This window comes from Symphodus melops (assembly GCF_947650265.1).
Source record: "Symphodus melops genome assembly, chromosome: 8".
NCBI classification, from domain to species: Eukaryota; Metazoa; Chordata; class Actinopteri; order Labriformes; family Labridae; genus Symphodus; species Symphodus melops.
This window is the reverse complement of record NC_136698.1, coordinates 19,184,183-19,327,289: the sequence shown is the minus strand read 5'-3', so window position 1 is coordinate 19,327,289 and position 143,107 is coordinate 19,184,183. Positions and strand designations below refer to the sequence as shown.

General features: G+C 41.9%; 7 protein-coding genes across 13 annotated transcripts in view; 4 read left to right on the top strand and 3 right to left on the bottom strand.

Moving 5' to 3' along the window:
• The window catches only part of LOC306828052 (transmembrane protein 205), a 5,764-nt gene extending 198 nt beyond the window's left edge, over positions 1-5,566 (bottom strand). The window contains exons 1-4 of the mRNA XM_079350251.1: positions 5,418-5,566; positions 2,807-2,978; positions 2,482-2,645; positions 1-2,402 (exon numbers count right to left, since the gene is read on the bottom strand). The exon at positions 1-2,402 is cut by the window's left edge and continues 198 nt beyond it. Of these exons, the coding sequence (XP_079206377.1) occupies positions 2,100-2,402; positions 2,482-2,645; positions 2,807-2,906 (567 nt within the window). The 5' untranslated portion in view covers positions 2,907-2,978; positions 5,418-5,566 and the 3' untranslated portion in view covers positions 1-2,099. The remainder of the gene's footprint in view (positions 2,403-2,481; positions 2,646-2,806; positions 2,979-5,417) is intronic.
• Positions 5,567-23,440: 17,874 nt separating this feature from the next.
• dhcr24 (24-dehydrocholesterol reductase) lies at positions 23,441-32,311 on the bottom strand. The gene is made up of 9 exons (XM_079350993.1): positions 31,947-32,311; positions 30,691-30,846; positions 29,652-29,757; positions 29,110-29,228; positions 28,397-28,660; positions 27,497-27,640; positions 25,296-25,493; positions 24,994-25,172; positions 23,441-24,825 (listed from the first exon to the last, which is right to left on the bottom strand). Exons 1-9 carry the CDS (start codon positions 32,175-32,177, stop codon positions 24,672-24,674), a joined length of 1,551 nt encoding a protein of 516 aa, XP_079207119.1. The 5' UTR covers positions 32,178-32,311; the 3' UTR covers positions 23,441-24,671.
• Positions 32,312-34,180: 1,869 nt separating this feature from the next.
• Positions 34,181-37,043, top strand: LOC306828588 (uncharacterized protein; the record flags this gene model as incomplete). Its single annotated transcript, XM_079351111.1, has 2 exons — positions 34,181-34,497; positions 36,803-37,043. The coding sequence occupies 2 exons, from the start codon at positions 34,181-34,183 to the stop codon at positions 37,041-37,043; spliced, it is 558 nt and encodes a 185-aa protein (XP_079207237.1).
• Positions 37,044-43,092: 6,049 nt separating this feature from the next.
• On the top strand, positions 43,093-51,264 carry LOC306828053 (uncharacterized protein). Of its 3 annotated transcripts, XR_013779697.1 has the most exons (4): positions 43,093-43,760; positions 45,218-45,520; positions 45,992-46,123; positions 48,596-51,264. XR_013779697.1 is itself a non-coding variant. In XM_079350252.1 (3 exons), exons 1-3 carry the CDS (start codon positions 43,678-43,680, stop codon positions 48,743-48,745), a joined length of 342 nt encoding a protein of 113 aa, XP_079206378.1. In that variant the 5' UTR covers positions 43,103-43,677; the 3' UTR covers positions 48,746-51,264. The 3 variants fall into 3 exon arrangements, 1 of the variants encoding a protein (XP_079206378.1); XM_079350252.1 differs by lacking the exon at positions 45,992-46,123 and having other exon boundaries at positions 43,103-43,760; positions 45,412-45,520; XR_013779698.1 differs by lacking the exon at positions 45,992-46,123 and having other exon boundaries at positions 43,118-43,760.
• A 5,989-nt stretch (positions 51,265-57,253) lies between these two features.
• pcsk9 (proprotein convertase subtilisin/kexin type 9) lies at positions 57,254-67,176 on the top strand. Of its 2 annotated transcripts, none has more exons than XM_079349623.1 (12): positions 57,254-57,749; positions 58,991-59,182; positions 59,826-59,958; positions 60,036-60,169; positions 61,289-61,430; positions 62,262-62,458; positions 62,540-62,723; positions 62,847-63,017; positions 63,871-64,019; positions 64,098-64,263; positions 66,200-66,366; positions 66,581-67,176. In XM_079349623.1, exons 1-12 carry the CDS (start codon positions 57,573-57,575, stop codon positions 66,746-66,748), a joined length of 1,980 nt encoding a protein of 659 aa, XP_079205749.1. In that variant the 5' UTR covers positions 57,254-57,572; the 3' UTR covers positions 66,749-67,176. The 2 variants fall into 2 exon arrangements, with proteins under 2 accessions (XP_079205749.1, XP_079205748.1); XM_079349622.1 differs by having other exon boundaries at positions 66,578-67,176.
• A 991-nt stretch (positions 67,177-68,167) lies between these two features.
• Positions 68,168-118,305, bottom strand: usp24 (ubiquitin specific peptidase 24). Of its 4 annotated transcripts, none has more exons than XM_079350246.1 (67): positions 116,790-118,305; positions 108,996-109,164; positions 108,363-108,430; positions 108,120-108,263; positions 107,154-107,279; positions 106,068-106,103; positions 105,900-105,965; positions 104,007-104,072; positions 103,748-103,822; positions 103,061-103,219; positions 102,859-102,973; positions 102,676-102,779; positions 101,442-101,549; positions 101,242-101,337; positions 100,969-101,130; positions 98,848-98,940; positions 98,089-98,196; positions 97,847-97,996; positions 97,152-97,283; positions 95,960-96,071; positions 95,802-95,878; positions 95,533-95,673; positions 93,177-93,230; positions 92,947-93,080; positions 92,750-92,816; positions 91,566-91,676; positions 91,373-91,471; positions 90,963-91,136; positions 90,779-90,864; positions 90,031-90,139; positions 89,793-89,948; positions 89,598-89,695; positions 89,427-89,522; positions 89,113-89,335; positions 88,857-89,019; positions 85,915-86,076; positions 85,656-85,726; positions 85,408-85,568; positions 85,243-85,304; positions 84,944-85,135; positions 84,724-84,838; positions 83,960-84,104; positions 83,760-83,879; positions 83,539-83,664; positions 82,254-82,352; positions 82,080-82,162; positions 81,851-81,992; positions 81,658-81,777; positions 81,336-81,550; positions 79,863-79,987; positions 78,661-78,802; positions 78,324-78,474; positions 78,149-78,244; positions 77,167-77,270; positions 76,958-77,071; positions 75,104-75,311; positions 74,928-75,017; positions 73,727-73,829; positions 73,518-73,636; positions 72,396-72,509; positions 72,216-72,281; positions 72,060-72,126; positions 71,889-71,967; positions 71,721-71,796; positions 71,269-71,355; positions 71,054-71,164; positions 68,168-70,344 (listed from the first exon to the last, which is right to left on the bottom strand). In XM_079350246.1, exons 1-67 carry the CDS (start codon positions 117,066-117,068, stop codon positions 70,282-70,284), a joined length of 7,884 nt encoding a protein of 2,627 aa, XP_079206372.1. In that variant the 5' UTR covers positions 117,069-118,305; the 3' UTR covers positions 68,168-70,281. The 4 variants fall into 4 exon arrangements, with proteins under 4 accessions (XP_079206372.1, XP_079206373.1, XP_079206374.1 ...); XM_079350247.1 differs by having other exon boundaries at positions 92,965-93,080; positions 116,790-118,304; XM_079350248.1 differs by lacking the exon at positions 98,848-98,940 and having other exon boundaries at positions 116,790-118,304.
• Positions 118,306-118,692: 387 nt separating this feature from the next.
• bloc1s2 (biogenesis of lysosomal organelles complex-1, subunit 2) lies at positions 118,693-125,204 on the top strand. Its single transcript, XM_079350030.1, has 5 exons — positions 118,693-118,911; positions 119,099-119,215; positions 119,716-119,835; positions 120,303-120,407; positions 121,891-125,204. Exons 1-5 carry the CDS (start codon positions 118,746-118,748, stop codon positions 121,920-121,922), a joined length of 540 nt encoding a protein of 179 aa, XP_079206156.1. The 5' UTR covers positions 118,693-118,745; the 3' UTR covers positions 121,923-125,204.
• Positions 125,205-143,107: the final 17,903 nt, after the last annotated feature.

The following is a 143,107-nucleotide window of genomic DNA, read 5'->3' as shown; positions in this document are numbered from 1 at the left end:
ATGTGACACAAACGATCAACATTTACATTCTGATTTAAATAAAGATCTTTACATCACACTCTGCCACCAAAATGATGCTTTCAGCTCAAAGCTTTGTCGGGTTAAGGTTCTTTTAAAATCCACTTTCATTATCGCATGACTACATTTTTCTTCTCTGCACTCCTTGGCAAATATGATTAACAAGAAGACGACAAAGACAGAACTTAAAGATACCATGTTTTAATACAAAAACAGATCATACATGTAGAAACAATCCACCTTTAAACACACAACCAGTAACTGTACCGATCTCTGAGCTGAGCGGTACACCCACAACAACAGTCAGAACCCAACATAAGAAACTGAAATAAATATGATTCAACTTCCTTAAAACACACTTCCACGATTTAACATCCAAATAAAGCTTACATATTTTCATGAAAAAAACCTGTCTTTTTTATTTGAGGTTGATTAAAACTAGCTGGATGTAAAGGGTTTTAAAAAGTGTATTGCATTGTAATTGCATTGAACAGGCACCACGAGCGCCTTCATCAGTCCAGGACGAGGAGATTCTTATAATGTCATTGTGTTTACTGTTTAAGATGAGACGCATCATCATGCAAAACATATCGACCCCTCTTTGGATAACACAGCAAACAAATCATTTATAGAAGTCCTGACACCCGCTGTTGGGTTAAATCCTATCTGCAGACAAACTCCGAGACGCTTGTTAACATCATTCCAAAATGTGCAAAAAGACTCCAGAACGTACGACTCCCTTTTTAGAAAGACAAACAAACAAAGAAGAAGAGTCTAAATGACCTGGCTTCAGGTTTGAATAATTAATGACTCAAACTAAACATACTTCAGGAATTCAAGAAAAAGACTCCACAGATGTGTAAATGTCTAAATTACAAAACTCCATCACAAGTATATAAGTACTGCTACTAACAGTTCTATTGTTCATTCATAATCAGGTTTTTGGTTTATTACATTGAAGAAAATGTTGATAGGAATCTCCAAAGAGCAACAAGATGTCCTCAAATGTGATATTACAAAGATACTAATTTTACAATCGTAAAGACAAAAAAATATATTTAGATTTACATTTAAGAAGCTGAAATAAGAAATGTTATTTGATTTCTCATACTGAAGAGATTGTCGAAAAAGCAGGTGGTGAATTTAAAGTTGGTAACTGATCAAGTGCAGCTCTACAATATGCACCATTTCTGATGTTATTGTCAGCAAGAAAACAGTTAAGGCACAGAGAATCAGTGTCTTTAAATCTCCTGTCAGGAGTTCATAGATGGCAATGAAACTAACTGATATAAAAAAAGATGGCTGTCTTTATCCTACAAACCAGCTAACCAGACCATCTGAGATGTATTTCTATATACACGTTTCATAAACCTGTCACCCCTGCTGCAGGGTCAATATGATGAGTTGCATTTCCGACCTTTAACAAAGAGATAACATTTTTCGTTTGAAAACACGATTGAAGACGTGTGCGGGACAAAAATCAGCTTGTCAGACACGCTGATTTCTGGCATCATCACAAAAACTGGAGGAAAGACTTTTTAAAAGTGGACAAACCGGCTGTGCAAAACAAACCTTAAAGCGTGCAGTTTAATGAGCTGAAGCCGTTTTCATACCTGCAGAAAGCAGGAGAGCTGAAGGAGAGCCGGACAAACCTGTGCTGCGCTGGAGGTATTAAAACTCCACCCAAACAAGCCAAGCAGGACTGAGCAGTGTGGTGCTGTGTCCTTACTGTACAGAAAGGTGCAGAGCAGCGGACTGTTCCTGCTCCTGCAAATACAAAGGTTTGAAAACACTCCTCCTGAAGTTTACGGTGAAGAGAGAACTCAAGGGTGCCAGCAGGCTCACACGCACTGGGTGAAAGGTGACAAATGACTCATTGCATAAACGGATTTATCTCCCAAAGTGTGAGCAACGAGGCCGTTCTTTCATTATTCCCTGAGACACAAAACATCATGAATTTGATCAAATAAGGCACAGAAAGAAGGACAGACTTAAATATATAACTTACCATACACAAAAAAAATGAGTGTGTAGCTTTTGCGAGTGATTTGTGGTGACAGTCCAGCTGCTGTGTGTCAGCCTCAGAGTGTGTTCAGGTTCTCGGCCATATAGCAGAGGCTGTAGAAGTTGCAGCCGATGCAGCAGAGGTTGCAGAGCGACGACAGAAGTCTGTAGAGCCACAGACGGCTGCTCAGGTGTCTGTACTTCACGTCTGTCTCACACAGCTTGGCGTAAGCCTCTCTGTTCGATGACAGCCCGATGTCCTGACCCAACCCGCACGCCTGTTCGATCAGGTGCATGTCGGCCATGATCTCTGACGTCATCTGGCCGAACCATTGAGCATTTACAGCCGCCACCGTCACCGACACAAAGAAGATGAAGATCTGCAGGGACAGCAGGGTCAGGGGTTAAAGAAATATTCTGTGTTGTTATAATGCGGCCTGATGTGGAACAAACACACACCTGGAAGGCCTCCCTGTCGTCCAACAGCTCGCTGGGATGATACACAGCGTAGATGGTGAGGTTAATGAAGGCACAGGCTGATCCCAGGTGGAGGTAGAACGGGACGAGACGGCTCTGGATGAAGCCGTACGTGTGTCTGTTCAGGTGGTTGTCCATCACAAAACCTGAGAACAAGAAACACATCAACGTATCAGCACCACAGGGAAATCCTAGCTTCTATCTCTATTGAAGCAGAGATTTATGCTTGATGTAAATAATGCACAGAAGAAGAAGGTTTAGAGATTCATTCGGGGTGACTTGTCACTAAACCCGGTCAGTCACTCACTTGAAATAAAGGTGACCCAGATCTGCATCCCCCAGTAGGTGGAGAGCAGCAGCAGCTGCAGCAGCTTCACTGTGAGTGACGGCTCCTGATCTGTAGACATGGTTCTTTCAGTCCGGACTTCACTTTTAAGTCTGCGCTATCACCTGGGCTTTAATGCTCCACTTTAGGACCCCTGAATACAAATATTAATGTGACATTATTAAGGTTGTTATGATACCGGAATTGTACACTTTGATACCATTTTAGTAAAAATTAAACTCTTCTTGTTTTTAACGACCAAACTCCTAGACTCAAATTGTCATTAATTGACGACCTTCACAGGGAGTGCATCAATTTAAAACCCGTGGCATCCAAAAGACAACGCTACAGTAGAACAAACATCACTCAGGCTGTATCATTTTATCGGACACACACACATGATTTAACACATTAACCACTGAGATTAAGAGCAGAGACTCTTGAGATGTAAATACAAGCATGAACAAAAACAGATGTTGGGGGAGCCACAGTCCTCGTGCGGCAAATTTACCGCATGTCTCTCTCCACACTCTCTCTCTCCCCACCTTCCGACTCCATCCACCATCCTATCCATTAAAGGCTAGAAAGCCCAAAAATATACCTTTAAAAAAACAAACAAACAAACAGATGTTGGCCTATATCAGCAGAACTTTACGCCTCTTCTCTGGAGCCATATATAGGGTCATTTGTTGTTTTTAATTATCAACAATTCCAGGCAAACTCCTGCACACACCGTCTGAATGTAAAGTGCTCTCTCCCTCTTGAGGGTAGCTTTCAGTTTTAAATATGACGCTTTTGTTTAGCTTTTCTAAACTTTGGATTATTTATATAGAAGAGATTATACATGAATTGTTTGTGCTTTTTATTGAAAATGGTTTGGCTGACTGGTTTATTGACTGACTTTATTTCAACACTACATGATAATATTCAATAATGTGGGTTCATTGTCAGTTGGCTTTGTTCTGCGTTTATAGGTCATCTGGGAACAAGAAGTCAGTTGGCATAATGTGATGGGAACACATGCTTCTCATCTTTTCATATCATCGCCAAGGTCAATGTAGTCTCCTTCAACGCTGCAATACACAATCTCTTTTTTTTGTTCTTTTTTCATTTTAAAAATGAAATGTTTTATTTATACAAAGCTTGCACAGACTTCCTCCTCCTCCTTTGAAGGACTTTATGAAGCTGAAGTCTGGGGACAACAGATGGAAACTAGCACTTCTGCTATAATGGGGCGGCAGTAGCTCAGTCTGTAGGGACTTGGGTTGGGAACCGGAGGGTCGCCGGTTCAAGTCCCGGCACGGACCAAGTCCGGAAACTGGTCTGGTAACTGGAGAGGTGCCAGTCCATTTCCTGAGCACTGCCGAGGTGCCCCTGAGCAAGGCACCGAACCCCAAAACTGCTCTGGAGCGCTCGCTGTGGGCAGCCCCCTCACTCTGAGACCTCTCCATTAATGCATGTCACTAGAACCCTGTTTGTGCATGAGTGTGTATCTCAGCCTATGTGTGTGTTAGACAGAGTGTAAAAACTGAATTTCCCCTTGTGGGATTAATAAAGTGTAAATTATTATTATTATAATCTGGCATCTTTTACAGCCGTAATCTTTACATGAATATGCACAGTTTCTAACAAATAAATAAAATGTCACCAAAAGTAATTTCATTTCGGACATTTGTTTTGCATCAAGACGTTTTTATACACCTATGCATGGGACACAAGAAGTTTGATTTGGACATCCCACACCTATAACAATACTGAAATGTAACAAGAACTGAAATGATGACAACCTCAAACATGCTAAAGGAGAGGACAGGGTCAGGTTTACGCCATAATAAATGTTAAACTGCTGTATAATACTTGTAAAAATGTAACTGATACAGACACCTGTATTGATTTCATGGCAACAAAAAAATAAGTTCAAGACTCCCATTAGAAACTTTCTTGTTTCCACTTGTAAAAAAAATGCAAGCAAACTCCTTTGTAGGCTACAATTTAAACAGTAAGCAGGGAATACATTTAGGTAATTTTCACATTATTTTTATTGGAACATCGGAGAATTACACATTTTAAGAGCCTTGGGAGGGTACAGTTTACCCACATGTTTCAGAAACTTCCGCATTGTTGTCAAGGAAACGGTGTTAGTGACGTGACCTTGTAGTGAAAACCTCTGTCAGCTCGAGGGCTAAAACGCCAGGTGTGCACATTTCATCACTGTCACTATCCACACGGACACTTTTAGCCACTTAGAGCAGATGAACTCTTTATTTTACACGATAATCACATAAAGCGGTTATGTATTATTATAGTCCAACACACTGACAACAGATACCGACAGGCTGCAACTTCTCGCCAAATTCACCACAGCTAGTCGGTAAACTTACGCCAGCTGTTTGAACTGTTTGGCATTAGCTAAGAGAATGTGTAACCGGAGATAGTATTTGCTGAAAGTTACCCGTGTTAAAGTTAACTTCACTTCTGAACAGTTTGTTCAGCCGCAGTTCACTTTTATCAAGTTAACAATACAAACCTATGTGAGACCGATTGCTTGAAATGGGCTTGAACTGAATCAGTAACACCTCACTGAGGAGCCTACCTGTGTCGTTTTTGTCTCCGGACAGTTTGGAGAAGAAATCTTCGGCTTTGACAGTAAATGAACCTCTTCTTCTTCGTCGTCTTCTTCTTTTTCTTCTACTTCTTTTGCTTCCTTATGTTGTATTACTGCCACCTTCTGGTTTAAAACAGTCAATTCTTCTCCTCCGCTTGAATTATTGGAGTTAAAGTCTTGTATCCCATGAAAGGGGACCTTGGGTGGCTTGAAAGGCGTCATCAAACAAATTAAATGTATTATTTTTAAAATTATTATCATAATTATTATTGTTATTATTTCATAAGCTCCGTGTTTGTCAAAAATCTGAAGATCATCTTCCACCCTTCATCTTCACTTCCACATTGCAAAATGTCTTTGATATTTATTTCTATTCGCCATTTCCTTTCAAGTGCATTCGTCATACTTCTCCTTTGTTTGTTATACTTCCTGCATTCGGTGAACACAGTTTACTGCTCACCACACTGACAATTTTTTGATGCATGTTTTCTCATTTTAAAAAGGGTGCTATTGGGCTTACTGTGCCCAATCCTCATTCTGCTCATTCAGTCATTTCTTCTTTCCTGTTGTTTTCTCTGTTTACCACGCTTCCTTATGAGTTCTGAACTTTGTACAGATGCCTTCCCTTATAGTTTCTCCATCCTAGTACTGTTGCACATTTTTTCCTCAACTTCTTGCAGATTATGCCTTTTCTCTCTGACTTTGAAAGTTTGACCCTTATACATTCTCCTTCTTTACTGCTTCCTTTGCCAACTTGTCTGCTTTCTCATTTCCTGGTATTCAAGTGTGGCCTGGAACCCACACAAATACAATATCTTTTCCTTGTTCTGTTTCTACATTTAACATATAATATCTCATACAGTAGATCTTAATGTGTTTTGGCTGCTCCAGTCTTTATAATTGATCACGCTACTGAATATCCACAGGTGGGTATTTTGTATATGTATGTATGAATGTATGTATGTGCGTGTGTGTATATATGTATGTGTGTAAACATACATATATACAGTTCATCTATTGATCCATTGCTATACACTTGCCCTATAGCTGCTGCTGTGCCCTTCTTAAACTTGTCCCACTCAGCTCAGGAAAAATCAAGCCAATTAACAACACCATCATAAGCGTAACCAGTAATCTAACCAAACCTGCTCTAGGCTCACAGCAGGAAAATGATCCCTACCCATTAAACGTTTTTTTTTCTCGAACATCCCACTCATCAACGCTTATTTCAAAAGGAGGCATAACGTTTTAAACAAACTTAAGTTTAGTTTCAAATCTAGTTGGTCTGTTATCATTCGTGAACTAGAAAACAGCTTTCCAATAGTTCCTCGAAGACGGCACCATACCTGTTTGCCGACTTCTCCATGGATTATGTGCATTAAAGTCACCCACACATATAACAGGAGAACTGACTTTACTCACTAAACCTTTAAACTCAGCCAGCATTTATGATTTACATAAATTGTACATTAATCAAATGTATTTTTTTCCTGAGAATTTGTCACAACCGTTATGCTTCATCGATCTAATCAGCAGTTTAGAGAAGCTAAAAAAACCGTAGCTTAATAAGTTGTCTATTATATATATATCTATTATATTATAATAAGAGTTATGAACAGGATTCCTGTGCCAGTTCTATACGGGGTCTGTCCTCGTTAGCTTTTTACTTATCTCGATTGCATTAACGTTTCAAACTTCATGATAAGGATAAGGATAATCTTCATTGATCCCCCAATGGGGGAAATTTGGGTGTTACAACAGCTCCAAAAAAACTCCAGTAAAACAGGGAATATAAACAGCATCAAATAGCAAAAACAAAAGAAGAACAGCTATGAGCCAGTTTACATTAATTACCGTAAATTCCGGACTATAAGCCGCTACTTTTTTCTCACACTTCGAGCACTGCGGCTTCTACTCCGGTGCGGCTAATGCATGGATTTTTTATGGGGGACAATGAGCTTCTGCCGCAAAAACATTTGACTTCGTCACGTCGGATCTTAATATCAGTCATTTTGCGCTTCATGCACGCACCCTCATCATGGAAAACACACGGAGAAATACAGATGATGCAGCTTTCAAGTTAAAGGCGATCGACCTGGCTGTCAAAGAAGCTAACAGAGCTGCTGCACGTTAAGATGACACTGACAGCGACAACAGAGACTGAGGAAGTGAGTAATGAAGTCATTCTGAGGCAGTGAATGGATGGACTTTTTCTTGTGAAATATATTACGGTCATCTTTTTCATCAGCCGTGTTACAGACACCGTCGGCTAGGCTTCGTATTGTAACGGTTCATGTTGTAAAGTCAGTAGTTGATAATGTGTTCATAATTCCGATTATGTGGAGAGTCAGTGAATGCACCAGCGAGAACGTGTTGAGTGGCTGTATGAGAGAACGCTGGGGGAGAGAGTTGGATTGTTACGGCAAGTTATGGTTTTGTTCTCCGCTGTAAACGGCGTGGTCACGGCCGACAGTGATCGGGTTATTAAAAGTTATTATTTGAACGCTCTCGTCGTCCTTTAACGTCCGTACGGACGCTACAGTATTTGCGGATGTTACCGGTAGCCTACGTCTGTGTAAATAGCTCTTGTTATAGCGTGGACACCTGCGGCTTATAATCAAGTGCGGCTTATATATGTACAAATACATTTATTTACTTATTTTTAGCCGGTGCGGCTTATATCCAGGTGCGCTCAATAGTACGGAATTTACGGTAAATAAAGGGGTTAAAGAAAAATACAATAGACTTAAATAATACAAGGCATGAACACTAAGTACATTTTCGCTCTCTGAAAGACAGATCAGGCATTAAAAACAGACACAGTGTGTAAACATTAATGATAAATGTCGGTGGTATCAAAACAGGGTTATAACACCTCTCTTTGACAAACGAGAGATGGTGTAACCCTGGGCACATCACCGTTTTAAAGAACAGCGCTGCACTAAGGATGGTGTTCGTCTGTAAAGATTATTCAGCTGAATAAAACAGCTACGCATCAGAAACGTGGGTTTGACACAGATCCTATTTTCTGCAATGATCCAAAATCCAATGCAAAAATCCCATAGGCGAATTCTCGTAGGAACCACCGGCGAAGTTACTTTCGGGATGGCCTACAAAAATGCGTCATCACTAGTCCATTCTATGACGCTTAATTGGTAATTCACTTCCGGGTAAGCGCTCTCACCAGTCCGCCTTACAGCCAGTAGTTGTGTTTTCAGTGCGCTCGCAAAGTTTTGTAGATTCATCACTTTATAGCATTTTGCAACTTCAGTTATTGTTAAATTATAGTCTCAGTAATTCGACGTAGGGTTAATTGAGTCCATGTTTTGTATTTTACATGTGTTCGTTAGCTAAGCTAGCTGCCATGGTTTGTTGCTTTGCCCCGGGATGTAACCACAGGTGGACGGATGGCTGCTCGTTTTACCGTTTCCCGACCGACGCTCGCAAGAGAAGACTCTGGATCCGCGCCTTAAGGTAAATTACTGTAATAAAGATTAAACATGGTGAAACTTTCATGATGCACAAGTCAGTTCTTCTTTCAACTCTTTACTTGAACGCGATTTAAAGGCGTTTATGTGCAGATTTATATATATATATAAATTGCAGTTTATTTATATTGTCTCCATTACATAAATTGTAAGTCCGCGGGGTCTTAAATACGGTAAAGTACATTTCTAAAGTCTTTAAAAAAAGTCTTAAAATTTTTCAAAATGTATGTCTAATATACGTGTATGTGTGTGTATCTATATTGCGTACCCTAACATTAGCAAACAATAAAATTGTTTGTTAATCCCCAAAAGCTAAACTCTGTACACAGACTCTTAGCCTACAGTATGTATATTTTTTAATAATCCTATACAGTATTTGCGCAGGCCGTATTTATCACGTTAAACATAACAAACGGCAATATTACCCACTTGAGTATAGCCTACTACATATTAAATGTAACATCAGAAGCATCATCTCTAGGAAGCAACATTGCATATGGAAGCATTCAGCAGCATTGAAATGAGACACACGCACAGAGACTTCGTAACTACCAGTACTTTGTGTGGCAGCCGCGCTTTCCTCTCGCCAGTCCCTCCTGTCGGCACAGCTGGAGAACCTCCTCATCAAAGTATCCTTCCATCCAGTCTTAAACTTGTGAGTGAGGTCCTTTTTTAAAAGCCTTGCGTCTGTGCAGCATACTGCACAGTTTTAGTGTCTGGACATTGTTAGTACTGATGTAGTGTGTTTTAAGATTCCGTTGATAACTTGGGTTGATGTGTTTTTTTTGGACCGTCTGTGAACCTGCAGCCTCAACAGGAAGCAGTCGAACAAATTGTTAACTGGAGAAAAAAACTCCACAAAGGCATCATACACACGGTAGACGGGGAGTTAATAGTGTTATGGGTTTAATTCGTCACATATCTCATCGACCAACCAGCATATCAGTGAGAAATCATACTTTTAGAAAAAGATCACATCTTGTTCTCATGATCTGCTGCTACTTAAGTAACTCATTAGGTGGGTCAGTTGAGTGACATTAAATTGATGTTTCATCCACAAGAAGACTGTCAAAATATGTCTCATGGTCAGTGAAATAAATAATTCAGGTTTTAACAGTATTCTTATGTTTGAATGTAGTCCTTGTCTGCATAATTTCTGTCACTTAATAAAAGAAAGATCAGCTGACTGAGGCTTCTCTCAAAACTTGTGTTCAGAAAAAAAATCCAACCACCACTGGTGTGAATGTGTGAATCACGCAGGAGTCGCAGGTTCCAGTTATAATGGTTTAATAAAAAATCTTGAAAGGGTGTACATACACAGGAATGTGTAACATCTCTTGGCTGTGTATGTTTATGAGTGTGTGTGTGTGTGGTTTCTGAAAGGAAATAAACAAGAGAAATATACAAAGTGTTAAGCTAACAAATTCCTTTCAGTATAAGAAACTAAATGACATTATATTCCAACATAACATGCTTAAGATAACAAATAATGTTGGAAAGGTGCACTAAACAATTCAATGAAGCAATCGAATAAGCAGAGGCTCATTACAAACTTGAAAACTCTCTACGTCAACTCACATGATCATAAAGATCCATATAAACATCAAACATCAAGTGGCTAACTCTAACTTTCTATGATTTAGCATTGATTAACTTTTAAACATACTCACATTCAGTGGACGCACACAAAAAAGAACAAAGTAGCACCCTTTCTGTTACGTTGTCATCCTTGCAACTAAACTTCAAACTCTCTGGTCTCTTTCCGTCAAAACACTGACAGACACTACGGAGCCGGAACCTACCACTGTTGGAGGGGAGGTTTGGAACAGTCCAACTTGAGCTGGCCTTTTTAACAGCCGCCCCCAGATTTCTGTAGGAAATCTGAACAATAACAAAAAGGCAATAAGCCACAGTCTTGAGTCTTTTAGTCTGGCAGTTTTGGAAGACTGACGATGCGGGCTACTGGTCTGGTGTAGGAGCGATCACCCACTTTAATGTCCACAGTCCTTACTTTACCATCAGGGGCCGGAACAGTATGAGTAATCGTACCAATAGGCCATGAGGCCCGAGGAAGCTGCGGGTCAACGATCATGACACTGTCTCCAACCTGCATGTTTTGGGAGTCAGACCACCACTTCTGCCGTTTCTGGAGGTCAGGCAGGTAAGATCTAACAAAACGCCTCCAAAAGTGGTCAGCCAACAGTTGACTGTGTCGCCACCGCCATCGACTGAGGAGCTCTGACTCTGGGTAAACCACCTGTGGCAGTGATGCATCTGGCCGACCCATCAGCAGGATGTTGGGGGTAACAGGATCAAGGTCTGCCACATCAGAGGAGGTGTAGCCTAATGGTTTGGAATTGAGGATCCCCTCAATTTCCACGAGCAATGTTTGTAGGACCTCTTCCTTGAGGGACTGAGATCCAATGGTCACTCGGAGGGCTTGCTTGAGTGATCTTATCTCTCTTTCCCAACAGCCACCAAAATGGGGAGCACTCGGTGGATTGAAATTGAACTTAATCTGCTGGGGGGCGAGTAGTGCTTGAATTTCTGGTTGCAGTGAATGGAATGCCTCTTGTAGTTCTCGCTCTCCTCCTTTAAAGTTAGTGCCCCGGTCAGAGAGTAACTCATAAGGCTTGCCACGCCGTGCCACAAACCTCCTCATAGCCATGAGGAAGGAGTCTGCATCAATGCTGGAGAGGAGATCCAAATGCACTGCCCTCGTGGTCATGCACTTGAAAATGATTCCCCATCTTTTTTCAGTCCTTCTGCCAATTTTTATTGTGTAGGGACCGAAACAATCAACACCTGTTGAATAAAAGGCGGGCCTATGAAGGCGTAGTCTCGCTGGGGGGAGATCTGCCATTCGAGGGATGTGGGGTTTTCCTCGCCACCTCTTGCATTCGATGCACTGATGCTGGTGATGTCGAACAGCCTCCCTTCCTCTAAGTACCCAATATTTCCTTCTTAGCTCTGCAAACACTCGCTCACTTCCTGGATAGTGAAGCTGGCCATCATAGTGCTGTATAAGAAGCTTTGTTACTTTGTGCTTTGGATCAAGAATGATTGGATGGATAGTGTCTGCATCGATAGCTGTGGTGTGGCGCAAGTCGGCTGTTGCCTGATCAGGGTTTACCGTTCAGCATCTGTCGAAAGTCAGTTGGAAAACATTCCTGTTGCACTATTCGGAGTAGGACTATTTCTGCCTCTATATAATCATCAGCCGTGGGCGAATTGTTGGCCGCCCCATGAAGGGACTGGGCTGTGGCTTTAATAAGCTCTTCCCAGCTCTTGAACTGATCAATGTCTGGAACAGTAGAGGGAGCAGGTGTGATGGCGAGTCCACAGAAGGTAGGTTTCTTTATTTCTTCACAATCATCAGAGATAGATTGTACCTGCTGTAGCTGTGGCCAATGTTCTGAGCTCTGTTTCAAGAAGGCAGGACCTTTGAACCAGCGACTGTCTGCTGTTAGCTCTCTCAGGGGTTTGCCTCGAGTTATATCGTCCGCTGGGTTATTTGCAGAGTCTACATACCTCCATGAGTCTTTGGCAGTTAGTTCTTGAATCTCTGCAACGCGTGTTCCAACAAACACTTTGAACCTGCACGTGTCGGAGCACAGCCATGCAAGTACGGTTGTGGAATCGGACCACAGTGTGACCTGCCGGATGGGAAGGGTGATTTCTTCTTTCAACACTTTAGCCAGTTGTGCTCCTGTAAGTGCTGCACACAACTCGAGACGGGGAATAGACTGCTGTCTCTTCGGAGCGACACGGGATCTAGCAGTGATAAAGGACGTCTCCACTTCACCATCAGGACTCTCTGTCCGGAGGTATGCCACAGAGCCATAGGCGCGCTCTGATGCATCGCAAAAGACGTGAATTGTTCTTTGACTTCTTTCGTTGTCAATCCTCTCACTGCTGTAACAAATCGGTAGAGCGATGTTCTGCAGAGCAGGAAGCTCACTCTCCCACTGCTGCCAGGCTTGAAGGAGATCTTCAGGGAGATCCCACAGTCGCTGCACCACAACCTTGGCTCTGGTGGTATAGGGCACTATGAACCCCAGGGGGTCATACTGACTAGCAAGTACTTGGTATATGGTTCGGAGAGTGACTGCTGGGTGCTCAATGGGGCGGTGCTTGTAAGAAAGCATGTCTAAGGAGCAATTCCAGAGGAGTCCAAGAGCTAGTTCAGAGGTGTTTGGTTGACCTTGAGTTATCCACAGCTCTGTCTTCTCTGATCTGATCTCAGTTGGGAGATGAGATATAACAGAAGGTCTATTACTAGCCCACTGCCTCAGTTCAAAACCACCACTTGCTAGAGTGTCCTGCAGTTTGTCGACGAGGGCTTTGGCTTCATCCTCAGATTTCAGACTTCGTAGACAGTTGTCAACGTAGAATGACATCAGGACTGCCTCTCTGATGTCCTCACCTTCGATACTGTGATCAATGGCATGTTTCTGGAGAGCAAACGTGGCACAGCAGGGAGAGCAGGTAGTGCCAAATGGGAGTACTCTCCATTCGTAGATGTTGGGCGGCTCTTCGCATTTCAGGTCTCTCCACAAAAATCTAAGGAGGGGTTCATCTTCAGGGAGCAACCTGACTTGGTGAAACATGCCCCGAATGTCGCTACTGAGTGCAACAGCATGTTCGCGGAATCTTAGTAGCACTGCCAACAAAGAGGATCCCAGGGTTGGTCCTGGGAGTAGGAGCTTGTTCAGGTTCGCGCCTTTAAACTCGAATGAGCAGTTGAAGACCACTCTGTGTTTCCCATTATGGGTTACCATGTGGTGGGGGATATACCAGCTGGTTGGAGTGTCTTCAGTGCCATGTTCCAGCTTCTTGATGTAGCCTGCAGTGAACAACCTTGCAATTTCGGCATTATAGGCCTCTGCTTTCTCTGGATCTCTAGTCAGTCTTTTCTCTGTGGCTCTGAGCTGAGGTAGGACTGCCTCCTTGGGTGCCTTGACTGGAGGCATGTTCTGAACACGTAAGAGAGGAGTGGCATATCGCTGCACACCTTCTATATTGACTCTTATGGTTTTGCTCTCCAGAAGAGCTATGGCTTCCTTGTCCTGTTGTGAGCGGGTGCAGGCCTTTTCACTTCTCCAGGGCAGGCTGTCCAGTTGCCACAGTCTCTCAACATGACTGTAAATGTCTGCTTTTGGTGACAGAATAGAAGTGAATAAGCACTGCTGTTCAGACAGACAGTGTCTTAATCCCGGTGCTGGGCCTTGGAGAGTCAATCCGAGGCTGGTTTTTACAGCTGCAGGGCCTCCAGGGGGGCCAAGGTGTACTGGTTCTATTGGTGTGATCAAATGAGGGTGATCAGAGCCAATCAGCAAAACGGGTTGTACAAGGTGCAACGGCTGCAGGGGCAGATCTCTCAGGTGCCTGTACTTCTTCTGCAGGGACTCAACTGGATGTGTGTGTTCAGCTAACCCTAGGCGTTTTGCAGTAAAGGCTTTGCTGATGGAAAACACACGATGTGGTTCCGCTGCGGGGGAAACAGTGAACAGTGGCTGCTGACTGGAGGAGAATAGTACGTTCAGAACCATTGTCCAGAATGGCATAGGCATCCAGAGTTCTATTGCCATTCCTCAACACCACCTTGCTGATTTTGAGAAGGACCTTGCGTCCCTCTAATGGTCGATCTATGTACAAGATTTCTTCCGTGGCCGTGCTGAAGGGTTCTTTCATGCGCTCCATCTTCCCTGAAGGCTGCTCTTTACCGTCTTTGGCCCGGTTGTTGATGTCATGTAGGGCTAGGAGGTGTCTACTGTTACAGCTTTTGCAGAGCATCTTGAGATTACATTCAGCCGCCCGGTGGCCTCTGCCACAGCGCCAGCAGCAGTGGTTATCCTGAATCCAGGTCTGTTTCTGGCAGCTACTGCAGAATCGGGTGTTGTCTTCCTGCACCTGAAGTTCAAATTCGAGCCAATCAGCCAGGTCAATGAGAGTGGGCACAGGCACCCTGTGGGGGTGTATGGAACGGCGGAAATTGGAGCGAAGATCATGTGGGAGTTTACTCAACAGTTGGGAAACATGTGAGCCACACTCTAGTTCAACTGAGCCTTTTCTTCCAAGTTGCTCCAACATGCTCACTAGGGAGCGCACACGCAGGGCTAGGCCCATCCATCAGTTCAGCAATGCGTTGTAAAGCTAACTGGTGGGGCTGTCCATACTGCATCTTGAGGGCTTCCATGGTGTCAGTAAATGGATATTTAGAGCTGCAGTAGGAGTCAGCAATCAACTGTGCCTCTTCAGTCTTAAGGTGGTCAACAAGTATTTGATACTTGAATCTCTCAGAAGCATCTCGAGGAAGGAGATTGTCTAGGGCAATACTCGGGGGTTCGGGTGGCTCATGTCAGGGATTGTGGGTGTTGGGCCCCTGTAGGTCCGCTCCTGTCCACCTACTGGGCTTGGCGTTCGGTGACGGGAGTGACGAAGCCTGTGGGGTGTACCCAGCCTCCTGATTGTATCATCGCCCTCACGTGGCGTTAAATCTCTGCGTGGTATTGTCCTGTAACGACGCTCTTCGCGTTCCTCACTATCTGAAGAGCTAGGGTAAGACTGTCTATGTGTTTCTACACTGATGGGTTCACGTTTGCGATTTTGCGACTGCTGCTCTATATTAGGAAGGCTGGTTGATTTTAGCTGTTGAGAAGAGCGGTCCAACTGCAGCTGCTGGATCAGAACTCCTAAGTGTTCTACTTGTCTGTGGAGCTGATACGAGTCATGGGAACTCTGATGGCTGAGCTGCTCCAGCTTAATCTTATTGTGCTCCTTTTCATAGCGAAGTCTAGCATTCTGCAACTTAAGCTCCTCTAATTCGTTAAAGAGTGCTGTTTTCTCAGGATCAATTGTCTGATAGTCTCTTTTAGGAGGCCATTGATCTTTAACTTCCCACCGTGAAGAAAGAACTTCATCCTGACTGCTAGGTGACGGTGAATGCTCTCCGCCACATGCATTGTCTTCATCAAAGTCCTCTTCATTCTGCTGAACAGGAGTAGCAGCTGAAGGAGGAAGGTTCTCTGCATGCTGGGTATGGAATCCTGAGAGGTCATAATCTTTAAGGTGTGCAGGGAGGGATAACTTCCTCCTGACACGAACACTGTGCTGTTCGTCTGGCAACCTGGACATCTTTATCAGTGGTAGGATGGAAATCCGACTCGAAGGACCATAAAAGAAAGATCAACTGACTGAGGCTTCTCTCAAAACTTGTGTTCAGAAAAAAAATCCAACCACCACTGGTGTGAATGTGTGAATCACACAGGAGTCGCAGGTTCCAGTTATAATGGTTTAATAAAAAATCTTGAAAGGGTGTACATACACAGGAATGTGTAACATCTCTTGGCTGTGTATGTTTATGAGTATGTGTGTGTGTGGTTTCTGAAAGGAAATAAACAAGAGAAATATACAAAGTGTTAAGCTAACAAATTCCTTTCAGTATAAGAAACTAAATGACATTATATTCCAACATAACATGCTTAAGATAACAAATAATGTTGGAAAGGTGCACTAAACAATTCAATGAAGCAATCGAATAAGCAGAGGCTCATTACAAACTTGAAAACTCTCTACGTCAACTCACATGATCATAAAGATCCATATAAACATCAAGTGGCTAACTCTAACTTTCTATGATTTAGCATTGATTAACTTTTAAACATACTCACATTCAGTGGACGCACACAAAAAAGAACAAAGTAGCACCCTTTCTGTTACGTTGTCATCCTTGCAACTAAACTTCAAACTCTCCGGTCTCTTTCCGTCAAAACACTGACAGACACTACGGAGCCGGAACCTACCACTGTTGGAGGGGAGGTTTGGAACAGTCCAACTTGAGCTGGCCTTTTTAACACTTAAGTTGGGCTTAAGCCTTCATTACAGAAATGATGGCGTGACATATTGCAAAGGTGCTTTTGTGTTTAATTGTGTAACCATTACAATGAAACTAATGTTGTATATCTTCAACTTTTCCCCAGACGCACTAACAAGAAGCCCAGTGTCCACTCTCGCATCTGTGGCTGTCATTTTCATTCAGGGAAAAAAAAAGTCCCTGTTTTATTTGTTGTCGGATATAACCCCAAAGATCATGAAGATCATCCCTACTGCTTGAGTAAGGAAAAGACTGATGGCAAAAAAACTGGTCCACCTGCCATGGGAGAAAAGGAAGATGAAGGACCTACACAGCTTATAAGAGATAAGGAGGAAGAAGATCCACTATCTCAGGCTAATGAAGAGTGTCATCAACCCAAAACAATTGATGAAGAGCTGCAGTCTGAACAAAGGAAAAGGATTGAGCTTGAGATCCAGCCAGAGCAGGCCATGGCAAAGCTGAGGCCTCAAAGATACTGTAAGCTGAGTCATGACGGGTATTCTGCCTCTCAGCTCAGTGAAAGTGTTCTTCCAATAGAGCCAGGATTGCCTGATACAGTAGAGATAGCTTCAATGCTGTCTGGGAATATGTTGCTCGTTTTGAGAGTTCCATAACAGACTTTGCTGGTTGGAGCCCAAAAGAACTCCTTCTTCATGATCATACTTTCGTGAAACTCAGACACACCTGCACCTGGCTGCATTCTTCCACTGCAATGTTTGGATCGAAATGTTTTTCACAAGCTTCTTTTTAAGGACATAATGAGTACTGTACCAACAGGTAGAAAAATAAAACCAATTTGCTGGCTTCATTTCTGCCTTTTCCAAAACTGCAAAATGATATTGGATTGTACTGACATCAGAAGAATCAGAATCAGGTTTTATTGCAGAGTCCATTTACACATACACCAGAATTTAACTTGGTGCATTGGTGCAAAACAATTAACAAAGGAAATAAAACGGAACTAGCAAGACTTAAATGATAAACTATGAGAAACAAATTACAAATACAGAATTTAAAATGTCAAATATAAAACAATTACACTAGGGACCTTCACACTTGTCAGTGCTGTGGGCCCTAATAAAAAGATGTTATAGAGGTCATGCAAGAAAATGAAACTTAAAATCCAGTGAGCGTGAATGTAACGCATAAAAAAAAACAGACCAGAAAGGAGAGTCAATCTCAATCACCAATCAAAGAGATACCAGGAAACAGCCCTTCTTTCCCCTACTGTGTCACTGTGAAGGTCAGTACTCTAATCTCCTTCCTCTTTTCTTAAAGTCACATTAATAAAGTGTATTAAAATGGACTATTTGGGTGATATGACTAAAAATGTTATTACAATAAAAAAATTATCACAAAGAATGTAAAATCACTGATTCTTTAAAAGCTGATTTTTGCTCCTGAGTGAAAATTGAAGAAACAAGATGGTTAATTATGGTCTAATTGTTCTTTATTGTCAAACTATAATTTAACAGGAATATGTCACCATCATAGACTCAGTACACGGAGCTGAAAACTCTGATATGACACCATATACCGTTTATATAATGTACACTAACATTTGTTTGGAATGTTTGGACATTTCTTTACTTTTAGCGTGTTTTTAACGGGACATATTGTGTCAAACAGTGAAGGGTCTGTATTGCAGATTTCGCTGCAGGCTCAGCGTTTCTGCTCCGACCATCTGTAAACATCCCTGCGACATGATAGCCTGTTGGACGTTTTTTCTCCTCTTTAATGTCGGGTGGTAACGCGCATTAGCGCCCCCGTTTACGAGTGGTTGGGCAGGTTAAATTCTATCGATCTTTTATCGAAAAAAATTTATTCTCATTGAAAGAAAAAATATTTTGCCAGACCTAATTAAAATATGGCAGTTTGATACACAGGTACTGACTGTGATTTCTAACCACCTTCCATCTCTGCCTCCATCTGTTTTCATCTTACAGTCAACCTCCTACTACTGTCCAGACAGCAACATCATGCTTTTCTTCCCCTTTGTCTTAGACTGAGACCTGGGTGTTAAGGTTTCCATGTTACCCTTCAGCTCAGCATAGCTTTCTGTCAGGTAAGCAGCGCAGAGAGCTGATGAACAAAAAGCGGGTATGAAAGTAGCAGCCACCTTTGAAAACACAGTAGAACTGCAGTACATGTATTATTCATTTAACATTTACATCACCTGACAACAGTCAGGTGATCAGTCGCGTTTGTCTTAAAGTCTTAAGTTGACATGATCACTCACTTACCCACAACGCCAGAACATCACTTAACCCTTAAAGACCGAAAGCACTGACTTTCACGGCTTTACACGCTAAAATTTGTAATAACTTTTGAATCATTAAACCTGCTTTAAAAAGTATACAGTGCCTTGCGAAAGTATTCGGCCCCCTTGAACTTTTCGACCTTTTGCCACATTTCAGGCATCAAACATAAAGATTTAAAACTGTAATTTTTTGTGAAGAATCAACAACAAGTGGGACACAATCATGAAGTGAAATGAAATTTATTGGATATTTCAAACTGTATTAACAAATAAAGAACTAAAAATTTGGCGTGCAAAATTATTCAGCCCCTTTACTTTCAGTGCAGCAAACTCTCTCCAACAGTTCAGTGAGGATCTCTGAATGATCCAATGTTGACCTATATGACTAATGATGATAAATAGAATCCACCTGTGTGTAATCAAGTCTCCGTATAAATGCACCTGCTCTGTGATAGTCTCAGAGGTCAGTTTAAAGCGCAGAGAGCATCACGAAGAACAAGGAACACACCAGGCAGGTCCGAGATACTGTTGTGGAGAAGTTTAAAGCTGGATTTGGATACAAAAAGATTTCCCAAGCTTTTAACATCCCAAGGAGCACTGTGCAAGCGATAATATTGAAATGGAAGGAGTATCACACCACTGCAAATCTACAAAGACCCGGCCGTCCCTCTAAACTTTCAGCTCATACAAGGAGAAAACTGATCAGAGATGCTGCCGAGAGGCCCATGATCACTCTGGATGAACTGCAGAAATGTACAGCTGCGGTGGGAGACTCTGTCCATAGGACAACAATCAGTTGTATACCGCACAACTCTGGCCTTTATGGAAGAGTGGCAAGAAAAAAGCCATTTCTTAAAGATATCCATAAAAAGTGTTGTTTAAAGTTTGCCACAAGCCACCTGGGACACACACCAAACATGTGGAAGAAGGTGCTCTGGTCAGACGAAACCAAAATTGAACTTTTTGGCAACAATGCAAAACGTTATGTTTGGCGTAAACGCAACACAGCTCATCACCATGAACACACCATCCCCACTGTCAAACATGGCGGTGGCAGCATCATGGTTTGGGCCTGCTTTTCTTCAGCAGGGTCAGGGAAGCTGGTTAAAATTGATGGGAAGATGGATGGAGCCAAATACAGGACCATTCTGGAAGAAAACCTGATGGAGTCTGCAAAAGACCTGAGACTGGGACGGAGATTTGTCTTCCAACAAGACAATGATCCAAAACATAAAGCAAAATCTACAATGGAGTGGTTCACAAATAAACATCCAGGTGTTAGAATGGCCAAGTCAAAGTCCAGACCTGAATCCTATCGAGAATCTGTGGAAACAACTGAAAACTGCTGTTCACAAACGCTGTCCATCCAACGTCACTGAGCTCGAGCTGTTTTGCAAGGAGGAATGGGCAAATATTCCAGTCTCTCAATGTGCAAAACTGATAGAGACATACCCCAAGCGACTTACAGCAGTAATCGCAGCAAAAGGTGGCGCTACAAAGTATTAACTTAAGGGGGCTGAATAATTTTGCATGCCCAATTTTTCAGTTCTTTATTTGTTAAAAATGTTTGAAATATCCAATAAATTTCGTTTTTCTTCATGATAGTGTCCCACTAGTTGTTGATTCTTCACAAAAAATTACAGTTTTAAATCTTTATGTTTGAAGCCTGAAATGTGGCAAAAGGTCGAAAAGTTCAAGGGGGCCGAATACTTTCGCAAGGCACTGTATACAGCAAACCCTTTTTAAAAGGTTCACTGCAATACCAGCTTTTAAAGCGTGTGGGTCTTTAAAATGTCCTTAAAAGCCAACAGGTTTGACTTCCAATCGTTGTCTCAGGCTATCGGGATGATTACACTTCCTTTTGTAGTCCAGAACACAAAATAGCCGATCTGTCTTGAAGTGAGGTTGTTGCGAGAGTGTGGGGATCTCTGCTAAGTAGTTGGCGTTTTTAGGAATTATTTTAATATCCTAGTTTGTTGCTCTTATGTACTACTTGACCTTGAAACCTCTACTCTGCCTCACTTTGATTGCTTGGCCTGGGCCGAGTGTGAATCTCGTCAGGGAAACCAATAACTGCCCTTCATAAAGGTATCGCTGCTGCCTTGAACTAGAACATCACTATTGTTTATTAGGAGCGGTTAAAGAAATACACAGTTTATTCAGCTTCTATACCTTTAAAGTTATTGAGTTATTACAGTTTTAAAGTCATTCCCCTCTATGGTCAGATCATAGGCTGTTGCTACTGGAAAGGCCTCCTTCGCAGCCGTTACCTGGAGGGGACTCTCCTTAGGTCTCTCACACCCTAGTGGGTCCTAACGACTTTAAAGAGTGTCCCTGCCCCAGTCTATGTTTCCCTCTCTGGTATTGGGACAATGGGGATAAAAAGCTTCTTACCGTAGTCCTCTATCCCTTTGGTCCGTCGTGGTCCAACAAGAGAAAAATATAAGATCCAAAAGGAAAAGGGTTTTTGTTGGAAAGTCTTACAATGGAAGGTTTCCTTTTATTTTATAATAACACAATTGATGAAAAACAGAGCTTACAAAATAACACAAATCCTACAAAAGAATGCTATTCTCACAATGAGTGACTAGAGCTAAATAAAAGAGAATATAAGTCAATTGATCACAGGTGCAGACAAGTGTAGATCAAAAGTGAAGTCCCAAAAGGAAGACCGAACAGAGAGAAGCCTTTCCTTCCCTCCTATATACTATGGCAGACTCTCAACATCTACGTCATGATAGTTTCAGTTTACATTTTGGGTTACTTCAAACAGAATGTAGCATAAACAAGACATATATGGTTATCTGTGTGTGTTTCATGCAGCTGCAGGACACTCCCTTATCTCTAACAGGGCACTTCTGCGTACCCCACTATGTGAGCACTCCATTACCCCCAATAAGTTTTACAGCCTGCACTTCCACAAGCGGTTTTATGACCGCCAAACTATTCTAACACATAATAATAATACGACACTCCTTACAATATAAGTACACGTTATGCATGTAATACATATATCAACTTGTTATAAGGTTTACAGCTTGAGAGGAAATTCTCCTGTGAGGTAAAAGTGTCAGCTGAGCTTTCGTCTGTTGACAATGAGCAGTCTCACTTGCTTCTGACCGGTGTGGTGAGGTGAATCATCTGGGCTCTTTCAACAAGGTGGTGCTACCCCAGTACCTGGTGCCATGAAGGATGGTCCTCTTTACGCAGGCTGTCACTGTCCCCTTCCTTATACTGACACAGAAGCCCTTGAGTTGTAATGCTTCAGTGTCATTTCCTTGGTACTATAAGGGGTACCAAGGATTAACTGTGACCCACCGCCAAACCGGTCATTCTGGAGGATGTTGCAGGCAGCAGAACTTTCAGAGGCACGAGGAGGCCACACACACTACTGAGCCTCATTTTGACTTGTTTTAAGGACATTACATCAAAGTTGGATCTGTCTGTAGTGTGTTTTGTCCACTTTAATTTTGAAAGTTACTCCAAATCTAGACCTCCGTTGGTTAATAAATTTGATTTCCATTGATCATTTTTGTGTGATTTTATTGTCAGTGCATTCAACTATGTAAAGAACAAAGTATTTATTAAGAATACTTCACTTTTTCAGATCTAGGATGTGTTATTTTAGTGTTCCCTTTTATTTTTTTGAGCAGTCAAGCCAGCCAGCCCTTTGAACATTTTCCACTCCAAGGTGAGCTGACATGAAAACGCAGCTGGACATATTCAGGATATGCAGGGGGGAAGTGGTCCATGATGATTACACTCTGTGACAAACTCTTATCTTAAAACAAAAAATGATTATTTCCCACAGTGAGTCCCTGTTTTACATATAATACAAAAATGATCTCTGCTGTCCTGAAATATTCTGACAGTCATTCTCAAGCAGAACAGTTCAAAACGTATAATCACATCCTCTTTATTGTTTTTTTAAAAAGAGCTTTGAAAATCTTGTACAAAGAAATAGTCACATCTTTGATCTTAGTGCAGTACAGATTACCCTCAGGATCAATAAAGCACTATCTATCTATCTATCTATCTATCTATCTATCTATCTATCTATCTATCTCTTTCACAATGTTGTTTATAAAACGGGTGATATAAAACTAGAAGCTACAACACTCTTCCTTTATCTCTAAAGTGTATAAAGACTGCCTAAAAAATGTGATCTGTGACCTAATTGTCAGGTCTGCACAATTATTTTAAATCTCAGTATGTTCAAAAATAGCAAAGAAAATCTGCAAAATCTGTAAAATCAGTGACAACACTTAACATTTTTGTCAACCTTCCTGCAAAGATGCCCTGAAGACAAATCCTCCAGGTGTTTGTAAATGTTACATCATCATGATTTGATCTTCTTTTCACAGAAAATGACGCAGGTGAAGCAAAAGTGATTTCACTATTTTAATATATACTGTACGTACAAAAATGTTGCAAGAATAGTTTTTTTTATAGCAGCCCTACAAATTAGGTTCAGTTTCTGTTTATGGCACTTGGGAAACATCACAGAGTTAACTTGAGTTAGGTCAGTGTTGTAGTTAAGTCGCCAAACATCAAGTCGGAGTCACAAAGAAGATTCTGAGTCGAGTCCCCGTTCCCCGAGTCGAACTACTTAAAAAAAAAAAAATCTGAGCCGAGTTCCAACACAAGCTTCTTTTTTCCACCATGGCCATCTTATGTCACCTTTAACTCTATTATCTGTGAGTCATCATGTTAATATGGTACCTCAGTCTGAGTGGATATGATATTGCAATAACTGAAACTAAATTAAATTGACTTATGCTGAGCAGAGCAAGCTTTCCAGAAGATGACTTTATGTGTTGTATTGTTGCACGACTGTCTTCTTTAACTTTTCATTTTGAAAGATTAAAGAAGCTTTTAACAGAGATAAGTATTTCCATGTGTGCAGTAGGGGTGTTGAAATGAACTGTTTCTATGATGACGCGATGTGGACTATAGTGCACTGATGCAGTGATGAAACATTATCGATTATTGCCTACCGACTTTGTGCTATGTTTGTAGGTTATTTCCACCGTGGCTGAACCCATAAATGTGTATACATAAAAATGTATTTAGCCATGTGAATGTGTATGAATGGATGAGACAATAGTGTGTGAATGGGTAGGCATGACCTGCGCTGTAAAAGCGCTTTAAGTAGTCAAAAGACTAGAAAAAGGCTATTAAAACTCAAGTTCCTTCACTCTAAACTGAATCAATGATCAAAGCCTTATTAAAACAATAACACAGTCTTTATCGATAAAAAGTTGGAGTCCTCCCCTTCATGCTCTGAGTTCAAAATCAGTTAATGCTCAATTTTGAGTCAAAGTCAGAGTCATCAGAGCTCCAATTTAAGTCTAGTCACGAGTCTTAAAAACAGGAGTAGTTACAAAGAGGGTTTGGAATCAAGCAGCTCAACATACATTCATCAATTGAAAGCATCAAAATCCTTAAGCTTCACTTTGATCTCTCTTCAGACAATGTCTGTTTGTCAAAGGAACAGGATCTTTAAACTTGTACTGTTCTAAATTTATTTTCCATTCAGATAAAAATTACTAGTTACATCTTTGTGTAAAACTAAATCCTCACGCTGTCCCAGCTGCAGGCTGATGATTTAATCAGTGTCAGTGTCGGGCAGATTTACAGATTTTGTCGTACACCTCTGGGAATGCGTCCTTACAGCCGAGTTCATCTCTCAGTCTGTGATACAGCCGACCATCAAACATCTCCCAGAACTCTTCTCTGTCCATGTACACGTCTGCATACAACATCTGGAAGCTGCCGCAGGAAAATGTGTCAGTACAATAAATGTCATAATAACTTATATATTACTTCGGACATGCTCTTAGTTAAATATATCAAGCTTTGCTATTGTTTTTCATGTTCATCCCTTGTTCTCTTCCATACATCGTCAATAAAGATGCTTCGTCCCGCACATTCACTTACCCATGCACATCTCTGACAAACTTCTCCAGCTGACGCGTCGATGCTTTCGCTTCAAAGTGTTTGACTTTAGGCTCCCCATAAGCCCCAATGTCAACATACAGCTCTTCCTCCCCACCTTTGGGGTGGACCATCCCTCTGCCGGGGGGGAGCATGAACGGACACAGCCACAGAGGATACACCTGAGACAACAGGATACATTAGATAAGATAATCCTTTATTTATTCGCAAGCGGAGAAATTTATATACATATGAAGAGGCTGCATTTATTCTAAATATGCAGCATTTAGCAGTCAGAGTCTTACATGGATGTCCTGGTGGAAGTGTGTTATTGCAGCCTGCAGATGCTTCATGGGTACCAGCATGTCCTGGACCACGTGGTGCTGCTCATAGAGACGTCGGATGGTTTCTCCCTGAGTGAGCTTCAGCAAAGAGATCTTAGGAGGAACCATCCACCCGAACAGCCAACGAAACACCGGATTGTTCCCAAAGGGGATTATATCCTGGAGGAAGGACGCAAATACACACCCACTGGTTAATACAACATCCAACGTGATCAAAGTTACTTGATAAGAAAGTAAGAAAAATGTGATGATTTTAACTTCTGATTTAAGGTTTGCTGTTTTTTGTTTTTTTAAATGTTTCTCTTTGGATTGTTGATCATATGTCAAAAGGCATTTTTAAATCTCAGTCTGAAATTTGGAATGGACCTTTTTTTAATGTTACAACTGATAACCACGCAGCCAACTTTCTGTTACACACACCAGATGATTTAGGCCTGATTTCACCCACATGGCCTAATTCATGAGCGCTCCTCAGATGTGTGGTGTGTCTCAAATCCAACAGCTACAACTATCCGGTAGCAAATGAGAATAAGTCGACCGGAAAGTGTCACCCACCACATGTTGCATATTTTTACAGCTCACAAAAAGGACAGCGAACATAAACACAACTGTGTCCCGAGCCAAGTGAAATATTAAAATAGAAAACCAGCACTGGGATTATGGCAACAACACAAGTAAAACAACACAAATTTGGTGGATAATTGTCCCGTATATCCCTCTGGCGAGAAGACCAAAGAATTTCTCAAACAGGTAATGCTCCATTACTCCACCAGAGGGTGTCCTCCAGCCTCTGGTGTAGTGATTCTCAACTGGGGATCCGCAGACCCCTAGTGGTCTGTAGTGTAATTGCAAGGGGTCTGTGAAAATCAAAGATCTCTTTAAAAAAAAGATCCTATGACATTTACAGGAGGTCCTCGGGTTACAATACACGCAGCAGGTTTCATCTGGCCCCCGAGACGTTTTGGGATGAAGAGACATTTTTGAAACATATCCCATCTCCTCCATCCCATTATCAAGCCCAGCGCTGTTTAGCAGATGGCTGTTCCGTCATGAGCCCGGATCTGCTGAAGATTTCTGCCTGTTAAAAGGAAGTTTTTTCTTGCCACGCTATGACGGATTAAGCTGGGCTCTTGTAATATAGCCATAAGTCAATCAATCAATCTTTATTTATATAGCGTCAATTCATAACAGGCGTTATCTCAAGACACTTTACAAAAGCAGGTAAAGGACCTTACTGTTTGTCTGTTAACATTAACAAAAGGGCAGGTAACAAGACCATGCTCATTGTTATGTTTACAAAAAGCAGGTAAAGGACCTTACTTATGGCTATGTTACAAGAGCCCAGCTTAATCCGTCATGGCGTGGCAAGAAAAAACTTCCTTTTAACAGGCAGAAATCTTCAGCAGACCCGGGCTCATGACGGAACAGCCATCTGCTAAACTGTGCTGGGTAAGGTCCTTTACCTGCTTTTTGTAAACATAACGATGAGCATGGTCTTGTTACCTGCTCTTTTGTTAATGTTAACAGACAAAGAATAAGGTCCTTTACCTGCTTTTGTAAAGTGTCTCGAGATAACGCCTGTTATGAATTGACGCTATACAAATAAAGATTGATTGATTGATTGAAACATTACATTTCACATTTTTTTGGAAATTAAATATTTTACCAAATATTAAAAAAACGGTATATTCAGCAACATAAAAGGTCATATGATGATACGAAAATTAATTAAACTTGGCCCTTAGAACTATCCTCTCAGTCAGGAGTAACATAAAAAGAGGGTTGATCTTAAATATGCAGGTTGAGAAACACTGCTCCAGCGCTCGTCTTCCTTCTCTGCATTGACTAAACAACAAAACTCTTCAAAAAGAGAGCATGTGCAGTTCCTGCAGACATCTGTCAAACTTATACCATGCATAATTCATCACAACGTTTACTACTGCAGAGGACAGAGGATGCTGGGCTTTCTCACTAATGGCTAATGGTGTGTGTGTCTGTGTGTGAGTACAGGATGTGTGTTTCTGTGTCAGACAAAGAACGTTAAAGTGCTAATAAAAGAGGGGGGTGAGCAGTTGATAAGACGATTACAAGCTAATATGTGGCACAAAAAGCAACCCCTTAATGTGTGTGTGTGTGTGTGTATATGTGTGTGATGAGAGAACCTGAATCTCCCAGAAGATGCTGCGTGTGTGTCTGTGGTAGTACTGTCTCAGAGGAATGTATTCCAATCCTGTGTCGTCACTTTTCAGGAAGCTCTCCACGTGTTTGAAGAACCAGGGTTTAAAGTGCAGGCCGATCCTGTTAATCTGTTATAAACAGGAGAATTAATCACAACATAACTGTTTAGGGAGGAACTTCTATCAAAAAGCAACAAACTGAACAATGCTGTCACAGAAAAGAGTGGCGAACTTTGCAATTATAGCAGGGGGCGCTTAAAAGACGTGGGGATGAGAGCATCATTGAAACAGACTAAAGTAAATGAAATAACTTCCAGGAAAAACAAAAGCTTTAGACTGATTAAAATGCTGACTCTCTGCAGGCAGGGCTTTCGAGAGTCAGGCAGGAAATTAAAAATGATTAACAGTGTTCTAAAATGTATAGTACAAGAGTCAGACAATTTACAAAAGCTTAACTGTGCAGAATTATCACACGTTTGGACCCAGTTAAAGACAGAGAGACCGTTTTTGTACGAGCTTTATAGTCTCAGGTACACCACCTTTGGTTTGTGAAGCGTTTGAAGCCCGGCTGTCGCTATCTCTACTTAATAATGCTAACTGCTTTGCCTCAGCTGTCTGTTTCATTTTTACTGTCATGTTTGTGTTGTTGAAACATGTTGTAGTCATATTAACACACAGACACTGTTACTGAACACCCTTTTTTCTGCACGCTCCACCCAGTCGCCCCCCTCCTCATCTAATCCAAACTGAGTTCTCGAAGGTTGTGAGAGCACGCCCAACACGACATTTCACAATGAAAAGAACATGTTTAAAAGGCACTTCTGGACATTTTCTGGACCTGAAAGTCCGGAAATTGTCTTAAAAAGAGTTACACAAAGACCTCACCTTATCAGGCTCTGCGTGGTCCGTCATTTTCCCCGTCATGATGACAGCTGAGTCTAGACTGTACTGCAGACCTTCTACAAACATGTTCTGCTTGTTTGCTGATTCTTCAGCGAAACGTTTGCATATGTTCTCCAGTCCTCGTACCGGCTCATATCGCAGCTTCACCCAGGACTTAGCAGGAACTATTTTAATCTCAGCTGCAACCAGGAAGCCCAGAGTCCCACAAGACCACGGGACGGCGTGGAACAGGTCAGAGTTCTCCTCCTGCACGACAGAAACATGCGTCACTGTTTGAGAGGGAACTAACAGGTCTGTGGAAAACAGGTGAGATTCGTCGTCTCACTGCCCGGGGTTTATATTGTTGGTCTCACACATTGACTTTTATCAATAAATCTTTGGAAAATCTCCCAGAATCAATCGCTGCTGAACAAACACTTACACTTTTGAGCCTGAATCACACGTTCAACTTTTATTTTTTTTCCCCTCTATGCCTTAAACTTCTATTTCATGTTATTCTTTTTAAATAAGATTTATTGTAAAAGAGAAAAATAATTCCTTCTAACTTATTGGGCATCTACCTGTTGAAGGGAAGTATGTCTGAAGTATTGTTTGTTTATAGTGTTCAGTCTCTAACAGAAATATTACAAAGGGTGTGCCCTGAGCTAGGGCTTTATGATTAAAAGTTGATTGGTTGATAAAACACACATACGGACCTCAGTGCAGCGCACTAAGCTGCCATCAGCCAGAACCAGCTCGTACGCAACACAGATGTGCTGAAATAGCCCATAAATATGAGAGGACGACTCAATGCCTGTTCCCATCACCAAACCACCTGAGAAAAGGCAGAAGAGAATATTTGATATCAATCATTTCTTAATAACAGATTTATAGGTGATTTGATATCTCAGCAGGTAAACAGAGCAGAAAGCAGCCTCTGTCTGCTGTGTGTTTGCCTGCATGGACATCAGGATAAATGAATGTACCACAACCTGATGGGAAAACATTAGATTGTTGATGTGCAGTTTATGGCATCAGGAAATCCATTATGAAACCTGATCATGGGGAGCTTCCAGCTCTACAGCCATTTCCTCTCAGTTTCATCTCCTGAGCGACAACATGAGTCGCCTATTAGATTACAGTGAGTGATGCTCTGAGCAGGAAACAGGGCCCGATTGAGGACGGACATCTCTGCACTCTGAGTGTGAGGGACAAACACACCCCAAGGAAATATCCCACAGTAACACAGAAAACATACCCACTGTGAGGTCATCGAGCTCGGGCAGCACCGGCAGCGTCCAGCCAATCGAGTTCAGGAGAGCGGTCACCTGACCCATGTTGGCCAGCGGCTCCACTCTCACCACCTGAGAAAAGAACAACAACAAAAAACACACAATCACTGTCAGTCAACCATCAGAGGCCTGCACTACCAACATACTCAGTTATAAAGCCTCATTTAAACTTCAACGTTGAATGGACATTGTGGTGGTGTGCCCGAGTAGCTCAGCAATACTCAAGTGCAAGTTGTCAGTAGAATTTCTAAGCTAGTTAAATTGCCAGTTTCTGGTTCCACCACGTTCTTTGCTTGTTAGTGTACAGAAAACCATGGCGACTGAAGCCGAGCGTATTATGTGAGGGTTGAAGCTGAGAATATTGAAGAGCAGTTGATTAAATTGCAGATTAAACTTTGGAGATTGAAGGATGGGGTCATTTTTATCGTTTGTTAGGCCACATGGAGACATGAGAAAGGAACTTCTGTTATTTGCAGATGTCTGCAAATAAATTTGACAAATTCGTTCATTGTCTGCAGCCATTAATCTCACACCAGAGTACACATTCCATGCCTGTGGACATAACTCAGAGACTGGCAGTTGAATGCTATCAAAGCATTACAGGGCTTGCAGTCTGAGTCAACTTGTAGTTATGTTTTTGAGGAGCTGCCCATCGGGCTTTGTACTTCGGCTCAATCATTCAACAGTTCCATGACTGTGCAGTGTTTACTCACAGTGACACCTGATTCATACTTTATGTATCAACTACACAACTTAACAGTCTTGTCTTAGACAGCCCAGGTTGGAAAATATATATTAGGGTTAGGTTATAAAACTTGCTCTTTTAAATATCTGACATGAGAAGGCGCCCTGATCACACATAACCATGAGGCAGGTGGAAGCACAGACTTCCAAAAAAGCCATAAACCTAGTGTGTGTGTGTGTGTGTGTGTGTGTGTGTGTGTGTGTGTGTGTGTGTGTGTGTGTGTGTGTGTGTGTGTGTGTGTGTGTGCGCATTCCTCCCACCTGCTTCTCTGTGTCCACTTCCAGGATGTCCATCATGTTGATCATGATGTTTTTGTTTGTTTTCTTGTATTTTCCGACTCGGAGGGACACGGTGAGCCAGCCAGGGCGACCTGTACACATGTGGGTCTTACCGCCTTCCTTCCTCCACTCTCGCACCTGAAACGAGTCAGAATGTATTAAATTATCATTATTACAACATAGTGTGAACACAGAAAATCTGACCAATCACCTGTTCCACTCTCTGAATCTTTAAAGTATATAATACAGAGGAAAGGAATTGAGGTCAAATGCATTACAGCGAACATGAACTCTTGGGCCAGGCTTATAACTAATATAACTAATAACTAATCAACTGATTTCATTCTTTGTTTTGCTTTCAGATTTTGATAACAACACTGTTCACGCAATGAAATCAACAACTCTAAACACTGTGGTATACATGCCAGGCCAGTAGTTGGTGGTGTGACTATGAAATGAAACAATATGCACACATACACTTCCTTCCACAGAGTGATAGGTCCCACTGTAACACAGAAAACACTCTCTATTTTGGATGATGAATGATGATTGGTTCTGAGATTGATGGAAGGGTGATATTCAATATTTTATAAATCAGGCCTGAAAGAAATGAGAAATCATGCATTGTGCCATCACACTTCAGTATTGTGAGAACAATATGGTGATGAATTGGATTTAACAGAACATGTTATAAATGCTCTAAATCTTTTTTTTTTTTTTTTTTTTTACGTCTACCTGGTCTTCTGTTTTACATAACACGTTTGACAATGAGTCCCTCCTGAATAAATCCCAAAAATTAGAATTACTCTAGTAAAGTAGCTGACAGCTCACTTCATTTCATTTCTGACTGCTATTTAGACTCTTTCCATGTGTTCATTGTGAATGCTTATTGTTTCAACTGTGAATTAGCAAAACTGTGTAGCCCTCCGTGTATATCAGTTTGGGCTAAATTCTGTCATTTACAGAAGACAGTTAACACAAATTCCAGCAATCGTCCTGCAGTCCCAACAGAATGGTTCCTACGATGTGTGCTCTCTGAATGTGAAGTCCTAAGGATGCACTGCAGCCGGTGAGCAGATAGGAAACCGTTATGTAATAATAAAGTCTTGCATCACAGTGTAGTTTGAACGCCATTTATTTAATCAGAGAAAGACGCTGATCTTTACTATTCATAAAGGTGATTTGAATGAATGACACGCACACTCATCAATAAGACGTGCACTCGGACGGCAGCTCACCTGTCGCTGGATGTCGCGCACCCGCTGGTCGTGCAGTCTTGGCGCAGAGCACATCTTAAAGATGATCCACGCGCGGACATAATAATAAACGTCAAAAATAACTGAAAGAGGCAGCAAGAATAGACACACGAAGATCCACCTCTGATGCACGATCACGTAATCCACACCTTTGACTCTTATCCACAGCAAGAAAAGCACGACCGCTCCGAACAGGTACACCAGCGGGTCCATGTTTCTGCACACACCAGGTCCGACTCTGTAGGAGGTTTTAAGTCTTACCCAGAGTTGACCGCAGGAAGCTCATGTGGCTGAGCGATCGATTTTTCTGACTCCTGATCACCCCTTATCGCCCTCTCATGAGAGAGGTGGGCGGCCCCGCCCTTACTCCGCGCTGATTGGCTAAAAGCGAAAACAGGCGGGGTTTGGTCCTAAAACTGCTCTTTCATTGGTCGTGACAATGACTGTAGGTAATATCAAGGCTTTAGTCTCTCTAAGTTGAAACCAATCATGAAGCAGAGAGGCTGTCACACCATGCAATCCGTCCTCATGGGTCAGTTACAGACTGATCCAAGATCAGATACTGACACCTGAAACCAGACTGAGACCAGAGTGAGGAGGGTTTTACTCGATCTAACTCAGACTCTCAAACTGAATATGAAGACTGATTCCTTGCTAAAGATGCCTTCAAATGTGTCATTTAAAAAAGTTTGTTTTATTTTATTGGACAAATCCGGCTTTAACCTGCACACTCAATGTATTTTACTGCTGAATATATATGGTATATATATATGCCTAATGTTTTAGCTCATGTATTATTATACCATAGGCCTACAATTACTTTGCAGCACTATGAAAGCCCAAAATGGACATGACTCCCGCATTTTATCCAATCTTATTCCGACTAATTCTGTGTATGGATATCTCGATTTAAGCTTAACTCTTAAACTGACAACTGTTTCAATTTTAAAATCCAAACTCACTGCATTTAAAAACTGGGAGACCAGACATAAGAACAGTTTCAACCGATGTTTTACTTTATTATCCTCTAAACCAGTCGGGCTTCATTTCGAGTTAGGACAATGGATAGAGTCGTGAATGGGGAATGACATGTAGCCGCACCAACCACAAGGCCACGGGTGCCCCTAATGGATAAGGATAAGGATAACCTTTATGCAGGCCTCTATTTAGCAACAACCTCCAGGGACATCGAACCCCTGCTGCACTATAGATGAGTTGGTCAGACGGTTGTGGGGGACAGAAGACGAGATTTGTCCCCGGGAGGCAATTTAATTTTTCATTTTTTTCCAATTCATAAAGAATGTGCTGGGATAGGTACTGTCAGGGTTCTCACTACCTGATTAGTAGTACTACTACAAGTTTCAAATGATTTCAAATTAAGCCTTTAGACGACACTTGTTGGCCGCCTCATTTGAACCGAATAAGGTTTTTGTTTTACAGCTTTTGATTTTGTTAAAAGATGAGGGCCGGTGTTCACCGGAGTGAAGTTAGTTTGATATTTGACATTCGCCTGTTTTTTTCACTCCAGGCGAATGTTTAATATCAAACTAACTTCACCCCGGTCTGTGAACCGATGTGCATTTATGTTTGTAGAAACTGATCTCATACAAACACACACACACACACACACACACACACACACACGCACGCACACACACACACACACACACACACACACACACACACACACACACACACACACACACACACACACACACACACACACACACACACACACACTGGTCTAAAGTGGTCCCCTTCAGACACATTAGACAGGGAGGGTGGGGCGCCAGTAAAGATTTCTTAATGGGCTCTGCTTTCCTCCGTCCATCTGCCCTGATGATAAACACAGCTGAGCCTGATACGCATCGCAGTTTCAAACGGTTTATTTTCCGTTTTTCACTAAATTGAATTTTAAGATTTTTCTTAACATCTTTTACAACATCTGGAGAGCCAAGACGGAGGAGAGACACCTGGAGTTTATTATCAGCGACTTTTGAATAGTTTGGTGGAAATGGTGGGAACTAACTGATGAGATTCTTCATCCTGGAGATAAAGGTAAAGAACATTAGGAATCCAAGCTAAGAGAAACTCTGTTTTATGGAGTTTTTGGATGTGTGTTCCGCGTCAGAGCGCATGGGTAGTGCGCACTCAGGGACCGTTTGAGTGACACCACCCAGCCGGTTAAGTACCCTCCGCCCCAGTCCCGGAGGAGGATGCCTTCCCTGCATCACGGAGCCATCTTCGTTGGAGCCTTCCTCATTGTCACAGGGGGCTCCACAGCCTTCTTGGCCTCGTACCAGAGCCGCTTGCAAGCGTTCTCCCTCTGCTGCGTAGTGCTGGGGGTGGTCATGCTCATCCTGGGGCTCTTCTGGGCCATGAACAGCAAGAGTGCCGCGAGCTACAACCACCGGGACTTCGATCCGGACTGTCCGCACTATCCGTACAACGATTACCCAAACTTCGGGAGCCACGCGCTCTTCACGCCCCCGGGGGGCCGCTTCCCGGAGTCCCAGTCTGTGTTTCTACCTAGGTGGGTGAGGGAAGAATCCCACTTTTTTGTTTCTGTCATTGTACAGATTAAGCTAACAATAAAGATGTATTCTAATATAGATCTATCTTATCGCCATACTGACAATAAAAACAACGGATTTGTTCCCCAGAAGATTTCATTTGGGTTAAATTCACACTGTGCCTTGGTGGTTTATACATTCTTCAGGCCTTATCTCTGTAGTGACATCATCAGTCATCCATTATTTGAAGAGATGCATAGATTGAAAAAAAACTAGACCGATACAGATGTTCAACACAATCAGTTGACAGAGGCTTCTGAAAAAATAGTTTTATGAAAAGTTTTTCTTTATTTTAGTTTGTTATTCTTAAATCCCCCCTTTGTGCCACAGACAAAAATGACTACTATTGAGACATCAGGGATCATTGTTAAAGTCACTCATGTGAGCTCAAATGTAATGAAATTCACATAGCCTGACAACTATTAATTTAACCTTTAATCAAACCAAAAAACTATTTGAGGGAAAAAATAAATTCAGGTCATTCAGCCTTTGTGTGTTACTCATGCAAGATAAATACATATAAATGTGTTTCCAAACACAAGCAGCACCTTTTTAAAAATGTCTTTGATTTCATATCTTATTTATTTTTAGATCAGCCAGTTGTGTAATGTCGCTCTCTGCTGGCCGAGTTCAGAACTGTAAGAAACGGCCCTTAATTTATCATCTATTAGCTCTGCCAAAGGAACAGAATGTGTTTTTTTTAATGATATATAGGTCTACTACTCCACAACTGAAGTTCTCATTCATTCCCCAAACAGCTTGAAAAACATTTCAGTGATATATGAATATCTTAATTATGAAAAACCTCTTGGCCAAGGCCACCCCAAACAACTCCTGTGTCTTGTCTCAGTGATTATAGACCTGTTGCCTCAAACCCAGCAGTCATAAAACGTTTTGTGAGGACCTGATGAAGGCATATATAAACAACAACATCCTAGATAATCTTGACCCTATACAGTTAGCTTCTAGATCAAACAGACGGGTGTAGTATCATTATCTATTCATACTGTGCTGAAACATCTGGAATCTAAAAATGCTTATGCTGTCTGAATTGTGTTGGTGTTGATTATAGGCCTGCTTTTAATACCAAGGTACCTGTGCAACCAGTGTTAAAGCGGAATTACCTAGGCCTTTACAATCACATCTGCAAGTGGATTTAGGACTTAGGACAGGCAGACCTCAGACTAACTAATCATTCCCTTTTGTCCTTAACACTGGAGCTCCTCATGCTTGTTATCATAGTTCCTTACTATACAGGCGGTTCACATATGATTATGTTGCCAAAAAACCCCCCAACATTATTGGGTGTTTCGCAGATGACTAATAAATGCACTGCTGCATTCTTTTGGATGTTGGTGTTTAATACTTTCATAAGCAACTTTTTCTTGCACCCATGAATGCTCTTATCTCTTGTGTTGAAGAGGAGTCAATAGAAGACAAGTGGCAACCTCCGATGTTGCAAAAATGAAACTAGTGCAAATTCATACAGTTCACCGAGAGTCCACTTGAGGCTGGCTCAATGAGCCCCGGAAGCCATATGCATATCCATTTAAAAATGCAGTTTTTTACAAAATAAATAGACGTTTTACAGACTGGTACGAAAAACAATATTGGTCTTATGTGTTATTGTCTTCATGGGCACAAACACAACCTTTTTGATTTTATGAATGATACTTGTTAAGCATTATTAGGCGAGAGGTTGACCTGATTGACAGGTGGGCATGTTGTAACAGTTTATCAAGAGGATTAAAAACCAGCCTCAGCTCCAGCTCTCAGACTATCATTAGATTGACTGAAAGTAAAGCTGAAACAGGATTTCCAGCAGGCTCAATCAGGCTTCATCCACTGAAATGTACAATCTATGATAAAAACTCAGAGCGCTCATTATAGCGCTCAAGACCGGAAAAACACCACTAATCAGTAACTTTAGACACGTAAAACTTTTAAATCTACATTCATATTGCAGATAGCACATTTTACTCAATAACTGGAGACTATTAATCTTGCTCTTTTAAAGTTGTACATATAGGTTTTCATGTAGGTTTTCAGTCAGTGAAATTCTGTCATTATCCTTGGGCAGTGAGGTGGGCAGCTGCCACTGTCTTTAACTATCAGTATTTTTGTTTATTCAAAGAACACAATTTATCTGGTATACTTGCATCTAACCTGTCCAACAACCAGCACCTTAAAGCTTTACTGAGGAAATCATTCAGTGTTTCTCATAGCTTATTGCTTTTCTGATCAAGCTGCCTCTGTTTTCTCCAGAACGATGGAGCACCACCGACCCGGCGCTCGAGGAGAGGAGTTTGACTACCCTCCCATGGAGCCTGGAGGTTTCAGTCCTCCCCCTCCTCACCCTCCTCCTTGGTTTGAGCCCCCTCCTCCCTACGAGGTGGCCATTAAGACCACATGCAGCTCCACACACCTGCGGCGTGCATACTCAGACACACACCTGGCAACAGAGCCTCTGTTTGCACAGTCCAGAGAGATCAGCTTTGAAGTGTGATGCTGTGGACACACACTCCTGCCTCTAACATCAACAGACTTTGTCAAACACTTGAGGCATGCTTCTCAAGGATGTTGAAATGTTGTAGCATGTTTTTCTCAAAGTGTTCTGTGATTACAAAGAATATTTGAATATATATGTTAAAGTCGGATAGCACCAAATCCAGCCTTATTGAACAAACCAGGACTTTGTGTGTCTAAAGAGTGCAGCAAAGTGTGAGTGTGAAAAACTGTTTGAAAGATTTACACCACTGCCATTTCTGTTCAGAACAACACACGATGGTTAGCTTAGCCTAGCATAAAGAGTAAACAGAGGGAAACAACTGGCAATCTTTTAAAGAGCTCTGTTTGGCATGTTATTTGATGGTTGTTTTTCAGTGTATATTTAAAGTTGCAGATGGAGGCTGATTTTTTTTTTTGCAAGTAGAACTGACTTCCTGCTGCTATACTAAGCTAATCTAATGCAGGACAAATCAGGCAAACATTTTCCTCTGAAAGAGATACATTTAAAATAAAAAGATGCAATGTTTATAGACTGTGGACAAAGCCACCATGACATCACCCATCGGTTTATTAACGACTGTTTTGAAGCCTTTCGCTCAACATTTTGGCTGCCATTATCTTGTTTCCATTTTTGGAGCAAGATGTGATCATATTTGGACAAGAGCTAGAGGTTAAATGATAATTCTTTAGAGTAATACAGTTAATTAGTCTATTCTAGAGGATATTCTTTTAGCTGATTAACCATTTATGGTTCTCACAGACACAGATGCTAATCAGTGCTTACCTTTGAATAAAATAACGTTATCATGTGACTGTTTGTAAAAAGTGGTACCAGACTTGTAGGACTGTCTGTAAGTACTATAAAGCACAGCAAGACATGTTATTTGTATACTTAAATGGAAAAACCTCAAAATTGCTCCAACAGCACAAAGAGGTTCAGTTCAGTGACTGAATCGTCTGAGGTGACACGAGACAGCTAGCAGTTCCCACCTGTCACTCAAATCATGCCCCTAATTCGACGTCACGCTTCAGTATAATATGTAAAAACAGAGGTGTCGGAGAGCTATATAAAAATTCAGCCTGTGCAGTTGACATGAAGAGAGAAATAAGCTATAGAGACCAAAAACAGTTGTTTTACCCGGCTGTAAACATGTTTATTTCCGAGGTAAAGTTGGGCATTCAGCCTCTTGTGGACACTTGAGGAACTGCAGTTTATGTTGTTGTATACAGTATTTTTGAAATGGCTTTATCAGCTCTAGAGTTTGCTGCTTGTATTATCCAAAGAAGAACAGAAAATAAATTAAAATACTGAACATAAAGATCAAACATTATGGTTGACGTGAATTTTTGGTCTTACTCATATGGCATTGAGAAAATGCAATGGATTTTTAAAAGTGTTGAACAAAAACGTTCCACACTGCTGTACAGTATAGAGATGTTTTTAGGGAGGGATATGCAAACTATAGATTACTGTAGGTTCCCTATAGTCTGGTGACGAGTCCTGTCCCATCTAGTATGGCAACATTCATCACCTCACTGAACATTGTGGGTTTAGATGAGTCAATCAGTGTTAGTGCCAAGAGCAGCTGAATAAAATAGGCAAATACTGAATCCACATAAACGTAAGAAAAGGGAAGCCAAAAGTATAGTCATTAATCATTTCTGTATGTTCCAAATGTTAACATAAAACAATTTGCCTGTCAGTGGCTCATTTTCATGCAGTAGCCTTGGTGTCTTCTTACAATCATACACATTTGTTTTAAGTCTAAATATAAATCAGGCCTGGCCTCTAAAAATACCTTTTATAGGCTGAATTTAAAGGTCACATATCATGCAAAAAAACACATTGCTTTGGTTTTAAAACACTCACGTGTTTAGTGATCTAGCCTGTCTTTAAACGCACCAATTTCAAGAAAAATCAATCCTTTCCTTCTTTTGCCTTCTCCACTTTTCAGAAAATATGTGCTCAATCATCGCAAATTCCCCTTCATGACATCACAAAACGACAATAAACCTTCCCCAGGTAAAACACTTATTATTTGTATTCAAAGCTATAGACACGCTGGGTTTCATACATAATATGTTTTTTTCACTTCAGTGATTTTTGGGATAGGGAGGCAATTGTATGAGGGTGATAAACACGCCTCATTTTGTGTTTTCCATGTAACGGTCTCACTGTGTACAATGCGCCTTACATATTTGGGCATCAATTTGTGGCATATTGTGGCATCAATTTCAACATTCTGGGGTATAAAAAGCTGGTATTGTTAGTAATTCCCAGTTCTTCATTGAAGCAGCCATGAACACACGTCGTCACTGAACAGACGAGCAGCAGCAATAGCCATAGCACGCCTTCAGCTCGGTAGCAGACAGTCAGATGTTGCTCGTGAACTTGGTGTGTCTCAAATTGTCATCAGCAGACTTGCAGCAAGACACAGAACTACTGGCAGTGTTAGTGATAGACCGAGGAGTGGAGCCCCACGAGTGATGGGCCGCAATGATGACCAGTAACTAAGGACCTATGCACTCAGAAACCATTGTTCTATTGCCACACAGCTGCAGACCTGTGTACATGAAGTGAGGGGTACGAGGGTTTCCAGACAAACCATTCACAACAGAGTCCTCCATTTTGGCTTAAATCCCAGACGACCATTGCAGGTGACTCCACTGACCTCCACAAGACACTGCCGTGACCGTTAGCAGTGGGCACAAGACCATGTGACCTGGACAAAGGAGCAGTGGTCTACTGTCCTGTTCACTGATGAGTGTCAGGTCACCTTGCACAGAAAACAGAAACACCCGCTACTGACTTTGTCAATTTTGGTTATTTGGGGCGATCTTTGTTATCATCTAAATTCTCAACTTATTGTGAGTAGTGAGGTAATTGTTTTTGGCCCCAAAGAGGAAAGGTTAGAGGTCAGTGCTCGTCTTGGCTCCATGTCCTTAAGAACAACAAATCAGGTCCGAAATCTTGGTGTGATCATGGACCTGAAATTCAACAACCACATTAAGATGTTAGCACAATCTGCTTATTACCATCTGAAAAATACTGCAAGAATCAAAGGTTTTCTGACCAAACAGGATTCAGAGAAACTTGTTCATGCCTTTATTTCCAGCAGGCTGGATTATTGTGTTTACAGGCCTCAGTAAAAAATCAGTCAGACAGCTGCAGCTGATCCAGAACGCAGCAGCCAGACTCCTCACCAACACAAAGAGGGTGGAGCACATTACACCTGCTTCAATCACTGCACTGGCTGCCTGTGTGTCAGAGGGTCAACTTCAAAATCTTACTACTGCTCTACAAAGCATTGAATGGTCTTGGCCCTAAATACATGTCAGATCTACTTGTAGAATATAAAACATCCAGATCACACAGGTCCTCAGGAAGAAGTTTATTCAGTGTTCCCAGAGTCAGAAGCAAACAAGGTGAAGCAGCTTTTAGTTACTACGCTCCTCACCTGTGGAACAAACTCCCTGAACACCTGAGGACTGCTGCCACATTCAGCTCCTTTATATCAGGCCTTAAAACATTATTATTCACTCAGACTTTCCACTAGAAATGTAGTTTCTGCCTTACTGCAACACATTCTTCCTTTCTTAATAGTTTTAATAGTTGTTCCTTTATCGAGTACTTTTACATTCTTCTGTCTTTTAATGATCTGTACAATCTTTAGTTTAGTGTTTTTTATGTTTTAAATCTCAGTTGCATTCTTTCCTTAAGCATGGTTTTAATGTATTTCTGTATTTATGTCTGTAAAGCACCGTGACTTGCCTTGTGTCTAAACAACGCTATATAAATAAACTTGCCTTGCCTTGTGTATCTTACAGTATAGGGTTTTGCAAACAAAGACTTTCCATAATAGGTTAGTATGATGAAATTATTGGTCATGATACAAAAACAAACAAAAACAGAAAATACACAATTTCCTTTTAATTCATTTTAACAAATCTGTGTAATCCTCCTTCATTGGATTCCCTGGATACTGCAGGGGACATTATTCTTTGGTTTCTTGGTCATAAAAATCAGGGTGGAAATTCCTCTTCACAAGAAGGATGTGATGATTCACTTCTGGAAACAGCACTGGACACTTTTTGTGGCACGCATGTTCACAATCAGGAGAATATTGACTCATCTGCCTGTTTTCCCACTGCAGCTCTCTGGCTTTACTGCAGGAGCTCTAAGTATCACAAATGTTAACACAGTTTAGAACTGTTCTATCAAATATTGTTATATATTTTACAACATGCAGATCATCAGGACCTTGTTTCACACATTTGGATGTCTTCCTCTTCTCTCAGGCTCCGCCTCATATCACCAATATGAAAATCAGTCTTCAGAGACCTTACATTTGTTAGAGTAAAAATCAATCACTGTTTATGTCATGTCTTTGGCATGAGATGTTCAGGCGCTGCTGCAAATCTCCTACATACATGAAAAATAAATCTAACAAGTCAAACAGAGAGGTTTAAAGGAGAATTGCATGCACGAGAGTTCCCACAAATGGACAAACACAGAAAATGTTACAATCTTAACACCATAAACAAAAAAAATTCTATGTCTTTTAAATCAAACCGCAATAATAAAATAAGGTGAGGATCTTTTGATTGTAAATTACACAGGAATCTGAGTTAGCAATTAAAAAACAATGCACAAAGTAAAATATGTGTGTTCCATTGTTCTTTGTCATCTGCAACGTCTGTTTTATTTTTTCACTTTTACTTTTTTCCCCCATAGGTTTTGCTTTGTGTTGGTTTTTTTAGTTCAGCAGCCTGCATGAGCTCTGAAATAAGGTGCTGCAGTAAACTGATGACAGCAAATGCACTGGTGATCTCTGACAGCACGACAACCCCAACATATCTGTAGTATTGCTTAATATGTAAATTATGTAATCTGAAACAGCATTTCATAATATAGCAGCACACAAGTGAATCACAACAAGGCATCTTTGTGTAAGACGAGAAAAGAAAAAAGCTTCACGGCAGCAACACACCATTAGCCATTACTGAGAAAGCCCAACATCCTCTGCCTTCTGCAGTGTAAATGCACAATGCTGATTCATGCTTGCTTTTTGAACATACTGTGCACAACAAAACATATTGACCATCTGTTGTTGGTCCCAGTAATATTTAATAAAGTTACTGTGATTCATTTATTATCTGTAAGCTACAGTATTTATGCACTCGCTTGTGCTTTTTTTTGACTGGTTGAAACACATTGCCTTCAGTGTTGACTGCATATGTGACGATATATCTCATCTGTTTTGATTTCACAAAGAATAAGCATTATTCACAATAATGCACATAGTTTAATAATGCACCTGATTGACAGGGGGTGTGATGTAACTGTTTGTCAGCTCCAGTCTTTAGGCTGACTGGAAATAGGCTTGAGCCAGCATTTCCAGCGTGGCGACCGCCATCAATGGGAGTCCACAGCTCCCTTCCAGTAACAGATGGGTGATGACACTCTGGCTGTGTCCATCATCATTTACAGTCTACTACATGGGGCTGCATTGAATTTAAATCGGGTTGCCTGAAATTTGTATTATTATTATTATTGTATTGATCAATAAAAATAAAAATTGACTATTTCAATATATTGAACACAGGCCAATGTGGGCCATAGCCAATGCCAAAACATGAAACTTGCAGTCTGTCATCCATTGTGCAGTGACGTCATCCCATCCTTTCTTCCTCTGTCCACAATAATGTACAAATACAAAAAAAGGCTAAATGTATAGTCTAAGATGAATGTTTACCTGCAACACAGTAGGAAGACTGTTACAAGATTGAAAAAGCAAATCTCGCAAAAAGCAGCATGTGTTTTTGGATTTCTGAGGTCGCCAGAGTTTTGTGAGGTCAGTTAAGTGACAAGCCACAAAAACTTAGAACCACAGGTCTAATGTGTAGCATGTGTTAGGCAGACTAGGCAAAAGTATGTTATTGTTAAATGCAAAAGGTTGCAGATCAGACCCAGATATTTAATGACTTCCATGACTGGGTTTTACTTTCACAGTTATTAGATAATCACTGTTGGAGCAGTGGAGCACATTCAGTGAAGAATGAACAAGTTAAAAAAAAGTTAACTCAAAGCTTCAGACTACAAAATAATTTTCCTATGTGGGAGGAGTTTCTGTCATTAAAGCTAATCTTAGTAATCCACACAGGCACACATTACATGATCAATACAGTAATATAAAACCTCTTATAGCCCCCACCCCGTCCTTAATGTAGGCCAGCGCAGATCCTACAGCTCCACCCCCTGCAGAGCTCCTCCTCAAGTGGAAACCAGCACAGTTTATCGGTTCTTCTTTAATGGCACATCATTCTCTCCTTGTGCAGACAACTTGCCCAAACAGAGACGCAGAGAAGCGCATTGATGGTGTGCAGCCCGCCCTGACCTGCAATCCCGAGTGCCTTTCTCATGAAAACACTTCCCCACCCTCACTGCCTGAACACTGCACAGTGCCCGGCCCAAAGGCGACATCTGCCCACATCCTGCTGGATTTCGGTTCCGTAATCACTCTAAACCCGGATGTGCTCCTTCAGCGAGGAGAGCAGGAGGAGAGAGGCGGCAGAGTAGCTCATCATGAGCCGCAGTATTCACGCACCGACGAGGAGAGAGCTTTCACTCCATGCGGGCATCACGAGCGGAGAGAAAGTTGAAGAAGAGGAGAAAAGAGACGCTGAACCTAGTGAACGGCTCCTCAGCGATCAGGTACGGCTAGGGAGTGGACACTCTCTCTCACACACAGATAGAGATGATGTTGCCTACATGTTTCCTTTTTTTTGTTTACTTCTCCTGAAGACAGTCTTCTTGTGCTTTCTCTTCTGGCGGACTAAATACATCACAGTCACATCACAGGATTACACTACATTGTAATCCTTTCAAATCAAAATGAAAATTTCAGATATCAACAAAGTGTAATTATTCCTCCGAATGAGCACTCCCTGAGACTTATTTTTGTTTCCTCACTGGGTGAAATGAGGTCTTAATCCCCATGACAGATTTTAAAAAAAAAAAATCTACTGGTTCATACGATTATATTATCAAAGTTCTCATAAAACATACTCTGCTTTATAATTTCCCCCTTTTTTATTTTAGCATCGAAAGTGTCACGAGTTGTTGAAAAACAGGGAGGAGGACACAATTGCAGGAAGATTTTAGGCCTATTTTAAGAAAAAGGCAAGCACACAAATCAAAGTCCATAAAAAAACACAGGGAGCCACAAAGAACAGGAAACAAGAACGGTCATCCAACACCACCCACGAACGACAGGAGCTAAGAACTGACACAGAAGGGAAGAAACACAAACAACTGTTTTAGTTGCACAGTAACACAGTAACTAAAACATAGGGACACAAGGAAGATATTACATATGATAACAGGAAAAACTTAAGACTAAACAATCAACACTAGGAAATATTAATTTAAAGAAACAAGCAAAACCAGGAAAGACGGTATCAAGAAAGACAATGAAGCAACACGAGGGAAAATGAAAACTAAAACAAAATAAGAAATCAAAACTCTGAAATACAATATTAAAAAAAAAGACAAAACCATGACAGAAATAGTAAAAATAATGATTGTTAAGGCATTTTTTCAAAATCACTTTCCAGCTGTTTGTGAAATTGGCTCTATGCTCAACATAATACTAACACATTTTATCTTTCACCATCAATACAGAGCTTTATGGGCTGTTTGAAGTTACCAACAACCTTCAAAGCATGGACTAAATTAAATGTGAAGGTGGTCTCAATGACGCCCCCCATTGGTTGACGTTTTGAAGACCAATGATGGTCGAAATGTTTATTCTACAGCATGACTCTCAGTCCACCCAATCACAGGCGAAAAAGTGGAGCCCCATCGCCCTTTCTCCAGTGTTTATTTTAAAATAAACCAGCACCCCACAAGGATGATTTTACAAGTAGTTTAGAAAGCTATTTTTCTTTGTAGGGATTATTTGAAAGAATGAGATACAAAAAAACTTGTGACTGAAGATTTTCAGGTGAAATTTGGTTTAAAATGATCATTTAGTCAAAGTATTTAAGTAGTCGATATGAAAGCATTCACCTTTTTACAGTTTTTAACCTATTTTAACGGTGGCCATTGATGTAATCGTCCAATCTGGTCATCTCCGTATTTGTGACCCCTCTGCTTTTTTCTCTATGCAGACTCAGTAGTTTGACACACTCATAGGAGTCTCCGGAGATGGCGCCCCGTCAGGGCGTGCTGCTCTGTTTGGGCTTTCTTCTGCTGACTGCTGGGGTGGTCATGAGCATGTGCGTTGGGCTGCCTTGGCATTCTGAGCTGCTGTTTGGATTTGGGCTCTTCCTCAGTCTGGTAGGTGTGGGCTTTCTGGTTGTAGGACTCTGTGTGGTGAAGAAGAATCTCCAGATGGCAGTGACCGGACACTCACTGCTACACCCTCGCACAGGATCCCGTTTCACCCCGCAGCAGGCCCTGGCTTTACAAAGGTACACATGCTTATAGTGAAAGAGTACACAAAACCAAAATGCCAAGAATTCTATTTTCAGGTTAATTAGTTTTCTTGAACTAAATTACAACAACACAGTCTGTATGTAGAGTAAAAGCAGACAGAAAACAGTCTACAGTCTATCCCATCTGTAGTATCTTAGCGAAGATTTGTTTTTCTCTATACAGATATATGCATGTAAAGTTAAAAGTATGTTTTTGATCAAACATTTACCTTTGCTTTTTCTGTGTCACAAAGCAGCATTAGATTTCCTGACTTCCTTGTATGAATCAGAAATAATGGATCTGTCCTCTATTCAACTAAAATGTGAAGTTGTTTTCTTCTCCTCTCGAGACCTGACAAAGACCTGTCAAAGCTTGACTTTTTCTTCTTTTTTTTTTCAAATCTGCATCATGATTTCATCAAGACCCATTTGTGTTAGTAAATCATAGGAAAAGCATTTGTTTTTCAGGTTTGCACTGCTGAAGTTAACCAGAGTGAAGCCTCCGTGTAATTTACTCATTACAGTTAAACTGAGACTCATCATAAACAGACGAATGGGCACTTCAAGAATGCAGATGTTTATTTTGCAGACATTCTGGAGGTCAGAATTTCTCTTCATAATTGTTTTGAACACGTATTAACTTCTGAAGTTGTAAATGGACTTCAAACATTTTAGTGCGCAGAAAAGAAAGTCTCTGGTAACCACTTTCTTTATTAGAATGACATTTTTACATCGGCTGTCGTTCCCAGAGGCTTGTATATCGCCTAGCTTATGGGTTATATGATGACACTCCCTAATTATTGCACTGGGGAGCCATGGCCCAATAGTCCAACTAAAAGGATTGGAAACATCTGGCATAGAGGACAGCAAATGTAGAAAATCCCTTTTACTATTAACCATTCCAACATTTGAGACTTCCCTTTAATTGTAAAAGAGAACAAGAGAGGTGCAGACAAACAGGGGTAATTGAGCAGATCTCTTGGACACACATAAGCCTTGCTTCAAAGTTTTACAGAGAGCATTAAAGTAAAATAAGGAGTTGAAAACACTGGATTTGGGGATTTTCTTTGCTGGTTATAGAGGTAACAGCAGATATATACACATGCATATGACAGTGACACTCAGCCAGGCATCGTTAAAAGTAATCCATGTTCGCCTGGAAGTTTAAACAAGAGGAGCTCTGCTCACTGTCCAGCACAGGCAAGCATAATTGCCAGCTGCAGAGTTTCCACCCTGCAGGCTGTTTTTCTGCCTCCAAACACAGAACACAGGAAGATTTGTATTAAACCTGGACTCTCTTATAAATGGGCTTTATTGATTGAAATAAATGTGTTCTTTTAAGGGACAATGCAGAGCCCCTTGTAGACATAATGTTGCGCCATTGCTACACCTAACCACCAATGTGGTGACGTCATTTCACCACTGAGCAAGCAGTAAAAGGAGCAACCGAGGGGAAATAGAGTTTATATGCTGCTGATGTAAATGTCAGAACCAACCAACCAGAACCAACCAAACGTAATGTCACCAAGTGTTTGTGTAGTTCATTCCAGATGTGTTTGTTCACCACCTTATTTGCCTCTGTGTAGGTGTATTCTCTGATGGGCCCACTGCCCAACAGACATGTACATGTAGTATTGCTTAATATTTAAAATGTGTAATCTGAAACTTGTTTGAGGAGTTTGAAAGCCAGGCGATGGCGGGTGCCATTATGGAAATGCTGACTCTCCCTAATTTTGATCAATCTTGAAAAGAGAGGTGGAGCTGAGGTTGACTTTAAATGTTTAAGTAGATGTCAAAATGCCCTAAACAAAAATGTACCTTCAGTGCATAATTCCCTTCCCCACTTGAACCCTACTGAAAAGGTCGCTGTAAAGCTTTCTTTTTTCTAACGTTTTGTTAAGAAAAGCTCAAGAAACTCGGACTTGGACTCAGTGTTCAGACGGATTCTGTGACTAAGCAGCCCAAAGAAGATTTGGTTTTTCTATTTCTTCGTTTAAGTATAGACCAAACAAAGTCTTTCCTATGGTTTTTGAAGTGTGTTGGTTCGCCACCATATGTTTCTATTAACAGCATTTCAATCAGGAGAGACAAGTGATTTTTAAGAATTCATTTATTACAGTGAAAGTGTGATTGACAAAATGAGATTTGACCGAAAAGTTTTGGCGCTTGGACTCTATGGGGTGGAAGATGAGATTTAGTGATGAAGTTCTGCTTGTCATTAGGATAGATCCCCCCATGGAGTCCAGACCCTGGTGGTGGAGGACTGATGATTTGATGAGACCTAGTGGGAGAAGAATTGATGGGAGTTGACTCTGCTTCTGAAGATGGCGATGATGGGGAGGTGGAGGGGCGCACGAAGCCAGCTTGAAAGAACTAGGGAAGAAAAAGAATCATATTTAAAAGGAGAGCTGAACGATGATAGGCTGGAAACGAAGGAGGAACGCTGCGCCATTGGTTAGATGAGGTCCGGAGACAGAACAGCTGATTAACCCACGGACGGCCCAAACTGACAGCTCGAGAATGACAGTGGAACTGAGATAGCGTGAAAAAAGGGTGACTGAGAAACCTGATTGTGGATCACTTCAAGTCTTCCTTACTTCCTTACTTCAGCTAAGCTTCATTTGTAGAGGTTGTCTCTCTTCCTCTGATGGTGAATTCTATTGAGGTAAAAAAAGAACAAGGAGCCATACATTTTAAGAACAACCTAAATCTTAAATATTAAGAGTCTGTTTCTGTTTCTGTTAAATTTTAACAGAAACAAAAATGATGGAGGAAGTTGGCTACTTCAAAAGTAGTAGTAGTCAAAAAAGTTGGGCACCCCTGTGTTACCTATTGGGCATTCTAGGGACAGAGTTAAGTGGACATGCACATCTGCATTATTTTTTTTCTGAAAATTGATGATGCCGCTTCATCAATTAGCAAAGTGTCGATATCACCATAAGAAGTTGAACTGTAAGTGTTAAATTAAGTTGTGTGAAAGTGAGACCAACAGCTAACTTTATAGTTGTAGGAAATAAAACAAGTTGAAGTGAAGGCAGTTATAGAGAGACTCATCTACATCTTACTCTTCAGGAGGTTGGACCGGATTCGTCGGGAGATGTCAGAGGAGTCCGTCAGCAGGAGGGCAGAGCCAGAAGCCCCGCTCCCATCGACCCCGCCCCCCTGGACTATGGAGCCACCTCCTTCCTACGACACTGTGATGAAGAGCCAAGAGTGGAGTGATCAGCTTTTACCTGAACCACCTGTACCTCCTGTACCTCCGTAGGCCGTCTTTACTTCGTGTCAGTGCCTTTTGTCTTCAGCTGAGAGAACAGGGGTTTCGGTGAACTCGCTACAAGGGGGCACTCCTGTGCCTTAAAACAGCTGCATTGAACCAAACACAAGCCATGAATCAGGAGAAGACTGCAGCTGGTGGAAGACTTCGAATTTGTACAAACTGAGCCCCAGTGTGTTCACTTACTGTAACGTGTGCTGTGATTGATCGTAGAAGGAACTGAAAGGATGAGAGACTGTTCACTCTCCAGACTTTAGGCCATCTGAGAGAGCAAAATTATACATCTTCCTCACTAAAAATGTAAGGACTCAAATCAATAGTGTGGCTGCAGGTCTCCTGTAGCATCTCATGAGAATATTTTATTGGCCTGCTTGATTTTTGTGACCTACTACTGTGGCAGCAGCATGATAAGAACTTTCCCCACTTGTAAACAGCTCCTCTTTGTATCTGCAGGCCTTCCTGCTTTCTCAAAGTGCCTTAACCAGTGATAGCAGAATGTCAATAGTACAGTATTATTTATCGTACAGCTTTGTGTTTGCACTTTGTGCTGTTAGTTCTATGCTGTGATTCTATAATGGATATCTGCAGAGCTCCTTGTGGCTGGTGTTCATGGAAATAAGCTTAATTTAAAAAAGAAAAACATTGAGAAAAGACAAAAAGGAGAAATGCTGACTGTTTTAAAGTGGACCTATAATGCTCAAGTTCTGAATGTTTATTCTTGGTAGCTATTTGAGCAGCTTTGAATAGTTTGACAACAAAATCCAAATTTAAGTATTATAGTATTTTATTTTATAATTCTCTTCCCTTGCATCCTGTCAGTTAATCCCCAGTGTTAAACAAGCTTTGTGAGATCCAGACTCTTTCAGACCTACCTCCCTAAATGTCCACTTTCTTGTGATTGGTCAGCTGTCAAGAAGACTTAAAGGTTCTATATTCTGCTTTTTCTGGTTTTATGTGCTTGGCTCTGCTTGTTTTTTTTTTGTGGGGGATTTAGACCAAAAGGAGTTCAAAGACCTGTGGGTGGGTTGGGGCCCATAGGGGAGCTCCTCCTGTGCACCCAGCACCCACAGAGGAGAGGGGTTGGGTGCAGTGTAGAACGAGCGGCAGTCGACGGCGGGGGCCTTGAAGCTCGGAGTTGAGCCGCTACTTCTGTTCTGGATGCACCCTAGGGAGATGTTCCGGGCAGGCCTCGGGGGTAGACCTAGGACATGCTGGGGAGACTGTCTCTTGGCTGGCTTAGGAACGCCTCTGGGTCCCACCGGAAGAGCTGAAGCTGGGGCGAGGGAAATATTGGCGTCTCTGCTTAGACTGCTGCCCTCGTGACCAGCAGAGAAAAGAAAGAGAGGATGTCTCTTTCTTTTCTCTGCTCTAACTTTTAGAGAATTTGTGCTCAAACAGGCTGTTTGGAGACTTCTCTTCATAACATCATCAAGGGCGGTAACCCCTCACCCAGGTGTATGACATTCACAGCTGGGTGATCTGCCCACTGAGTCTGCCTTCCGTAATCAACAGTAAACAACTGGGCACAGAGCAAGAAAGCCAGAGCTATGGGAGTAGATTTTTTGCCAAAATACTTCACAGACTGTTTTGGGAAGTTCTGACACTTACTTAAACCTGTTGAAAAGAAAGATAATGTGACCTTTAAAGCACTACTTCAAGGCATTTCTTGTGTTGCTTTTCAATTATAAAGTTGACGTTAAAGTTACGTAAACGTGCATGTTTTCCGATGTCCAGTAGGGGGAGACTCCTCTGTTTGCAAAATGAAGTCAGATTGTATTGAAGTTTGATAGAAAATGACCTTTAATTGCACTTGATTTAATCCCCCAGTGAACATTTTCTGGAAACCTCATGTTCTCACTCTCTAGATTTAAGACTTCTTTAACTCAGCATGATTAATTTAGTGAATTATGGTCCCATTTAAATTTTTTATTTTTTAAGATTTGTTTTTGTGCTTTTTACCTTTATTCAAATGTACATGTGGGAAAGAACCCCACAGCCCAGACTTAAATCCAGGCTGCCCACTTGGAAGACTATAGCCTCCAATTATGGGGGATGGCCTAACTGCAAGGCCTTTTGTGCCCATTGCAAATGCTTGACTTAAAGCTTAAAACTGTAGATCACCAGTGGGTGCAACATGGTAGCATACATCTGCTGACTTTGTAGAAATTTGACATAGATGCAACATTTTCTAATCAAATTTTATTAAACATTTTGATTAAAAAAAATCCACACTGGCCCCTATAAAGATTTAGTTCTGTCATCTAATCAATAAGCCATCTATGATAGACTTACTTTCGAACAAACTCTTGTCTTACATGCTGATGTCAGCGCATCCTAAAAGTACGAAGCAGTGCTTCTCAAACTCTTTAATTGCACCCTCACCCAATAAACAATATACTGTTGGAAAGTAATTGTTTGCTCACAGGTTTCCAAAAAACAAAAAAATAAAACTATAATATGCAATCAATTCAGTGGTATGTATTTGTTCATCACAGAAGTTGGGTTTGCTGTTCTTTGGCACCCTCCGAAGTTCTCTTTCATAAACCCCAGTACTTTTACTCCTGCCCCTCATTTATATTTTGCATTTTTGTTGACAAAAATAGGGAAGCAGGCAAGGACATTGTCAAAGAATCATGCCAACTGTCGAGGTTCAGTAATATTGGATTTTAACCTAGCCTCTGCAGCTGCTTGTTTTGGAAATTGTTAGCATGTCAGATATAGGCCGTGGCTAAATGGCTACATTGGAGAGAGGAATTTATTGCATGCTCATTGAGGTATACTTGTAATGTTTCCTTTTAATGCTAACTTGAAGATGGATAAGTAAAAAGACAACTTTTGGCATAAAATGCATTTAATTATTTATTTGTACGCAAACCTGAGACACAATTTAGATGGATAGATTACTTTCTGCACCCAGTAAAGCTGCTAAACTTGAGACAATGATGACACTGAGAACAATACAGACAAATGGTATGTCTTAATCTATCGTCAATATTACCTGCAGGGAGGATCACTCCACCTCTTACTCAGTTACTCTCTCTTTTTCTCTTCTTAACATCATCCGTGATCCGCCCCTGAGCCATTGCATCAAAGTACAGACACAGGCTCACTGGCTGCTTTGTGGTTAAAGGCATTAGTTAATTGCTGTGCGCATTTCTCCTCATATGAACTTGGACTAATGCAAAATGCAATGTTACATCGAGCTGAAGATAAGTGAGTGAGGTGCTCTGTTGACATCGGACAGACACCCTTCTACCTGTTTAAAGTTATTATGCTATGAGATTCCCCTTTGAAACAACTTTTTTATGGTGAAGAAGTTGTTTAACGTTAATTTCACATATATGACAGTTTGCAGACAACCACAACAGGTTACATTTACATCATGTTTAAAACAAAAAAAACAAAGATTTATCTTAGAGCTGATAAAAATCTTTGTAACAAGTTTTGCCAGCAGCTAAATGCAAGGTGACCTACTGGGTACTCAAACAAACACACACACACACACACACACACACACACATGCAATATTATACCTGACCTGAGCCGGCTGTCTGCAGGCTGTAATAACCAGCAGAGTGGAACCTTAACTGAGCTTTCTCCCCACTCACCTTCAAGTCCAGATTAGGTCACCAAAACTTTTTCCTCAGCTACTTTATTTTCCAGTTTTACAGACATAAGATCTTCACTGTGATGGTGGAGGGTAAACCATATCGATACGGTCTCGTAGCAGCAGGTCTGTGTGTGGTGTGTGTGGGCCTCTTCATCATGACTCAGGAGCGACCACACGTTTACGCCACCTTGTGTGCTCTGGGCGTCACCATGGTGTGTGTTGGGACTGTGTGGAGCCTCTGCCAGTGCTACCCAAAGGTAAAGAGTGTGTGTGACGGGGAGAGAGACACACAGGAAACAATCTGAGATTGGTGTCACACAGACATTGATTTGGTAATGGAGAGTGTGTGTTTGTAGGTCATTGTGGCTCCAGAGACTCAGGAGAAAAGTCTGCAGGATGGAGTGTGTTCTGCAGCTGGAGCACTAGAAGAAAGGTAATGTCTCTTTGACCTATTACACACACACACACACACACACACACACACACACACGTTTACCAGTGGTTTGTGAGCAAAGTTAAATGAACCTCAGCACATATTTGATAAAACTGAAATTGTTCTAAAATCAAAGAACAGAGTGTAAATAATGAATGCTCACTTTGCTTCATTAGTAAATAAGTCTCTGCTCTGAATCTGCTGCATGTCATATGTCTGATTGTCTTCACACATCTTTAGCCCAGTTCTCACAAGGTTGCCTCTGTTCTCTGTCAAATCACCTGAATAATCTTTTCTGATACGTTATTGCTCATTCATTCACAACAACATCTACTTGATGTTTGGTCAATATGCATTAAAGTTAAAGTTAAAGTAAGGTGTTTATTTTAAAGATGTTTAGAGAGAGATAGACTTAGACTTAGATTGAACTTTATTGATCCTTTTGGGATGACTCCCTCAAGGAAATTTAGGTTCCAGCAGCATATACAATAAAATAAAATGTAGCAAAAAAAAGTAACAATATTCAGAATAAGATAGAATAAATAATAGAACACTCTTCTGTTGGAAAAATTATACAAAAAATATGCATGGAAGAAGCAGAAAAAAATATACAAAAAAGGCTATAAAAAAGGCAATGATTATTATTGCGATTATTGCACTTGGTTGAGATTATTGCACATACAAGTGAAAGTGTCAATCAATCAATCAATCTTTATTTGTATAGCGTCAATTCATAACAGGCGTTATCTCGAGACACTTTACAAAAGCAATCCATGTGTTATTGCACAGTGAGGGTAGAAGGAAAGACGCTCCTACTCCTACCCCTCTGTCCCATGTGCTCTAGTCCTCCTCTCCCCAAGTGAGGAGTTGTAGAGCTTAATGGCATGATGGACAAAGGAGTTCTTAAGTCTGTTGGTTCTGCACTTGGGAAGGAGCAGTCTCTCACTGAACCGACTCCTCTGGTTACTGATGACGGTGTGCAGAGGGTGGCTGGCATTATCCATAATATCCAGCAGTTTGTCCAGTGTCCTCCTCTCTGCCACCGTCACCAGAGAGTCCAGCTTCATGCCGACCACAGAGCCGACCCGCCTGATCAGTTTGTCCAGTCTGGATGTGTGCTGTTTGGATATGCTGCCCCCCCAGCATACCACGGTGTAAAAAAGCACGCTGGAAACCACGGACTGGTAAAACATCCCCAGCAATTTGCTGTAGATGTTAAAGAACCGCAGTCCCCTTAGGAAGTACATCCTGCTTTGTGCCTTCCCGTACAGGTGGTTGATGTGTGTTGTCCAGTCCAGTTTATTGTCTAGACACAGCCCGAGGTATTTGTAGGAGTCCACAGCCTCCACTTCAGCTCCCTCTAACAGAACTGGTCGTCTGCCTGGTCCTCCCAAAGTCAATGACCAGCTCCTTGGTCTTAGAGGTGTTGAGCTGTAGCTGGTTCGTGTGGCACCATGCAGCAAAGTCCCCCACCAGATGATGCTGGTATTGGTAAAATGTTGGGTAACTCTGGGGGGGGAAAAAACTATGTGAAAAATAAGTAAAGTAAAAAACGTTACAGTCATTTTCTACTTTGATACTCTCCTCGCCTGCACACTTGAATGCATGAACACACACACACAGTCCTAATGGTTCACAGACAGGTGGGTGCTCATTCAGGCTGTATTGATGAACAACAGGCCTGTCTCTGAATCTTCAGAATGCTTCGCGACCATTGTCTTAAAAATGGGTGTTTGCACTGATACGCCGCAGAAACTAATTGTATTATTTTACAGGATAATTGGTAGTTTAATGAAGCAGATTCAGCAGCAGAGCAGCAAAGGGAGAGAGAGACAGAGGAGAGATTGTGGCTTGAATTTTGTGGCAGATTAACTGGAAACATGAGGGGTGAGGCAAAGATTTCTCCCCCCTCCCTTAAAAGGAACTGTTAATGTTCTCCTGATTACAGCACTCTGGTTATTATTGAGTCCTGCGGCTGAAAAAGGAAGCAGTGCTTTTAGCTCCTCCATGAGAGTGTCTGTAATATAGCAGGAGTGTTCAGCCAGCAGATAAAGACATGCTTGGTCATCAAAACTCCCCCTTGGATAAGAAAAAAGTCAAAAACGAGGACAAAAGGCTCGAGCTCGACTTCTATTTCTGTATCCCCCCCCCCCTCCTCCCTTTTGATTTAATTTCAGACATCCTGAGGCTCCTCTGGCTCTCTGTGGGCAGAAGTCGAGCAGCAGACAACTTCTTTCTGGATCCCTGAAGAGTCAGTGTCACAGCTGTCCCACGTTGCAGCTTGTCTAAGCAAGACCTCCGTCCTCCTGCGGGGTCAGATCCGAACTCTCCCCTACACTCTCAGGACAGTAGAGAGATCCTCTGATGTTTCTGTCTCACTCAGTTGATCATTTTTAAACGTCTTTTTTTCCCCCACAGTTATTGGAAGTGACAGTTTTACTGAGATCACACTGTTGTTAATAAATTACATTTTTATTGCTTGATGGTTCCAGAAGATGGCACTACCTGCTTCTCCAGAGAAAGATTGTTGGTGACACTGCAATGGTCTACATAAGCTTAAAAAAAGCTGCACTTCCATGCACAAGAGATGTTTTAAAGCCTAAAGTCTAGTTCCCTTTCACATTCAAGTAGATTTTAACAATAATCTATAAGATTTAGCAGAGACTGGTTATCTTGCAGGATGAGAGCACAGCAAAGACAAGAGCAGCTATTGACTACAAAAGCTTGTCCTGTTGTGTGATTGCATTTATCATTAAAACTCTGTGTTTATAGCAGCAAATGTTCTTTTATGTAATGTGTTGAACGGTTTCAGTAGAATTTTTCCTTTCTGGATCGGGCTTCTACTTACTGAGGTGTGTTGATGATTAAAGTGGAAATGGTTGTCTAAAATAGTAGGCCAATTTGTCTGGTTTCATATCTTGTGACTGCACACACAATAAAACAGTTTTTACTCCGTACTGAACCATTCAGAGTCCCCCTGGTGCCTTTCCCACCTTTTCATGCAGTCCCCTGTGGTCTAAATGAAATATCTGTGCTGTGCTTTGGTCAAAATATAATGTCAATCAAGGAGGTTTGTAACCCTGTAGAAACCAGCTCTCTCAGAACGCTCTGTTTTGGTGTGTGTCTCTTTAAAATGCAATGAGCCTTGAAATTTTCCCGGTAGACATAATTTCTTCACTAGTGAGAATAAAAATGGTGGACCTGCACAAAGGTTTTGCTTTAGGCTGGGGGTAAAGTTCATGGGTGGAGATACTAGGGGAGGGGAGAGGTTTTTTTTCTTTGTTTTTTTTTTTACTAGAATTATACTGTGCTGTCATGAGAAGCACTTTTTTCTGTTTTGTAAGACTTCTGCAGGCCACAAACAAAGGACATCACATTTTGTGGGTCAGTAGAAACTCAGTTTACCCAATATATGTTCAAAAACACTGTTAAATTTGACCTTTTTCTTACAATATGTACCCTTTAGAGGTGATTGGTCAGAAAATCTTTAGAATTGACCAGACCTGTATTAAAATGTTTGAAAATCCTGTAAGTCTCTGTGCTCATTTTGTCTGTTTGTCGGACAAAAACAAAATGCTTGTCAAACTTTTGTACAATGATTTTTTTTCTTAAATAAGAGTATGCATACAAAATAAATGTAAATTAGTCACAGAGAATTTTAGATTTCAAAACAATACTACTTTCAAATCCAACGATGTTGACACCTGATTCAGCAAAAAGTCCTGGGCACCCATCATTGGATTATTTCTTGTGTTCAATTACAAAAAAATGTTGTAAAAATTTCTTTGCCGAAACTTTTTCAACACATTTGTGCAACTTTGAAACCCATATTTACATGTTTTAATGGCTCCTTTGTTTGATGGAGGTTTAGTTATTGTGAAATGATCTCTCAGGGTTGACTGAAGTGGTGGTCGAGGGGCCAAGATGTGATATGGTAAATGGATTTGAGCGTGTATAGCACTTTTCTAGTCTTCTTTTCTAGGGTCTAAGGCTTGACAGAAATGATAAAAAGCCATCAAGTGAAACATTTTACAGCTGTTTCACTGACTGAACAGGACTCCTGATTTTGGATGAAAGGATTATGTATTCATAAGGGCGAAGTTTTGTCCCAGTTTTTTGTTTGGATGGTTTTTACCCAAGAGGGTTAACTTGAGTCAAAATACCCTGCGAGATTTGCAGAGGTACAAATTAAACACAAATGACTTTAATGATAATATATTAGAAACTATTGTATATATGTTTATGTATATGTATGATCAGCCTCTGTGCACACTCATCATGACCATTGGAAACATTAGTTCAGTTATTTGCGTGACTCATGTTGTTCACATTAATTGCACGTGTAAACACAGCATCAACAGACGGAGTTGCCGTGACACAAAGTGTTTGACATGCAGAGGTTTTATGCTGCTTCGGGGGGAGAATGAAACATGACTCCTCCGCACTGAGAGGTGATTTTAACCGAGCTGAATCATTCGATACAAAAGCGGTGGCGTGAGCCGCGGAGACGTCAGCTGTCTCCGCCTTCAATTATAAGAATCAATTGTTCCATTTTTTTCCTCCAAAATCAGAACAGATGTTTGAAGGTTGTCAGAGCGAAAACACAAGAACATCTGGAACAGCTGTCCCTGTCCTGTCCTCGGTGGATATTTGAGCCTACCTGGACCGGATCATTGTACCGGACTAACTGACCGGGATCATTGTCCTGGAAACGGTCCAGCAGGTCGACAGAATGCGTCGCTCCTCGGGTTGGATCGGATGGACTCTGTGTCTGTGCGCATCTCTGACCTTGCAGAGCGCTCAGGACTACCCCGAAGACGACGACATGATCCTGGATCTGATCCGTGAGGACGGAACTCAGCCCGAGACCGGAACCGAGCCCGCTGCAGAGTTCTTCAGGTGCAACAAGGTAAAACGACAGCGGAGGAGGAAGTAGCCTATAGGCCTGTCAGTTTATAAATATTGTGATATAAGAATTAAATATACTCAATATACGGATACGCAGTCATTGTCCAAGACGTCCAATTCCATTCCATTAATGGTTTTTTTTTAATTATAATTGATGCACTGCATTGTATTAAACCTTAATTAAACTGACCTTAATATTTGTACATTTCTAAATATGTAAAGTAAAAAGTTGCAGCATTTATTTATCATAAATAAATCTGGGTAAGTTATTAGCCTTTAAAGTGTATTGAAGTTGTAGAAAATGTAAAATAGATGTACAAGTATCTCAAAATTGCAGCGCTTAGATAATCAATTATGGGGCCCATGCACCCAAGAGTGGCCTCGAAGTTATGACAGAGAGGCAGCAAGGATTATAAAAAGGAGTAGCACTGGTTTTGCGCTTCAAGCAAAACATGATGCATCTTGTAAGAGGATTTCCATGTAAACTTGAATCTAACAATTAATCTACATTGTGACCACTAAAGAAAAGACATCAAAATATTTAGTCGTATCTCGCCCCCACCTGTACAACAATGGTTGATGAAGAAAGACACAATCCTTTTCTGAAGTTTCCTCAATTAACACTCATGAAAGTGAAAATGTAATATAGTCAGGCTCACAGCTGAATCTCTCATGAGAAGAACTGTAGCTCAATGGAAGCTCAAAAAATAATAGGAATCGTTGGAGGACTGGAAGTATACATCTTAGGATGTTGTCCATCTTCAGTGTCAGTTTTGAATATAATTTGAAGCTTGTTGCGTAGTTAAACATTGAACTGTTTTCTCTGTAAAAAGCTGCTTGCTGTTCTTCTGTTTGTTCTCACACTCATTGTGCTATTCTGTACTTTTAGATAAATGTTTTCATACTCATTCTAAAAGATGTAGATTCACATTGTGTTTAGTGTTATTAAATATTTGTGTTGATATGTATGTTAAGGGTGGCCTGACAGTACGTTGGTTAATCACTGCTAACATAATGGATTTAGTCTGCAGAATTCACAGTTTCTGTGTCATAATGTCTGCAGTTACTGTAAAATGGTTTGATCAGCTGAAAGAAAATGGACAGAAGATTAAGACTAATGCAAATGCTCTAAAAGAAGCAGGTTTAGGCATCAATCATATATTTAAAAGATATATGAAATAAATAGATCATAAATCAAATACAAAGACTGGCCTGCTCTCTTGTTCTCTGTGTTGTGTCCAGGTTGCGTGGCGAATGCCCGGTCAGTACCTGGTCATCCTGCGTCAGGGGACTCATGAGTCCCAGGTGCAAAGAACCATCCGAAGGCTCAGAGTCAAAGCAGCCCGGAGAGGTTACCTGCTAGAGATCCTGCAGATGTACTCCGGAGCTCTACAAGGCTTCCTGGTCAAAATGAGCAGCGACGTCCTCCACCTGGTGAGAGCCTCGAATACCTGCATGCTGTTAGCTTGTAATACGTGCACAGCTTTTAATAAAAATAAAATAAAAAGATAATAATAATTTAATAAATAAATATTTTTTTATATTATATATATATATATATATATACACCTGTGGACATACATTAATGGAGAGATGTCAGGGTGCGGTGACTGTCCCACTTGAAGCACCCCTGATCTGGTGGCGGTTCGGTGCCTTGCTCAAGGCAGTGCTCTAGAAGTGGTCTGGCACCTCTCCAGCTACGAGACCAACTTCCATATTTTGGTCCGCTCTGGTTCCCAACCCAAGTCCCTACGGACTGAGCTACTGCCACCCTAAACCCCCAATGCTCCTGAAAAGTGAAAGTGTGGGTTAATTGTGTTAAAAATTGTTCACTTAGAATTATTCTTGTTGACACTAACAAACCCAACGACAGTTTTGTGCACAGTAATTAACAGTTTAATAGAGGCCTCAGCACAGCCAACAAGGCGATCAATGGATCAGGTTCAGTGTTGAACTTATATATTTTACAGTACCAGCTGAAAAATGTCATCAACTCCTCATCAAATCATCTTAATATTACAACTTCATTCATTTCTGCTTCTGACCCACACTAATGCTTGGTTTTTGTTCCTTGCAGGCAGTGAGACTTCCACATGTAGACTACATCGAGGAAGACTCCTCCATCTTTGCTCAGAGTGCCCCCTGGAACCTGCAGAGATTACTGCACCCTCGTGGTGGCACCTCTGAAAATGGGACTTATACACCACCTAGTGAGTCCTTTTCCATGTCTGTCTGTCTCTTTCATCGCTGAGATTATCACATTTAAGACTCTCTCTGTCCTCTGCAGATGACGGAGGGGGGTCAGTGGTCTACCTGATGGACAGCAGTGTGCAGAGCTCTCACAGAGAGGTGGAAGGACGAGTCTTCATCACAGACTTCGACAACGTCCCAGAGGAGGACGGAGTCAGAGTTCACAGACAGGTCAAATACAGATTAAATACTGTCAATTCATCCTTCATATTTTTAACGGTAGCTCTAAATATAAGCTTTTACGCTCTGCTACTTTTTTTTAGCGTGTAAATTAATTATCTGGTTTTATTCCTAAATTTTAAAATGACTGTTTCAGGCTCTCGTCACTCAATTTAAATGAATATCAAAGCCTCTACATGACCTCAATAAGCAAACAAGTCTATGAGCAGACAATTTCTATAAGTCTGAAGAGTCTGCTGGAGGGTAGTTGTCAGAGGAAGTAATAAACAGTGTGCTATACAAACAGCTATATTATAGGGGGTTCACAGTAGGGAAACTGTCCTTTTTAAATTGGCAGGGAGTAATGTAAGACCGTAGCTATCATTCTGCTATGTTGAAATACTGGCTTCTTTTACTACAATGCAGCAGCCAGTATGTCCTCCTTCTAAGTTTCGATTCTGGTCTGGAATGGCCTATGTTTGTTTTGACCAGAGAAGGTAGGCGGTTGTAAAACATCCCACAGCCCTTTTGCGGCACATTTGTTTTTTATTTGCAGAATATTTTAAACCATTGCATTGGTTTTTGAAGTTTGCATTTTGCAATTTCCAAGGTTTCTAAATTTGCTGTGCATCACCATACACAAACTACAAGTTTGAAAGTTCCATACAAGGTCTACTTTCTGTATGAGAAGAAACATTGAAATTGAATATCCCTCTATACAGATGATACCCTTATCTACCTATCCCTAATTTGTAAAGTAAATTCTATATAACTATATTGCAAAACTCTCTCTTCAGACAAGGTGTAATATTCTATGGAAATATAAGTTTCAATGAAAAGATTTATTTTATATAAACTTGTGAAGAAATCAAAGAAGCTAACTGTTGGTGTGTTTGAAGTACTAATTTAAGAAATCAAGATTAAGATTACTCTACTTAAGATTAATTAATATCAGCTTTTTTAAAATATATATATATATATATATATATATATATATATATATATATATATATATATATATATATATATATATATATATCTTGCACTGATTGCCATTTCGCCGGACAGTATCTCGATCAACAGTGGGACAAATGTTATTTTGTTGAACTGTAAACTCATTTTCTTCAACAGGCCAGTCAGTGCGAGAGTCATGGCACACACATGGCGGGCGTTATTAGTGGATCAGACTCTGGTGTTGCGCGAGGTGCTGGTGTACACCTGGTCCGTGTGCTAAACTGTCAGGGGAAAGGGACCGTGTCAGGGGCTTTGAAAGGTACTACTACAAAGCTCTACTGTACTGTGGACTAAAGATGTTTTGACCCTGCTGCCCAACACTATACTGCAGGAATTCCTGTTATGATTTAGCTGCTAGCAAGATTGTTGTTTGGCGGCTAGCTGCTAAGCATAAGAGAGAGAGCATTTTTGCTGGTGTGTATTTGAGCCAAGCATATGAGACAACTGAAGTACACGTACTGTAGATCTGACTTTACCTCTGCCTGTGCCTGTCCCGATTTAACTTGTACAGTGTGAGCTCTCAGGTCTCTAAGGTGAAGTAAGATACAAGTTTATTTATATAGCACCTTTCCGACACCAGGCCATTCAAAGTGCTTTACACAGGCACAAAAGGCATTTCAACATTTTGCAAGATAATAATAAAAGCAATATACACATTTTAAGAGGCTGATACAAGTTGAGATAAAAACAGTAGTTAAAAATAAAATTGTTAAGTCTCTAAGTCTTCCATTGTAAACTATTCAGTTGTACAGTGTAAGTTGACATTACAACACAATTGTCAGTGTACACCAAGCTTAATTGTGGTCATAGCACCCATTTTTCATGACAAAGATGTTTGGATATGCAGCTGCTGTTGCAGGTAAACAAAATGAGCATGTTTCTGCCTCCAGGGTCCATCGTTTCGAAACTCAATTTTCTTTTATTATGACACATTCAGGGGGGAATTTTTAATTCTTAGCCAATAGATGTTGTGCTCCTTTAAACTTAAACCCTCAAATCTTTGTGCTTTAAGTTTTCTTTAAATTTCCACAGTGAGATCTCTAAATTGGTCAATTAATTATTATTTTATTTCCTGAACTCTTCCCATCAGGTCTGGAGTACATTCGGACAACTCTTCAGGTGCGACCGGTGGAGGCAGTGGTCGTTCTGCTTCCTTTCATCGGAGGGTTCAGTCGATCTTTGAACACAGCTTGTCGTGACATGGTGTCTAATGGTGCTGTGGTCATTGCTGCTGCGGGGAACTACAGAGACGACGCCTGTCTGTACTCACCTGCTTCAGAGCCGGAGGTGGACAGCTTACCTGCAGAGTTGAATAAAACCCCACACTCAACATCTCTCAACTGTAACTTTCCCTCTGTGTGTGTGCAGGTGATCACAGTGGGGGCGGTGAACTCTGCTGAGCAGCTCATGTCTCAGGGGGCAGGGGGGACAAACTTTGGCCGCTGTGTTGATTTGTTTGCACCTGGTGATGACATCATCAGCGCGAGCAGCGACTGCAGCACCTGTTTCACCTCCCGCAGCGGAACATCCCAGGCTGCCGCACATGCAGCAGGTGAGCACAAACACTCTCTCTGTCACACACATACGCAGACAAATGTTCTTCTACTTTCTTGTGAGTTACTACCATTTTTTTGTATGACCACTATGTTTTTGTGTCCTATTTGTTTTCATGTAGGTATAGCAGCAGTGATCCTATCGGCCAATCAGAACGCATCGCCTGTGCAGGTCCTACACACGATGTTGCATTATTCCATCAGTGACACCATCAACTTTCTGTCTCTATCCAACTCACATCGACTCCTGACTCCTAACATGGTGGCAGCCATGCCTCCTGCAAACAGCACAGGTCAGTGAAGGCCATGTGGCACAACTGAGTAAAAATCAAGGATGGAGCAAGCAAGGATTCTCAATCACATGAATCTAATCTGATAGGACAGCACTTTTAAGGAAAAAGCCTTCAGCATGTTAGCTGTCACTCTCTCTCTTCTTGCAAAAATCTGCGATGCCACATTTAAAAAAAAGTGAAATCATATAGTCAAAGATGGAAAAGGACAATATGGATAAATTAGAAGTATGTAAAAAAACTGGTTAGAAAATAGTGGAAATATATAAAGGAATCAATGAATATATAAAAGAGTGGAAATAAAAGAATACGCACAAAAGGCTTCAGAGGAAGACACACCTAATGCCAGTTGATAAGCAGAGACTCTTTAAATAATTAAAAAGCAACATTAGCAATGTTTTTTTTCTAGACTTACAATTAAATATGTACAAAAATTAATGGATGCATTTGACCTAATATTAAATTCTTAAAATATTCGTATTTTTTTTTATCTGTCTTTATTTTTTACATCAAAGTTCACATTTCTGAAAAGATGTTCTCTTTTACTTGACACTCACACACCTCTGTGTTGGATCTCTAGTTTCAGCATCATTTTCCTTTTTAATTCTGCCTTTGTGTCATTATTTATTTATGTATATGTAGATGCCAGTGTAGGCTCAATAGCCTAATTTGATTTGCAGCCCTATGGTAGGTACAGTTATGCTGTCAGAAGCATCAAAGGAAGAGACAGATACTATGAACGAGTACATGACTGGGTTGATTTTGTATGAGTGTTTCTAAAGGTTAAGTCGTTTTGTTTATGCATTTAACTTAATCCACTGCATGTCTCACTCTGTGTTCTTGATTTCGTCTGCAGGTGGGGAGCTTCTTTGTCGGTGGGTGTGGTCAGAGAGGACCGCTGTCACAGGGTCGGGCCTGGCTGTCTCGAGTTGTCGTCGGGGGGAGGAGATGTTGAGCTGCAGGAGCTTCAGTCCTGACGGCATCCACGCTGGAGGAACAATCACTGTGAGCTCTTCAGAGTTTCACCATCATTTAAAATAAACAGAGATCTTTTTATAAAATCTTGTCTCTCTGTGTGTCCAGTTGAGCAGCGGGCAGATGAAATGTGTCACCCGTAACAGTCCGGAGGGCAAAGGTGTGTTTGCTGTGGCACGTTGTTGCGTTATCGAAGGTCTGCAGTGTGATGTCCATGCTAGTCCTGAACCTGGGCAGGACGCAAAGTGTCTGGAGCCACAACATCACCTGACAGGTAAGCAGTGACAGGAACAACAGCTCTTTGAAGTGGGCTGTACAGCTTCTGTTTCGGACTGTCAACCAATATATATGTTTTTATGAATAACGAATAAAAAAATTCTCAACCTCTGGCTGTGAAAAATGAAGCCGATGTTAAAGTACAAAATCTTGCATTTCATTGGGTGTCTTTACAGCAGAAACAAACATGATCACTGTCTGGTTAAAAAAAAAAAGAAATAGCTCATGTCTTTGCTGCAACACACTGTACAGGGACTCTTTCTGGTTTCAAAATTAATCGGTCTTGATTTTATGTGTTCATTTGATTCACGACGTGTGGCCTACCTGCCTGTCAGGCAGGTGATATATAGCTATTTGTCAGCAGGCAACTAGCCTCAACTCCCACTCTTAGCCCAGTAAAAACCTCCAGTGTTGAAAATGAAACAGATGTAAAATTGTAGTGTCCTGCTAGCTGCAGGACGACCAGAAGTCACAGTTACAGTAGAAATACACATGCCCACTCAAATTGATTAAATCATGTCTCATTTGGCACACACTGTACAGGGGTTGAATATTTTAAAATTCATCCATTCTGAATTTAAGAAGGATAATTGTGATTCACAATAAAGCATAGAGCTGACCTGCTTGACAGGCGGGATGATGGTCAAGGTTGGTCAAGGGGCTTTAAGACCTGCTTCAGCTCTAGCTCTTTGACTGTTATGTTGACTAAAAGTTAGGTTGAGACAGTATTTTCACCATGGTGACCACTATTGATGGTTATCCAAGGCCCCTTGAAGAAACCGATGGGTGATGTCACTCTGGCTTGGTTGACTATTACTTACAGTCTGTGGTCAATTTCATTATTTTCCATTTCAAAAATATTTTTTCTGCTTTATTTTATATTTTGTCCAGTTTTAATACAAACTGGTTTTTATTTCCAAAGGAGATAAGGACCCTTCTCATCTCGTCAAGCTTCAGAACCAACCACCAACTCCTTCGTGAAAAATCAGAAACCAAATTTCTGGTATTTCTTTGACCAATCAGATGTTTTTACTAAAAAATTGTGCAACTTGGACCTCAGTCACTACAAAACATGTAACAGAAGAAACTGAACAAAACAAAATGTTTATAAAGCACTTCACAGACTGTTTGACAAAAAAAAAAATCACTGAATTGATCCACTGAAAATAGCTCAAAGACCCACCTCTGCGAGGTGAGATACAGTACTTTAATAGACCGACAGTTACACAAAGAAATGCCGGATCAAGAACTATATAAAAACAGCTAAAGAGGATGGTAAAAAGGTTAAATGTTTGATGTCATCAGGTTCATTTCCCTTTTTATTCATCAACTGAGCTGTCTGGGAGTTTTTTGTTTAAATGTGAAATGAGACATTCAAAGGCTAAGAGATTTAATTGTTTCCCATCACTATGACTACAGGGAGATGCTGCTGTCTGCTCGGTGTCTTGACTAGGGTGTGCTCAAAAGGACAAATTAGCACACTATCAATGAAATAAAAAAAAATGCATGCATTCATTTCTGACCATCATGATTGACCAGTGTACACTGACAACACTACTTCTGTTCTAATTGTTCATATGTAAGCAGCGTTATCAGGTTTAATCTGGCAAAAAAATCCCAGGATAATCAGTGGCTAAGACTTGGATTGAATGCAAACTAATATTCCTGTCATTTTAAAAGAGTCGAACAGGGTTAGTAACAATAATCTACTCCTATTGACTGACCTTTGTGAATGCTCTGCACATTGTGTGACCGTTTATTTCTCTATAATGTTGTTCTTTTATTAAGAGGATTTTCTTTAAATTCCCCCTGCCGGTATAAATATCAGCTGACCTTATTTTTTTTTGTCACTGTGTATGCTAAGTGTGTGAAGTTTCTGTTAGTATGTTTTTTTTTTCTTTAGTTGGAAATGATTTAACCTTGCCTCTCCACAGGCTGCATGTCTCACTCCACTGCTGACGTCTGGTCTGAATCTCGTACACATCGCGGCAACCAGAGACGCTGTGTGGTTAAAGACGGGATGACATCACATGCTGTGTGCTGCCATGCCCCCTCTCTTGAGTGTCACCTGTTGGAGAACACTTCAGCTGATGGGGATCAGGTAAACATGTTTAATAGAATTCTTTCATCCCTGCTCAGGTGTTCATGGATGTTTGCTATGATGTCATGTAAACTTAAACTTTTTGCTCTGTAGATGTTCAAATACATTTATTTACGTTTCCTTTTTAATGAATAATAGGATAGTTTAAAAAAACACTACATGATATATACAAAACCTATGTAATGGTTGTCCATCCTCCTGCTGTCCCCAGCAGGTAGACATCACCTGTCCCTCTGGTTGGACTCTGACAGACTGTGGCACCGTCTCTCAGGGCTCTGCCATTCTGGAGCCAGTTGCTAAGGGCAACAGTTGCCGTGTGAGTGTTGCCACAGGAGCAGGTGGGGCAGCGGGTATGGCTGTGTGCTGTCGTTTCAGCCCATAGGAGCAGAATGCTGCCACTGATCAGCTGTGATGTTTCAGATTAGGACGTGTTTAATGTTGAGTTTGTCTCTAATCTGTAACTGAGAGCTTCTTTAAACATGTTTTTTAAATTACACACACGCATATATATTCTGAATAAATGACTGAAACCTACATCTCATGTAGAAGCAGCTCTCTTGTTTACAAATCACTCATAGTTTGATGTAACCAGATATTTTTGTACCTTTTAACAATTCTAATAAAATCCTAAATATGCTTTTATTTGTGGGTTGTTTTTTTTAGATAAAGGCCTATTTTCTGCTCAGCTGTTTTTTCCATACAGTAAATTGGAAGTAGATTGCTGACAATACTTCAATTGCAAATATAAATTCTGAGACTTTGATCTTTTTAGAAATATTTGAGGTGGAGAAGCTTTTTCCCCTGAAGACTATTCTTATTTAAATTTACTGACTTGTATTCAAAAAACCAAAAGAACATTTTGTACATTTTCTTGCATAGTATTCATGCAGCTAATTCAAAGGTTGCTTGTTGAACATGAAAATGTTTTACTCTGATTTAGTTTAGTTTTTAAACTAAGGCACCTAGGCCATAATCAATTTCCTTTTTGAAATCCATCAAATCAAATTTAATGGGGTATTTTCATTTTCAGCACTACAAAGCTCACTGACTATAGGCCTCCTAAAACACCTTTGTGTCAGGGCTGTCCACTGTTTTTTGGGGAAAAATGTAGTACTGAAACTCAGGAACTATACCACTTACAGAGCTAACATTTTGCGCCTGTTCATTTCAGCCAAGTACCAACGTGTGTACCAAATTTTATCAAAATCTGAGACGGTCAGGTGGGGAGTATTAGAGCACTTGGCATAGACTGACCCTATAACCTGCAAACTTTTGCAGTTTTTGAAAGTAATTAATAATCGCAAAAACACATGAAAGCAAATGTTTACAAAATCTTGTGCATTCCAGTTTATTTTATATCAAATTTCCCCTTAATCAAACTCTGATGTACAAATTAAAACTGAGTTTTAACATGCATTACAGAATCCTGCGTTAGCAGAAGTGAATTTGAAAAATTGGATGATAGTAAAAACCCGTACAGATGCCAACCCTCCCTCCCCCCACACACAGCCCCCCCCGGATAAAAACTAAAGACTGAACTTTTCTTCTTCTTTTGGAAGTCGTCGTGGTGAAGTGGAGAGGAGAGACTAGTGCTCATGTTGCCGTGAATCTCTTGGCACAGACTGAATGCAGCTCCGTCAGACGGACACGGGGGAGGAGGAAGGGGGTGCTTATGACCGATTACACCGCAAACAAACAGCATGGAGGGGATTTCTTGTGTCTGACAAACTTCACCAAATGTGCCTGAGAGAACGACGTGACACCCATGAGTGAGACCGACGACAACAAAGGAGGGCCGTCATGATTCGTCAACTTTGATTTAATTCTAGGACAAAATACAACGTTGCGGATATTGATTTGATACCAGAAAAACAATAAATTGAAGTCTGCACCCAATATCAGGAATTTCTCGTTTTTATGATCAAATATTGCAGACAAACTCCTTCACACCGTCTGAAATGTGACCAACATTGGTGATTTTTGTTGAAGTGGGTGGTTTCCTCGCTTATCTCCAATCAACCCACTTTTACAAACATTACAAAATGTTTTAGCGCAACATTCAGGCAGTGCTCTGGTTCTTTCTCTTGTGGTAAGTTTGGTGTAAAAGTATGACCGAGGATGTGAAACCCTTGAAAAGTTTAGAAGTCCTCCCTCCTCTTAGGCTGTGATGATGCCGACCAGCCTCTGTCCCAACAATAATCTTTTTGTATGAATGCTTCTTTAGGTCCTCCCAATTTCTAACATTTACCTGTTAATTATTAAATTAGCTGAGAGCTAATATGCTAAGCTAACTGAGGCGACTGTCTGCAGGGCGTGGCTTAACTAATATTAATCTCCAAAGTGTCTCGGTAGGATCGAGCAGAGAGAAAAGAAGCAGTCAACTGTCCTGTCAACTACACCCAGCTCTTCCTCCTCCGTTAACGAAGTCAACAACCGACAGTTACATTCCTGCACGCCTTTTTCACACAGTTGACATTTTCCCTGTTTTTTTTTTCTCTGGGTTTGATAGGGGTGAAGAAGCCCTGTCGCTCTCCTGCAGCGCTGCAGGGAAAGGGAGGTTAAGGCACTTCAAGTCTCCCGATGATTGGTAGAGGAAGGTGTGTTTTTTGCGGGTGTTGGAGATGATGGCTGCACACTTGTTCTCATATGAAACTTGAGCTACATTTGGTTGGAGCTCTCCTACGCGTGTTTCAGTACGGAGACAAAAGCAAAAAAAAAAGAAAAAAAGAAAAGGCAAACAGAAATCAAACCTGATAAGGTGGAGGTAACAGTGAGACGAGGACGACTTGCTCTTTGTGAAAAAAGTGACAGACATTTAACGTGCTCTGTCATAGTGTTTCTGTACGTGTGTTTTGTGTAACCTTGGCACCATAAAATAAAACGTGCTCCTGAGCTCCTCCTCAGTTGGCCCTGGCGGCCCACCGCGGCTAATCCGTGCACTTTCAGATAATCTTTTCTTGCATAAGGCTTGCAACTTGCTCCAGTCAGAGTCAATCCATCTAGAGTCCCAAAAAAAAAAAAAATCATAGAAAAGGCGACGATGAAAGAAATAAAACCCAGTGAGAAAAAAAAAAAAAAGCACTCAAAGAAGGAGAGCATTGACGATGGCACTGTTTGTTTCAGATCTGCTGTTTCTGTTTGTAGGACAGGTATGGCCGTGTGATGCGTTACCATGGCTACACTGAGGTAACAGCGTCTGCATAAGTGGCACTGAAATCATAAGTTGTTAAAAGCAACAGAAGAAGAAGTAGACAGGATCGCATGGAAGCTCTAGAGGAACTGTTGTGTGTCACACTGAACCGGGCTGGACTATAAAGTGCATACTAAACCCCGCCCCCTCCCCAGTGCTTGTGTGTGGAGGTGTTCCTGTACAGGTGCACAAGTGTGTGTGTGTATGTGTGTCTGCATGTGTGTGTGTGAGTTCCTCCAGAGCAGCTAACGTGACCTCTCATTATTTGCACGGCTGTGAGTAAGAGAAGAACTTTAAAATATTATCTTACACTGGAAATTACACCTATGGAACAAATCTTTACAATATGAATATGTCTGTGTCGATACGTTGGCAAAAAATGAGCAGAAAATTGTTAAAACACAACCCGAAGCTGTCGTCCCGCTCGCCCGTCATTCTGACTGAACGAATGAAGGAGGGTTTCTGCTCGTCCCTCCACCATTCCTCTCTGCTGCACTTCAATGAGAATGATCCTCCATTATAGCCTCGGCTGCTCTGAATTGAAGTAATTCATGATTTATTCAAGGCCCCTTTTCTGCTGCGGCGACCCAGAGAATAAGAGGTCTGATTGGCTTGCTGTGGAGTCCCAAATGTCACGACCAATCAGAGGCAAAGTGCAGCCCCTTGGGTCGACTGCCCGGAGCAACGCCGCCTCTCCTGCGAAGGGATCCTGCTGAGTGGAGGAGCTACGGGTCCACGTCTTCCAGATCGCTCTTTGAGTCACCGAGCATCATGGGAGACTCGGAGCCCTGGGAGAGAGACGGAGATTTTGTTTAAGAACAGTATCGATCGTCGCTGAGCATTGACTGAGGGATTCATTTCTCTCTGTAGTATTCACATCGCTGACAGCACTTCTCTGGCAGCTCGTGTCGTGTGGGCAGAGAAGAATAAAGCCGCTAATAACAGCCGTGGGAGGTGACGAACTGCTGCTGACTGACGAGCTTCTATTTCTGCTCCATTCTTCTCTGCCGATGAGTTCAGCAAGTGTGTGATGCCGTAACTGTTTCCAGGGATATGGAACATCTCTTCTTTTTTTTCCTTTTCCTCAAATTAGCTCAATGTATGACTGACCTCTTTAGCCCTTACACCCTTTTCATTTATGCACACACATTTTTTAGGACTATTCCTGAAAGCCTCCTGACCTTGTTGCTCATACTGTACATGCACTTCATAGCAGGATAAGATCCCTATCAGACAGGTGGGGGATGTGTGTGTGTGTGTGTGTGTGTGTGTGTGTGTGTGTGTGTGTGAGACACGATGTAAAAAGTGAACACGTTTCAGGGTCAGCTAACATTCTGTGTTTTTGTGTATGCTGTCTTGTTTGGTTTCTCTTCAGCTGTTCTTACACCTTTCTATAAGCTGCTATAATACACTACATGAATGATTTACTATAATATTACGAGGCTTGTAAAAGGCCCACTGAGTGGTGCAGGAGTTAGGGAGGAATCCTTGTAGTACCTGTCGCAGGCTGCGGTCTGCGTTATCGTTAGCCGGGCTGCCGTCAGAACCGTTACTACTGCCCGACTGCTCCTTCTCATTCAACAACGCCGTGGCGTACGCCAACGTATCCTGCGGAGACAAAGAACAGGAGACAAACATTGGTTTTTATACAATCAAACCTTTATTAACCCAGATTCACAAAATCGGTTTCTATACAAGAGACCCGATCCTACCTGTGCAGAGATAGTCCTCTGGAAGGTTTTATTGGTGGAGGTCTCATTGGAGACGTTGCTCTGAGGAGTCCAGTAGTGTTCTGTCATCTAAAGGCACAGTGAGTTGATATTACATTCAAAGGATTCATTTATAAAAGGTTTTCTCCTCGTTCAAGGGGAAGCTTTTTTTTATTGTTGATGGATTGATGGTGGAAATAGTACAAACTCATGTCTAAATGAGCAAACATTTGGTTCTTTGGTAACAATATTTTGACAATAAAAGCTTTTAACTCTGCAAAACACGATTCAGTCAAATGTAAATACTGTATAAAGCAGCACATTAAAAACACAACGGATCGTGTCAGTGAAAGTGTGACAGTTCATCTTTCGAGGAGTTTGTAACCGTTCGACCTGAGAGCCATTTCTCTGAGGTTTGAGACCCCGCCTGTGTTCTCTGTCGTAGGGAAACTTGCCTTTTTCTGCAGCCACTGCACCGCCCAGCTCCAATGACCAGACAGATCTTTAAAGTAATCCTTGGCTGGAGCGCACCTGAAACAGAGCATCAATATTATAAATCTCAGCACGAGTCGGGTCATTTGTATTTAAGAGAATCGCTGCTCCTCTCCTGAGGGTGCACTCACTTCTGAGCTAGAGTAACCAGAAACTTGACACACTGGTAGCACCGCCGGCTGTCCAAGTTGTTGCTCTGATGCATCAAAGCTGAGAAGAAAGAAAACACTCATTCGATTATTAAACTTAATAGAGACAGAACGGCTGAATTAAGATGCTCCAATAGAAACACTGAGACGTACCTAAAAGGCCTTTCTCTGACTCAAAGGCATACTTGAGTCTCTGGGACTGCAGAGGATCCTCCATGACCTGAGGACACAGATTACACTGATGTTAACAAAGCTGAACAGTGATCCGATTTAACAAATGTTGGGAGTAAACGGATGGCAGTGACTCACCAGCAGCTCCTGCAGCATCTGGAACACGTTCTTCAGTTCATGAGGGGGTGCTGTCTCCAGCTGAGTCTGCAGGACGCACAGTGGATTCATCACATGTAACACGCATGAAACTCTCATACGACTGTCAGCTCTGACACGGATCTGTGTGTGTGTGTGTGGGTGTGTGTGTGTTTGTTTTACCTTGAGCAGCTGCAGCACACCGAGGGAGAAGGGCTCGTTACAGAAGGAGATGTACGTCACCATCTCGATGAGCAGGGACAGAGGACCTGACAGCTCCCGCATCGCAAACATCACCTACAGGACAAACCAAAGTACACCTCAAACCCTCCGAGTCTGACACTTCCACAAGTACATTTTACAACTCTTTGGAGTTGAAACAAACACTCATGAAATGTTCATATTAGTGATGATATTGCATGATTGTTTGTTTTTTGTGGATCCCATTGGGACCACATTTCTGGGGGGATGTGACGGCTCTGTGGCCTGTTCGGTTGTGCAGGCTGGTGTGGTTTGTAGGCGTGGCCATCATCACTCTGACTGGGTGCACCTGGGTGCTCACAGTCATTATAAAAGCACCTCGGTCTACTCATGGAGAGACTCGCTTACTTTGGTAACACATGCATAATACACTTTCACACTGTTGATACTACTGACATCCATACTTTTTTGTAATTTAATTCATATCTTTTGCGAATAAATTGATTGAAATTAAAGTGTTTTTGTCTGGTTCTCCTATTTATTTGCCATGGCATGATTTTATTATTCTAAGCACACAAGAAAAACAAATAAAAATTAAAATAAATATATATACATATATATTTTTTTGTAGACGACATACATTAAATCTGACTGGAAAATAGTGCTCATTAGTTTTAGTGTGTGTTCATTTCCTGCATCTCATCCCATCCCCCTCCTATCCCATTGTCAGGCCTGGCACAGTTTCGGTTAATGGCTGTTTCATCATGAGCCAGATATTTGCCCGAGGTTTCTCCCTCTTAAAAGGACAGGTTTTTTTCTTGCCACTGTAACTTTTGCTACGTTGTGCTGCGCTCATGATGGATATCAAATAAGTGTCTCCAGATAACATTTGTTGTGAACTGGCGCCATGCAAATTAAGATTTATTAATAATATTTACAAGGAGGATTAATGTCGTTGAAACTTTAGAAATATGTCAACTTTGCAATTCCACTTTGGAGACCTGTCAATCATACTTAAGGCATTATATGGTCTTTGGTTTTAGAGCAAAGTTCTGGATAAAGGACAGACACACACACAGCAGTGTCCAAAGGATTGTACGTTACCTCCAAAAGGTAAGGCTGCCCTTCTGGAGTAAAGAGGGAGGCGAGGATGTCAGAGTGGAGCGGGAGGAGCCGGCTGGAGGACGGGACGCAGCTCACTCTCAGGCTGTATCCTTCTGGAGCTGTGCAGGACGACAGGGGAAAGATTCAATGATCAGACTCTGAGCTTCAATGTACAGACACATCAACCCTGAACTTGAAACGCGTCTCACCCTGCGTCCGCTGGGGGTCGAGGTCAGAGTGCAGCGTGATGAGGGCGAGGGTGCTGTGGAGGTGGAGGAACTCGCGAGCCTGTGCGGGACTCCAGCGACGATTCTTTAGATAAACACAAAAAAACAATCAGTCCTGAAGTGTGTGAGAGACGCACGCTTACGTCTTCATCAAGGAGTCACTGTTTTAAAATGAAGACCACATTGAAATACTAAAAAAATGATTAAACAGCAAAACTTATTTTAAAATGTCAGGGTTGTTTAAACATCTCATCCATTCACCCTGATATATTTTACGAGCCACCACAATGGACTCTTCAAAGACGCCAGACTTCGTAGATAAAGATCCATTTTTAGGCTGTCAGCAATAACATGTTCATCGTGATGCGAATGAATTACTCTTTATTCATTAATTATGTGATATTTTTTTCCCATCCAGTGTACAGGAGTTAATGTGTCGTCCTGAAGCTACAGTGATGGAAATAAACAACACTGTGGCTCCTCTAACTGTCTCGCTTCATTTTGAAAAAACAAACGTTATATTCATCTTGTGACTTTTCGATCCATAACTTTGTTATTCGGTGGTAAAGTTAATGTTGTAACTTTGACTACTTGAAAGTAATTATTTTTTTCTTTCAAAATATAAGCGTCTCCAAAGAGTTCGAGAAGCAAACTGAACTTAGGACACTACAAAATAAAAGCACAACAAAAACAGTTTTTTCAAATGCATATAATGGAATTAAAAATGTGATTAAAATAATTAACTGTAACTATTGAAATTCAGCGATTAAAATATAATTATTCATTTATAATAATTGTTTGACATAGTAATATTACATTGCAGAGCACAGGTTGTAGATTGCTGCCTTTATTAATAAGTTTGTTTTAAATTACAGCTTTACTTTGGCGATTAGAAAAGTTCCAATCAGATTAAACACAAAAGTCATTTAACAGAAAATTACACATAAAACTCCTAATATCCAGACAAGTATTTATTTCAACAAAAATCAAGTTATTTTTTTAAGTTGTCAGGTGTGTTTGTAACAGCTGCTTCCTGTTTGTAATAAAAAGGTTTCTCTCTGTAGGGTTCCTATCTGTAACGCTGTCAGACACTTAGAGTAACCATCGGAGCAGAAACAAAAACAACTTTTAGTGGATGGACTTTTATCAGGCACACAAACACCTGAAAGCCGTGCGGTTGTACCTGGTTGTTTTGTCTGTTTGGTCCCAACAGGAACATGAGCATCCGACGATAAGCTGAGTGTTTCAACAGCAGCTCACAAGGACCATAACCCTGAGAGAGAGAAACACACAGGCAAAACACTTAGAGAGCCATCATCTCATTGATTATAATAAAGTATGACGATGATGTTTGTTTACCCTCTGAGCAAAGTTACTGAAGAGGCCGAAGTACTGCCCACAGTTCTTCACATTCTCAGGAACGTCTTTGTCCAACAAGGAGAGCAGAGCGTTCATCAGATTGTCCAATCCTGGGTCTCCGAAGTGAAACGCAGTTTCCAGAGTCTTCTCAAGGATGGAGGCCACCACCACCCTCACCTCCCTCACGCTGCACTCCAGCAGACAGACCCTGAGGAGGAGACGTAGGATTGGTCAATAACTGTGTCCTGAATGGCTTAATGTCCAAACTAAACCTCACTGAGTTTGTATCTTCAGTGCCCTGGAAGGAATAACTTAATGTGATTAAAAAAAATGTATGCATTCATTTCAGATCTTCAGATCGTGATTAACGCAGTCTTGTTCTGGGGGGAATGTGGCCATAAGACACACCGCTGAGATTAACCCTGAGAGTCTCCTTTAAAAAAAAAAAAAAGAGGACAATTAGGCCAGCTAATGATTCTACACAGAGAAATAAAAACTTTTTTTGGGGGGGGGGAATAATACTAAAACCGTCATCATTGGCGTCGCTCTGCTAAAGATCACTGATATGCTGCTGCAGCCAAGGCTTAAACCCACGAGAACTGTGCTACTTTTCTCCTCCCCTGGAGACGATGCCGGTCTGACGGGCAAATCTATCTGAGACGCTTCAAACAACCAGGGACTTCATTACATCCTGATGCTTCAAGGTAAAGACAGTAAAGCAGTCGAGCTCCATCAGTGTTTTTTTATCCTCTTTGGATGCTGTGGAGCAACAGAAGCACGAACATGGATATGAAATTATACAACTAACCAACACGCTCTTTGCTTGGCTCCTCTCAGAAGATACTCACTTATAGATTCTTTGATTTAGCGTGTTGTCATTAAAGCCAAAGATCGGTGTAGAAGTACCAACACGATGACTTCTTTTTAAAATACGGAATCTCTGGATTTTATTCGTTAATATTGTTAGATAGATTGTGATGATCAAATATTAATGTATTAAAAGATTCAACTATCTGTTACGATGAGAAGTTTTCCAAACTTTCAAGACTTTGCACCAGAGCTGAGTCAGAGCAAGTGGAGATTTAGTATTGGCTGGAATCCCTTGACCCGGTCAGAGGGTTCAGTGTGCATCGATTAGAATAAGAGAGCAGTGTTGTGAGCTGCCAAGTCTGCAGTCTCACATATCACAAGGACATCGACAGCAGTGCTGCAGTGACTCAACTCAGGCTACAAACAGTGTACACATCAAGGCTCCACCGTGAGATGATTTTACTCACGTTTGCTCCTAAAAATACTCACGAATGAAACAGAAAACTGCTGCTGATTCTTTAGTAGAGATTTCAGAGGGCAGCAGTCACAGAGGCGTTTATGTGATGGAGCAGTAGGATAAAGATGTGGATTATTTGTCAAACATGTCGTTTGACAAAAAAGAAGCAACAACGAAAACAAGGAAACAAAAGTTACATCTGCTGATTGTTCGACCAGCTGTGTTTCACTTTAACGTGATAAGTCTGTGGTAATGCATAATGATCCGCTCCCTTCAGCATGTACCAAGAATACTCCGGCAGGTTGAGTTTCTCAGAAGTCTTTCCAGCTACGACCGGAGCTTTTCTCTCTGAGTTGGCTCCATAATCAAAATATCACATTCAGATCAAGTGAGAAGAAGACGCGTCTGAGGAACATGCCAGAAACTTGAGAGACATTTTTTAGCCACAATGCTGAACTTGAGAGTCAAGTCAGTTACCGTGGTGATCGAGCCAGGTTGATTCTCACTCTTACTCAATAGATCAGGAAGACCTTGTAATCTGGCTTTGTGGTACAGCCTCACCTCGGGTGTGTATTTTCATCACTGACCTGGTGATCTCTCGTCCCTCGGATCCGACCAGGTACTGAACCATCCACTGACACGCCTCACTACTCTTTGTCAACAACACCTCCACTGTGGCCATCCACTCCTCTGTGTCCACCCTACAGGACAGACAAGTGGCTACAGGTGAGACACTGTGATGCTTGAAATACATGATTGACAGGTGTCATGCTGTGACTGCGTGTACTGTATGTACCGGAGTTTCTTTTTGGTGTGCAGGTAGGTGTGAAACAGGAAGTGAACGGCCAGCTGCAGACTCTCTTTGGCCATCGGCTGGTAGTCGGGATGCTTCAGCTTTGTCTGTAACGAACACAGATAAGATAAGATAATGCTTTATTCATCTCACGAGCGGAGAAATTTACAGTGTTACAGCAGCAACACACACACACGCACAAAAGAAGATGAAACTGATCACTGTTAGTTAAAGTGTGTGTGCAGCATTTACTGTCGGCACTACACATTTCTATGCATCATTGTCAGCCGCCTCACACTCGGCAGCGACCCGCCCCAGTGTGTGCAGGAGGTCCAGGTTTCCAAGGCGGCAACAGGGCCACATCATCCGCAAAAAGCAGAGAACGCAGTCCCCAAACTGGACCCCCTCCGGCCCCTGGCTGCACCTAGAAATTCTGTCCATAAAAGTAATGAACAGAACCGGTGATGAAGGGCAGCCCTGCCGGAGGCCAACGCACACCGGGAACATGTCCGACTTATTGCCGGCAATGCGAACCAGGCTCCTGCTCTGGACATACAGGGACCTCATCGCCCTTAGTAAAGGGCCCCGAACCCCTTACTCTCGGAGAACCCCCCACAGGATGCTGCAGGGGACAATGTCGAACGCCTTCTCCAGATCCACAAAGCACATGTGGACTGGTTGGGCGACCTTCCATGAACCCTGGAGCACCCGATGGAGAGTGTAGAGCTGGTCCAGTGTTCCACGGCCGGGACGCAAACTGCATAGTTCCTCTTTGATCCGAGGTTTGACTAACAATAAGATGTCATTAATAGAAATCGAGTACTAAACTTAGAATTAAGTAAGAGACACATGTAGAGAGAAGTATTCTTGATTAAAATCCTCATTTTACGTGTCAGTACTCAGTCATGTTCTTTGTAGATTTTAGAATAAAGTAATAGTGTTGATTAATGATCCAGTCAGACACTCGAACAGCAGGAGGACGTACGGCGTTGACGGAGGCCAGTGAGAGGGTGAAGTTGAAGTAGTCGCTGTTGTAGACGTCTCTGTTCCTCATGAACTTGAGATTCTCGTCTCTCACCATCTAAAGAAACACAGACAGGTCAGATGAGCCTTCGTCTCCTTCTGTCACTAAGAGAGCAGGAGGTACGGTGCTTCTCTACCTGATAGATGCTGGCGGGCATCTTCTCCACGAACAGACCTTTCTTCTCTCCCTTACGCACCAGGCGGGTGAGGAGGGTGAGGCGGTCGTTGTTGGCCCTGGGGGGGCGAGGAGAGGACTGCGGGGAGACATCAGGAGAGGAAGGAGCAGACCTGGAACACAGAGACGGAGGCTGGATGAGAAAAGATGTGCTGCTAAGGATTTTTAGATGTTCCTGAGAAATATGAATGACATGTCGTATTGATCTCTAAAATCACAGATTGTATCGTTTGAAACATTTTCACAGCCTCAAAACACGCTTTTTTTTTTTTAACGAATGGAGAAGCAGCTTGACTCACAGCGTCAGGTCCTCGGCCTCTTGTCTCATGATGCTCACTCTGCTCTTCTTTGGGAGGACAGGCGAGTTCAGGTCGCTGATCTTCTGATAGAACAACATATAGGCGTTCCAGTACCTCCGGCGCATGTCAGGGTATGGGTTGGCTGCGCACACACACACACACACACACACACACACACACACACACACACACACACACACACACACACACACACACACACACACACACACACACACACACACACACACACACACACACACACACACACACACACACACACACACACACACACACACACACACACACACACACACACACACACACACACACACACACACACACACACACACACACACACACACACGTTACTTATGCATTCCAAACCTCCCGGCAGCTAAATTTGATTTAGAAATATACTTTCTGCCTTACACCAACAAATTAATAGTTTTTAAAAGTTGTCACCTTAGCGAGTACTTTTACATTCATCTGTCTTCTGATGTCTTTCTTTTGCACTGTTTTCTTAATTTCTGTTGCACTCTTTCCTTAAGCTCTGTTTTAATGTTTTTATGTCTGTAAAACACTGAATTGCCTTGTGTCTGAACAGTGCTACATAAATAAACGGGCCTTGCATAAACTCTACTCTCTTGGAGCTGGTGTGAGTACTTTATTGTCTGTCCATCTGTAGATGGTACCAAACACTAACTGACATAATGTGAGTCATGTTAAAGGCAGGTTAGCTAATTCTCTCCTGATACACAGATTCTGGTTGAATTTGTCTTCAGGTCCTGACGGCAATTAATAAGTCATGTGCTCTGAAAAAGAAATGAAAAAGATCTGTCATCTGTACTAGCTGTAAACACGTTAAAATGTTGACCAATGTCTGCACTCGATGCATGTTTCATGAACCAATCACAGCCTTACTGTCTCCCTGGTCGTTCTCTACCCCTTGCACGCATGAGCCCATGCTCAAAGCATGAGCTGAAATCCGCTTCAGGACCAATGGTGCTTGTGCATGTAAGTGAGGGGCGGGGCTTTTGAGCGAGCCCCGAGGGGAGGGGTGTGGGAAGAGAGCACGGAGAGAATGCTACTTTTAAAATCATGCTCGTTGTCGTATCATGAAGTCCCCCGTATGAAATGTGTGCAGTAGGATTCAGAAGTTAATAGATAAATGTTACAGAAGTCAGAGTTGTGGAGTTACTTACACTGATCGTAAACTTTGGGTCGGTACTCTCCACCGAAGCACTCGTACTCCAGAGACTCATCGTTCATGTCAAACTCCTCGACCACGTTGTCGTTGAACTTGTACCAGCGTCCGCGAGCGCTGCCACTGAGAGGTGGGACAGAAACCAAGAGAGCGAGTGCAAAAAAAAAAAAAAAGAAGGAAGAGGAAATGAATTAAAATGAAGTAACAATGAATCCACAATATTAACTACAAAGATTGCTAACGATGAAGCATGCATGTTACGTCTGAACTCTTGTTGATGGCTTACAGTGTAGCATTGCTAAACGGTTAACACAGTACAGGACAGGTTGGTTAACAGGTCGATATTTTCACCTGTATGTCTACAGTAAAGTTTATGAAGCCAACATCTTTTCACTTCAATATGATTCATGTTAATATCATAACTGGCAACAACAAAATAAAAAGTGTGAGACACTCAGTCTTGGGTCGTGTCCTGTATGACAGTGTTTTCACACCTCATCTGTGTGGTACAGCTTAAATCAACTCCAGTCTGTTTGCAATGTTAGTGCAGTTTGCAATGGTGCAGATCAAGAACCATACAGGTCAGATTAAAGAGGTGAATCTTGGTCTGCTCTTTTTAAACCGTGGTGTGGTTTGTCAGCAGTTTGAATGTGAATCGATGAAGCAGCCACTGTGGGTCCTCTCTATTCATCAGGCACACCTGACTGATTCTTTAAATCTATTTCAGTTGATGAGCGCGTCACGCTTCAGAGGGATCGATGTGCACCTTCAGCTGCTCCACTAAACCATCGTTATTCACACGAGAAATTTCAGACCAATCCGAGAGCATCTTCATACACACACATTTTGCAGGTTTAAGTAAAACACAACATTTTCGATTCAATTTGCATCCAAACCCTCGTCGACAAAAAGATCATCTTGGGAGTAAATCTGCCTGCAAGCGACTCTTAATGCTTTGTTGATACTGTCACTGACACTTTCAAACCAAAAAAAAGCTGATCTGAATTTGAATAAGTGATTTCGCAGCATCCTCGGAACATCTCCAAGCGAGGAACAGCGTCCTGATTTGTTTGAACTTTTTTGTTTTTTTTTGTGTTGAGCGAGGATAAAAAGAAGCAAGTGAGGGAGTTGAGAGTGCTAAATATTAGCTCTTGCAATCTTTATACGTCTCCTCCTCCTCCTCCTCCTCAGTGAGCGCTCCAGTGTCACAGAGCCAGACATCCGGGGGTGCTTACAAACTAAACTGGGACAGCCCACTCAAAGTTGACGCTGCATTCATGTGCCCCAAGGAGGTCCTCTCAAATCTGCAGAGAACACTAAAGCGGTGGATTACTGTGCTCCACTAATCCCTCTCATTATGTGATTCTAACAGAAAAAAAAAAAAAAAACTAGATAAAAAAAAAAAAAAAAAAAAAAAAAATCAAGAAATTATAAATGTTTCCTAGAAGTTTTAAACTTCTGCGTCTCTTACCGTCTGTCTTTGATGAAGGAGTAATAGTGTCCGGCATGAGCCTGACCGCTGTGGACTACAACTCCCACCAGTTCGTAGTTCTCCGAAATGGTGACTTTCTTCCTGGGTGATCCCCCTGAGGTGCCATCGCCTCGCCCCTCGCCGCCCTCCCCGCTGCAGTCCTGACGAGCCATCCCCGACACGGTGTACGGCTCCATGTTCAGCACCCACGGGAACTGTGCGCCAAGTAAACAGTAAAAAAAAACGCGGGAAGATTAGAATTGAAAAGAGAATATCAGTGGGTGCAAATTTGGGATGTGACCGGATTGAAAGCTCTTCGTACCCGAATCTGTTCGTCGTACTTGATGGATCGTCCGCTCTCCCAGTCAAAGCCGAAGCGCATGAGGTGAATGCAGAGAACGCTGGGCAGAGATTTAATGCACGTCCTCTTCACTGTGGTTCTCTGTGAAAGACAACATGCTGTTAGCAAACCTACATGACACAGGGCTGAAGGTCATTTTGACGACCTTACAGACCTTCTCTTTGCATTTCTCACAGTAGTACGCGTTGCTGCCCTCCAACACCTCTCCTCTCACAAACTGGTCCAGAGAGATCTCTAAACTCTGACAGGATGTCACCCCCAGGTTCAGAGCCATGAAGGTTTCCTCTCGCTCGTACCTGGCGGGCAGAGAAGGTTAAAGGTCAGACACTGTGAATGAAGAAGCTTGACAGAAACTCAAAGTCTTCACATTTGTTTCTGCTCACCGGTGAGGACAGTCTTTACAAATCTTCTGGTCGGAGAAGATTCCCTGAAATGTGTTTTTGAAGATCTGCTCTCGACCCATTTTCTGTTAAAAAAACACATCGTCTCGTCATCAGAACCTTCAAGATATTATAAACACTGAGTTGATGTTTGAGTTTTTTTTGTTTGAGTTTTACCTTCAGGTGTTCGTCTAGCTGATCCACCAGGCTGGTGAAGAACTCATAGGCATCCTGCTGCTCTCTCACATACAGCTCTTTGTTCCACATCTTAAAGATCTGAAACAGATGTATGTGTGAGAAATGGTTTCATAATTAATAAAGTAGATAGATAGATAGATAGATACTTTATTGATCCCAAGGGAAATTCAAGCATGCAAGTAGTGCATAATGATTACAGCAGGATAAAGACAGGCGACTATATCCGGCTTTATAAACAAGATTATTCTGTCTTTCTCTGAAGTTTAAACGCACCTGAAGTCTAGAGTCTTAAACGCGGCTGATCACGTTACACCTTATGTCCTCAGTCAGTGGACTTAAGCTTTTATAACTCTGCTTTTCGCACCACAGGCCGCTTTGTAAAGTCTCCTTGAGTACAAATTACACTCATACACAGCTGACGCAGCAGCAGAAGTACTTTGGGGTTCATTGTCATGCCCATAGACTGTTCATAGAGGACAAAGCCTGAGTGACATCAACAATTGGTTACTGGCTTTCAAAGCCTGTTGATGGCAGTCGCCACACTTCCATAAAAGGATCCTTCCATAAAATGTGCTCGGATAAAGACGTGCTTTTTTTTTTTTTTTTTTTAAACTGGAATGGATTGTTTTTTTATTTCAACTGTAAAGAAAAAAAAAAAAAAAGGGCATTATAGACTTATGGGGCTTCTGCATCCAGCCTCACATGGACACTCTAGGAACTGCAAGCTTTTGAACTTCTGCATTGGCTACCTAAAAGCAGCTTTCAGCTTGATCAAAAAAAACAAAACAAAACAAAACAAAAACTCCTCTGGTCTATTTCTCTTCGGTTCAACATTAAAGCAGAACAGGAAATCAGACGTAGCAGTAGAACCAGTGAATATTTCATTATCTGTTCATTCCTCTGAATTCAGATCATATCAAATTTAAAATGTTTTATATTTTGTTGTCCATCAGAAATCAGGACAAACTTGGGGGATTAATTTGGGGATCTTTCCCGGCTTTAGTCTATGGAAAAGCCACAAAATATGAACCGCTTGGTGGAAACGGGGCTTAAGCTCCATCTGGTGAATATCAGATAATATTTAGTTTTACTAGTTCCCGTCCAGCTCGTCTGCATTCCAGACAAGAACATCCTTTCTTCTTGAACACTAATAAAAAACCTCTCTGTAAAGCTTTATTTTTTATATTTAAGAAAAGCACAAGAATCTGCTCAGGGAATATGAAGATCTTTAGAGAATGAAAACTTGTGTGAATGTGTGTTTTACCTTCCAGAAGTTCTCGGGGATGTAGTACTGCAGTTTGCTCTCCATCAGGTGACCAAACAGAGACTGCACCTGGTAGAAGACGCTCTCCTCAGGCTGATCTGTGTCGTCCTCGATGGACAGAAAAGCCTTCAAACACACACACAAACACACACAAAATAAGACCAGCGCTTAGACTCCACGCTGTGGCTGCAGAAGGTAACAGCAAGACACAAGAGATGTACCTCTGGTAGTCCTGGCTGCATGTAGAGCTGCTGGAACACAGCGTTCATGTAGCACGTGGCTCCACCATTCTTCAAACCGACGAACCCAGAGACAGATCGGCTCTCTACAGGAGGGAGATACTGAGGGAGGCACAGAGGGTTATAGTACAGCCTCTCCACTATTACAACCATTTGTTGATGCATAAATAACACTTTCTTACATCAAACTCTTTGCAGAGGGAGGGGTCAGACTGGTGGTGCATGGACATGAGCTCTCTAATGATCAGTCGCAGGTTTGACAGCGAACTGTCGGCCAGCATCACCAGAACCTCATAGGCTGCCAGACGGCTGCTGGCTGTGCTGCACCTGGAGGACACACACACGCACACACACACACACACACACACACACACACACAACACAGATTAACAATGAGGTTTGCCTGAAAATAGAAAGTCAAAAACTAAACGACAACACATGACAGAAAAATCTTAACCCTTAAAGACCTGCTACAGAAGGTCTTATTTTAAATCAAGTTTTCATGGAGAATCTTTAAACAATGCATCTGTATGACTAAAATGCTAAAAGAGTCAAATATGCATCCAAATGTGAAGTTTTTAATTCACAAAAGAACCAAACTCAACACAGTCATTTACAAACTTCTGAATAAAGAAACAGAAAATCTTTCTTAATTCCGTAAGCAGGTTGCATGAGGTATTTCTTATATTTTCATTTGCAATAACAGGACAGGAGGTTTTCTTTATTGCAGCATCTTCAAGCTATTCTAAATCTAAGCTTACTAACGCTGTTAAAAATCATGCAGGCTGTTTGTCCAGGTCACCTGCATTATTTATTCTCCCTCCCTGACTCTTCTCTGTGTGCAGTTGTTTTTGTGCCTCTATGTTGCTTTAGTAGCATCTTAATGTGAATAAGACTGCTAACTGAAACTACCTAAGTGGAAAGAATACGTATTCATATGGCCTACTTTGGGTGGAAGTCATGGCTCGGGGTCGGGGAGGGTGTCGGGTTTGAACTGTTGATGATGATCCGAGAGGCTCGAAACAGGAAATCGTCCAACAGCTGCTGGATCAGAGACGGGCCTGAAGAAGAAAATATTTATTGCATATTGTTGTCCTCAGCATAAAAAAAAAAAACAGCATACATTAAAATAAAATATGTCTGTGAGTGTCCCTGTGATTGCTTACCCAGATGTTCCTTCTCGTTTCCACACAGCGAGAGCAGTGTCTTGATGAGTCGGAGGTGTCCCGCCAGGAGGACGTTGTCCGCCTCGCTCGTCTCCATCTCTGAGCTCCAGCTGGGCTCGAAGTTATCGAGCCAGGAGATCTCGTCCTCCAGCATTGTGGCTGCGCTAACTTTGACCACCTCCATCTCGGACGCTGGAGGAAGCAGAAAATGAGAAGGATCGCATGGTACGCTGATCTTCATGATTCTTCCAAACAGGGTGGTATGAGCTGTGAGTGAATGTAGAACTGATTTGACTTACTGGTGAGATCATCGAGAAGCTGACATCTTAAGTCGAAGTACTCAGTGCACTGGGACAGCAGCCTGAGAAGAGAAGCATCATCAACATCAGATCTCTGTTGTCTGTTTTTGTGTGTGTGTGTGTGTGTGTGTGTGTGTGTGTGTGTGTGTGTGTTGTTTTGGTTACCTTTGGTTGACTCCTCTCATGATGGACGTGGGACTCCATAGTGGCAGCTGAGCGGTGAGAACGACCGAGAGCAGGAACAGGTTCGGTTTCTGGACTTCGGGGAAGGCTGAGGTGTCGGACTGGCTCAGAGTGTAGAGTTGATCGCAAGCCACTCGGCGGATCTGAAAGAGACGGCGACTGTAAGAACACACTGCAGAGTTTGGGATGTAAGATTTCTCTTGTTGAAAAAAGAGGACGGTGTAGTTTACCTCTCCGCTTGGAGATCCCAGAAGAACATCGATGATGAAATCGTTGACGGAGGGGAGGTTGTAAAAAGAACCTGCAGAGAGAAACCAGGAAGAGGATTTATTGTCACTGCAGAACAGACACACAACCTACAAACTGCAGTGTTACGCCACAACATGGTGGATTAATGTCTGTGTGTGTGTGTGTGTGTGTGTGTGTGTGTGTGTGTGTGTGTGTCCAGACGTAATAACAGAGAGCACGAGTGTCTGCTAAAAGTCTTACACAGCTGCTGACAGCGGAGCTGCAGGCAGGTCACCAGCAGCGACAGAGCTTCGCGGGCGATGATGGTGTCTTTGATGGAGACACTCTGCTGCCGGACGCATATCCCAGCATGCAGCGCTGTGGGAGTGGCATCGCCCTCACTGCTGGAGCTGCAGTTGCTTCCTGCAAACAAACGCACAACATGTTTTGCTTTAGTTTTCGTTTCCTTAAGTTTCGTTCTGATGCATCAGAAAACCCTGCTGGAGAAAAGAAAAAAAAAAAAAAAAAAAAGAATCAAGACATGAATCGTGACTAGAAACATCCAGCTGAAACACAACGCTGCCTTTCTGCAACCACCCACAATGTTTTTATAACTTGAATCCTTTCTGACTCACTGTTAACTCCTCTTGATTAAAGCATGGTTAATGTTTTTGATATACCGTAAATTCCGGACTATAAGCCGCTACTTTTTTCTCACACTTCGAGCACTGCGGCTTCTACTCCGGTGCGGCTAATGCATGGATTTTTTATGGGGGACAATGAGCTTCTGCCGCAAAAACATTTGACTTCGTCACGTCGGATCTTAATATCAGTCATTTTGCGCTTCATGCACGCACCCTCATGATGGAAAACACACAGAGAAATACATACACTCAACAAAAATATAAACGCAACACTTTTGTTTTTGCTCCCATTTGTCATGAGATGGACTCAAAGATCTAAAATTCATTCCAGATACACAATATTACCATTTCTCTCAAACATTGTTCATAAATCTGTCTAAATGTGTGATAGTGAGCACTTTTGCTTTGCTGAGACAATCCATCCCACCTCACAGGTGTGCCACATCAAGATGCTCATCAGACACCATGATTAGTGCATAGGTGTACCTTAGACTGTCCACAATAAAAGGCCACCCTGAAATGTGCAGTTTTTGCTTTATTGAGGGTCTGGGGACTCAGAACCAGTCAGTATCTGGTGTGACCACCATTTGCCTCATGCAGTGCAACACATCTTCTTCGCATAGAGTTTATCAGATTGTCAATTGTGGCCTGTGGAATGTTGGTCCACTCCTCTTCAATGGCTGTGCGAAGTTGCTGGATATTAGTGGGAACTGGTACGCGCTGTCGTATACGCCGGTCAAGCACATCCCAAACATGCTCAATGGGTGACATGTCCGGTGAGTATGCTGGCCATGCAAGAACTGGGACATTTTCAGCTTCCAAGAATTGTGTACAGATCCTTGCAACATGGGGCCGTGCATTATCTTGCTGAAACATGAGGTGATGTTCATGGATGTATGGCACAACAATGGGCCTCAGGATCTCATCACGGTATCTCTGTGCATTCAAAATGCCATCAATAAAATGCACCTGTGTTCTTCGTCCATAACAGATGCCTGCCCATACCATAACCCCACCACCACCATGGGCCACTCGATCCACAACATTGACATCAGCAAAGCGCTCACCCACACGACGCCACACACGCTGTCTGCCATCTGCCCTGAACAATGTAAACCGAGATTCATCCGTGAAGAGAACACCTCTCCAACGTGCCAGACGCCATCGAATGTGAGCATTTGCCCACTCAAGTCTGTTACGGCGACGATCTGGAGTCAGGTTAAGACCCCGATGAGGACGACGAGCATGCAGTTGAGCTTCCCTGAGACGGTTTCTGACAGTTTGTGCAGAAATTCTTTGGTTATGCAAACCAATTGTTTCAGCAGCTGTCTGAGTAGCTGGTCTCAGACGATCTTGGAGGTGAACCTGCTGGATGTGGAGGTCCTGGGCTGGTGTGGTTACACGTGGTCTGCGGTTGTGAGGCCGGTTGGATGTACTGCCATATTCTCTGAAACGCCTTTGGAGACGGCTTATGGTGGAGAAATGAACATTCAATGCCCGAGCAACAGATCTGGTTGACATTCCTGCTGTCAGCATGCCAATTGCACGCTCCCTCAATGCTTGCGCCATCTGTGGCATTTTGCTGTGAGACAAAACTGCACATTTCAGGGTGGCCTTTTATTGTGGACAGTCTAAGGTACACCTATGCACTAATCATGGTGTCTGATGAGCATCTTGATGTGGCACACCTGTGAGGTGGGATGGATTGTCTCAGCAAAGCAAAAGTGCTCACTATCACACATTTAGACAGATTTATGAACAATGTTTGAGAGAAATGGTAATATTGTGTATCTGGAATGAATTTTAGATCTTTGAGTCCATCTCATGACAAATGGGAGCAAAAACAAAAGTGTTGCGTTTATATTTTTGTTGAGTATATGATGCAGCTTTCAAGTTAAAGGCGATCGACCTGGCTGTCAAAGAAGGAAATAGAGCTGCTGCACGTTAAGATGACACTGACAGAGACAACAGAGACTGAGGAAGTGAGTAATGAAGTCATTCTGAGGCAGTGAATGGATGGACTTTTTCTTGTGAAATATATTACGGTCATCTTTTTCATCAGCCGTGTTACAGACACCGTCGGCTAGGCTTCGTATTGTAACGGTTCATGTTGTAAAGTCAGTAGTTGATAATGTGTTCATAATTCCGATTATGTGGAGAGTCAGTGAATGCACCAGCGAGAACGTGTTGAGTGGCTGTATGAGAGAACGCTGGGGGAGAGAGTTGGATTGTTACGGCAAGTTATGTGTTGCTCTCTGCTGTAAACGGCGTGGTCACGGCCGACCGGGTTATTAAAAGTTATTATTTGAACGCTCTCGTCGTCCTTTAACGTCCGTACGGACGCTACAGTATTTGCGGATGTTACCGGTAGCCTACGTCTGTGTAAATAGCTCTTGTTATAGCGTGGACACCTGCGGCTTATAATCAAGTGCGGCTTATATATGTACAAATACATTTATTTACTTATTTTTAGCCGGTGCGGCTTATATCCAGGTGCGCTCAATAGTACGGAATTTACGGTATATTATTATACTTTTACTATGATATATTCTGTGTCACCTGTGCTGCTGACTCTGGTGCGAACTCCCTGTGGTAGAAGAGAGCCATGGGTCTCCCTGATTGGCTGAGGGCTGCCGACCAGATCCAACCGTCCAGCCGCTGCCGCCCAGGTCAGCCGCATGAAACAGGCCACAGTGGAGGTGAAGTCTCCCACCTCCATGGTCTAGCAAACATAACACAGCAAACATCATCAAGCTTTTCTTCACTTTAAAGATCAGTCTGGGTGCTGACAGTAAAAGTCGTCGGTCCTGAATACCTGAATAGCGACCCGAGCGGCGGGGATGATCTCCTCCACTCGGATGGACGAGCGCTCAGACAGAGACATCTGTCTGTACGAAGACTTCTCCGGCGTCCCGCAGAGAGACAGCTGACGCCCGGAGCGTCCGGCGTTACGAAACGGACGAGACGACAGCGCCTCTCCGTCCCTGATGACATCATCATCTAGCACCGCCGGCATGCTCTGACCGACCAGAAGAAACCTGCAAAGACAAACGTCGGAGTGTTCAGTGTGACGTGGCAGGTGGCCTTAACTGTCAGCCCGTTGTGTGGATATCTGAGATGAATGCACACCTGGCCAGCTGAAGGCAGATTGAGTAGACTCCTTGTCTGGTCTCATAGTCGACCTCTGACGGGATTGAGTCTCTCTGCATCACATTCACCACCAGGCTGCCGAGACACAGAAATACAGCTGTTAGAAATAAACTAAAAACAACTCTGGTCTGTGATCGGACTCGATGTTACCTGAGGCCTCCTGCTTTGAGGAAGTTCTCACAGAAGGACTTGCTGCTAGTTTTGGCCATCTCATCATCTGAAGTGGGCATCAGCTTTGAGCTCAACACCTGTCAGAGAGCCAGAGAAGAAAACATGTCAGCTCAGCGTTTATGATGCGTGTTATATGTTAGAAAATGCTGCTGGCTGTTAAATGAGTGCGTGTACCTCCAGGTTGTAGAGCACTCTGAAGGTGGACATGCCCGGGGCTGAAGACCTGAAGAGGGACTCCAAGATGGAAGCAGCACTCGGCTGGTGCTGTTGTTTGGAGGACATAGAGGGGGAACGAGAGCCCGAACCCTGACCGAGGGTGAACAGAGTTTTCTGCAGGACACAAGACACAAAGAAAGTTGAAAAACTAACAGAGACGGATGAAGGAGGAATCGTAGATGAATCAATGATTCACCTGGTGGCTCCAGACGCTGGATTCTTTGGGAACAAAGTTGTCGAGGGCATCCTGCACTTCAGGATCTGTTGGAATCAGGAGCAGCAGCTTCCTCACACGGAGAGTGATCCTGCAGAGCACAGAAGAAAAAGAGATGAATCAGCTGCTGCAGTCACTGTGTCACAGGAGGAAAGAACCAGTTAAAGTGAGGATCAAACAAACTCTGGAAACTCATGATGTATTTGAGATATCGCGTTGTGTTGCTCAGCATCAGACACTCGCTATCCACTCTACAACTGTCACATGTTTACTCTTGTACACATTAGAACATGTGGTGCTTTCATATTAAAGGGGGGCAAACAAAGGTGTTGTGTGTTGTATTGATTAACTGTTGACTCAGTTCACAATATTTAGGCTTGTGAACGAATCTGCTTACAAACAACACAACGTTGAAAATTCAATGTTGTGTTATTTGTACGCAAACTGTGAGACTGGGTTCGAATGAACATTTTGCAGTAGGCCGATTATCATTTTTCCTCAGTGTGGACACAAAGTCAAAGCACAATGTTTCAAACAGGAATATTCACAACACACCACTTTCTAAACTTTATGAAACAGAACACGTGCTCTGATGATGGAGAAAAGCCTGTGTTTCCTATTCGATGAGTTTCCCCTTGTTCCTGGTCCATGACTGCTCGAGAGCATTATAGGAGTAAATCAGAGTCAGCTCTTTGTTGAAATAGTCTAAAATCCCTTTGTATCCTCTCACCTGGATTCATCGAGGTTAGCCAGTTGATAAAGCATCTCAAACACGTTACACACCAACGCCATCACCACGCCTGGAAGAGACTTCTCCTGAAGACAGAATAACACAGAGACATCGTATCAAACGAGGTGAAAACACAAAGTGTGTCCAGAGTCTTTACAGTGCAAACTCGAGCGTGAGCCGGTACCTGCTCTAAGGCGTAGGCGGAGTTAAAGACGGCCGAGCTGGAGCTGCTGGACGCTGACGCCGAGGACTCGGAGCTGCCGGAGGGAGTGCCGGTCCCAGAGCTCTTTACGGTCAGACTCTGCTCGTCATTGAAACCCAGCTGGGATAGAAGCTTCTGATCCCGGTTCATCGTCAGCTATGACACGAGGGGGAGGAGCAGCAAAGGGGCAGAGTGAGAGAAATACAAGGGTGGAGGTTGTTTGAGTGCGTGTTTCCACTGCGGCTGAAGCAGAGCCAACAACACAGAGTAAGCATCCTAAAAGAATTTACAGTGATTGTTGTGTACTGGCTTCAGGAGAAACAGATTAAAAGCGCAGGACAGAAACACTTTTTATAAACTTTAATTTACAACAAAGAGTGATTAACACTCACCACGCTGTCATTGGCAAAGATCTGGACGTTATCCACCGGACAGCTCAAGTGCTCAGCAATCTTCCACCGGATACTCCCTATCGTCTCATTACTGTGTGTCTGTAGGACACACACACACACACACACACACAGAGATGGGTTATTTTCTCTATACTTGATAAGAGAGTGATACAGGGAATCCGGGATGCAGTACCTCTAAGGTGAAAGTGTCTTTGGTTGACTCATAAGTGATGTGAAGAGTGACAGGGTGTCCGTTGTACGAGGCCCCGTGAGGTAGAATAGTGCGAGGAACTGAGTACATGTCCTAAAGAGAGAAAAAGACTTTGAAAAACTGCACGTTTAAAACATGAAAACATGCAAGAAATGCTTGAAGCTAGTTGAAGGTGAGCAGGTCCCAGTTTGATGACCTGTTATGACGAGGACCAGTCCCAGAGTACTAGTACTTTATTACATTACATATATGCATTATGTCTGATTACATCTTCGTCCGATCACTGTCCACTTATATCTTCTCTGGTGCTACAGTTCTATTTACATCTGTTTTCTGTTTCAATAGTCTACTGCATGTTTGTTGACATCATTTATGTCTGTTCACATGTCTGCTTTCATCTGTTACATGCATGTCCTTTTACTGTCCTCTGAATCTAACTCCGTGATTTTTAGTTTTTTAACTTGTAATAACATCTAGACACTTTATTCTCTGCTGTTGCTTGTATTTAACTTTGTAATTTTGACACTTATTCTTCTTTGACACTTTATTCTTGTTGATTGGTTAAATGTTTTAGTATAGTTGTCGTTCATTTGCTGCTCTGTGTGCCCTTGAATTGCCCCCCGGGGACAAATAAAGTTTTTTGAATTGAACTGTATTTCTCTGATGGACACAAACTACAGGCGTTCTGTTCCAGGTTGTCCATCTGTGTCCGCTGAGTGACACTTTCACTGTAACACTAAGACGTGAGCTGAAATCTGTCTGACTCCCCCAAAATAAACAGATTTGACAAAATTAATAAAGATAAAGGCTAAAAGGATACTGAACCAACTCCATCAGGATAGTGATTTGAAAAAAAAAAACAACCCAAAAAAACAATGTATTTGTGGTTTTCCAGCTCTGACCGTGACGAAATTAACTTTTAAATGATGTTTTTTTCAAGAAAAAAGTTTAAGAACACAGACTGTTGATGATGCAGCCTCAATACGTCAGGAGAATCACAAGAACACACAAATGACTGGCTCAACAAAAAGCAGGCCCAAGAAAATACATCAATAATGCACATTTAGTTTTCGCGTTGACTTTGGATGTGATCAAGTCAACAAATACTTTTTCCTCTGTCTTTGGTCTGAACACAGCATTACAGTGCAGAAAAGAAAAGGACCTACCTCTATTGTGATTACGTAGCGTTCAGCCAATAGCAGCAGTCTTTCGATTATCACCAGCTTAGTGGACCTAGAGATAAATAACAGAGAGGTTTTTCACCTGCGTTACCATCATATTTTCTCTGTACGATGACGAGTTAGTAGAAAAGGAAGACTCTTTAACCAACTTGTTATCATAGTTTTAGTAACTCTGTTCTTACCCAAACCCCCCTCTGTACCTGGATGGTGATTGTACAGATGTGGCCACAGTCGGCATGGCGGTGGCCGTCAGCATCTTCGTTGCCCTAGTAACAGCATGTGTCAAAGTGGGCCCGCCCAGAGCCGAGCTAGCAGCCTGGGAAAAAAAACAAACAACCCCCAAAGACAAACAGAAATGAGCTTTGGGGTGTTTCTGTGAAGTGACACACTAATAGTGTTTGACACGTCTTACCTCCAGTCGCTTGTAACAATCAGCAATGAACTTCTTGTGCAAAGACACAGAATCCTGTGAGGAGGAGAAGTTTATGTTAACACACAAATTCATTCAAAGAAATGCTGTTCGTGTACTGACAAGAATAAGACAAAGAAAGCATATTTCTCATTTATGACCTGCTCTGCACTGGCTCCCAATCGGAGCTGCAGCTATCGAATATTTTAGTAATCGAGTATTCTATCGAATATCCTGATCGATTAATCGAATAAATCATACTTTTGCTTAATTAACATTTAACTCGTCTTGGGTCGTCCCTACAAACCTGCTTCTTTGCAGCTACCATGGTAACGCCTGCTTGTTACAACCATAGTTACAACCAACCACTTCTGCTCTACAGCTGCTGATGATGCTCACCATATTACTGACAGGGTCCCAAATTAACTTTTGGATTCACTGGTCAAGGAGGCAGATAAATTAAAAATACAGGCCAAACATGTTTTAATGGCTGAAATAACAAACAGTGTTTTGTGTAGCCGACACATCTGTTACAGTACATTTAATTGAGAAAGCATTATGTTCTGTTGAATCAATCACAGAATCAATCATTATGTCAGATAAGGAAATTGAGAAACTTTAAATATATATTTGCTAAATTATTATTCCACAAACAAGTTTTGTCTTGATTTAGCTTTGAAGACATTAGACATTTCATATTATCAGCCTGTATATTATTAGAAGTGAGCTTATCTCTGTCTGCTCCTGCAGTGCGCTCACAGACTACAGAGACCATAGACACGTCTATGACAGAGACTGTGAGAGGACGTTGCTATCCTTATGTTAGCTGCAAACACGGAGAGAGTGAGCGGAGAAAAGCCGACCGTTTGACCGGATCACGTGTTCCCGACTGGGTCGTATGAATCACGGATCAACTGTGTGCTTACTAAAAGTTAAAAGGGGCGCGCCTTCTCCTGACACTTACAGTCTCTCAGGCCTTGTTCACACTGCACCTCCAAATCTGATCTTTAGCTCATCCAGATTGGATGTGGTTTGATTTTGTTTTGACAGTCTAAACAGAAAAAGCCACATGAGATCAGATTTTTCCAAATCTGATTAAAACCACATAATCAGGTGGTTTCAAATCTGATTCCTACAGATCGACTCAATCTGAACGTCTCGGTCGCTTCAATGTGTCTTCTGTGTCACTCTCAACGTGACACCATCGAAAAATAACAGCGATGTAGATCCAGCAAGCCGGATGTAAACTTTGATCAGTGAAAGAAAACAGCAAGAATAATAATTAAATTTTTTTTTTAAAACAACGTGGTAAAACAAGCAGACAGATAGCGGACAGACTGCTCCGTAATCAGAAATAATCACACTTCTCTGTCATCCATGTTGCTGTTGTTTTTGCTGGGCGTTACCTGTTACCATAGAAACCAATGTGGATCTGACCATGTCAATATGGACAGGCAGATCAGATCTGGTCTGTCAGTTGGATCGGATTCTGATCCTATTTGGGTGACAGTCTGAACAAAGCCTTAAAGCAGTACAGGAGGTTGAGCCTTCATCTGTCAGGGTCTGGGAGGCAGACACACTTTGTACTTTTAAGAATAGACTAAACTCTCCTTTCTGATAAAGCTGATAGTCAGGGAGGGCTCAGGCTTGGACCAGTTCTAGTTGCTGCTATATGCTTGACCTGACACACTGATCTCCCATCTTTCAGGATGTAATCATGTCACATGTATGAATGCTGCCCATTTTACATCGACCAGGAGTTTTTGAATTCCCCTTCACTTGTAGTTTTCTGCCTGTTAAATTATTATTTTTTTGCTCATGATAGACCTGCTTTTTTGTAAATTGTTCTAAAATGACTTTTGTAATCATTTGGTGTGATGTTATTAGAAATGGTATCCAAAAAAAGGTGTAAGGTTAGCAGTAAGAGTCTCAGAACGTCCATATTGCATTAACAATCACACTGAAGGACTTGACTTCAGTGTGATTGTCATCATGTGTTCTCTGCTAGCTCAAGCAGTACGACTACTTATTCAAGTCTAGATCGTACTTAGTTACATTCAACTGCAGCGCCCAAAACAAAAACACACATTTAACACAGGGTAACTGTGTATTCTTTAGCAGACACCGCCTTCCTCCCCTGAAACCCAAAGAGTTTTTCTTTAAACAGAACGAGCCTTAGATCTGTGGACACACACACACACACACACACACACACACACACACACACACACACACACACACACACACACACACACACACACACACACACACACACACACACACACACACACACACACACACACACACACACACACACACACACACACACACACACACACACACACACACACACACTGACCTTCTTCATTTTGGGATTGAGGTTGGTGTAGCTGTACGTTATAATTAGCTGAATTGCTTCATTGGCTATTTCTTCATCAGGGGTTTCCATGGCGATGCGCCAGATAAAATCCATCCCTGCCAGGTCGAGGCGTTCCACACACTGAAATCAGATCACAATGTGTAAAAAACACAAAATATACCATGATCCTTTTAAACTGTCAACAGTTCATTTCAGCACATCACTGATAAAAACAGTAAACCGCTCAGAACGTGAGAGGAAGGACTGACCAGCTGAGTTCCCTGGCGTTTGAGCCGATGGTCACACAGATTGACATTCTCGAAGAATGTCTTGAACAGATTGAAACCTGCGGGACAAACAGAACAGGTTAACAGTTGAGTCACATCTTTGCTAAACCATCTGCAACACTGATGAGATGTTCTCTCACCGTTCATGGTGATCTCATACGGCTCCAGTTTGAGGATCTTCTCCTTGAAGAGCTGCTGCTGAACGTCGCTCTCAAGGTCGTGTTGTCCTTTGGTGAACCACTCAAAACACATCTGCACATAATCAGGAAAGCTTTCAGTGTAACTCAAAGGCACATACACTGAACAATGTCAAACAGGCTGCATACAGGGACAGATGTTTAGGGTGCTATTCTTGGGGAGAAAAAAACTTATTGACCGCTTCCTCGAACAACATCCCAATTCACTCATCTTAGCTTTTCATCACAGAAATAAACAGACTTATTTGAATGCCAATGATTTAAAAAAAAAAAGAAAAAAAGACTTGACCAGTGCGAAGGATTTTGTAATCCAAATGATTATTTTTATTTTTGTCGTTATCCTTCTTCCTCGACTTCGCTGCCATTTTTGATGGCCTGAACGTGAATGAAAACTAACCAAAGTTACCAAGGTCATCAGGTCTGGTGAAAATTTTTATATTTTCATATTTACGTCAGAAAAATGAAATATTCCAAAAGGCCTCCCTATAGAGCTTTTTTTGTCCAACATGCATGACCATTTTTATGTGAGGATGCATGTGAGGACCTACATAAAATCCTTTCACACCCATAGTCAAAACCAAACAGGAAGTCCGCCATATTTTTTTTAATTAAAAAAAAAAAGAAAAAGGCTCAAATTTGCATTTCACAGGTTAGATATTTGAACAAACTCCAACGAAAGTGTTTATCTGATTGAAACAAACAACAACACAAATCAAACTGTAAGGCCTGCTGCTTGGCCACGTCTCCTTCGGGCCCTTCATCACCGCTTGCACTTTTAATTTTTTGACTGAAACTCTTGCAGACTTACTCACTGCCAAACATCTTATATTTGTTGACTATTTATTAGAAAAGATCATGGTGCACAAATGACAGAAACCTACATAATCATGCCTTTAAATGTTCAATAATATATAACTCAATTTTAATTTGCAACTAAATCTGTGTTTTTGCCTTTATCAACATTTAAGAAATAAGAAAAGGTCAGAGGTTAGAGTTAGTGGTTTTGCATTTTGCAGCCTCTGAGTAGTCAGTTGCTTGTAACTTAGAAATGATTTATAAATGAAAAGAAAAGAAAAGCTTAAAAGAAATGACAGAGGCTGGGGATGAGTTTGTATTTGCCTAACTGGTTTCATACCTCACGGTCCAGTTCACAGACGTCAGGTCCCGACACCAGGCACTCCCACAGCTCTTTGGCTCTGTTCCAGACCAGGTAGAGGCTGGCCTCCTGCAGGAAGAAGGCCAGGAAGCGCAGGTGGCTGTCCAGGTACTAAGAGAATACAGAGAGACCAACATTATCTCTACCTTAAAACACACTGCAGCTATCTTCAGTGACAAAAACAGTTGAGTTCCATTGTTTCTATTAACTCCTGTGGCTTGTGTTGATATAATGGAGGTAAAATAAAGACTTATCCTGACAATACCTCCTCTGTAAAGTAAAATATAGACTAAAGCTCCTCTTTAAACTAATTAAGGTGGCAGCCGGCTGCAAAGTGAGAGCAAGGGATCCAGAGTGTTTTCTTGAAAAGGTTAAATAGTCTACTTAGTCTGTGGGGACTCTGGTTTCTAATCTTATGAAAGAAAGTAAAAATAAAAAGGCCTGGTTACTGGAAAGGTAGTGGGTGTTATTTTATAACAGGTGCATGATGGGAAATAATCTCAAAAGGAATCTAGTCCCAGTCTCAGAGGGTTATTTGTTTTTCTAAAGGTTGTGAAAAGTCTTCTTATGTATGAAATGAATAAATGTCATCAACTGGAACCGTGTGAAAAACAAGTTTTGTCGCCTTAAGATTAGTTTTAAGCAACATAAATACAAATCATGAGTCAATCCACCTCCTGGTACGTGTATCGTCCATCCACCAGCGTTGATCCTGAGAGGCCATTATTCCCCGACGCCGTCACAGCCAGCCGATGACAGCACACCAGGGACCCTGTGATCAGTTTGACGATCTCAAAGTTCTTCTTCAGATCTTGGATAATGCTCTGTGGAGAGTTGGGGGGGACGGTTATCGTGGCAATAGAGCACTAACACTGTGCGGCGCATCCTTACAATGACAGAGGCGTGGCGGCGTTACCTTGTCTTGTTTCTGATATGTCTGCTTGATGAAAGAACGGGTGATCTCGTGCAGCTGACGGAGAGCTGGAACGACCCAGACCGCCTGAGGACTGCTGGGCTGAGAGGCCTGGAGAGAGAGAGACACAGACAGACACACACACACACACACACACACACACACACACACACACACACACACACAGATAATGATATCCACTAAGGCAGGATGTACAAGCAAATGGAAGCAGCAAAAACAGAGAGTCTGTGATGTTCTCATATTTAAGACTTGATTTGATTGTCAATAAAAGAAAATTGATCACCACAGATCCTTTGTTTTAATAACTTGGAAATGAGAAAATATCAAAGCGAGGGATGCCAAATGTCAAAAATAGTCAGCTCAAAGGTGTCTGACCTTTTCTGTTTTAAAAAACCAAATTTAAATATATCGTAAATGTGTTTTTTATGCATCCAGGGCTCTGATTCAATTTCTCTCTGCATGAGTTAAAGTGCCCCCGGTGCCACCAAAGCTGATTCTTCATCCAGCAGAAGAAAAGACGCTCATTGAATTCTTTCAGCTCTCACCCAGAACATCATCAACACCTCCGTGTAATCACAAGACGAAGATTAACACACACCTGGTTAAACTCCCTCATGTTAAATCAAGTGTCAAATGAAAGGGTGAAAACCTCCTCCATGATTGGTTTGCAGATGTGAAGCGATGAGATCTGAGACACAGATCAGTCAGCGGAAATGTAAGGGAAATTTCTTCTTGTCTTACTTTGACCACTGAATTAGCTTTCTTCTTGCCCCATGTGCCGGTAAGAAAAGAGCTCTGACTGTCGTTGCCTTTACTGTCCTCCTGAGTGTGAGTCTAGAAACATACATGTGATTTCAGCTGTGTTCGCATTTGGACTCAAACCTGTGCACACACAAAATACCACACATGATTTGATTGCTGCTAAAGTCGCTTCCTGCTGAACAACGTACCTCAGTGCTCTGCCCTCCATCACAAACAATATACTGCCAACCATTTTATTCCCCAGTCTGTAAATACTGATGTCAAAGATGCAGACTCGAACGTTTGTGTCAGACACAGCGACGTCATCTGGTCCTCAAAGTATTACCGTAAATTCCAGACTATAAGCCGCTAGTTTTTTGTCATGTTTTGAACACTGCGGCTTTGACAACGATGCAGCTTATTTATGGATTTTTGTTGGGGGAGAATGAGCTTCTGCCGCAAAAACATTGACCTTGTCACGTCGGATCTTAATATCAGTCATTTTGCGCTTCATGCACGCACCCTCATCATGGAAAACACACAGAGAAATACATATGATGCAGCTTTCAAGTTAAAGGCGATCGACCTGGCTGTCAAAGAAGGAAATAGAGCTGCTGCACGTAAAGTTGACACTGACAGCGACATCGAAAAAGAGACTGAGGAAGTGAGTAATGAAGTCATTCTGAGGCAGTGAATGGATGGACTTTTTCTTGTGAAATGTATTACGGTAATCTTTTTCATCAGCCGCGTTACAGACACTGTTTGATAAAGGATTTACAGTAGGCTTCGTATTTGCGGATGTTACCGGTAGCCTACGTATTTAATTAAAAGTTAAAACAACGTTTTTGTGTCACATCTTTCTGTGTAAATAGCTCTGTTACAACGTGGACACCTGCGGCTTATAATCAAGTGCGGCTTATATATGTACAAATACATTTATTTACTTATTTTTAGCCGGTGCGGCTTATATCCAGGTGCGCTCAATAGTCCGGAATTTACGGTAGTTCGGCCTGTGTACTGTTGACTCTGAGCTTCACATTTCAAATTATGATATCCCAAAAATGTCCTAAATCAGAAAAATAGAAAACACTGTCTGAGAGCAGAATCACTGCATACACCTCTGCTGGAGTATTAAAGATAACTCAGAGGAAACATTATGTTACTGTTAGATAAATCTTTTAACTTAGCCTTTCAACACCAGAAGACATTCTGGTCTTCTGGTGTTCGGTGAATAAAATCAACCTTCAGCCTCGGTGTAATGTTTCTAATGTGCCAGTAGGAAATCAGAATGAGTCAATTAAGCAGTTTTTGGTGCCCATGAGGTCATATTTCTGTTTCAAAACAAGAATCGATGTTTGATTTTTACTGGACTCATATACAAGATATACATTCTGGTATGGCTGCACTGGTAACCATAGCAAAGATTTAACTTTGACTCATGAAAATGAATCAGGGTCAAAGTCAATTCTACCTGATGATGTGTTGTAAAAGCAAACATGAAGGTTGATGATTTAAAAAAAAAAATTAAAATTAAAGCCAAATAATTGAAGCCTTTAAAATGTTAAAATGAGGCCCTGAGGTGGAATTCATAACAAGATGGAAACTCTCTTTAGGGTTTTTTGTAGGTCTTGAAATTGTTAATATGCAAACCCAACTGTATACATGTAAATCAAAGTAACCTCTATGGAAAATGTATCTCTTTTGAAAATGTGCTAAAAACCATCAAAATATCAAACCCGTTCACAAGACATGAATATATAGTTTTTGTTTTCAGGCAGGAGGAAAAAGGAGGAGGGTATCTTCTGTAAAAAGATTGTCTTATGGTCATTAAAGGTTCAAACTAAAGGAAAAGCTCATGATTGACACGCTGGGGTGGCCCGCCTTCAGGTGGAAACAAACAGGAAGTGAAGACTAAACATTAACAAGGTCAAACAAGGACACACTAACTAAACTGTCAGAAGAGAGAAACAGTCCGAGGCCTGACTTCATCTACCTACAACCCTGTTGCACAGCGATTCCTCCTCTGTGAATACAAAAGAAATATAAACACTGTACAGTCATTTTAAATAACCCCATCCTCCACAGGAAGTGCACTGAGCGTCTGCTGCTCGACTAGCTCACCTTCTTAATATCTTCGATACATTTAATGATGTAACTGCGCTTCACCGTTTCCTTGACAGCGTAGGCGTCGCTCAGGATCCCCAGGTGCTCCTCCAGCGCCTGCTGAACCAGACTCGTGGGCAGGGTGGGGAGGTGAGCCAGCTCCCACAGCACCTCGAGCACCTGAGCACACACACACAAAAAAAACAAAAAAAAACCAGCACGCTTCAGACTGATGGACTGTACACCTCCTCGTCTGTTCATCTTCTACGCCTCGACAGAAACCGTGCTCACCTTCCCCGTGGTGGTTTCAGAGCGAGCCTCTCTGCCGATCCTCCCGATCAGACTGAGCAGCTTCTGCCTCACACGGTCGCTCTCCACCTCCCAGCTCTGAACGTCACACACACACACACACACACACACACTCAGTGGTTAATGCACGAGAACCATACTGATCCACCTTATTCCACAAGACGTTCACGGGAAGAACAGACCTTCTGGATGAGGACGAAGAGGTGGGTGAGCTGGTCGAAGCTGAACTTCACAGCAGCAGCGGCGATGATTGTATGAATGTTTTCTATCACAGTTGATGATTGGCCCGCCTGAAAGGACCAAAAACATTCAGTCAAACCTTTAAAGCTTTCTTTTAACACAATCCTTGTTTCCAGTCTGGATGTACTTGATTATCCCGTTAATAAAAATCATTTAACGCCTCTGCTGGTCGGTTCTGAAACACATTCAACGACACACCTCATTAAATTATAATCCAGCGTTTTTGTAACCAATTCAGGACAGTTATGTCAGTCAAATGCAAGGCTGCCATTAGCCGGGGTGTAGCTCCGTTTAACAGATACTGACATACACATGTAATACTCCCCTACTACCCTGATGTCATGTAATGAGAGAGCATCTCAGAGGAGGAGCAGCGCGGACTGGAATTATTTTGATTAGAAAAGATGACGATAAAGTTGCATGTCTGAAGGAGGGAGGTTAGCACCACTCTGCAAAACAATCTGATGCTCTTCATTTTGGAGGTTTACCGAGTGTTTTAATAACTTTTTGAGTTGAATACGATTTGATTTAACTGAATTTAAGTTTAACTGAATTTGAATTAGAGCTAAAAATATCCCTAGTTTCTCGCTCCTTAACACTCATACTGTATACTCAAATCTGAGCCGTAGGTGCACGTAGCCTACGCAGAAATGTAACCAAGTTACAACAACGCAGATTGGTCAGCTGGATATATGCTGCATTAACTACATCTACAGTCTCGTAAACGTATTCAAATTCCTGCAAAAAGAGAAAAGAGAGAGAGGGAATGAGACTGAACCTGTCACTGGTGACAAGCCTGGCAGAGTAATGGCACTGCCAACTGCCAACTAGAGTTTTTAAAGGTTTTCACGAGCTACGCAGACGATGCACAAGTATGTAAACCAGGCTTTAACTGTGAGGATCTTCCGTTTGTTATTTATGATGGTAAATGAAGAGTGGTGGTCTTTGAGTCTGATGGTTTTTGACGTCTATCCTCGTGAAAGCTCTGTGGACAAGTCGCGTACTCTTGTTTTACATTTTAAGATGAAACCAATCATGACCGGATAAATTGATGCAACAAGTCATCATGTTGCAGCCATTAACTACATACATCCAAAATAAGACCCAAAATATCTAACACAAACTATTAAACGCGTTGAATGAAAGTGCGATGCGTATGATAGACTTGGGGCGGACCTGTATCCTCCAGATCTTGGAGAGTTCATCCAGCGATAGTTTGCTCCCCAGCAGCTCAATGATTCCCTTTATCCTCTCACAGTACTGAGCCTGGTCAATGTTTCCTGCAGGACAGAAAGAATTCATGAGGACAGCCACAGCTGAATCAGTCTGTTTAGGACAACATGTTATCGTTAGTCCTACCTTCCAGTGCTATTGACAGGACTGAGTTCTCTACCAACCAGTCCAGAAGTTTATCTGTGTCGATGGCGTTTTTCACCGTTTTCGACACAGTGCTCTCCTCTATTAACTTTGTCACCTGAGAGTGAGGAAGAGACAAAGACGATGTGAGAAGACTGCGCACGAGCCCGAGAAAGGAGTCACGCTGTCCGGTGAAGACCCTGACCTCTTTGAGGGAGTTCATCTTGGTGGAGAAGTGGGGGGTTTTGAGCATGCGCAGCAGCGTGTCCAGCCGAAGGTCGTCCACCACAGTCACCAGCTCCCTCTGGAATCGCATGCACAGCAGCTTGATGGCCGACAGCAGGTCAGGGATGCTCACCAGACGCTGGGAATGAAAAGGGCAAAGTCACTTTTATTGAGCAGGAATTCTTTCAGGTGCAGGAAAATAAAAAATAATTCCCAAGTTATGTTTTTTTTTTTTTTTAATTAATCGAATCACAAAATTGCTCAGTTTGTTCTTCCAGTTACAGATTGAAAAGTTTTGAGAATCATACAAAGCCCTTGAGGTTTTGGGGGTGAGCTGCATGTGTGAAGACAAACAGGCTAGTACTTTGTTCATAGAGCTTCTGAGTGACCTGATGGGAGAACGCAGCAGGATATACTTTTATTATTAACATTGAATTTTTGGGTGGGGTGGTGGTGAAGTTTATTCCCTGCCATTAGAGCATAGACTGTAAGCATCCATAGCTACTGTAGTGCAGTCTGATATTTCTCTGTTGACAAACCGATTCTCTCTCGGTGCATGTTCACTGTGAATGTAAAGCCAGGCGTTCTGATACTGATTCAGCACAAGTCTTTCTGCCCCTGCCTCTGTTTTCACTCAAACAGACAGCTACAAGACGAAAATCCTCACCTTATCTTTGAGGTCTTTCTCCTCCAGGTTCTGCACATACGTGATCATTTTATGAATGACTGGATCAAGCATGGGCTGGAAAACAACGATAAGAATGAGACTTTTATCAATCCCTGAGGGGAGAACAGGAATAAAGGAAAAACGATACAGTGAATTAAAAGAGAATGAAAATCTGAATTTAGCACAAGAATGATGTTTACAAACATAAAAGAAAACACAAAGGTGTGTGTGTGTGTGTGCGTGTGTGTATATGTCTCACTTGGATAAGGCTGGAGTTCAGATATTCTGCACCAACTCCAAGAGGCTGGACCAGAGCTGACACACTCTGTGAAGGGGGGAGAGAAAGAGAGAGAGAAACATAGGGGAAGAGAGAGAGAGAGAGAAAAGAGGGGGAGAGAAAGAGAGAGAGAAAGAGAGAGAGAAAGATTGGTAGAGAGATAGGGAGAGAGAGGGGGGAGAGAAAGAGAGACAGATATGACAAACCATAAACAAATTACCAACTTACCAGAAACAACATTTTTTAAACGTTATAAATAATCTGTTATTAACTGTGTACAACACTTTGAATGTCTGAATGTGTATGAAGGCTGCTCTATACATAAACTTGCCTTCGTCTATACATCATTTCATCATACATCATCCAGTATATTAAACTTGTTTCTGCCCTCTGTTTGGACTGTAACCACTTTGGTGTTACTTTTGGTGCCTGTCAATCTCTGAATTCAATATTGATCCTGTGATGAACAGTGGGCTGTAGTGTTGCCCTGGTAACTGGTTACCTGAGTGTTATTTTAAACACTCAGGGTGATTTGACATTCAAAGGGGGCTCGGAACAGAACAAAAGGAGCCAGCTGAGGGAATCTGATTAGGATGCGTCCTGGACATGCCTCAGTGGGAGAAGACCCTGGGGTCGACTCGCAGCTTGCTGGATGGATTATATATCGTGTCTTGCCTGAGAGCGCCTCAGACGCCCCCAGGAGGAGAGCTGGAACACACGACTGGTGAGACGGACGTCTGGGTTTACTTACTTTGCCTTTCGCTTTGATGAGCAGAATAAAGTGGACGGATGGAAGAATGTATCGCTTTATATGACTGTTGGAAAGTGGCACTGCTAACTTACTTTGTGCTACGAGGTATCCCAGCATGCTTTGAGCAGCGAATCGGCCGCTCGCAGTACACACTGAATGGGAGCTCATTTTCAACAGTGTCAGTTTACTTTCAGAGGATACACACATTAAATAAGAGCTACTCTACTACAGTATGTGGGCCAGAGTTCAGGCTGTCTTTAAAGTGATACTGTGCTTTTACTAAAAGAGAGAGAGAGAGAGAGAGAGAGAGGGAGAGAGAGAGAGACAGAGATTGAGCGAGACAGAGGATAAACAGATGTGTGGATGACTTTCCAGGACCGGAGCCCAGCTGTCATTTGTCATTCAGTGTAAATCACAGCAGCTCAATGAATCATTCCTGTGTTCTCGTCTGTTGTTAATCTGGCTATCTTCCATCTCTACTCCTCTCTGAGCTGCTTCAGTCTCTTCCACCTTCCTCCTCTATTCACTCAACCCCCGAAACCCTGATCCTGACTTCCTGCTCAAAGCCGACAAATGAATGAGTCACCCCTGGGAAGAAGCTCTCCCCCCCATTATCTTTCACTTTCACGCTCCCTCCTGTGTGAGGAGTCTGTTAGACGTTTGACAGCTTCCATACTCTGCTGAGCTTGCTCTGTCTCTGAGGAGAGAACAAGATCTACAAGCAGCCTTATTAATATGCTTATGGTTAGAGTGTGTGTGTGTGTGTGTGTGTGTGTGTGTGTGTGTGTGTGTGTGTGTATATGGGTGCATGTGTGAATCACTGGCCGCGCGCTGCTTTGGTTCCGGCCAGGTTCCCAGAAGGAAGCATCAGTACAAGGATTCCTTAGAGCATGTAAGACAACAGAGCATTTACGCCGTCACACAGCGGGAGTACTTGTGTGTGCGAGAGTATCAGTGAGGAGGGGAGATGAGGGAGACATTCAGCAGTGTGCAGCTGAGAGTGGCAGGGGGAAACACGGTGACCTTTTGCCTGTAAAGGCGGCCTCAAAGTCTGTCTGCAACCGTCAGCAGCAAAGCAACTATTTCATCACTCCCGAGATGAAAGGAGGGACGGTTCGACTTACAGCTATCTCGATTTCTTCTGCGTTGAGCTTGGTCTGGATGGCGGTGAATCCTCCCAGCTCTCCAAACTTGAAAAAGAATACGAAGAAAAGGAACGTTTCAATTAAAAATAATTAATACAATTACAGGAATAATATATAGAAATATTAAGGTTGCTGCTTGTGACTTACTCGATTAACCAAATCAACCAGCCAACCATGAGGCTCCTGAAAGAGACAGAGATTTACTCAGCTAGAGTACTGAAGAACATTATGACACACACACACACACACACACACACACACACACACACACACACACACACACACACACACACACACACACACACACACACACACACACACACACACACACACACACACACACACACACACACACACACACACACACACACACACACACACACAGAGTTTTATGACAGCTGTAGTGTGTCAGTCAAACATGTTCCCCTTGGCCCCTGTAGTTAAGTTACACAACACGCAGAAACTGCTTGTTTGTTTACCGTAAGCATAAACACAAACTGTCAATAAAGCTTAGAATAAGTCCAGATGTTAGCACAAGCACTCCAAATGTGTTGCACAGGTTTACATATATTAACCAGGGGTGTGACTTTAACACGTTAATTACGATTAATTAATTACAAAAAAATAAGGCGTTCAGTTTTATTAACGCATTTAATCACAGTTTGCCTCATAAACAGCACAGAACCGTTTGTCATTGCTATGTGCTAGCTTATTGCTAGCTTCGCCACAGGTACAAACAAGAAGCATTCGCAGCCTAAACTGGACCAAATGACTGTCTTCAGGACCAACATTTGTAATTCAACGTCTGATAAATTTACACATTCACTCGCTAAATTGATTGGTCTGGACTGTAGACCACTATTAGTGGTAGAAGATAAGGGGGGAAAATGTGCTAAAGTTAGCAACATGTGATCCAACTTTCCAGCTGCTGTGCAGAAAAACTATTTCAAACAAGCTCCAACAGCTCTATGAAACTGAGAAGCAAGTAAAATTGGATGCATTGCATTCATTCATTCATCCACCAAAATCCATTTAGATTGAGAAGTGTTGCTTTTTAGGGCAAATATTGTGATGCACTTAAAATGCGATTAACTTTGATTAATTAATCAGAACATTTTAATCAACTCCCACCCCTAATATTAACAATAATTAATATTAACAAGTGCATCCAAATGAACGGGGCACACATGCAGAAGGAAAGGAAGAGTGTGAAGGTGCAGACTCTTCTCTTACTTTTTGATACGCGTTGCTCGGCGAGACAGCAAACATGTTGGCCTCGTCTCCGAAGACTTCAGCCCAGTTCCTCTGACAGGCCTTCATTCGGTTCTTAAAGTGGTACTCGTTGTCGGGGTTGAAGGCCTGCATACGAGAGAAAAAGGCCAAACATTAACACGCGTTAAGAGTCTGATTTTAAAGAGGAAAAGAAAACTAACAAGTAGTCATTACTTCTTAAAGTGGAACAACTTCTGGCAAAGTGACAGAATTTGCTCGAAATCTTCAGAACATGAAGACTTTTTACTGAAGCGCATTCCTTTTAAATACTGGATAAATAAATAACTGTTGTCAGTGAAATACAAACCACAAAGTATAATATGCTGCATCATTGCACAATTAACTACTTTTCAGATTCTACAGTGGAGTGAAGAGTCTTAAACAGTCGAGGTTCTTAGTACTACTACTACTACTACTACTACTACTAATAATAATAATAATAATAATAATGATAATAATAATAACAACAACACAAAAAGACGGTGTTCTTTGCTGAGCAAATTATTCTCGAGAAGAAAGGTGAAAAAGGTCAATTCTATAAGTGGAACATGACAAAAACTAACCTCCTGTACCTGAGGGAGACTGGACAACGAAACGTCTCAAAGAAAATCATTTTCTACTTGCACAGTGTCAATTTAAAAAAGGCATTTTACCGTTCTCAAAGACGGGAGCCTTGGTTTGTCTTCCTGTGTTTTTTCAAGGTTTTCACAATGTTTTGTCTGTGTTTCAGCCAAAGCGCCGCCATGAACCGCAACATAAATCAGCTGATGTCTGAAGAAGCTCCAGCTGTTTTTACATGTTTGTTTTAACTTTTATTTTTCGGATGTTCGGCCAATTAAAACTCATCTTAACTACTTAAAAATATAAAAGATGAAAAAATGAGTAAAAAGTGGTTATAGAAATGTTAAGGAAGAAGGGAAATCCCACCATAGTGAGGACCCCCATCAGGTTCACAGGGACAGGGTCCTGCTTCACTCTCTCTGCCACCAGCTCCACCAGTAACATCAGCATGTTGTAGATCCCCTCGTGAATCTCCGTGCCCCACTTGTGCACGGCACTGCTGGTCAGCAGCTGATCAATGAGAGCGACAGAGGAGATAAGAATCAGTGAAGCAGAATTTAATTAATAATAAGTCCCTTCAGACAGTCACTTAGATATTCAGTGTTTCACCTTTTTAAAGGCCTCGGGCATGCAGCGATCTATGAACCGCTTACAGTTCTCATCAGCGTCAGCAAGACCTGAGAAAGGAGGAGAAGTCAGTCTTTACATAGTTCTTTAGAAAGTACAAAGTACATTGACATTGTTAGTCTGTAGTGAAGCAGTTTTGTTACTGGCTCAAGAACGCTTCACACCTTCTATGAAATGGATTAAAGGACATTTCTGCGTTTGAGGAAAAGCCCACTTCATTTGATTTTTATTGCAAAAGCTTTATTGGCTTAAAGAGAACACAGCAGACCAGGGCTTTTTGGAAGTGGAGATTTTATTTCTAAAATGACCTTATTTGGTTAATTCATCTCACATCCAGAACTGTGTGAATATGTAGTGAACACAAAGCTACAGAGAGAGCCATATAATCCAACAGCCAGCCGTCCAAACATTACAAGCTGCCCACACAACTATGCACATGCAGAGCCTTTATTTTAATGCACACTTTTAAAATAAACTAAGATTTTCATCACACACACACACACACACACACACACACACACACACACACACACACACACACACACACACACACACACACACACACACACACACACACACACACACACACACACACACACACACACACGATCTCACCGTGTCGAGCGAGGCAGGTGGACGCTATGAGACACTTTCCCAGGGACTCCTCTCTCTTGTAAGGGATGGACCAGTGATCGGTAAAGACCCGACTCTCCAGCTCGTACAGGTTGGTGGTGGGAAACTCCATGCTGCCCCCCGAGCAGTTTCCATTCTCATCATTGCTCCTCTGCAAACACACACACACAAAGAAAAATAACAACCTTTATTTCAGACTATTGGTCTTTAAATCATAAAACACTGCCTCTGTCCTCTGTGTGAGGATTATCCAAATGGCCTTCAGGAAAGATAAAGTCAGACAGGAAGGATGATGCTTCATTCGTCTCTTCTGGGAAAAGAGCGATAGCGTTCATTTAGAAAGTGTCCTCTCCTTTATCTGCCCTTCGTCTCTGCAGAGGCTTTAAATGCAGATGCAGACAGGTGCTTCTCCTTATAAATCAGGAAATATCATGTTTCACATTAAAAGCAAGACAGAGACAAGAAAGAGGTCATGACACGTAGCAAAAGGCTGGAGTCTAAAACCCTGATTCATACGTGTTTATTATCTCTGCTCATGTTTGCTCCTCCTTTCACCTGCTCGATGCCGTCGTGTCCTTCATGTCCTCAATCCCAGAGTGAGCATTTTTTTTTTTACATAATACCGTTTTGTGTTGATGAATCTCAACATCTTATCCCTAATTAGAGCTCTTATCCCACTTTTAAGAAACCTCACTTTGCTACCTGGAGAACTCCAACAGACAACTAGATAGGGTGGCATCATGTATATGCCTTACACTGGTTTCTAACAGCTGTGCAGCCGCGGCAACAAGAGCATCTTAGTTGTGGAGCAGAGTTGCCAGTGACAGAGGTGAGGACATGTTTAATGCAATAAGCAACAGTGGGGTCATTTTAGTCAGATTTCAAAAGTGCTGCAGTTTTTGTAATAAGAGATTACATTGTTTAATTCATTAAGTCTGATTCACCTCAAACTGGAGTGTTTTTGAAGCTGCGTCAGAAAAACTTGATGAACTCGCTGACACTGTGACATCAGCTTCTGCTCTCTACATACAACTACAACAACAACAACAACAACAACAACAACAACAAAAGGTTTAAACCTCGACTAAGGAAGCTACGTCAGGCCAAGGAGGAAGTCTAAAAGAGCTGGGACTGTGACCTGTTCAAGCAGGCCAGGAACAAACTGACGAAGTCGATCAGGGTAACTGAGAGGAGCTACACTGAGAAGCTAAAACAACGCTTTTATCTTCAGACCTGCTTAAAAGGAGCAGCTGCTAGCCAAGCTAGTCGCTAGCTGCTAGCCAAGCTAGTCGCTAGCTGCTAGCCAAGCTAGTCGCTAGCTGCTCCAAACACTTTATTCTTCGTAGTTTTAGAGCAAAAGCTAACAAGTGGACCAATAACAGGTGTCTCGCTCTCAGTTATATTTCTTGGGTAATGTCGGCTACAGCTAACGGTCACTTCATACATGCTAACTACAGAAAACTATTAGAAGTATAATTCAGGGTTTGGTAAACGCAAACTCCTTAACAAATTAACTACTTGGACAATTCATGGTGCTAGTCAAGAGTCATCCTGAGCGCTACATTGGAAAAGTGGAGATATTTGTGTCAGGAAGGAAGAGATAGTGGTAGACCCTCTTCTTAGCTTGTTGATAATAGCAACAACAACATGTGCTCTGCTGTGATAGCTTCATGAGTTATAAGAGAAATGTTCATCTTACTCAAAGTCAACCATGATAGCTATTTGTTGAAAGTGTTCTGCTCTGTGAACATACACAGTCTGTGTGGTGGAAGCCAAAGCAGACAAAGGATTTTTTTTTTCTGAATTATTTACAACATAAAGTTGTTTACATATTCATGAATTCAGATGAATATTCATGATTTGACTGCAGAACGGCCTCCTCTGAAATATCTCTGCTCAGTGGAACGTTTCAGGACACGCGTTCAGCACTAAATCACGACAAGTGTGAAATGATTTGCTGATGTGTACGTTAAAGCGGCTCAAAGTCAGGTGGAGTCCTGGGACTCATCTCTCTCTGTATTATCATCTTAATGACCAACAACTGCTGCACATCATTTGTCCATTCAGCTGGTGAGCGCTGCACGGTGGAGACTATTCATTCTGCAAAGTTAAAGTCACATCAAGCCTAAGCATTTTTGAATACATCGCCACACATTAGCATACATAACCAGCAGTGTGTTCAGTGCAGGTTTGACTGCACCACATGCGACACGAAGTGATGGACTGCACGTTAAGAAGAGGAGAACTGAACTGAGAGGGAAAGAGGGAGAGAAAGCAACAGAGACGCATCATATTTCATCTCTTCCTTTCGTACGAAAATGAGATATGATGGATGATAGGATGGAAACAGAGAGAGGGTCTAACCTGACACCTCTCTTTCTAAATGTAGTGCGGGTGGATTCAAATTTAACCCTCATATAAAAGAAATCTAAATGAGTTAGTTTCTTTTTTTGGGGATTGATGAAGAACGACAGCGTATTTAACGGACGGATCTTCAGAACGTGTCACAAGCAGGAGGACAAACACGCACTTTTTCGAAGCTGCAGTGCTCTCAGGGTTTAAGCCTAGGGGGAGGGTTCATGTCTCACTGGCACAGCATGCATATGTGTGTGGCTTTGCAGGACGATGAGGTAACTCACCACCACTCTGTTACTATGCACCCTGCATGCCTCCTGAGACCCCCCCCCCCCCCCCCAGCAAAAAAAACTGCAACGTGTTTGTGTGTGTCAGGGAGACTGCAAGGCTAAACATAGGAGCATAACATGAGGCCTGAGACCTGTGACATTCCTCTTATGCACAAACACAGCTCACAGAGGGGGAGAAGAAAAGGAAATGAAGCGTGTTGATCTGTGCGTATTCCATGTGTTGCTCATTGGAAGAGTTAGTGTAACGTACAGAAGGGATGTTTATTGTCTTAACCAATAAACGAGACCGCAAAGCTGAAACACTCATAAACACATCTTTACACAATCTGTGAGTAAGACTTGTTTGACGCGAGCACGTGGAAGGAGAGCCAGCTGTAGAGACTGACTAACAAACATCACTATTCACATAATTATAGGAATGGGCAGATTATTTACAGTGCCCTGCAAGTGTGTGTGATATTTTCTGCATCCTCTCACAGCCATCTCCCGGTCCAGTGAACGCTGGCGTGACTTACTGCCGCTGGTCACCGGCATTTTTTTCCGTTTAAGATTTCAGTCTAGATTTTTGTGGCCATCATAAGGATCTGCAGACTGGCTGGGTGGCTTGTCCTCATTTTGATCGTCCTGTCAGGCATACTTTGTCCGTCAGCAGCCATGCTCCAGTACACGCCTTCCGAGCTCCTCCAGCTGCGGTTCCGTCTACCTGCTCAACCGCTGGTGCTGCACCCGTTCGCCCCGCATCTCGAAAAATACATCCACTGAGCGTCTCTCCGAAGAGTCAACGTCAACGACTCCTCAGCCATCAGCTCCTTCTGGTCCACAGCTCGCCGTCGTCGGAGAGGCTCCGGCAGGAAAGCGACCTCGCGATAACCTACTGTGAAAAGTGGAAGGCCTCGCCTCTCTCCATCCCACCATTCAAATCAGTTTCTCTTCAAATAAATCGGACCAGCACCAATCATAGTAGCCACAGTGTATCGTCCACCCAAAAAAACAAGAAGGATTTCATCAATGAATTCTCCTCACCTCTCACCCACCTCTGCACCCTCTCTCCCACTGTCACTGTGATTTTAATATCCACATGGACAATCTGAACCACTCTCTACCGACTTCACATCATGCCTGGACATGTTTGGTTTCCAGCAGTGTATAAATATAAAGGGTCATCTCTTTGACCTGGTCTGCTGCGCCGGTGTCTCCCCTTTTAACTGCTCCTCAACTGATCTCCCCATTTCTGACCATATCTTTATATCTTTTCTTTTAAGTTTCACCATCTCCAAAAGTAAACCGTCACGCACCATGTCATTCCGCAACATCAAGACACATTAATATGACAACTCTCACCACGAGCATCGAAGCCCCGCCCCCCCCCCAGCATCAGCACCCCCACTACCACCTCTACAACAACAGTCTCCATACTCTGCTGAACCCGGACCGCATGACAAAGACTCAACAAACACAGCCGTACTACGCAAGTCGCATCAGTACGGGAACACCCGGACTCCATTGACCATTGTAATTCACTGATTCATTCATTGATAATATCCATCAGAAACAGACCTGTCACACCTCCTGTAGGCCACTCATCATGTTTCCAACCTTCCCTCCTCTGCTGACATATCTGCACTCGTCAGGAAACCTAAACCATCTACCGTCAACTGGACCCCCTCCCGACACCCCTGGTCGAAGCCCGTCTCCCTTCCCTGTCACCTTTGGTTACCTGGAATCCTGGAAAAAAACTGTAGCATCACAAGTCCGCTCCCACCTCTCCAATAACAACCTGTATGAGCAGTTCTTGCCCTACTGAAAATAATCAAATGACCTCCTGGTGGCAGCAGACTCCGGACTCCTATCCATCCTCCTCCATAGTCTGGCATCCATTGGTTTATCAGGCACGCCCCTGGACTGGTTTTCTTCCCATCTCTCCGACCGCACTCACTTCATTCAGTTATAAACATTCACATCCCAGCCTTCTCCACTCTCCTCCGGTGTTCCCCGAGGCTCTGTGCTTGGTCCAATCCTCTTCATCATCTACCTTCTTCCCCTCGGCCATATATCCCGGAAACACAACATTCAATTTCACTGCTATGCGGACGACACCCAGCTCTACCTCCCTCTGTGATCGTCTACGGGAAATTAAATCCTGGTTCTCTTCCAACTTTCTCAAACTCAACAGTGCAAAACTGCGATTCTCCGCATTGGTTTAAAATCCACTCTCACAAAAACAAACTGCTTCACTATCACCATCGACAACTCTTCTGTCTCCTTCCCCTCAGGTAAAGAGTCTGGGTGTCGTCCTCCATGGCACTCTGTCATTCCAAACCCACATCAATAACATCGCTCGGCCTGCATACTTCCATCTTCGAAACATCAACCGCCTCCGTCCCTCCCAGCAACGCCATCCTGGTCCACTCTCTGGTCACCTCCCGTCTGGATTAATGCAACTCCCTTCTCTCCGCTCTCCCTCAAAAGTCTCTTCATAAACTCCAACTGGTTCAGAACGCTGCAGCCCGGATCGTCACCAGAACACCTTTCACCCACCACATCACCCTCTTGTTCCGCGGCTGGAGAGTCGCAGGCGGCTTCGGGCGCCTTAGTCCTCTGAAGCGCAGAGCAAGCGGGACGCTTTCCGGTGCGGTTGCATGGTAGTGCGCGTTAGACGGCACCCTGTCTGTCATGTGAATGTTTAGAACTGAATGAAGTGAGTGCGGTTGTTCTCCAACAGCTCCACTGGCTCCCAATCACACACACAACTCTCCTCCTAACCTTCAAGGCCCTCCATAACCTCGCCCCTCCGTACCTCCCTGAACTCCTCCACATAAAACACACCCAGTCGGAGCCTCACATCCATCTTCCTCCCTCTGCCCCCCACCTCTGGAACTCCCCCCCACCTGACATCCGACACATTGACTCTCTGGTCATCTTCAAATCACGTCTGAAAATCCACCTCTTCAGCCCAAGCCTACTCACTCTGATTTCCCCCCATTTGACTGCAAAACTCCTGTTTTTAATCTTGTTATGTTAAACTGTTAATTGTTTCCTGTTAAGTTTCTAATTTTTATGTTTTATATTGTTTGATTTTAACCCTGCGTGTGGCAGCTCTGTAATCAAGTTTTATATTGTTTTCTTTTTAACTGTGCTTGCAAGGTGTCCATTGGTTTTTTGAAAGGCGCCCATAAATAAAATGTATTAATATCTGTTGTTTGAACTTCACTTACTTTTTAAGATAAGATAATCCTTTATTCATCTCACAAGCAGAGAAATTTAAAGTGTTACAGCAGCAAAGCAGGATAGCAGAAGAAAAAAATCACACAGTGCAAAGAAAATTTAAATAGATAAAAATATAGGTGTAGAAAAAAAAACCCTGATATGCATCAAAAGAATAATCAAAGAGCTAGACAGCAGCGCTGCAAAGGGCGACAAATGAGTGGAATAGAAAGCAAAGTCACTTGTTTGAACCTGCTGACCTACAACCACAGCAGCTCAAACAAGCGGCTCACAAGTCTGAATCAACAATCGTTCACATCAAGTGATGTGAGAGACTCGATGAAAGCACGGCAGCCTTTTGGCAACAGCAACAAGCTTCGAGCAGTGAGGAAAGCAGTGAGTTTGAGGTCAAGTTGTTGAGGGGGTTGCTCATGAGGGTTGTCACAACAGCAGAATCTTTTACTCAGACTAATAAATATAGAACAATATTAAGACGTGTTGAAACCATGGCAACAAAAATATGAGTTCTGGGCATCAATATTGTATAATGTTTTGTTTTTAATCTGAGCCGCCACTTCAGTTTACTTTTACACATAAACCTCAGAGGAAGTGATAACAGCTTCAGGTAAATCAATTACAACAGTCATGTGGCTGTCAAAGAACAATCGCATACTACAGTCGCACCCTTAAAGAGAAATCCCATTCTGACGTTAAAGAGCTGGCACAGAAGAAGAATGAAAGGAGATTGCACAACTGCTCCTCAGACCGGTTTCAGGACCAGACAGCTGACTGCTGTCAGCCGGCCTTCAGACTAATGAAGACGAACCCATGTAGAGCACTGATAAGTCTCCATTCAGATTAATCACAGCTGAAATATGGGCCCTCGAGTTCACAAAAAAATCTGATTGTATCAAAGCGATTTTAATTCGTTGTTTTTTTTCAAGAAAACATCATATAGACTATAACATTAAGTCATTTACGGCTATAATAAAATATCCAGGTTGTCAAAGTCCTCAAAACTTCTGCACTTAGTTAAACGCAACCATTTTGCACATTGCTATTGAAACATTGCACAGGTGTTGCCTGCTATTATTTTATAATTAAAACAAATAAATGAAAACAGCATTAGGTGCTTACACATGTTTTTGTTGTTATCAATGTTGTAACATTCTTACACTTCTACATACATATCTTACACTGAAATTCTGGTTTCATGACAAACCTTTTAACATTGACCTGTCAGGTTATGTCTGAGTGTCAATAAAGACCTCTAAGGCCCAGGGTTCACCTATGAGCTCCAGCCTCTTTATTCAAACACAGCACAGCCTCTTCTAACCAAGCAATACATAAAATAATATAATTAATACATAATTGATTTCATCTCATCTTCTTTATTATTCTCATTAGAACTATTATCATCTTATCTTGATATGTATCGCATCGTGTGTTGGGTGTCGTGATGTTAATCATGAAGTATTTCTGCAGTTGACCTTCAGCAGCCACCGTACTAACACGCATGAATCCTTCTAAAACAGCTGGGCCCAGATGTTTGAACCCTGCGGTGTGGTGTGCCTGTGCGGATCCACCTGGTTCAGTCTCTGGCGCCTTCAACTCTCAACCTGCGTTAGCTAGCCCGCTACTAGCTAGCAGTTTTAGCTTGTGAGTTAGGAATGCACCTTTGGCTCAGTAATTTAAGTCTATGTTCTTTCTGTTAACAGATCTTCCTGTATATACACCCAGAGCCGGGGACATGCCCGGTCCTGTAACACTGGAGGGTGTCTCACCTGCTGCTCTGACAGCTCACGTTGGGCTCGCTGCAGCTAGCATTGAAGCTAAGTTTAAGCTAGTTAAATGGGCGAGCCCCACTCTCCCTCAGTAAGTTGCAATTGGCCGTGTTCTCCTCTCTCTCTCCCGGGGATGCTCTTACCTCACTGTCCACTACATCGTGATATGCAGGCGGCGGGTCGAAACCTCCAGTCCCAGTCCGCCCGCTGTTTTCCCCGTCTCCACTCGAGCTCAAGCCTGGAGCAGGCCCACTCTCCATCGGCTCGTATTCATATGCGAGACCGGGGCTTTCGTTGGTCAGCAGCGCCACAGCCTCGTTGATGTCGTTCTTTGCCAGCCGGAGCGCTTTCCGGATCACGTCTGGGTCCGGGAAACCCATGCAGAGGAGCGTGGTGATGTGCTGCTCCTCCTCGGTCTCCATGTTCGGGGTGTCTCCGTCTCTCAGACTAATAGTAACGGGGTGTTCTGCACAGCCCTGTAGCTGTGCACGCCGCCATGTTTACAGTCCTCTGCTGCTAGCCTGTCACGATCAGCTTCCCCCTCAACAGCGCCGACACAGGTGTAACGTCGAGCTTTGCATGCCAAGAACTGCATGCTCCCAGCGGGGGCGCGCACAGCGAAAGTATTTACGTTACAATGGTTTCTAGGTTTCATTTCTGTTCAACTAGAATTTCTTTATATTGCCGGTTTGTGGTGAATGGATGAAAGTCCTAGCGATGAAAATTATTAAAATGTAATGAATAATAAGAAATATTGATCTGAAATTAGAATTCTTATTTTGGGTGGCATTTATAAACTATCGTGTTTATGCATTATTGTGCATGGTTGCTACCTTGGTCCGTTCTATCTGGTAAACGAGATAAAAAAATCAAAAAAAAATCTCAATAGATAAATGATAGACTTGGCAAGATAGGAGGTAAAAATGAACCCAAAAACCCAATATTTAGTTTAGGTCTACATAAAAATAAAAATAAACTTGTAAAATGCAATTTTATCATTTATTTAGAAACATCATTTTAAAAAGGTGATGATAAATATGGCTCACTCATCATTGCTTGAGAAAAGAATACAGGGCGACAGGCTGATGTAGACCATGTGTCCATAAATAGATGAAATTCAGAGGACAAGTAATTCAACCTCAATTAGGAAATAAAGCAGCTATCACCAAAAACATCACTGACCTCATGTGCAATACATTTAGGACAAAGTAAAGAAATGAGAATTCTGCAGCAGCTTACATTGCATAAAGGATTTTAAACAAATGGTTCCTTCTGATGCACTGTTCTTTATTGTTTTCTTCCTCTACATTCATTTATTTACAAACTATTGTTTTCTTGCAAAAAACAATATTATGTTATTTCTCTATGTTGTCTTCAATTTTGCTTGCTAGCCTACTTGGAGCACTTGTTGAATTTTTAAGGTTCTTGAACACATTTTATGTTAGTTGAGAAAACGGCAGCTATAGTTAACACTTTCAGCAACACATGGATTAATGTTGGCTTATGAATAAAATGTAAATTTTGGCACACCTACACATCTCTAAATAGAGAACTGTGAGAACTGTCACCAATGTACAGCAATGGAAAAATGAAACAGTTCATTTTCAAGCAACAAAAAAAGGATAGGAAGGAAGGAAGTGCAATTTATTAATAAAAAATAAAATGATCTTGCTGCAAAATGGTGTGTAATCTTTTAGTGGCACACTGACACTTTTATGAGTTATTGCAAAATATATAGATACAAAAATGTAAAATGAATGCAAAAATGCAATGTTTTGATGGCCCCATGTGAATTTTTGCGCAGTTCTGTCTCCAGAATCTCGACTAAACAAAACTAAATGTGAGCCTGCTTCAAAAATTATTTAAAAAATAATTGCCAGGTTTTGTCTGTCATTATTCCGTCAATTATTAAACAGCTGGAAAAATAAAGATAGATAGATAGATAGATAGATAGATAGATAGATAGATAGATAGATATTCTTCTCGTGCAGGGCGTGGCTGTGCGCGCGAGCATTGTGGTAGTGGTTTTTAGTGGCGGGCAGGCGAAGGTCACGTGATCGTTCAGCTCATGTGACAAAGGAAGCGAAAACAAGAACAAAATGGCTGCGACTGGAGACGAAGCTGCAGCCATGGACAGCATCTCCAGAGCACCGACGGCTCACCCAGCGGCTCTGATCCCGGCTGGAGCCTCCGGTACGCAGGGAGAAGCAGCGGCGGAGGTGTCGGGGAGCCCGGCGGCCGTTCCGAAAAAGACAAACACTAACAGTGAGGGATGACTCCTAGCAGCTTCCGTAGCTTGCTAACGCTAATTTAGCATCAAGTTGCCTACATATGTTGGCTTGTTGGAGCGGGTTACTGTCTGCTGTATTATAATGTAACTCATTTTTATGGTTGATACATGACAGTGTTTGAACCGGATTGAGGGGTTGTTTTGTGTTGTTGTTCCGGTCAGGTGATGGAGGTGTGGAGACAGCAGAGGAGGCTGTGGAGCCTGCAGAGCCCGACATCAACGAGCTGTGCACCGACATGTTTGAAAAGATGGCCATCTTCTTGCAAGGAGAACTAACAGGTCTTTAAATTGACCAACATGCCATGTTCAAGAAATGCAACATTTAGCAGTTACTGCAACATTACCAGATGTGTCCCCCCCAAAAAACAGTCCCATTCTTACTCCCTACGTTCTCACCCTCATCTCTGATTCTAGCTAAAAGACAAAATCAAATGATATATTTCTGACATGAGTTCATCCATCTTTTAATGTCTGGTACAGATGTACTTTTCCAGGCTCTGAGGACAGACATGTCCCTCCTGTATCACTAAACAATCATGTTTTGATGTATTCAGCAGCCTCAGTCTGGTTCTCTAGTTCTTTCTGCTTGGCCCACATTTAGCAGCAGAAAATATTTTCATGCCCCTGCCCTCTCAACATACACGCTGTACGTCTATTCCTTAAGTAACACAGCGCTAAAGAGGATGCAATTCAAAGTGATGTGTGTTTATATTCATCTCTGCCATCATGCAGTGTCCAATTTTCCCTTGTGCATTTCTCTTTGTCTTTTACCTTTTCAGGTACATGTGAGGATTATCGTCTGTTAGAGAGCATGAACAAGCTGACCAGTCTGAAGTACATGGAGATGAAGGACATCAGTATCAACATTAGCCGGAACCTGCAGGACCTCAACAACAAGTGTGAGTGAAAGACCTCATCTGCTCTAAAATGTGTAAGGACACCGTTTTCGACAGGTGTGCACATTAATAGACGATGTTGTCAGTGATTTACAGTCGCCTCGATCTTGAAAAAGCTCTGTGATCTGCTTATCATATCTTTTCTTAAACTGGACCTGTCAACTCCTCGGTTACATTTAAGTTTAAATGTTTCAATAGACACTAAAAAAAGGCTTCCTTCTCTGTTTTAGCTGTTAAAGCAGATGGCTGTTGGCTGTTTTGTATTTGAAAACATTACCTGTGAACATGAACTTTATTACTTTACTTAAAATTGATATGGCTGTGAAGAGTCGCTAAACTCACAATGCAATGATATCCCACAGTAAAGAGTGACTACTGCATGTCCGAGATGTAAACCTGTATGAGCCCCTCCCTGTTTCCTCGTCTCCAGCATGAACATGTGTCTTGTATGTTTTTTGTTTCTTCTCTAGATGCCAGCCTGCAGCCCTACCTGGACCAGATCAATCAGATCGAGGAGCAGGTGTCTTCACTTGAACAGGCTGCTTATAAACTGGACGCCTATTCAAAGAAACTGGGTGAGACAGTCTGAGGGGAGAGATGTGCATTTGTGACACAATTTGCTTTATAAACAACAACAACAAGCAATTTATATAAATCCTTCTTTTTTTTTTAAACCAATCAACATAATGATTTCACTATCAGAGGGTGAATGTCTTCTTTTAGATTCAAGTGAGCTGTGTTTGACCACGCCCCTCTTTGAAGGCGTTCATGCTCCATGCCTTATTGTTTAATGGTGAGAGGGCAGAATAAATACCTCGCTGAAGGAGTGTCGCTCACCTGAGGGAGGTGATGTCAGAAAAAGACAAAATCTCCAAACAGCCTGTTTGAGCCGACATTTTCTGGAAAATGGAGCGGGGAAAAGACAGAGGGAACAGACTTTTCTCATACATGTGGAGTTTGTAGACAGACTAGGGATACATGCTTGTTTGAAAAGCATAGTAAGTTTTTTTTTGGTTTTGTTTTGTTTTGGGTTTTTTTAAACGGATTATGTGACCTCGAAGGAATTAAATAATGAAAACATCAGTACACAAAACATCAGTTTTCTCATTTCTGTGATTGTCACGTATGAGTTCCAGTCGACAATCAGGCATCGGTTATGCTGTACACTCACAACGACACTGCACTATCGTAAGTCTAAGCAATACATCAGGCTGTTGATACTGTGACCCTGGTGAGCAGTGGCCGGAGAAAGTCTTAAATATTCTGGCTTACTATCCTTCTGTGACTGCTTGTTATTGTTAGCTTCTTAGCACAGGTTTCACGTTTTCCACCTCAACAGGTGAGATTCTTTATTCTGTTGTATTCAATCACGTTTCTGCAAAGTGTTCAGACGGGCACACCTTTTGACTGTTTCTCTTCCCTCATGTTGCCCACAAGACGTCCTTTTTAAGACTGAGTACTCTTAATCACAATCAATTGTGGACATAGTTTTTTTTTCTCAATGCGAGCTAACTTACCCTAACTGCAAGCCTCCTCAGCTGGTGTTAGTCTCTTGAGTTAAATCCCGATTTCCATATCTATCCACTTTCTCTCTCGCGCTCATAATAAAGGCAGAAAAAGCCAGAAAAATAATTAACAAAAAAAAAAAAAGGTCTTCAGAGATCAAAGACTAAACACAGAGAGCAGGAGAGGAAGAAAAACTTACCCTCAAAACCTGTCCCTGAACAACAGACCAGTTCATGGTACATTTAACTGAACCAGGCCTTCGCTTGATTACTGATTCAGATCGGTCTGGCGTTGTACCTGTAGTAACTGTTTGGTGAACTTCTATCACTTCTTTTCACACTTTCTATGTCTTGTATGATCAGTGTGCTGTGTGTGACACAGACCAATAATAGTAAAGCGTCTTAAGTTGCAAAGCATTATAAAATCCACCAGCAGGTGGGGCTATGAAACCACAGTTTCCTCCTGAAATCTTCCTAAAATTTCGGAGAGCCAAATTTTACCTGGACTTTGTCAGAAAACAAAGAGTGATCTTTTCTTTTCTTCTCTCCACAGAGGCCAGATTTAAAAAACTTGAGAAGCGATGAGGACAACAACGAAGAAGATGGGACAGAGAGACTTATTTTGCCTTTTCACCTTCTATAAAGAGCCGGGAGCTGTGGAAAAGGAAACGGAGACTGAAACAACATACGGTCCAACCACTTTGAAACAAGCGAGGAGGAAGCGGCTGAAGGAAAAAGAATTAGTCCTGAAATGATTGGCTCAGGTTTAACTGCAGGATGACTGATGTTGCACTGTTGCCGTCGGCAGCCAAGACGGAGGAGAAAGTTCAGTGTTTAGAGACATGCTCTTCTGCAGATACACGTTTTGTTGAATACTAATCGACATACCTTGATAAGAATAATGAATATGTGGCAATTATGTCACTAACTTCCTTTTTAACTAAATGAATGAAATAACTGATATAACAGTAGAATAAAACAGCACTTGTAGATATCTACATGATAAATGTATTTATTAATAATGTCCCATCTTTCTTATTCTTATCATTGAACCTAACCAAATGCTTCAAAGTGTTCATGTTGTCCTCCTCCTTGCTCATGGCTGTTGACTAGAACCTTACTGGAGCATGTGCTTAAGGCCTCTTTTCCAGTGTACACAGAGATGCCGCCATTTCCAAAAGTTTGCACTCTGGCGCTCTTTGCATTCTGTTTTTAAAACCTTCCGTTTCAACCACTCAAAACGTTGTGAATGAACAGCCAAAAACAAAGAGTTTACTTTTTTTCCCTTTTTTTTTATATCGTTGTCATGTCGACGGGCCTTTACTTCCCAGGCGAGAGAAGAAAAAAATAAGAGCTCTCAGTGTCAGAGCCAGGTGTCACACCTGGGCCACTCTTCCTTCCTCTTATCTGGAGAGCTGCAGGAAGTCACACTTTCTCTATAGAACGAGCTCAAAGTTTGCAGTGGAAGAAATGTGATGCGAGTGATTGTCTTTTAGATACTAACACTTAAAATTGGATTTAGTTTTGTTTCTCAATAAATTACGACATTAAGAGTGGAAGTGGTAAGGAAATTCTTCCTGACAGCAGAGGGCAGTGCTGCAAACTTAAAATCATCAAACATTGTAAATCTGAATCTTGGTTTCAGGAGGGAGGCTTCAGTTTTAGCCTTTTTTAGAAGTGGGGAACCTCAGAGATGACCTGTATGGACCGTTTAGAAAAAGAAAAGGTGAGTTAAGATGTGTGTGTGTGATGCCCTCGGCCTCCTGTGTTTCCTGTCCAGGAGCGCTTTCTGTAACCAGCGACAGATTATCCAAACCTGACAGGACCTCCCTCCTGACTGTGTGTGGATTTGTGTGTTTTGGGTCATGCACATGTCTGTGTTTGTTCAGTACCTAATCTAAACCAGGTCTCTGTCATTAGTCCAGTTGGGGCCCACAGCACAGAGGGAGCTCATTATTCATACTGTAACATTATTTACTGTTGCACTATGATCCTGCCATCTCTCCCTGCGCCTGCTTTCTTTTTCCAGGACCCTGAGGGAGAAAACATACAGCCCCCTCCCAAAGGCTCTGAAATCAGCTCTATTAAGTGATTTTCGGTTGTTTTCTAAACGCTGGATTTGAGTGCCAGGAGGCAGCCGAGCGTGGAAGAGAAGTAACACAGTAATCAGATGTAAGCCCTTTTTATAATATTGAGTTTGGGATGCGAGCATACTGTAGTCATAAAGTTTGGGTGGGGAAAGTTATTATGTTGTGTAAAAAGAGGGTATTTATTCAGAGCGGCTGGATGGAAAGTACCTGCAAGAGTCAGTCCACCCTTCTGAGACTTGAGTTTTTGTTAGGAGTACATTTTGGATTTCTACTGGATCTTTGGGATTAGTCCGACTTCATAGGAATACAATGAAACATCTTTTATTCAGAAAGTTTTAGAGCAGGAATTCTTTTCTCAAATGGCAGCAGTGGGATTTAAATACAGTGCAAGTTAAAGTCTCAAAGTTGAGATATTTAATCAAACAGATTATAAAGGGTCTCAGAGTAGGCTGTCTTCTTCGATCCCTGCCTCCTATTCCTTTAACTCAGGACGGTGCTAAACTAATGCGCTACTGTTTTTAGTACACAAAGTGGCGATGCATTTAAATGTGGCTCCTTCTCCTTGACTCATCGCCACAAGAAGCATGTCCGTTCCCTCTGATGGCTATTGTGAGATCACACCCACCCAGCAGCCACCTGCAGCATCACATTGCAGGACTTGAAACGTTAAGTTAATGTTTGTAACCTACTATTGGTTGATAGCTCACAGTTGTTGCCTCTTGTACCCTGCAAGCTACCTGAGAATATTCTTCTCAAACTTCGTCTTGAAACTAGCTTTATTGCCTGCCGTTTCTCCTCACTATGCTTAGATTTTCCATTAGTTGCTGCCACGTCCCAGTTTGCCATATGTGCCAGTTTGAATTGCTTTCAATCAACATATTTTATCCACTTTAAAACTCACCTGCATGCTCTCAATGGCTGGGAGAAACACAAACTTCCCCACATATCATCATCAGAGTCAACCGAAAAATCCAACTCCAGGCAGAGGACAGCGTCTCTGCAGACGGAGTCACCACCCCACGTGTGTCGAGGCCCAGAAGTGATGATTGAGCAGTATTACTTTTATACAAGTCTCTATTTATTTTTTTTTATATAGAAAAGATGTAATGACTATCTTGGCAGATGAATTTCCAGTTTATATATCTCTATCTGTTAATCTGTTATTTCATAGTTAAAGCCTTATGTTCATCCTTTTTCAATGCAAAAACTGTATAAAATGACAAAAACTGATCAGTTACTTTACATACCCCCACACACGTGAATATGGTTTAATGTAAGAATGTGTAAAGCTGATTTGTTTTATCTAATTAAGACAACTCACTGAGATTTTAAATCTGTGTCGTCACCTCCTGTAACCCCACATCCTGATATGGAAGCTTTTTTGGGGGAGGGGGGGACCTTATGAGAACATTAAAAGTACTAGCATTTCTCTGACGGCGTTCTGTTTTAGCTGTGCAACTCCTGTCCATCCGTCTACACAGAGTGACAGATTCACCATATCTAACAGGTCACTCTGAAGTCAAATCAGTGCAACACGATGAACCCAAAATAAGAGATCTGATAACAATAAATAGACAGAAAGTATTTAGGAGTAAGTACATCATGGCACTGATTTGAGAAAATAAAATGAATGTCTACTCATTCTTAAAGTGCTTGTGTTTTAAATGTAAATTGGTTGACTACATCTGATGCATCTCAGATCATCAGGAGAATCTTAACGCTGAGAGCATCATGAGTTTTCTTTGTGCTGATAAAACAAATAAAATACAATGAATGATCTTTGGATTGTTCAGTTTGTCTTTTTTTTTTCTTCTTTTTTTTGGATAGTCATTCCTTCTGTTTGAGTTTTTATGCTGAGGTGCGGTAAGCGGCTGGTATGTGATTAATCTTCTCTTACTCTTTATGTAAGCAACATTTAAGCAGACTTTTTTTTTTCTTTTAAAAGAAATTATACAAAAGTGGAGAGTGTTGGAAAATGTTTATCTTGAAAGTGTTTTTGTGTCTGACCGTGTGGTGAGGGAGGTTAAAGAGTTTTGTCAGATCTTACTTAGAAATTAGGCAGCACCTGTTTTTTGTTTACATTTTGGCCTATGTCATGATTTTCCACAGTAATGCTACATGATCATGTCTGACTATAAATCCAGAGTTAAGATCTTTCAGATGCATTCAGTGATCAACAGGGAAGTGTTTTGGCCTGATTACTGTAATAACAATCAAAACAATTTGTTTTACTTTTTTACTTAATCTTTCCGTCTTCTTTATTTCAGACCTCTGTCTGCATTGTAAGTGCTTATTCCTAGGGTTGAAATACACCACAAACAGCAGGGGACTGGCACAATGAACCCTGAGCAAATGCGCTAAGAAACTCATCCTTGAAACCTCGAAGCTTTTTTAGTTTCAGCGTGCACAAATGTACAAGACATGGTGATTGACGGATTCAGCTCAGCAACAAGATTTGTCTCTATTGGACCCCATATTGCTCATATTTAATACCAATATGCTAAATGATATATTTATTATTCTTTTTCTTCAATTCAGTTCAATTTGACAAAAAAAGCTTGATTTGTTCCTGGGGGAAAACTCAAAAGCACATGGTGTAGTAGCATGTCAAACAAAATTAGCACCAACCAGGCAGCTCAAGGTAGAATGACAATAGATAATAAATGTAAAATCTAAAACATTAAATTCAAATCTAAATTTAAAAATAAATAAGGTAATAAAATAAGTGGACAGTACCTAGACTTAGAGCGGGAAACAAATGTAAACAAAGCGGTATTCTTGTAGAAGTGGTTTTAAAGGTCCGATTTCAAGTCTGCTTAAGTCCCATTAGATTTAAAACCACTGGGCCGTCGTTCATTTTAAACTTTAGGTTGTTGGTGTGGTTGACTTTTGTAGATGGAGAAAAATTAACACATTCAAATACAAATCTATAAATAAACACACATTTGCAATGCGGTGATGTTATCTGCGCTGTGTTTCTTTCGTGTCTAAGCCTAACCCAACCAGGACTCTAAACATGCATGGAAGAATCCTGAGTGACGTCACCCCTTTGTCACTGAAGGCGACTTTGGAAGTCTGTCGATCGTCATGCTGGAAACGCTGTCTCAACCTATTTTTCAGTCAACCTAACCACAGGCTGAGAGCTGTGGCAGGTTTAACTCCTCCTAGCAAACAGCAATTTGCCCCCGATAACGACGTGAACTACTGTATTTAGACCCATTTAGTTTTTTCAAACCAGACTGTAAGCATATTTGTTTCTGTGTTTTTGAATGGCTGTGTGTGTGACTTACAGTGATTTTGCAGCACTCAAGTGGACACTTTTTTTTTGCATTTCCACAAAAGGATTATTGTTTAAACACTTGAGGTTACCGCTTGGATCTATTCAGTGACATGATCCCTCACTCTCGCTCATCTTTACGTGCTCTTCAAAGTTGTAAAGACAATAATAAATGAAAACATTTAACCTTAGAGATACTTTTAGTTGTGCTCCTCTGTCTTACTAGCTTGGATTATGTTATTCAAAACACCAAAATGTGTGCACAGTGACAGAAAGTTGTTGCATGGTGAACTTGTTTCCCTGCAGGATGTAAAAGAAAAAAACACACTGCTATGGTATATGGTCAACTCTAACACATGTATAGATGAACTGAATGCAAACAGTTAATGAGTAAAACATATATTTACAATCTATTGTTTTAATTGGCTTGATTTGAGGTTTGTTTGCAGTACCTTCAGCAACCTATTTCCCATGCCTATATGCAAACATATCTGAAGTATTTCATGGAGTACATTGTTAAATTCAATATCAGCTACAATAAAACATCTAATTTAATTGCATACACTCCAGCTTTAACTTCTATTTAATCAACTTAAACGCAGAATGGGCCAAACTCAAAGTAGAAATGACTCCATTTCAGATCTCCTGAGATGATTTGGCTTCAATCTAATTTGTGCTGACAGACTTCAGGACGATTCCCAGAAATGTGACTGTGAAAGTATCAAACACATGTCCGTCATCAGCTGCAGCAGAGGAGCTGTTTTCTCCCTGAGTGTACCAAGAAGATGGGGCCGGTTAACAATAACATGGCAGCTCGCCACACCGCAATGTTGTGTAACTGACAAGCAAACACGAAGGCTGAGAAACTTCAGCGTCATGAATGAGAGTGAGCAAGGACAGGACTCATGACATAAAGATTTTTAAAAACCACATTTGTTCCCTCATTTTTTTGTGGCCTTTCTGAGAGTTAGCATTTCATTTAATTGGGCAATGTCAACAAATTCACAAGAATTGTGAAATCTCTTTTCTGTCTTTTTCTCACACTTTGGAGACAGGATAAACAGCCCTCCGAGGCGTTTGAATCCCCCCCCCCCCCCCTTTAAAGCAGTCACACTATAAAGAGGTTCATGTTTACATCCATTTCAAAGCAGCCAATAGATCTGGGAGGTATTTCAGTGCAAATATAAGCCACATGTGAGATCTGAGAGCAGCTTCAAATGCCTCATAGAGAAGGGCACGAAAAGCCACATGAGGTCAGTGTTTGGCACGGCGATCATTCACTTCAGTCTGCTGCTCACACCTTCATCCCACACATGAGAGGATGCAAACACACACACATACACGTCACAAGGGAGCCCCTTTGAAACCCAAGCCTGTCTGTCAGGTATGAAGTTCCTGGAACCCTTTTGAGCAGTTCGAGATGAACTCAATCCATTTTGATTACAGAAAAACGTCCACACCATCACCCCGTTATTAAAGTTGTAATATGAGAACAGGTGGGGATTGCATCGTGGATGCAGAGTTCTTTCGTATGAGAGACAGAGTCATGCTGTTCTCAGCAGGTGTTCGAATTTAGGGGAGACGGACTCTGGCTCCACACACACATCCAGAAATGTCGCTGAAGAAGCTTTTTTTGTTTTGTTTTTTTCCTGCATAAACAGCAGCTCTGAGAACTATCCTGTAATCCCAGAGAAGATGTGATGCTGATTTGTCCTGTTGTGTCTCTGTTTTGTTGTTTGTGTTCCCATTTTGACTTTCTGTCAGAGATGCTCTTTCATGTGCAGCGTGTCTAAACCAACATGTCATCTCTCAGACCCCCCCGTCACAACTTCTCTCAGACAGTTTGGCACCACAGAAATCAGTGTTTTTGCTTCTCTGCATGAGTGTGGATCACGTAGGAGAAATAATCAAACATTTAATTCTTTAAAGCAACAGAATTAAACTAATAGAACAATAGCTTTCAACAGGAAGAATACCGTCTATCTCACGTCCAAAGAGCGCCCCCTTTGCCAGTTTTCAGCACTATGTCACTTTGATCATCTCACAAGAAGTGCACACAGCTTTACAGTACTGTTTACACAGCAGCCTTCAACTTACAAAGTAACAAGTTAGCCGGTCTTTGTACAGTACTGTTTGACACAATGGATGAGGAAGATGACAGTGAAAGATGAAGCTAAAGAAGAGAAAATAAGAAAGCAACGAAGCAAAAAGCAATTTACTGTACATCCCTGAAGTTATTCAGAACAGATAAAGACGTAATGTTAGGCGGCATTATGATGGGTGTCATCGTAGTCACAGCTGAACCAGGTGCAGAAAGTCATCGAACCCAAGTCATGTCTCAGGTTTGTATACAAATAAATAAACACACCCGCTCCAGAGACCACATCACCCCCGTCCTCCGTGACCTGCACTGGCTCCCCATCACTCACCGCATACAGTTCAAAATCATCCTCCTCACACACAAAGCACTAAATAACCTGGCCCCACCTTACCTCACAGACCTGCTTCACCACCACACCCCCTCCCGTGACCTCCGCTCATCTGAAGGAAACATCCTCTCCCCACCTACACGGACCAAGCACCAAACCTGGGGAGACAGAGCCTTCTCCATCGCTGCCCCCTCCCTCTGGAACTCACTCCCCAAACCCATCCGTTCCTGCACACACCTCCCAACTTTTAAGACCATGCTCAAAACTCACCTTTTTAAATTAGCTTTTAATACGTAACTTTTTCTTTCCCTTCTTTTCTTTCTGTTTTTCTGTCTTATACTGTGTTTTGCTGTTTTTAACTGTACATTGTGATTTTCACATGTAAAGTGCCTTTGAGCTCCTGTAAAAGCGCTTACAAATAAAATGTATTATTATTCTTATTATTCTTCTTATTATTATTATTATTTATTTTACACTAAAAAAGTTGTCTCTTTCCTCGTGGATCTCCAAGTTAATTTTTCAGATTTGGAACTTATTTCGACTAGCATGTAATAAATGACCCTCTCCAATGTAGTCATTTTATACACAGCCTGAAGACGACATGGTAAAAATTTGAGTGTACATCAGCTACTGTTTGTGTCAAAGAGACTTATCATTTTAACATTTAAAAACTCCTCTGTTTGTTATCTGGTTGCTCCATGTACGTTGTTTAATCTCTGTCTCTGATCACTTTCTTCTCTTCTCTCTTTTAAGAAGGTCAATATAATGTTTAGTTCTTTGTTTTTTTTCTGTGATGAAACCGGTTCAAAGCCATCCCTGTGTGTCACTGAAACCAAGACAACTGAGGACATGAGACTGTCTGCTTTGTGTTACCGCTGAGTGCATGTGAGCGGTGGGTGAGAGAAACTCAACAGAACATTAAATTAGACATGCTTTTATTTCCCTCTGCTCACAGGCAGAATGAGTCGTTAACATGGGGGAATGCCAAAAGACAAAATGTACTAAGACAGAGAAGCCTGAGTAAAATATATGGCATTAAATAATTCAAACAATTAAGTGGCTAACTTCATATATTATACAATTTTCTTCTCTATTACAACATAATTGGCTTAGTGATTAAACACTCTGGCAAACTTTCTTTCTTTCTTTCAGGCTGAACTCGATGTGTGATCAAGCATCGGCCTGTTGTCCAAGCAAAGCACACTAGCAGGGAAGTGAAAGGCTGCAGGCTTTAATAATATTTGCCAAGACTACTAAGAGAACATAAACATGGGTGCACCTGGCTTGGCGGGGTTACCTGGTCAGTCCTGCTGTGTGTTTGAGTATATAGCAGGTGGAGCTGCAGAAACATTGAGCTCAGGTCACAATGAGGCCAGCATCAGTGTGCCAAAAATATCAGCTGGGTCTTTTGTCCTTTTTTTTGAGCTCACACACAAAGTTTCCTGATGTCATTTTAACGATTTGTAAACTTCCCTGATGTTGAAGGATCAGCACCATGTAGCAGTGGGTGTAGAGGGTGTAAATGGCCAAAACAATATTTTCTCAAACAGTGAAACCTTTTGTGTGAGTGTGTGAGTCATTGTCATTCCAGCGTGAGCAAACGTTTGAGTCAATTGAACTTGAGATCAAAAGTTTAGCTGTTGAATATGTAAGACTGTAAATGCCAAAAACACAGTGACAGTGAGCAAAAGTAGTGGGGCATCAATAGTAAAGAAGCAATGAGTGAGTCCGGAAAAATCCTCTCATTGTTACTGAGACACCTTAAATCCTAAATTTCCTGAGGGAGTCATCCCAAAAGGATCAATAAAGTTCAGTCTAAATAAACTCATACTGCCAATTTCCGCTTACATACTGCTACACCGCACTCCAGTCAATGCTCCCATTTCCATAGCGAGGGTCACAGTCTATCACCAATGGGTGAGAACAGCGGTACACTCTGATATGTTCCAATTAGGCTGCTTGTCAAAGATATCGAAGGGCCTGCTGCAAGCACGCGTCACATCGAACAGAATCAAGCTGGACAAGTAACTCGGACAAGGAAGTTAGGTTGGTTTAGCTGTGAGAAGTGTAAGAAGACATGCCTCTGAACATTAACATCCCAGCACAAACACTTAAATGTGTTTTTTTAAAACATCAATAATCAGGGTATTAGTTTAACAAACCCAGGGTGTTGAGTCTTTTCACCTGGTGCAGTGACGTGGACCCTCCCTTCCTCCTCCATCTGTCTCCAAAACTTCATTATCCAATCAAAACGTCTGCAGCACAGAGGAGCTGTCCACATATTAAATCAGGGTGAACGTGGTCTTAATCTGGATCACTGAGAAAACGTTATTAGCTCTGCTTTCTATAACACATGCTTCATGTTTGTGTGGGTGATTTTTTTTTTTTTTTGCAGGTGAAACACATTTTCCCAGCAGTTAAACTAACCTTGACAAATCAACTGTAACTTAATCTCCTTATTTACCCTTCAGTCATGAGTCCAGCAAAACCTGAAGACCTCAGTTTACCTTGTTGATGACAACAGACCTTAACTTTGATTTAAGGTTCTGTGTATGTCTGACCAGTGTGGAGCTTCTGTGTTTTTTTCTTTTCAACGTTCAAACAGGAAAACAGCTACAGATTTACAGTAAACAGAAATAATGTTTCCCTGAGTGGCCTCAGGCCTCGTGAAGAGAGGGAGAAAACACAGACGGGGTAACATGATTGATGGTTTTACCCCCTCTGGTTTTTAGATTCCTACTCTCTGTAACAGATCTAATCTGCTCAACATGTGAAAGGTGTGTATCGGAGAGTGTTTTCATGTGAGCAAACTCTCAATTTCCAGATCAAACACCAGCCCTTCCAGTAGAGCTCAATTCAGTACTCAATCCTTTTTTTAAGTACCAACGGATCAAAACAACACAGCCAAACACGATGCATCTCCTTACATCTCCTCCTTCACAGGTTATGTACATTGTGCTATATAAGTTTTAAGTCTAATGCTAACTGCACAGGTTTAACCTGTAATTATGTTTATATACAGAGGGGAGGGGGGACAGCGGGTGTGTATTGTAACTAATGTCTTGTGTCCTGCCTGTCTGTATACTGCTACTGGATGCCTTGAATTTCCCTCAGGATCAATAAAGTATCTATCTATCTATCTATCTATCTATCTATCTATCTATCTATCTATCTATCTATCTATCTATCTATCTATCTATCTATCTATCTATCTATCTATCTATCTATCTATCTATCTATCTATCTATCTATCTATCTATCTATCTATCTATCTATCTATCTATCTATCTATCTATCTATCTATCTATCTATCTATCTATCTAATCAATGCCAAAAAAGAAACGGTATCAATTCCATCACGTGGAATGGATTTGAAGTAATAATAAACTGTGTTAAAGCAGCTTCACATCACTGAAAGCTCATCAACTGTTAGCGCACAGAATCTTCTGCCTGATGACTGCAGGTCTATTCTATTCTGGACCATCTGTGTTGTCCAGATCTATGTTTAGGTGAGTAGGAAGTGAACTGGTTGGGTGGTAAAATACTTCCTGTAAACACACCAGGGTCCTATTTGAAGTGAGACATGTTTTAGGGAGTGTTAAGCTAATGTTAGCAACAAGACAAACAAAGCCTTTATGATCACTCACTTCATCATCTGCTCATAAAAAACAAACAAACACACACACACACACACACACACACACACACACACACACACACACACACACACACACACACACACACACACACACACACACACACACACACACACACACACACACACACACACACCGATGTGACCATTCAGGCTGCTCTGCTTAGAGAGAGCTTACATCACATCCTCTCTGTGGACACATCACAGCTTATCAGGTGCATCAGGATGGAGAATCAAAACAGCCACACTGGATTTCTGCAGAAGGGAAGATAACCTGGATAAAGAAAAAAAAAACATCCTTATAATTCTAACATCAATAAATAAGTACGAGGACAAGGAAATGACTATTTTAACAAGACCATGGCTGTGTTTATGAAGTGTGTGTGTGTGTGTGTGTGCGTGTGTGCGTGTGTGCGTGTGTGTGTGTGTGTGTGTGTGTGTGTGTGTACAAGTGTGTGCTTGTGTTTGAATTGATCATGAGAATGAGTATATGTGAGACTGTTCCATAGGCGTGTCCGTCACGCCACCAGTGACCCTCAGATTCCCCCCTGTGCAACGTCATATCACTTCCCCCCTTTGTTTCCCATCTCAAGAGGACCTTTCTAAAAATGTCTTTTTGTTTAAAGGTTTTCAACAGCCCTTCTTCCTCCTTAGCTGGACAGTGAGTGTGTGTGCGTGTGTGTGTGCGCGTGGGTGTGTGTGGATGTGTGTGTGTGTTTGTACATCAGTGATACCCTATATAGTTGCTCCCAAAAACAGGAAGTGCTGAGATGCAGATGAGGATGCTGAAGGGTGTGTGTTTCCCTCCTTGGTTTGTACCTATATACAGTACAGTCAAGGATCCTGTTTCATAACACACTCCTGATGTGCTGAGGTGTAAATGGTGTGGCGCTGCTGGCTAACACACACTTTAAACACACCCACACACACAAACATAATGTACATCCCAGGCTTTAGGATTCACCTCTGCACAGAGTGACCTTTGCTCCTAACCACAGCCGTGTGGGAGACAAAGCGTTTCCTGAGGGTTTGCCGGAGCTGCCAGTTATTATTCTGACAGATATGATGTTCCTCTCTCTACTGTCACCATGACAATGACGAGGTGCTACAGGGGAAACAGTCCTAAAAGTATAATTCTGTGAGACTGTTCTGGTACAATTGTTTCCTTCTTGATACAGATTCAGCCACAAAACTGACAATTAATTTGAACTGGCTTGGGTTGAATAAAAGCAACAACCTTTGAGATGGAAAAACTAACCAGTGACAAAGACTGCAGTTGCTTTAGTGTCCACTTGAGGCTTTCTCCAAAAGTGAGTTAATCCCCATACGGCCCCATGTTGAAATTTTCAATGTAACAGCAGAACATAGCCTGGTAAAGCTCTCTCTCTCAGTTTTTATGTTCCTTCATCTACAACTAAAACAATACGTTTATAGAAATAAGATTGTTGTATTGACTGGCATACTAATACTTGATCCCATATTTTAGGCTGTATTGGAAGCTTTTCTGACGTTGTTATAAATCTCTCACCACCAATAAATGTTACTGGATTTCACACACATCCTGAAAGTACACACAAATAGATACACACTATTTAAAGTCTAAGGGAAGCACACATGTTTCTCTCCTCAGTGGAAAGTGGCTTCAGTCCAGGTAAATAAGTCACTTCCAACACTTTCAAAGCTTTCCTCAGTGAAGTGGCACAACAATAAGAATCTGTAGAGGCTATTCAGAGACAGAGTTTTAGGATGCATCGGGCAGAAAGCTGATAAGCCAACCTCAGGGGACCATTCCCCGCCCTGCCCTGCCTAGTGTAAGGCAGCCATGTAGGGGAGAGGACCTTTATGATGTTAGAAACAGACTAGCTGTGTGTTGTGTATACCTCGGTGTATGTCTTGCTTGGAAAAAGAAACCCTCTCACCTTTTCAATTTAAAAAAAAAAAAAATCAGCATTTTTTTTTTATGATGTGCTTTTTTTTGTACATTTATAAGATATAACTTTATTGCTGCCCAATGGGGAAATTTGGGAGGTTAATGACATTAAATCTTCTTGGTTTGAAAAGAAAAAAGACTATGGGTAGTGTAAAATACCTCACAACACAAAAACCTTGCTTTCTGCTAGGTGATGGAAACATTGTGCTTATTGTAAACTTAATATAATTAAGGTAAAGTTAGGCAACCATGGGACAGTTGTTTAAAAGGGGGAAATTTCAGTTTGTTGCAGTCGCTTGATAATCTGGCGTCTCAATTGTTCTTTCTCAAAAGCTGCAATTGTTCCCAGTTCTTTAAGCGCCAACAAAAGTATGAGCCGCAAGACTCTTCAACCTTTCTTATAACTCATTCCTCTTGTATGAAAACCAACATTGAGGTTACGTTTTATAATATGGCTGCACAGTCTAGACAGCCATGCCAGAGGCTGCTCTGAACACTAGATGTTCAAGACCACAAATATAAACCTCATGGTGGCTCACGAAGAAAAGTCAGGAAAGTCAAAACGATAAATACGTTGAACTATGAATGTAATGTAAATGTGTTGTTTATCCATAATGTAGCAGGGTTGTCCTGACCAGAATTGATTTGATTCTTGTAAAAATCAAACATGCATAGATTGTTTCATACTATGGCTATACCAATAGAAATCCAAGACTGCCAAAATGCAGTAATTTCTTTTTCTACTTAAAAAAACAAACAACTTTCATTCATTTTTATGCTTTCCACCAGGTTTAGGGTAGTTTCTTGTGTTTAATTTCCAGAAATGTCAGGCAAACCCCTGCACACTTTCTATTTAGAAATTGCTCTTGTAGCACCTTTTGGTTAAAAAAAATATGACTGTCGATCTGAGTTTTTAGAGCCTCTGTAGTGTGTGATGCTAACATTCAGTTAGATATTTAATTTTAATTTAATTTACACTTTATTAATCCGAGGGGAAATTCGGTTTACACTCTGTCTAACACACACATAGGCCGAGATACACACTCATGCACAAACAGGGTTCTAGTGACATGCATTAATGGAGAGGTCTCAGAGTGAGGGGGCTGCCCACAGCGAGCGCTCCAGAGCAGTTTTGGGGTTCGGTGCCTTGCTCAGGGGCACCTCGGCAGTGCTCAGGAAATGGACTGGCACCTCTCCAGTTACCAGATCAGTTTCCGGACTTGGTCCGTGCCGGGACTTGAACCGGCGACCCTCCGGTTCCCAACCCAAGTCCCTACAGACTGAGCTACTGCCGCCCCATAGATATCATAGATAGTTTCATTTGAAAACACCTGGTAACACCAAGTACAAGTATTGCAGTATAAGTACTGATTGGGAACATTAAGGTTCCTCTTTTTTGTTTATTTTGACTTTGGACGGATTTCAACTGGTGAAGAGTCAAGAAATAAAGAATGTTGTCCTTTAGTTTATAAATGTGACATTTCATAGGTGTGCACAGAGTGTGTTTTTTGTCTTCTTTAAAGGATGTAACTTGACTCAAGTAAAGCTGAATGAGAACACAACTGAAGACTTCAAATTGAAGAAGAAATACAACCAGGCTCACTAGCCTGACATTTACCTTAAACTTAATTAAAGACTGACTGCGTCATGTGAACTGACCCACAGGCTGTTATACCATCTTTAAATCTATGACTGCTAAAATCTATTTACACAGCTTTTTTTTTTTTTTTTTTTTGTGCAGGCAGTGCCTATGAACACTTTTTTTTTGCTTGGTTATAAAATGTAACTTTGCCTTCCCTCTGTAGTGATTCTTAGGTAAGTTTTAATAGCTCCTTCTGCCAAAAAAATATATTCAATGAAATGTCACCAGGAATACATTAAAACAACATAAATGAATCCTCTAATCCAACCCAAAGTGCATTAGCGTCCACAAAAAACAGTGATCATGCATAAATAACAAGTAATAATATACAAAATGATAATAATAAAAAACATTAAAATACAAAACAGTGTTCAGACAATAAAAGAAAAACCTGTGTTGATTATAGCAACAGATCTGCACCTGAAACTGTTCCCTCAAAAAGACAAAGCTAATTAGTTTTCTCTTTGCCATTGTTGCTGACAAAGCAGATATTAGAAGTCCAACCGCTTTATGATTGTGATTGGTCATTAATAATAATAATTTTATTTGTAGAGTACTCAAAGTGCTACATAGTTAAAAAGAATTAAAGAGTCGTTAAAACATACAGAACCTCCAAAAGCGAAATTAGCAGAAGGCTTTTCATTGAGGAAACGCGGCGTTGTTCCAAAAGTTTAACTATTAGTGCAATGTGAGAGCAGTGATAAAAAACAGCTGACGCTAAGGCCGTTTTTGTGCTCACGACATTGAGCGCTGAAAACACTAAACTGCATTGGTTTTGTTTTTAATGGGCGCAACAAACTGCATTAGTAGACCCAGGTCCCAATGCTTAAATTGCAGAAGACAGTCTTTGGTAGCCCTTCCTATTAACCATCATCAAAAACATGGAAAAAAGCTCTGGCGTGTATCATGACACCTCAGGTTATTTTATTTGCATACAGGAAGTTAGTTATCGTGACTGAAATACTAAAAGAGTAATGAGGTAGTGCATTTCAGAGAAAGTGAACAATATTTACAAAACACTTGAAAAACGAGATGTGCAACTTAAAGTACAAGAATATATTAAGACACACAGTCCAACTTTATTTAGCACAGTTATATCCTCCTGTACGCTTCCTCTTCATGATATTATTTCCAAACTCCACAGGGATCCTGTCTTGGATCCCATGCAGAAACTGGATCTCCACAGAGCAGTTTCCCACTCGGCTTCTTAAAGGGCATCAGAGTCCACTGCTATATTTACAGGCCTGTCAGTGAATGCGTGCATGTGTTTGTGTTTCCGGTATCAGGTCTGAAATAACCATGTCAAAGAGGATGCCAGCAGTCTGTGAGGCACCAGACCCTCACACACGGATGTCCACTTCCACACGAAGGGACAGTCCCCCTCCAACAGAGAGAGATTTCTGTGCACTCTGATGAAGAGGATGGAGGAGGAAGGGAGACAGAGGAAGAGGTGGAGGAGGAAATCGAAGATGAAGGGAAGTGAAACAGGTCCAGAGGGTAAAAATAATTTTGTGTGAAGTCTTTGGAGTGTCAGGCTCGCTCGGAAGAGCCTTCAAGGTGTGAAAAACAGATGAAGGCAATATGTATGACTTATGAATGAGTCTGTTAAAGATCTGTTTGAAAAGAAAGTTTTACACATCATTCAGGCTGTGCCGCACTTAAAATTCAATTCTGAATCTTACAGTTTTAGCCTGTGGAGACGTGACCAGCGAGGTGACCCCTAAATCAAACCACTCACTACCACCCACTGAATTCAGATCAGTTACTCAGGACCCCCACCAGTCTCTTCAGGACAGATAGGTTTAATTTATTCTCTGGCAAATGGCTGCTCTACCACTCTGTCCAAGCTAAACACTTTTCCAAAGCAGGGGCCTGCACACACACAAACACAGGCACAAACTCATACAGGCACACACTCTTTATTTGTGCTCCTGGCTGTGGATCAGACGACATCAGCTCTACAGCTCTCACACAAACCTTTGGAAACTCAGCATGGAGTCAAACCAACCACAGCTCCAGAGCTGCAGAGTGATAACACTCAGCCTGATCCCAGACCCACATAAAAAGACACACAACATGTTTGCACATAAACACAAGCACACGTGAAGTCTGCAACTGGCTACCATACCCCCCAAACCCCATAAATACACAGGGCCCCTGGGCTTTGATCCCTTTTGGCCAACATGAGACTGACTAATGACTTAACAACAGAAACATGCGTCAACGGCTTTTTCACTCTTTACAATGTTTGCCAGGTTCTGTGAGTCATGGTTCTGTTTACAGTTCAATCAGCGCACAATCAGCAGACTCAATCTGCATTAAGCTTCAAGCAATAACATCTAAAAATGAAACATTGAAGTATTCGTAAAGCATTTTAAGCTCTTTGTTAGGTAAGACAGCTGTCATCCTGGTATTTTAATTTATTTGTTTTAGTGGAACTGTTCAGGGGCTGTGTTGTCTTCATTTCAACCTGTCACAGGATTTTCAGGGACTGCAGGTGTATGTGGAGGATTTATGTGTGCTATCTGCGCATCACTTTAAATTTGATGAACACATCTTTTAAGATATTCATTGTTTTGTTTAATTTTTGCTGCTTCAAAATAAAACTGCAGCTTTTACTAAATCTTTATAACTGTGAGTAATAAAGACACAACATCCCATAAAGGCGGGGCTCGGCCGGGCTCAGCACGTCCTCCTGTGGACTCCCCACCCACAGAGGAAACCGTAGGGGTCGGGTGCAGTGTGGAGCGGGTGGCAGTCGACGGCGGGGGCCTTGGCGACCCAATCCCCGTACACGGCTTTGGCTGATGGGACATGTAATGTCACTTCACTGGGGAAGGAGCTGGAGCTTGTGTGGGAGGTCGAGAGGTACCACCTAAATATAGTCGGGCTCACTTCCACGCACAGCTTGGGCTCTGGAACCCAGCTCCTCCAGAGGGGACGGATCGGTACAGCATCGTCGTTGTATCGGTCCATCGTGATGAAGTAGGAGCTAAGCCGAAAGACGAGGCTCTTGATTTACCAGTTGGTCTTGGTTCCTACCCTGAGGTGGCTCAGGCATCTGTTCCGGATAAGAGTCTTCTCCCTAGAGAGGTGTTCCGGGCATGTCCCTCTGGGAGGAGGCCTCGGGGTAGACTTCAGACACGCTGGAGAGACTATGTCTCTCGGCTGGCCTGGGAACACCTCGGGGTCCCACCGGAAGAGCTAGAGGAAGTGTCTGGACATCTCTGCTTAGACTGCTACACCCCGACCCGGCCCTGGATAACAGGTGGAAAATGGATGGATGGCATACCTCAAAGGGTTAAATGCACCCAACTGCACTGAATAACAGTGAAAAAATGTATGCCAAAAAAAAAATCCACCTCGGTATGATTTCACAATAAATGACCTGTAAATGTAAAATTGACTCACTATTCTTAATATCAGTCTGGGGGTATCATTGGCTCCAGACTTTTTTACTCGATTCAAGGAGGATGCTTTGGTTTAAAATCCTACCACATTTTTAGGGTTTGTCCTCAAAATGAAGTGCTAACAGTTCCCCCTCCAGCTCCGAGTTCATCGTCTTTATATGGACAGAACTGAGCTCCGTCAGCATGAGAGTGCAGCTCTGTGCAGAGTAGAGGTGGAGATAGCTTCTCTCCATATTCAGACACAAAGCAAGAGCAGACTGCACACAGCACTTTTTGTGTTTGAGTCTAAATATCATAAGAGCTTTACAATATGATAAGTGAATTACACCTTAAAAAGGAGGAGATGGAGGGAGAAAGTGATGTACAACTTTTCAAACTCAGGCCGCCCGCTTTGAGGACTACAGCCACATGGGGCGTGCAAACTAACCAATCGGCCACCAGCGCCCCTCACCATCTGAGAAAAGTTAAGCTTTTAAAAAGCGTGTTGCAAGTTGTTCAAGATGACAAGATTAATGACCAAAACATATGTAAAAGGATGCAAATGTTTGTGAGTCTGTGTGACAGTTTGAGATGTGACTCGTTGTTGGGGTGAAGTGGTGGTTGGGGGGGGGGGGGGGGGGGGGGCGGCTTGACCTGCTGACTCTCAGGTCAAGAGTCTGACGTCATTGTCTTGCTTTTGTTTGACAGACAGGATTTCCCATCAGCAGGTTGTTTACCTGATGCCTTGGTTGTTTAAATGGGAGATGAGATGAACACAGGGCTGGACAATACAGTGCCTCTACAGTGTCCTGCACAGAGATACTGTTTGTACTGCAGCGAGCTTAGGGGAGCGTTCAAGCGCCTGTGTTTGTATTGTATTTAATTCAGATTGTAGACCTGTTTGCACAGATTTAGTAGGCACAAAAGCTGTGCAATCCTTTTGTGAATTAGACTCAAATAGTTATTTTGGCTCAAAAGGAAATAAAAAATGATGCCCTTCCCACTTCCCACTCGGCCTCTGCTGTCTAGGATAGGATACAAACAGTCTTTAAACAGTGTACACCTTTTTTTCTTCCTGCAGTATTGTCTTCTTTTCCCTGCTCAGAATTGTTTATTGTCCGGAATGGTAAACATGTTGACAGGCACGAGTCTTGCTGGGCAGAGAGAAGAAAAAAAGAAAACTAGAAGAGAGGCTCCCCTCCTTCAGCTCGGTGGTACCAGGAAAAGTTCAGAGCTGTCACTCAGCTCAGGACGGGGTCTTCCATGCACACTAACACATTCGCACCTCCTCCTCCTGCGCTCACACCGCACACACCTGGTTTAGGTTTGTGGGGTCGGAGGTGAGGCATAGATGGATCATTATCACAGGTCAAACATGAGGCATGCTCAGGGAGTGGAATAGAGCTACACAGCACAGTCTTTAATTTGTATAATTCACTTAAGTTTAAGAAACATTATTTTTTTAAAGAATGTATATAAACAAAGACCAGGATCATATTAGAAAATTACAATTCTTGCTTTGAGCGCATTATTTGAATGTGTGTGACTGACAGATCTTTAAGTTTGAGTAAGTTCTGAAAAGTCAGCAATTTAGGGAGAGTAGATACAACAGGGTGTTGTCAGCATCAAGGTTTACTTGGTGTTGTTTAATTGCTGGCCAAAATGTGGAAAATAAACGAAGATAAAGTAGAGCATCAAAGACTGACCCTTGAGGAACACCATATGTAAAATGTAAAACAGAAGCTGTCAAGTTTACTGTAGCAAGAGAAGAGGTCTGTAAAAGTAAGGCCACTCATGGATTTAAGACACTGAAGAAGGATGGAGTGGTCTACTTTGTCACTTGTAACCTGAATTTCAAGACTTACATGCAACTTCCATTGAAGATTTTCAGACCAAAACAATGCTTTCTTCGGACACACCTCCAACTCAGCTCCCCTTCTGTCTCCACAAGTCCCCCGCCCTTCCGCTATTAATTTGTAGGCAGAAGAAAAATATTTTCTTTGGTTTGTAAAGTCTGTCATTATTCTTCGTCATTATGCCCCTAGTGTATGTTTGCAGTTTGCATTGGCTTCTTTTTTCAACATCTGAAATTGCCTCTTGGTAAAATCATGTTTTTGCTGCAGGAGCCGGCCAGCTTTGTGTCTATTTTGGAGAAAACTCTTGCTGGACCTTTTCTACTCCTGGATCCCTGATGGATGTTTCAGGTTACACTGATCAGCTTGAGTGGATTTGTTTTTGTCAGAGTGACCTCATAAAGAAAGCAGCATTGCACATGTGTCTGTTTATTAGCTTATGTAACTGCCGTTGTTTAAATCCAGCTCACTCTTCAGGCACACGTGTGAGATTATTTTGTGTCTGTAAAGTACTTTAGTTGATCTCGGCAGGCTTTTAAAAATCAATCCTCAGGTCTCTTTGATTAATCAGTTCTTGTGTAAGAGTTAACGACACATCCGCAGAACTCCATCATTGACTTGGCTTTCTCAGAGTTATTTCTCAAGATACTGCAATGCTAGTGTTAAAGCTTTTTTGTATTGAATCACATCAGGCCACACAGATTTTGTATGACACACTGCCAGTAAGATTCTCCAAAAGCAAAAAGAAACAGCACTGATGTGGATACACTTGGAAAGATGTGGAGGTTATAGATTTGTCAGGAGAGTTGTTCAGAGTTCAGAAAACAGACAGCCCAGCTTAAAACAATGCATGAGCTTGTGTGGTTTGAGAAATAAATCCATAAATTCAAAGGCTTATCAGAGTCACTGTAGTTTAGAAATGATGTGACTGGATTGTGCACCTCCAGATCAACATTTAATCACAGTAACCATCGTTTGAAAATGAGTTGAGACTGTTAACAGCACAAATACAAATAAAGTGAAACTGATAGAGTGGGGCGCCGTACGCACACACACTATGTGTAAATTGGGATGCAGAATCTGGTGAGTTGGGAGTTAGAGTTTGACTCTTTGAATCTAAACTAGCTAACTCTCAACACTTGCGTACAGGAGCCTTTAAAGAGAAATTTAAAAGTAATAATAATGAGAATAATAATAGAAAGAGACAGAATGAATGAAAGGTACAATAATATACAATACATAATGCAATTGATTCAGAATACAATACATATATAAGCAATACAACAAAGGTAACAGGATCAGATAAAAAAAAACTGTTGTAAATTTTTTCAGTCCTCTGTTTAAAACATCTAGTTTGAAACAAGAAGGTAGAGAGTTCCAAAGTGTTCCCCCTACATAGAAATAGCAGACTGACCAGAACATGTCTTGGAACTACAAGACCTCTAATGATGTTCTCAATTTTATTATTAGATTAAAAAAACTTCTGAACCTGCCCCTTGGACAAG

Excerpts from the sequence above, each read along its gene's own strand:
- dhcr24 (XM_079350993.1), bottom strand. The coding sequence starts at position 32,177 with ATGGACCCGCTGGTGTACCTGTTCGGAGCGGTCGTGCTTTTCTTGCTG. Across the intron at positions 30,847-31,946 it reads TGCGCGACATCCAGCGACAG|GTGCGAGAGTGGAGGAAGGA; the intron begins GTGAGCTGCCGT and ends GACTCGTTTCAG. Across the intron at positions 28,661-29,109 it reads GCTTAGTGCGCTGCACTGAG|GAGGAGAACTCTGACCTGTT; the intron begins GTCCGTATGTGT and ends TCTGTCGTGCAG.
- LOC306828053 (XM_079350252.1), top strand. The coding sequence starts at position 43,678 with ATGCGGGCATCACGAGCGGAGAGAAAGTTGAAGAAGAGGAGAAAAGAG. Across the intron at positions 43,761-45,411 it reads AACGGCTCCTCAGCGATCAG|GACTCTGTGTGGTGAAGAAG; the intron begins GTACGGCTAGGG and ends TTCTGGTTGTAG. Across the intron at positions 45,521-48,595 it reads CAGGCCCTGGCTTTACAAAG|GAGGTTGGACCGGATTCGTC; the intron begins GTACACATGCTT and ends CTTACTCTTCAG.
- pcsk9 (XM_079349622.1), top strand. The coding sequence starts at position 57,573 with ATGCGTCGCTCCTCGGGTTGGATCGGATGGACTCTGTGTCTGTGCGCA. Across the intron at positions 64,020-64,097 it reads ACGCTGGAGGAACAATCACT|TTGAGCAGCGGGCAGATGAA; the intron begins GTGAGCTCTTCA and ends CTGTGTGTCCAG. Across the intron at positions 64,264-66,199 it reads GCCACAACATCACCTGACAG|GCTGCATGTCTCACTCCACT; the intron begins GTAAGCAGTGAC and ends GCCTCTCCACAG.
- usp24 (XM_079350246.1), bottom strand. The coding sequence starts at position 117,068 with ATGGAGACCGAGGAGGAGCAGCACATCACCACGCTCCTCTGCATGGGT. Across the intron at positions 102,780-102,858 it reads CCTGTCAATAGCACTGGAAG|GAAACATTGACCAGGCTCAG; the intron begins GTAGGACTAACG and ends TCTGTCCTGCAG. Across the intron at positions 85,136-85,242 it reads GCTTCTCGATGATCTCACCA|CGTCCGAGATGGAGGTGGTC; the intron begins GTAAGTCAAATC and ends TGCTTCCTCCAG.
- bloc1s2 (XM_079350030.1), top strand. The coding sequence starts at position 118,746 with ATGGCTGCGACTGGAGACGAAGCTGCAGCCATGGACAGCATCTCCAGA. Across the intron at positions 118,912-119,098 it reads GAAAAAGACAAACACTAACA|GTGATGGAGGTGTGGAGACA; the intron begins GTGAGGGATGAC and ends TGTTCCGGTCAG. Across the intron at positions 119,836-120,302 it reads GCAGGACCTCAACAACAAGT|ATGCCAGCCTGCAGCCCTAC; the intron begins GTGAGTGAAAGA and ends TTTCTTCTCTAG.